The sequence below is a fragment of the Dicentrarchus labrax genome, unplaced genomic scaffold (assembly GCF_905237075.1).
Source record: "Dicentrarchus labrax unplaced genomic scaffold, dlabrax2021, whole genome shotgun sequence".
Taxonomy (NCBI): domain Eukaryota; kingdom Metazoa; phylum Chordata; class Actinopteri; family Moronidae; genus Dicentrarchus; species Dicentrarchus labrax.
This window is the reverse complement of record NW_026136702.1, coordinates 2,677,422-2,821,600: the sequence shown is the minus strand read 5'-3', so window position 1 is coordinate 2,821,600 and position 144,179 is coordinate 2,677,422. Positions and strand designations below refer to the sequence as shown.

The 144,179-nt window shown below is 39.4% G+C and overlaps 2 protein-coding genes across 6 annotated transcripts in view; one reads left to right on the top strand and one right to left on the bottom strand.

The window, feature by feature from the left end:
* Nucleotides 1–48,024, bottom strand: part of LOC127350817 (gamma-aminobutyric acid receptor subunit pi) — a 48,524-nt gene extending 500 nt beyond the window's left edge. Inside the window, exons 1-10 of one of the 5 annotated variants that reach the window (XM_051377849.1) lie at nt 47,935–48,024; nt 36,813–36,902; nt 15,122–15,234; nt 13,096–13,163; nt 11,476–11,693; nt 8,892–8,974; nt 4,969–5,106; nt 4,599–4,751; nt 3,524–3,714; nt 1–3,284 (exon numbers count right to left, since the gene is read on the bottom strand). The exon at nt 1–3,284 is cut by the window's left edge and continues 500 nt beyond it. In XM_051377849.1, coding sequence (XP_051233809.1) covers nt 2,919–3,284; nt 3,524–3,714; nt 4,599–4,751; nt 4,969–5,106; nt 8,892–8,974; nt 11,476–11,693; nt 13,096–13,163; nt 15,122–15,234; nt 36,813–36,865 — 1,383 coding nt within the window. In that variant the 5' untranslated portion in view covers nt 36,866–36,902; nt 47,935–48,024 and the 3' untranslated portion in view covers nt 1–2,918. Of the gene's footprint in view, nt 3,285–3,523; nt 3,715–4,598; nt 4,752–4,968; nt 5,107–8,891; nt 8,975–11,475; nt 11,694–13,095; nt 13,164–15,121; nt 15,235–15,326; nt 15,401–15,518; nt 15,691–36,812; nt 36,903–47,218; nt 47,425–47,934 lie in introns of those variants that run through there. The other 4 variants (XM_051377842.1, XM_051377866.1, XM_051377871.1 and 1 more) reach the window with 4 other exon arrangements.
* Nucleotides 48,025–80,588: 32,564 nt separating this feature from the next.
* On the top strand, nt 80,589–133,129 carry LOC127350010 (cilia- and flagella-associated protein 46). Its single transcript, XM_051376155.1, has 59 exons — nt 80,589–80,893; nt 81,000–81,121; nt 82,775–82,906; nt 83,196–83,260; nt 84,159–84,323; nt 85,024–85,147; nt 86,032–86,126; nt 86,995–87,141; nt 87,316–87,415; nt 87,809–87,907; nt 88,397–88,587; nt 89,225–89,450; nt 89,812–89,929; nt 91,872–92,005; nt 92,638–92,758; nt 93,114–93,232; nt 94,416–94,519; nt 95,933–96,145; nt 97,001–97,202; nt 99,282–99,431; nt 102,423–102,533; nt 103,369–103,550; nt 103,900–104,031; nt 104,172–104,337; nt 105,793–105,865; nt 106,185–106,320; nt 106,443–106,626; nt 106,889–107,042; nt 107,787–108,010; nt 108,117–108,239; nt 108,553–108,714; nt 109,153–109,301; nt 109,620–109,718; nt 109,798–109,858; nt 110,472–110,624; nt 110,905–111,102; nt 111,202–111,308; nt 111,872–112,054; nt 112,446–112,584; nt 113,989–114,186; nt 115,699–115,887; nt 117,126–117,248; nt 118,708–118,890; nt 119,198–119,371; nt 120,411–120,508; nt 120,846–120,919; nt 121,559–121,725; nt 122,002–122,108; nt 122,346–122,401; nt 122,833–122,994; nt 126,809–126,888; nt 127,281–127,341; nt 127,459–127,491; nt 127,919–128,021; nt 128,167–128,279; nt 131,358–131,439; nt 131,665–131,801; nt 131,952–132,050; nt 132,315–133,129. Exons 1-59 carry the CDS (start codon nt 80,845–80,847, stop codon nt 132,425–132,427), a joined length of 7,764 nt encoding a protein of 2,587 aa, XP_051232115.1. The 5' UTR covers nt 80,589–80,844; the 3' UTR covers nt 132,428–133,129.
* Nucleotides 133,130–144,179: the final 11,050 nt, after the last annotated feature.

The window sequence follows — 144,179 nt, the reverse complement described above, 5'->3', positions numbered from 1 at the left end:
CATCCACACTGTTGTGGTTCTTTGGCTCCATATTGGCATTCATTTCTTGTACTATAAACTGAGAAGATAACTATCAAAACTACAACTGTGGTGCTATATTGTATAAAACCTGACCGTCCGTGTTTTATCACATTAACCTTCTCAGTGGGTCAGCGGTCACTGACGTCCACGGAGCAGCTCAGTCGGAGGCAGACGAACACTGTCACTGATCACTCATCCTTTTAAAGAGTGAGGTTCAAATAACTGAAAATGAGAACAGAAGGTTGAACATCTTCACTTCTGGACCCAGATGAGACCCCAAATCAAAGTTGCATCATTAACAATGAAAATGCAGGTCTCATCCTTACAATAGCCTCAGCTGAGCAATGTATGATGACTCTTCTCCATCATATTAAACCAAAACAAAATGAAGCAAAGCAGAAGAAACAAAGATACAATAGATAACCATGCAGGAAGACCGGAAACAAAAGTAAGTCCTACTTTTCTATTATCATCAGGCAAGGAGAGGAATCAAACAGCTTGGTAGCTGATGACATATTCAAAAATAGAGTAAAACATGAGAGGCAGCGCAGCTAAAATATGAACATAAACAGTTTAAAAGGCAATTAAATATAGATAGATATTGACAATTTAGCTTGCCGTAATGTTCAATACACATCGAATGGTAGTTCTTAAAAATGGAATGTAATGACTTAGAGTATGTCACAGCAATATTGAATACAGCAATTAATAAACATGCATCTCTGTTGTTGAACTGAATCCTGTTTTCTATCTGAAATGTGTCATGTTCATCTGCTCATTGACTGCATGCTGTTTCAGAATTATCCTAACAAACATAATATTACCATTTGAAAATGCCCTTAATATCTCCTAGTTAAGGAACTAAAGGGAAACCAGGAAGAGTAAAATCAAACTGGAATCTTTGGTTCATTGGTTAACATCACTGATAGCAAACATACTGTATCACCTGAACTGAAACACAAAAAAACACTGTGGGGAGAGGTGTAGCCTATCCAAGAGATTTTTTCCATTCGGATAATGCAGAGATGATGACATCCTGTTGAAATAGTTTGGCCATTTCATTTGTATTCAAATCACTCTACAATGTCTAACACATCTAGGTTTGACTACTGCTGTATGTATTTCAAAAGCATAGTGAAAAACACTACCAGTAGCTAAGAAAGAAAAATGATTTCATACCTATCTCTTTAGGTGTTGCTATCCTCCACACCATTATATTGCATTATACTCACGCAGTTAGTATGGAGACCCAAAGTGTACAATATTAAATACATAAACTGAACGTAATTAAATAAATAATCAGATAATTAAATAGAGTAAAGTAAGTAAAGTGAAATAATTGTATAAATTATAAAAAAACAAATTTGTCATTCCAGTTCCAACAGTTCAGTCACATGCTTCACACTGCAGGCTCAGCTTGCTAGTTAGCTAGTATGTAAGAAAGAAAGAAAGAAAGAAAGAAAGAAAGAAAGAAAGAAAAAAAACGTTTTGCTCTTGTGTGTCTGTGTGTCTTTCTCTAAGGAACATCGTTAGAACCATTTAAATCTGATTTAGCCTACTAGCAATGGTAACACTGGCTCAGTAGTTTGATACCAGGTAACATAAATTGCAATTGTTGAGTCCTGCTAAAAGTAATGAAATACAATTTTATTATTCATATTTCATCAGTTATTATATTGTTTTACATATTTCCCTCTATTCAATTGTGATTATTTATTACAAAAGGCATGTATGCCATATAACTTCTTATTTTGTACAGTTTGTAGTTTAATAGTGTTTCACAGGCTGCCTTGTTGCCTTGAAATTGCAGAACAGATTTGTGTGATGACTAGTGTCATAATACGGTTCATTGTGGCTAGATTTCCAGAATACAACTGAAAGAATGAAAGGCCACTACATTGATAGTGTCAATGAAAGAAATAAATGCAGGCACAGAGAGACAGCGCTGCTCAGTGAATTAAAAATAGCTCACAGAAGGACATAGAAGAGAGATTTCAACAGCGAGGGGACGTGATCGCCCTTGGAAAACTTTATAGTTTTTAGCACAGCCTCCTTTTTGAGTTAGTTTTTCAGCTCGCCCATCTCTCTTTTTCATCCCTCTTCTCACATCTATTATTTTCCTATTTCACTCTAAATGTTGTACCTGCGGGCAGAAATGGAAAATGAAGTTTGTAAAGTGTCAATGATCAATCCATCACAACAGAGAATCAAAGTGGAACGGGCATTTGCTCTCCCTCAGCAACGCTAGCAAATTCTGCTTTAAAGCCTTAAATTACAGCTCCATCTTCTCCGTGTCAGACAGTAACAGCCTGTACGGTGATGCACTTAAAATGAATATACTACAGCGAAAAGTATTAAGACTGCCCATTTTTTTCTTTGTAAGCAATGTACTTTTAATCTCAAGGTGTATTATAATTGATCAAATCTCATCTTAGTCAGTGTCAGGTGGACCTGTTTTGTTTTTGTGTCTTCATTGGGCAGTGACTAAGGCAAACAGGAAATGGGGGGAGAGAGACATGCAACAAAGGTCAAAAGATGGAATCAGTCTGGCGATGCTGCAGCTATGTGGCGTGCACTGTAATCACTCGGCAAACAAGGTGCTCTGTGGTGACCGTGTTTTTAACAAAACCAGCTTCATAAAATTTAAAGCGACTCAAATCAACTACACATTGATATTTAAAAATGGAGCTGTAATCATAAGCATTACTTTTCCCCAAAATCAACCCTATATGAGTATGCTACAACGCTTATGAATCCAAATGTAGAAATTTTCCACACTCATCTCAAAACACACCTAAATAACACTTACTGTACATACATACGGTAAAATACACCTTTTGTCTACATACACTCTCTGTCTTGCACTCTCTGGGACAAATGCTGCACTCAAGCGAATGCTAAAAGTACAGATAATACGTCCAGTAGAGCAGGTTAACCATGACAAAAGAGAGGGGGAAGGTGACTCTGGAGTAGTTGTCTATGTGGTGGGGGTTCTCCACGTGACAGCAATATATGTAGCTGAGCACTTTGCGAATGGTGGCCAGAACAGTGAGGCACCGGTTGGTGGGCTCCGGAGGCGACGCCTCAGGCTTAGGCTCACTGCCCGAGGGGCTGGACGGGTTGACAGTGAGTTCTAGGGAGGTGGGAGCTGGGGTAGGAGTTGCTGCTGGCTCCTTGCGTCTCTTGACCCTGTTAGCATGACTGGAGATGGTGGTGACGATGCCGTTCATTTCGTCATCGAACTCGTGCATGTGGTGGGTGTACTGCAGGAGAGCGGGAGCCAGAGGAAGAATGAGTTTTGGATGCAAACAAAATCATGACACAACTAAATCTGAGAGCACGTAGCACTTGTTCAACTCACCCCCAAGTGGTCATGATGACATGTTGATGATGACGACGATGACAATGACCACCATCATGAGGACAATGACTACAATGACCACAACAACAGCAATAATGACCACAACAACGGACAATAAAACAGTATCCAGGGGGGTCTCACCATCAGCATGTGCGCATCGGCGTGAGTGAGGGTGCAGAAGTGGGCCACGGCGTACTCAATGAGCGCTCCAAAGATAAAGCTGAAGCAGATTCCCAAGTAAACATCAATGGCCTTAATGAAGCAGTTGGCATTGGGCAGTGACGTCCGGGCTCCCATCATCAGAGTGGTCATGGTCAGCACTGTGGTCACTCCTGCCACAAAAAAAAACAACACCAGTCAACTACAGATTCTTTGATCAACCCCTAAACCCCGGCTTCATATGGAACGCTACATGAACACACAATTTTCTGCCAAAGTTAGAACAGTTTTGTTTTGAGGGATTTCTATCTGTGCTGTTTTTGACTCCGCTCTTTTCACTAGTTTTTAAAGGACGTGCTTACCTGCAGGGAAAAAGAGAAAGAGGAAAAAAAGGCAGACAGAAAGCGGACTGATGCAATTTCAAGGTGAGCACCAATACCCTGTATTATTCAAACAACAACTGCATAACAATACCGTTGGCAGCATGTCACGTATTGAAGTTCATTATTTCAGAGTTTGTGTGGGGTGAAAAAAAAGAAGCATATCGCTAGCTGTTGTACAAGAAAATAATACGACCTGGATTTTCTCATATTCTCATATGCCCTGTATCCTTACATATGAGACAAAGGTTCAAATTTAACTGACAGACAATAACATAAAGAAAAAGATCAGCAACAACACAAGAAACAGGCAGCAGAGATCATCTGCACATACACACTGTGTTCTCAAAGCCCCCTGCAGTGGTTGTGGATCTAATTCAACACAACATCTATGTTCTGATGTTCCCACAAGATAACACCAGTGTCACAGATGCTCTCTTCAACCCCCAGCCCTCTAAAATCAAACCCAAACCAACATTTGTGCTGACTAAAGGAGGGTATCTTATTTCTGTGTATCTACTGATGACTGAAATACGTTAAAATCTTTATCTCATAACAATATACCTACAATGCTGCCCCATGACCTGGACTAAGCCTGGTACAATGTGAAAGTAAATGAAAATTGCTCACATTTTCACATTTGAGTGAAAAAAAAAAGAGACTGTGTTGCCCCATACCTATACAGATACGTGCTGGAACGGAGGACAGGGAGATCCAGAAGGAAACCCATGAGAGGACAACAAGCAGGCTGGAGGGAACGTAAGTCTCTAGGATGAAGTAGAGAATGCTTCTCTTCAGCTCAAAGTGGAAGACCAGCTTTGGGTAATTGCCTTTGGGAAAAGGGACACAAGGCTGTCAGTGTACTTGAGAACACATGTGGTGCCAATCACAAATCCTACATATAATGACTTTAACTTTACAATATTTAACAATGCTGCACTGCTGTTGAAACATTCAGCCCAGTTGTGTTATTTGTATGCAGAATGAAGGGACCGGGTTGAAACAGCCCTGGCAGTAACATTAAGCGATTTTTACGGTCAGTGTTACCAGTTTCATAAACGGCCTCTGAGACAGATGTGTAATGGTCCTCCACTGTGTACTGAGCCAGCTGTAGAGTGTCTAAACCACTGACAGACTCATTTCCTCTGGTCCAGTAGAACATGACATCATTGACGTTGTAACCCCCTGCAAAAGAGATTAAAATTACTTTCTTACAGAAAAATAGCTTAAAGCTGCATTAATCCATATTTTTATATTAACAATGAATCAAACAGGTGTGTAATGTGAAATGTGTTGCTCGCCCACAAAGAATTATCACCCCAGTCGTTAGTTCCCCTCAGCTCTATGCAAAGGCAATCACTACATTACCTACCTAGCACCTAACAGTAGAAGTTAGTGACTACCTGAACATAGTGGAGCAGTTACAGTCAGATATGTGCCATAGTCATTCACTTTACTCATTGATGTTCACTATAAAACTTGATAAGATGACGATATGTTATTGTTGTAGATAAAACAATACAGTTATATTTTCTTCTCCTGGAAGAGTTTCAGTGCTTATGCAGGTGAAAATATGACAAGCACATTACATATTAGCCTATTAAAGCTCCTCGAATTCTTACTTATCGTGATGATGATGATTATATTGAATTGTAACATTAGAAGTTTACTAAACCCAAAAGTTCCTATGGAGGGAACAGCTTGGAATCTTAATTTGCTGAAGCTATGCTAAAGTCTGATCCTCTTATGGTTGAGTTGTTTGGGATTGCAACCCATAGTGGGTGGTAAATTCCCTCTGATGTTAAATAACAGCACAAGAGAAACATTTGGCAAGAACCAAAGGGAATGTAGAAAAAAAAACACCTTTGAAAAACAAGTTTAAGACGTCATGTTACCCCCCGAGAAGCAAATGGGTAAGGTCTACACAGTTCAGCACTCCACTATATATGACGTTAAAACAACACATGAATTTGACATAGTATGTAACTACAACAACCCGACTTTGAAATACAACGTTAATGTTTCATGTATGTAATTACGGTCAGAGTGGAAACACAATATTCTCCCATTATTCACTCTAACACAGTGCGACAGAGAGGAATTACTAATGGGAATGCATTTATGGAGTTCACTCACTTCTTTATAAGGGTAGCAAAAAAGTCTTGATGAAGAGCTTAACTCTTGCCTCATACCAGAACAGACTAATCATGCATATTGCACTGGGCCCTAGGGAGCCTTGATAACCCAAATAAAACTTGGAATAAGACGGCGTGCAAAATGAATATGGTCAAAGATGCCACGGCTAAGTCTGGTAGTGCTTTTGATAGTACTGTGCAACTAGAATAATATCACTTAATAAGAACTGGTGTGGCTCTCATGATCAAATTTGTTGAGGACAAAAAGGTGTGATTAAAAAGGCAGAAGCTCTTAGGTGTATTTTCCTAATTTATCTGCAGAGGGAGCAAGAGAATAAGAAAAGAAAGAGGAAGTGCAGTTGGCTGAAGCTGAGATAGATTCTTCTTTCCTCTAGTGCAAATGAAATGTTCATTAATTTGCTGTTGCTATCCCCATTTAAACCCATATAGAGTCATGTATTATTGACCAGGGTGAGCCATGATGCTGCGAGCAAAGTCCCCTAATGAAGGACAGTGGTGACTTTGATGCTGAAAGGTCCTGTAAATTCACTGTTTTCTCTCTCATTGTAATTATCTTACAAGAAGAACTCATTATTTTCCTGACCTAGAGCCCTGACATTACACAAATGGATAGTGACATGCTGTGCAATAGCTTGGAAAGAGTACCAAAGGGGGTACATTCAACCTTCCAGTGCCCTGTGGCCCCTTGAAAACAAGTAGCCACATCCACAATCAAAGAGCCACCACCAAAAGTAAAATTCAAGCAAAAGATCACAAAAGACTGCAACTATCTTCTCACTCTCTCTGCTGTCAGAACACACTAAATATTTCACCGCAATCCCGATCCAAATGCCCCAACCCTCTCACAACGACGCTCTTTTTAAACCTTCATCCTGTGCAGAGGATCCACTTTTGGCACCGCATTAAAAGAAATAAATCCTTGAATATACATCTTCATAAAGAGATGGAGAGACAGAGCAAGAGGGAGATAGAGACTGAAGGAGAGGAGGAAAGGAGAGCGAGAGAGAAACAGAGAAGAAAACAGCAGAGATAGAGCAGCAGGTTGAGAGTGAGAGATTGCAAGAGAGGCTGGAAGAGAGAGGCAGACAGAGAGAAAAGAAATGTAGATATTTAGCCTGGAATTATTGAAGCAGCGGAGGAAGGATCCATCATCCTCTCTGTTACCTAACTTTAACCTCAAGATGTCTTTTTGTCTGCTAAGTGGGACTGGAGCTGCCGTTAAATGTTTTAGTTGGCACTGAGGTCCTGGTGGGCTTCTGGCAGGGATCAGACTTAGCTTAGCCGGGCTGGCTGTCATTTAATAGCATGAAGCAAAAGCAAGCTGGAAAGCAAAGGAGGCAGATGAGCGAGGGAGGATGAGAGAGGAGGGGGGCCCCCACTTTTTCTTCCTTCCATCTCTTGCAAAGCCAAAAAATCCATCTTGTCATGTTATTTAATCTTAATAACAATTCGCTTTAATTATAAACATGCTGCCACCATGTTTCAACGCGAAAGCATTGAAAATGTGCCAAAAGTAGGCAAATGACTCCACTTATGTCATGAAATTTCAGAACTCTCAAGTGAACAATGTTCCGAGGCTACTGGGAAGTCTGCATTCATAAGATATCAATATGAGTTTAAAGGATTTGTAAAATTAGGCGGGCTTGGTATCAGGCACAGGGCCGACTATGAAATATGGTGCTCATAGGCTTGTGAGAAAACATAAAAGCATATTTGGTCTGAAAGACTAGTTCAACATTTTTGGAAATACACTTCTTGGAGACAGATGAGAAGATTGATATCACTCTGACACCTGTGCATTAAAAGATCCATGTGGACTGCTGTTATAAACAAAAGTAAATGTACATATGTTTGGTTTCTCACCAGAACTCATGGTGTGTAGCGCTGTCTGCAGTTCCTTTCAAATTAAATACAAATCATGTAGTGTTTACGTGCATGTTTGTTTGCCAGCTGTCTTTGTTGTCCCTGCCTTTTTTTCCTTTCCTTTTCTTCGTGTATTACTGCCACTAACGTATGCATGTGCATCCTCATGTGTGACAGAAATGAGGGCCCACTCATGAAAATAAATTTTCCATAGTGCGACTAGAGGTCAGTAATTCCACAGGGACCCTTTAACTATGGCGCTGGAGCCAGGAGATTATTAGCTTAGTTTAGCAAAGCAGGGAAACAGCTTGGTGCTCTGTCCCAGCACCTAAAGTTCACTAATTAACATGTATCTTCTTAGTTTTATACGTACAGAAATCTTAATTCTTGTCGTCATTGTGAGGTTGCCTGATCTCAAGATCTCAAGGAAAACTTTCTATTTTTCCATTTATTTGTATGGATTAAACAGACAAGATGCAGCGCATTAGTTAGTGAGATTTCAAAGATGTTAGTGTTCACCCCTGCTTTAAATGTAAGTGCTAAGCTAAGCTAATGTACTCCTGCCTCCTGCCTCAATCTTTTCATCTTACTCTTACTCTTAACAGCATACTTTCCAGTGTGTTGAACTATTCCTTTAAGGGGTAGACACTGGAAGTTACCCTCCGCCTTCATCTTCGTTTTCACAACAGTCATTTATGACAGACAACATACACAGGAGAATACGCCATCATGACCAGAATTGCCCCTGCATTTCTGTCTGCTGTGTGACACAAGCAGTCTTACACACACACAGGCACATACACACTTCAGTTTAGAAGATGAGAGAAAGTGATCTGTTTGATCTTTAGGTTTGATCAGATTCACTTGACATCACGCCCACCCACCAACTCACTGCCACAGCTTCAAGCTGCACAGTTCTGATTTTCTTTATCAAGTATGAAGTGTCCTTACAGCTCTCCAGTTGTAGCGTGCAGGTCTGCTTGTCCATGGGATATTTGGTCAGATCCATGTTGCAAGCCACAGTGGTGGTAATCCTAAAAAAAAAAAATGTCATTATTGTTGGGGAATTCAGTGAAAGAGAACACCTACAGTACAGTTAATGCTATTGTTTGCAGTAGATTCTAGCTCAGTGGTTTCAACTCATGCCAGGTGTTTATTTAAACTAACAATAGAGCAGCTCTGTGAATTATTCCCCTGCTCTCTGGTTGAAGTTGTGCTGATGCGAGGAAGCAGCTGGCTTGGTTATATATGAAATGCATGAATTGAGCCCTCATGGCACATAGAGATCACTTGTAAAGGAGTCTTTGCGTTGCTGTCATGCTGTAAATCTGGGCCAGTATGTATGAGAATCTCTCACATTATAAATTTGGTCTTAAGGGCTTAAGAATGATGCAATTTCGGTCTTAGAATTAAAGTGACATGCATAATACGCTGCTTAGTGTTGCTCACGTGTTAATGTGAAATACAAGAATTCTGGTTAGTCTGAAGGCCATGAATGAAAAACACAATAAATATATATATATATAGTATACACATGAAATAACAAATGAAAATAATTCAAAATATATAAGTAACTCTTCTATAAAACAAAATTAGATCAGCTCCTGTACAGTATTTTGGAAGAAGAGAAACAATTTCAGATTTGAAGTATTTGATTTACATATAAACATTTTTGCGATCACCACAGATTTATTTAAAGGGCAACTATATCTTACTTCAACTCAATTTTTATGAAATAACGATAGGGGAGACATAGTATCTTCTATAAGCTGTCCTCTGGTAAGCATCAATACATTGAGTCATAGAAATGTTTGCTACAGATAATGACCAATTACAGGATGTGCAGAAGTGCTGATGATTGATGTGATGCAGCTTTGTCTGGCCTTCTATTGGCTATAGACCTAATTGTCTATATTTCATAACACTTCGCTGCAGTCAGCTCTTAAAGAATCTCAGTTACTTTTCTTCATACAAAGCTTTAAATTCCTAGATTCATTTTTACTCATTAAAGTTCAGAACCATTAAGACTTCTAATTTTGCAGAGGTTTCATACATACTGGCTCTGGTGTTAATTCACAATCAATGTAAGGACATTTTGTGTTGAAATTAAATATTATGAATATTGCTTACATTTCTGTACACCAATAAGCTGTGGCACGATGTCTTATTAAATGGGAAAATGGAGGTGGCTACCAGAAAAGGGGGCAGTTTACCATGCACCTGACTGCAACAATTTGTACAAGCCTTTCTCTAGTCTGTACTGAAACCTGGATTTCTGACTTCATTACATATTCCATTAAAAATATAAAGTGAATCCTCCTACACCATAAAAAGTAGCATGCAGTAATTCTAATTGAATCTACCCTCTTAACTGCTGAACCTTTGGCTCCAATCACCTCAGTGCTTTCTCATGTCTTCCCCCTGGCGCAGCATTGAAACATTTACCACAGCTGTCCTTTTCCTTCAACACCTCACATTTCTCACTCCACTCTGTCATTTTTCACAGGCCCAATTCCCCGAGGTGGCTATCCCTCTCCTCACTATCTTTTCTGGCTTGTTCTGCTCCCACTAGTCCTGCTCTCTGACTGTGAAGCGCTACCCTCTTCTGCATCTCCCTCTGTCAGGGTAAAGCCCATAAACTGTGCAGTTCTCTGTATGGAGGTAAAGGCCCATGAAGACTAGGGCATGCACACCCACGCATTCAGAACAACATAAATCAACAAATGGAGTCACACTGTACATAACAATGTCACGCACTTGTTAAAAATGGACAAGTGTGTGGAGACATGATTAACTGTGAGGCCAGACTGAACTGAGCCTCAATATCCAACCTATACTATAACACCCACCCCCCTCTGATAGTTAGAAAGTAGCCACTAGAACAGTGAGAATGTCTCCCATGTGACGATTTTTTTTCTCTTTCATTGTGTAACCAGAACATGTGTGGCCATGACAAAGCTGTACACATGACAAGAAGTTCAGAAACACTGAGATGAAGGAAGATAAGCTTCCAGTGAGCGGAGTCAAATCAGGACGACGGACAGCTCTTATACAATCCAAACACAGGCAGAGGTTAAGGCACGTGACTTAGACAGTAGGATGTGTAAATCCCATCATCACAGGCTTAAAAGAGCTGAACAAATTCACTTACATCTATAACCTGTCTGCTTGGCCTAATATCTAATCAAAAAGCCGAGGCACGTTTTAGAGGCTTGCCAAAGAGCTTGTCAGATGGAAAGCCTGTGCACACAGAGCAATAAATGCTGCAAAGATGCTAACAGGACTTGTGTTGCTTTGATAGCCCATAGCTCATTTTATTGACAGATCACATGCTCCTGTACTCGTACAATCCAATACCCGAGTAATAGAATTGACACAACTCTCTGCTTTGCAATCACATTATCTCAAATTCAACCCACGCTTCCTCCCTCAGCCAATTTCTTCCCCATTCCCTGGCCTACTTTTCATTGTCTGTTGGAGCAGAAAAAAACAAACACAACAACCAACAAAGCAACATGCTTGTTCGTTATTCCACCTCAGCGCGTAGAGGACGGTCCCGTTGGGGAAGATACGGATCAGCCTGTTCTCCACGGTGATGTCATGCAGGAAGGACTTCTTGGAGTCAACGATAAAGGTGTCGGGGACCCAGAGCAGCTCCACCAGCCGTCCGTCAAGGCTCAGGCTCTTATTGCCCTCGAACACCAAGCGCTCGTCCGTCCAGCGCTGACGGAGGAATATGGTGGCGGTGTAGTCCTGCAGGATTTGAACTCAGAGGTCACAACACAGCAAATGGACTGTCTTAACAAGCATGTCAATAACATGCTGACAAAAAAAGTGACATTTTTTGCAAACCAGGCTTCTCCTGTGTGCTTGTGTTTCATTAGTCAGCTTGTGGCTTTTTTATGCATTGTTGGGTATTGATGGCGGCAGGTCCCTAAGCCCCTTCTGTGCCTGAAGCAACAGTAATCCACAATTTTGCTTCATGTCAGCAAGTTTGCTCTGGTTTTTAGGACACTGAGCATGTTTTGTGCAGGACATCCATTCTAAGAGTACTGATGTTACATCATGTGTGGCTACGTAATCTATTTCTTATTATGTGGCAACGAGCTGCGAGTGCAATGTCCTAGCCAAGCATGTTGAGCCCCACAACAATGAACCGTCCCAGTGGAACGCCAGCCTTCTGTCCACTCTTTAAGTGAGGCTTACCCATGAATTGACCGTTGCATCTCGCTGTCAATCAACATGTGTGTAGTCCTTTTACCTCTGGACCAAATAAGCTATCATGCTTTGTTGTGACCGCTCCTTGTGTTTTGTTATGGTGAAAAGGTTTGGTTGTGTCTCCTGTGTCATTAAATTATTATATGGCTGCAAATGTTCTTTTTATCGATTGATCGGCTAATTATTTTCTTTTGTGGTCTTTAAAATGTCAGAAAACATTGAAAAGTGCCCATCACAATTTCTCAGAGCCAAAGTTGACCTCTTCAGATTGTTTGTTTTGTGCAACCAACAGTCCAAAACACAAAGATAGCTGAGTGTCATAGAATACAAAGAGAGCCGGCAAATATTCACAATTGAGAGACTGGAAAAGTTATCATAAATGGTTGCTGGTTTTCTTCACTAATTGATTCGTTGAGTAATCATTTCAGCTCTAATTGATTATGATCCTATTGTAAATAATTCACATTGTAGGTGCTGACCCTTGACCAAAAGGGACAGTGACGTAAGTAAGCTGTAAGCTTTGAGTTTAGGTTTGTTGTTGCACTTGATCAATTTTGATCTGTGTTATTGGTTATGATACTGTTGTAAAGCCTATATATGCCTATATCTGCTGTCAGTTACACCAAAACCCTCACATATTTCACTGATTAGTCAATTACCTTTGACAACTTCAGAATTCAAACAGCCATGGTTATGTGAAAAAGAAAAAACAGTCTAACATACAGTCTAACATCCATATTCAAAACTAACATGAGAGTTTGAGAGAAAGATGAATGGAACGAGAGAAATGATTTGGCCTGGGATTGAAAGAGTTAAGTAAAGTTAACTGGGCATTACCCATTAACTGATTAACTGTAAGTTACACTTAATGACTTATGAGCTTTTGGGTTTATTGTTGAATTCCAGTAATCAGCAGGGCATAGAAATATTATCTTACCATGTTGATCTCTGAGATGGTGTCAATGCTGGCAATGTCCAGACTCATGCCCACCGTTACAGGACCATCTAGAAACAAAGACGAAAACAACAATAGTTACGCACTGCATAATGTCTACCATTTGAATATATGCATTAAGTGTGTGTCTGTGAGTGTTAATGCATACATGTGACTGAGTTATAAGACATAACAGGACATATTAAGGAGGCATATGGCTATAAGGTTGTATAATAAAGCACAGTGTTGTATAATGAAAGGTTATGAAAGGACAGCATATTTAAAAAGACCCCACATCGCTGGCACATCAACAGCTGCAGTCTGTCGAGTGTGAACCTCCTTGAGGGAATTAGTTCTCCCTGATTCACCATCAAACAGGGGTAACTTCACTGCTCTCCTATGTTTCATCGTCCCATTCTCCTTCTCTCTCGCTTATCAATCTTCATTTTATTTGAGATAAATGAGTCTGTTGTCATATTGCGGCTACTGTAAGTGCCATTGTGTGCCTACTGTACTGCAGGGGTGTGGGTAAGTCCTGCAAAGACATAAAATGTTACAAAAAATAAAAAAACATAAAATGACGACATTTTAGTTTAGTTTACTTTCAAGGAACAGCTGAACATTTTGGGAAATAGGCTTATTCACTTTCTGGTGGAGAGTTAAATGAAAAGATTGCTATAACTCTCATGTCTGTACAGCAAATAATGAAGGTACCACTAACAGCTGGTTAGTTTAGCTTAGGATAAAGTCTGGAACAGGGGGGAACAGCTGGTCTGGCTCTATCTGAAGGTAACAAAATCTGCCTACCAGCACCTCTGTTCACTAATTAACATATAATATCTTGGCCAAAGTGTTAAAACAAAACACTTTGGCCTGTTTGATGGTAGCTGGATTCTGTTACCTTTGGACAGAACCAGGGTAGCTGTTTCCCCTGCTCCCTGCTCCCTGCTAGCTTGATAAGCAGCCTACAGGCATAGAGTGCTTCTAATTTTTTCATCTAACTCTCGACAAGAAAGCGAATATGTTTATTACCCAAAAGATGAAACTAATCCTTAGGTTACTTGTGCATAGAACATAAGGAATACGTTTTGAGTAAGGGGGCACTCCCCTTCAGAAATGTAGTAATGCTACTGGCTGTGCCTGGGGCTGTCTGGCCAGAAGATGACATTGACAAGCAGCGAAAACCCGGAACCTTGCACCAAAATGTTGAAATATGTACTCTATGTGTGTCTGAGAAATGCCATGAAAACACACAGCACTGGAGAGGAGTTCATGATGACTGCATTAGAGGTGTCACATAAATAAAATAAATGCTAGTATGTGTGTGGGTGTGTGAATATGTGTGCTCAGGTTTACCAGGACTTTTACCATCAGTGTGTGCCAAACTTTGTGTTCCTGGGCGGGAAGACTAGTGATGACTCTGAATAGCATTCGTCTTGGTAAAATCCTACGTGTTATTACAGATCAAACGGCGAGTGAACAAACCATAATCCCATTGTGACAGATTCCCGGAGCCCAGAATAATAACGCTAGTGAGGGATTTGCGAGAAATGACATAACGTTGTTCCTCAGAAAGCGTACACTGAGATAGACTCTGTTTCTCTATTGCAAGTAAATTAGTCACCTGGAATCTAACTCACATCATATATGAGCAGCTCCGATCTTGGTTAAATCACAAAGAACATTATATTTTAGATTTATATAGATATTTGTATTTAAGTACATCATGCACCCTTCTACTGGCCTCATATCAGTGTTTTATTTTCTCCTGCATACATTTCCTTATTATAATTTCATTAGACCTAAAGTACTTATGGAGCAAACCAATTTCAAAGATACATTTTTACTTCATCTCATATAATAATATACATATGCAGTAAATTTAAATGTATATATGTCAGCGTATATTACTCAGAAGGGACACGCAAGCAGAAATTGTGATATGAACCCCTCTTGTTCTCTGTCAAACACACATTTCCCTTGAGTACTCTGTCATTTCAATGGCTGCATGTGTCTGCAGTTTCCTTACTGTCAAAGAAAGGCCTGAGGTACTTGTTGTATCCTTTCATCAGCCTCTGAATAGTGGGAGGCAGAATCTCTCCTTCTTTTACTTCTGCGTTGAGCATAGAATTCTCTAACAACCTGAGAGCAAAAAGATGGTGAAAGAAAGAGGTAAAGAGAAAAGAAACAGAAATAAGAATTATTTTTCGCGTCTCCTCCCGTTGTGCATTTACCAGGTGGCTTCCTCTTCACGACCACCTCACTATTCACACAATCCACAGGGTGCCGATTGAGTCCCACAGCAAATCTGACGAACCATGCCGGGTGGAAGAAAAAACGGGAGATTAAAATGGCAACATGGAACTGGAAAACGAAAAGAAACAGAATAGCAGAAGCAAAAATGCTTCTTTTAGTTATTAGATTACCTTGAATTGACTGGTTTCTGCATATTTTAAACCATCCATGTCTCCATTTTTTCCATTCACTTACGCTTTGAAAATTACTGTTTGCTTTCATGAGATTTTTTTTCCCCCCGTTGTTTCCGAATGCTATCCTTAAAGGCACATTGAAGTGTGGGAAGATGATTATATTGCTGGCAATTGCGGCAGGGGAAAAGAACACTCATTGCGCCTTTCCCCAGTGGTATGTGTGTTTGTGTATATTTCAGGCTCTAAATACAGAACGCCTGCTCTGTAGAGAGAAAGCCCCGGGGCACGTGCATGATGTAAGGGGGGGCTGTAGCAGACAGATCAGGCCATGTGCAGAGGCAGAAAACATTCATCTCCACATACTGGCAGAGTCCCCTCTGTCACTTGTACGCTGCTGTAGTCAAATGTATGACAAGGAGAGCAGGGATATAGAAGTGTGATGGCCTGCTTTTCTTATCACACATATCCACACATTCACAGGTCATTCATCACTAGGGTGCAGATGCTACGTGTTCTAAAGCTCCAGAATATTATTGGAGATTCATTTTAATATTATTATTGATGTCAACAAGTTAATCGACTTGGAGAAGTGAAGATAATTGGTAGTTTCTATCTCATCCGTTTGGTACTGTTTATGTTAGTGCGCTCTATAAACCCTATTGCTTTCCCGTCATGATGCGGAAAAGGAAAATCAACATCCTCTTTCTGTTTTATTAAGCAATCTCATTTTGTCGTAAAGCAAGCCAGTAGGTTTCCCACAATATCTGACCCTGTGAGACACGGTTTCTTTATTTCATCTTGTTTGTGTTAATTATAGAAACATCTCATATTAAAGAAACATCTCACATCTAGTATGTGAATGTAATTATTTATTTATGATAAAATGCTACATGTAACCTGTTTTAGCTTTGTTTACTGTATGAAGACACAGTCATTGCACTTTATGGAGCAAAGCCAGAGTCTAAAAAAAAGTTAACTCTGTGAGGCCGACTAAGGAACAGCTAAATGTTAATGATAGCATGGCGACTGGCTCACAATGTGAATGCTACCCGGTACAGCAATGTCTACCATGTTCTGCATCTTAGTTAAGTGTGTTGCCAGCATTCTAACATTTACAAATTAGCACTAAACACAAATTACAGGATGGGAATGTCATTAGCTTTGGAGGTATTCGGTAATAAACCAAAGCATTGGACCAGGTGATATATTAGCCTGATGGCTGTATAGTAGCTCTGGATGAAAAGTCCTGTTTCCCTGTAGACATTTTGACATGAAAAGGGTAAACACAGGTGTTACCGGATACTAATTGAGGTTTTTATTCCATTCAGGTCAAACAGAGTCAGGATGCATGTTGGCACACAGTTGCTACAATGGAACCTAATTAGTATCATTGGTTACACCTGTGTTTACTCCACTATTTCAAATCAAAATGGCTGCTTTGAAAAAGGTCTATTAGTAATCATCCTCTGGAGACCTTGATTATCTACGCCAAATTTCAAGTAAATGCATTTAATATTTGCTGACACATTTCACAAAAATGGGAATATATGCAAATGTGAATTTGTACATAGATTTTTATGAAAATAAATTCTGTATGTCCTGTCTTAATAATTAATGGAGGAAAATAGTGGTTTAAGTTATAATGAGGTTCAAATGGAGGTTGGAAAATGATTTAGAATGAATTGAATGTGTTTATCCTGAATAGTTCCAGGGAATGCTTTTTTCTGTATTATTCATAATATTTTTTTTTCATATTTAATTCCATGTCACTATGTGAATGTAAATTAATCTACATTTATGATGCATACAGGATTACCATAGGGAATAGATGTAGAGATGTTATGCAATGGCAACTCAGTATTTTAGTTACAGTTGATTTTTAAATGTAACAGCTCCTCCATAATGAACGCAGAGGGTGGGGGAAAAAAACAATTAAAAAAAATGTCAACCTGAATGTCTGTACCAATACTCATTCCAATCCATTCAACATTTGTGGAGATATTTCAATCTGGATCGAAGTGATGGATCAACCGACCCACAAGAGCAGAGAGAGATTCTGGGAGATTCTTGAGCAAAGAGTAAAAAAAAATACAGCAAAGATATCAATTATCATTTTTCACTTACATTTAAACTTCAGAAAACATGTTGCCTGGATCCATTTTGTTTTTAACAAGAGGGAGTCCATTTCCTTCCTAAAATCACTGTATTTTGTGTGTTCATAATTTGACCGAATTACACATTGACTAAGGAATACAGAAAGGTACAAAGGTGTATGAATAAAATGAAGAGCCATTGAAAAAATATATTGGAAGAATTTATGAAATCAGTTCACAGTGTCCAAATCCATCTATGAAAGAATCACTAGCACAGGCTGTTCTGCTGGTCAATCCACCACACGGCTTGAGAGAAACGCACAGAATAAGTCTTCTCCGAGAAACTCAAAACTTGTTTCACCTGACTGTGTCAAATCAGCTTAGACAGCGGGGTAACTCGCTCCCAGCGCACTGTTGCTATGCTGCATAAAGTCTCACTCACATGGCTTCTAGCCTGTTGTTTTAGCAGGCAACAGCCTTGGATGGGAAAGCCATGTTAGTGACGGTAGTGACAGCACACTGCCTCTGGCATACTGCATTATCAATCTGGGTCGCCCTGTGTGACCCTCGTTACATTCACAAATGGCTTTGCATCTGTTTAACTGTATGAATGGGTCCGTGTGTATTTCAAATTATGCCTCTGCAGGGACACAGAGGAGGAAAGCAGCAAAAAAACACATTGTGGGGGGCAATCTCATAAAACATGGACAAAAATGTCAGGTTAAAGAAAAGATTTTGAATTGATTTAAAAAAAAAAATAGAATTCAAGGCAAATACAGAATAGCACTTACTGATAGCGACAGAGCTATTCATCTTTGATGTTTGTCAGTGTTTTGCAGTCTGACAATGAAACACAGCTTCAGAATGTGTGCTAAAAGCCCCCAGCTCCTCTCAGTCTATCCATCTCTGTAAATCCCCAGACTCTAACTTCTGGCTGTCTAAACCTTCACCTGCAGACGTGGATGAGACCTCAGTTCTCCAACCTGCCAAACAGTCTCTATCCACTGAGCCCTGACAGTGAAAAAAAGAAAAAGCTAGATCCCCAAAAACCTCCCAGAATCACACAGGCTGCTAATATTAACAGCTCATCTCTGGAATTTATGTACAAGGCAACATGATCGTGAGCAAGCAGGATCAAGACAAGAGCATAGTAAAACTGTGTGACGCAGTGGCAACCACACATAAACTCACGCTATGCACGCACATGCATGCAAACACGCATACAGACACAAACAAACATCACTCATATTTATGTACTGTAGAGTCCCTCTCTCCCCAGATGAAAGCACCGTCTGCAGAGTGCACAGTTTCCCAGAATGCACACTGACAGACCCGACACACCTGCCCACCAGGCTGCCTATCATGAATAACAAGATGACATGTTGAATGCCCACAACTGAGATGAAGAGGGCCTCTGCCATGCAAAGTCACAAGCTATTGCTTGGTTTCATCAAACAAAACATAAATTTACATTTAACATTTTTTTCTTTTTTAATTAGTGTTGCTGCTTTATAACTGTTGTACATCAGCTGCCATGAACATTCAAAAACACACTGGCAAATATTATAGTATTATAGTTAGTGATAATGTGGTTTCATATGACTATTTTGTGTCTGCTGGTAGATCATGTAGATGTGGTACGAAGGCTCAGTGTCACCTTACACCTCACCATGTAAACGCACCAGCTGGATGTCCACCCACAAACACATGCAGGTTATACTTGGATACCCTGTAGGCGTGAAGGTGTTTTTCTGTCCATGAGTGTTAGCCCTGTGATGGACAGCCTGTCCAGAGCGTACCCTGTCTCTGACCCATTGTATACTGGGATGGACTCAAGCCCCCTCCCAACCTTGAACATATTTAAAATGAATGGATGGGTGGATAATTTTAAATTGCAAACACTACATTTGGCATTTATGATGCCGTAATGAGCCTCATGATTAAATGAATGATGACTGCAGGACTTAGTGGCATCTAGTGGTGAAGTTGCAGATTGCACCCAACTAAATATATGGCTCACCTTCAAAGTGAAAGAACACAAAAGGCCCTTTCTAGAGCCAGTATTTAGTTTGTCCATTCTGGGCTACTGTAGAAACATGGCGGTTTAACATGGTGGCTCATTCTAAGGTAACGAAAACACAGTTTTTGTTTTCAGGTGATTATAATGAAAACCTAAGCATATTATATTCCATTTCTGCCGACAGATCCTCCTGAACGTTACTTACTGTTCATAAACACTACATTTGCTGATGCATAGTCAGGGTCTAACCTCAGTGATTTCCACTTGGAAGTAGCAGGACATTTATCAGCATGTAAAAGCATATAAATGAGTTAGCATAAATAATAGGTAAGAAAGTTATCATAGTAAGAGCCTCCACCAGTAACTGCTCCCAGTGAGCAGTTTTTGACTGACAAGTGATCCCTTGGACACTTAGTGACACCAAAGAGATTGCAAACATTTCAAGAAATGCATCAGATTACCACTTCAACTACTAGCTCAACAGTTGGATGTCGACATGAGCAGCAGAGTTGTGTGACACCGGCTGATTTCTGAGGGCTTGATCTGTCATGGCACTTGAAGCAGCTACATTATCAGTGCAGACACATGACACTGTGGATCTAAACAACACCTTCCAGTGTGCTAATTGGCTAGTCCCAAGTGACTGCTTCTTAGCCCTCTGAACTTGGTGTGAAGGAAGTGCCAGCAGGGAGCAATGATCAGTCTGTCTCTTTTTGTCATGATCAGAATCTTCTGCTACTCTCAGTAATGAGCTCTTTGGTTTGCTTATTCTGCTCGCCTTCTCTCCGGTCTGAATCTTGTTCTTTCATTATTTGTCTCCTCGTCTCTCAGCTGTCCCTCCATCTCTTGCTCACAGTGGTAACAGTCAATGTCTGTTGCTTCTCTGCTCCATGATGAAGATACTTGGCCAAAATATTACACCCATCATATCTGCAAGCTATACAATACAAAACACTGTTGACACTTTACACAAAACGTTTAGTAGTCACCAATGAATAGGAAGAAATCCGAAACCAATTAATGAACTTGTAGTTCCTGAATAATGCTAAAGCAAGTACTGTGGAGAAGAGTAGTTCAGCAGTTTGGTTTAAGCTGTTTTATTTGCTTTCTTTTCAAGAGTTAGATGAGAAGATAAATACCGATCGTCTGTGCATTAATTATGGAGCCGCAGCCAGGTGATTAGCTTAGCTTAGCATAAAGACTGGAGGCAAGGGGAACCAGCTAAGTCAAAGTCCTCATAAATCTGTGGCTATGTAGGGCAATTATGCTGTGTAACACATGTACTAGTAAGTTGGTTAATTGTAGCTGTAGTGTAGCTGTGTTAGCTAATAATAGGATGTGAAAACTCCTTCCCTACTTCATGTAAATACTAATATGGATGTGAACTGCTTTCCTAATAAACATAATAAGAAAGAAATGATTAGCCCGTAATGTGCCAACTGCTTTAGAACTTTAAATAATCCATTGAATCTCCATGTAATCATTTGGCACAGTAGCAGGGGCAGAAAGTGAGAATTCACAACTGCAGACAGTAAGTTGCCCTTTTGACAAGAATAACAAGGCTGAGCTGCCTTATGGTTGCAGATCCCAGTGGATCAAGTGATACATACTGAATGGTAACAGCCCTGTTTTTAGCATTTCTGCTTATCATTAAAAAAAATGCATCACTTCCTCCTTCGGCATCTGTGTTTTGTATTTTGTTACATGTTGTAGTAGTCAACAAGAACACAGCAAGCAAAATGACCACAGACCATCCACACCCCATTGAAAAATTACCTGGTTCCACCACTGACAGCATTGTGAGGTTACTACTTTAAGAAAGTTAAACTGAGTGTACACACAGTGTATACAGAATATCTGTCCAGCAGCTGTGGTACAAAGTCTACTACCATAAGATGGCCTCCACTGTATGTCTCCACTGTACAGTCTATGACCTACAGGCTATGCTGATGTGTCTTGTGTTTTGATGTTGGATGCGTGGGTGGAGGAATAGCTTCAGACAGACTAATACAGGGGTGACAGGGTGGCTTGGAATGAAGGACCTAAACCCTGTGGGGGAATTTGCCTTTTCAGATCCTGTTCCATGACATAGCCTCCCCACAGACCCCGACCATCCCCCCTTCCCAATCTCCAATGCACACAAGGCATCAGTCCAGGCAGCACTTGCACATTTCACAACAGATTAATTCAGTTGAACATAACTACTACAGAGAGCTGAGTAACGCTCTCTGCGGACCCCCATCTCTCTCACCTTCTTCCATTCTTTCTCCCACTCAGTAGTACTTTCAACTCCAACCCGCTTCTCACTCTTCTTTCATTGATTCCTGTCATTCCTCGTTCCCCAAACTCCCTCAGCTGGCCTCCTCTCTACTGCTGAGAAATCCCTGCAGCCATTGGCATGTCACAATGCTTGAGACTCACAAAGGAGTACAACACGTGTGTTCTGTATACGCACAGGGAGCAATTTGATTGAATATTCCCCATTCAGGAGCATGTACAAATCAACCGAGAAGAGATTTGACGACCTCCACTATTATTTTTACTTCCCCCAAATGGTTCGCAAATACATTTTCATGAGATGAGTTTGCCTATTTTTCCCCAAAGACAACTAGTTATATAGACTCTATTACCATTAGTTTCCTTACTTATATCAATCAAATTAATAAAACAAAGCATTAATCACAGTTAATTTGTTAAATCGTAGAATTCCTCCTTGAGGGATTGGTTCCAATTATATGGGTCATGGGCATATGAAGATTAGTTATTCATCACACCTTATAAAATCAGGCAGGTCCTCGGTTGACCTTCAAAGTGAGAGAATCAAGCGTATTCATATTCAAATGACAACTAATGACATTTGTGTCATAATTCAGAGCCCCAGATCAAATGGTAAACCATAGAAATTGGTTCATTTTCTTTCTATACAGTGCTGAAATTACACCGCTTCACTGCATGGTTTCAAATACAGAATACCCTTGTGGCTTCCCTGGTACAGTAGGGTGCAAGTCAGAAGGCGCATCCATTGTCTAGTGACAGGCTGCTGGAGAAAACAGGTAAAACATACAGCATTAGCTCAATCTTCAAGGTGTGCTAGAAACGTTTGCTCCACACTGGATGTTTCGCCTGTCAAGTTGCATTAAATGTCTTCTCTTCTTCTTTTGCCGAGAATATTCATTTTTTGCCGCTGTGAAATGGGATTTGAGGGAAGTCGCTGCTGCTCTCATATACAGAGATTATTCTCTCGCTCATCAGGGACTTTCGAGGCTTCCTCAGACCCCTCAGCCACTCGTGCTCGGAGATGCGGAGGCAACCAGACACCACGAAAAAAAGTCCTCCTGAGTTCATGTCGCAGGCTTTTGTGGATAAAAGCAGCTGTTTCTCCCTTTCTTGCTATCCCAGGCAGCTCCCATAAGCCCCTCCACATAGGAGAATAGAACATTTACTGTCTTCATAAGCCTACTGAAGTCTGAATCTCATGAAAAATGTGAGCTGTGACATAAAAAACGTGTGACTTTATTTCAGGCAAATCTGCAAGATGTTATACGTACACTTTCATATGGTTCTGGCTACTTTAGTCTCATTTCTAGCCTCAGACCATAAAAACAAGAAGCCTGCTGTTAAATCATCTTAGCAGGATTGGTTGTAACTAACCAGCAGAAGGAAAGAATTATCATTTCTGTTATTTTGCCAGGATTACAAGGCTTCATATGCTTAACAATCCTGGTAGGTTTAATGTTAAATACCATTTCTTAATCATTACAGACATAGATGTATAGCATTTTGCTCATTCCAGTATATTATTCTGGTATCGTTTTTATTAATAGTACATGAAGGAAAGGAAACTTTCTCTGATGATTATTGAAGGGGCAGAGTGAGATTTGTCAATGAATTGCTCTACCCCATCACCCCCAGCCAATTAAACTGAAGTACTGCACACTTTGCACTATCAGCTTGTCATGCCCTCTTACATCCACGCAGCCTTCAATCAATTGCAGCACCAGCACAATCAGAATCATATTAACCAGTATCCTGAATCATACAGTAAATTAACTGGATGATTCATGTGAGCTTTACAGTGTATTTGTGTTGTTAAAGAGGACCTATTATGCTCATTTCCAGCTCTATTTTTTGTACTGGGACTCTACTGCAATAGATTTGCATAATTTCAACAGTTCAACATCCTTAATTATTGTGGACTACCCGTTTATTCAGCCGCTGAGTTCATCTTCTGTCTGAAACAAGCTGCCTCCATACTTCCCAGAAGCCTGCTGAGGGGCAACAACCCAGTGCTTGTCAGCGGTAAGCACTGCTTCAGCCTCTTGTCGTGGTGCTAAACAGCATATGATAGCTGAAACCTGGGTTTGGAAAATAGTGATATGCTGCACTAAATGTGATGAATTTACTGTATCAGACCACACGTGACACAAGAAACAGGTTGAAGGGACCGGGCTTCAGTGATTACTGTACAAGAAACTCAAGTTTGTCGGAGCTAGCAGACGTGACATACTGCAAGTTGGTCTCAAGTCTCATTGGCGATGGCAGGAAACAATGGCGGCTCGCCTGGTCACACACGATCTGGTATTACAGCTAATCAATACACTAAAACATGTTTCTAAAATGATTTTAGGTGAGCGTTAGGCAATACAAAAACAGAATCTTCATTCATATTTGATCAGTACTGTCTAGTTTGACAGTTTGTTTCGAGTTTGGTGCGCTGTGCTGGACGGATTCACAGAGAATGACCTGTCAATCACAAGGTAGCCCCGCTCAAAAGCTGAGTCTTAATTGAACGATAATTTACAAAATAAACATAATACTGGATGGAAGAAGACTAACTAGCGATTGAGACCATAAATTCATTAGAAACTGTTTACTAAGCTGTGAGGAGTTTCTCCATAAGACTGCACGGTATTGTGTGTTATTAGAGCCAATGGGCCTGCACACTGCTGGCGTTTACTTAGAATGCAGGTTTAAGACACTTATGTATTGGCTTTGCTTGCCCCTAGACCCTGGAGCTCTGTCCATTATATATACTGTAAATGGCTACAGCTAGCAGCTAGCCATTCTATGTGACTTCCTGGACTGGAGCTCAGAGCGAAGTGTCAGAGAAGTGTTAGTGTTTATTGTTACAACTCTAGTACAGAAGCGCCGGTCCCCCAAGTCTGTTAGCAGTGGTTAGTGGTTAACTTATGTAGCAACAATTGAAGCTATGTCCATCCATAAACTTGTAAAAAAAGAGAGTTGAGGGAGACAAGCCGGAAGACATCGGAGAGAAAAACAAGTAACTGCACTTCTTGAAGAAGAAACTAAGTTTATCTAAGAGTAAAGGTAAAGAGTAAGTAGTCCAGAGCAGAGCAGTCGAAATAGCCAAACTCAGACAGACTGAGCGGGTGGAGTGGTGCATCCCTTTACTTTGTGGGCATGCACTGCCTGGAGCAGATGACCAATTAAAGGAATCGTGATGGCGGCTACAGTCAGAGAAAGTCGAAGAAAACATTGGAAAAGTTGCATTCAGAGCAGTCTGAATTGTGAGCTTTTTGCTCACTGGGGTTACTTTGACATAATTCTACCTCATTATTTGACACTTTGGCCACATTTAATATCATCACCATCCGACATTGTGACATTACATATACAACAGAAAATATGGGAAAGCAGAACATGTCCCCAGCTGCTGCTTTTATAACCTACAAGACTGCTATCCAGAGGCATTTTGTCACAAGGAGTTGCTGCAAAGTTGTGAAAGTTCATCTGTGTATTATTTGTGTGAACAGTAAGAAGTAAGATGGCATGACACTGTACCGGTAGACGGCATCCTGACAAAAGAGAAAATACAAAACACATACAAAATGACAATGACATATGGCTGTCTAAGCGATACGCAGTGCATGAGTCAACCAAACGTTATTATTCTTCAGTGAGTTTTTCAGACTAACAGCATTTGTGAGCCTGCTGTGAGACAAATCCAGCAGCCTGTGGGGATCGCTGATGGTCTGCTTTCAGTCTAATGTTTATAGATCCACACATTTGCTCACCTCTCTTTATGCCGCTTTAGCCAGATAAGCGTCTGACAATCAGCCACGAGTAATTGATTGAATGTGAGCACAGTTGAATAGGCTCAACCCTTGTGTCATGCTGCCAAGCAGGCCCCCACCTCCTTTTGCTTAAGCTAAAGAAAATTGTGCCCAGTGCTGCAAGATAATGCAAATTCCTCTGACTGCAAAACACTGATGCAAATCCGAGTGCATCTTAGGAAAATGGTTTAAATCACAGTTTAAAGTTTCAGACTGTCCAAGGGCCAAACAATTTATAGTTACAGAAACATGTTGAAAAACGCTGTGTGAAATCTGACCGAGCTATCCCTTACTGACTGAATTTTGTCTTCATTAGAGACAATGTGTTATTCACTGGATTGCTGTCTTTGAGACGACTTGAAAAGGGATTCATGAGAAGAAAAGCATTGTATCCAAGTTCCACATTCTCCTTTAGTAAAAAAATTGGAAAAATCTGAATATAGGCTTTTATGGGTGCCAGGGCTTCCACAGGACAACACTGCTTGTGCAAAGAAGTCTGTTGGTCAGTCCACCACAGTCCAGACTGAAACTACAGCTACAACTATCTCAACTACAATTAGATGGATTGCCATTAAATCTTGTACATATAGTACAGTTTAATCATTGCTCCTCATCTTTTTTCTGTTGCTACTCTCTTCAGTGGAAGGTTCAGTGGATGTTTACGTCATGGCTGATGGGTTGATATCGTCTGATCCCTTAATCTAAACAGTCAAGTTTAGTTCAGTCTGTCTATTTTAATTCAATAACTTGTAATTACTACGATACATTTCTATACTATTTATGAATTAAGTATGAAAGTATAACATACAAATGCAAAATGATCAGAAGGAGAAAAAAAATGCTGCATTATTTTAAAGCCAACTGAATCCATTTGAAATGTTTGAATGTATTAAAAACTAAAGACCTGGAAAACAAATTTTGCAGAATGTGGAATTAAATATCGTCAAATATTTTCTGAGAGAATATAAATCAAATCAAATAAAATGGACAGAAACATTAAACTAAAGCTTAATGTTATGTTGACAGAAACTGCAGACGTCATCCTACCAAGACTGTAATCAAAAAAGTTAGATTGCCATTAAGGGAAATCATCAAGGATACATTTTATGCCTCTGTGGGTAATCTATAAGTACTCTTTGCATTTATTTCCTGTTCATTACAGAGTTAAGCCATTAGTGAGAAAAAAAACACACTAGTTATGAGGAAAGATTTAACCACCCAGAAAAATCCTATCAGCAGGATAATTAACTGTGTTTTCTTTTCAACGCTAGATGAAATAGAGTAACAAGCATGTTAATGGATGCCTCTACCAAACCTGTCCACACATAGTCTGTCATGACTGAAGGAAGTCATGCAAATTAATGCTGAATTCAGAGCCGTCATGCAGTAAACAACAATGTTACTGTACTGACAACAATACATGAGCTAGGAAAAATGAGGTTTCACCCAACATTTTTATCCAAACTTATAAAAAAAATAAAAATTTGAATGTTTAATGTGAGCATTGGGATATGTGTTTGGATATGGATAAATATTAAAAACAGGAAGCAAAACAGAGCTGCTTTGCCATAATTTGGATGCACAACACACCAGCACTGCACTGCAGACTGAACCATGGAATAACAAAGGTGAATTTCCAAGCTCATGAGTGTGTTATAGGGATGAATTTGCTATTTTCAAGCCAGGGATATTTGAAGATACCTGGAAGTTTAAATATCCTCACAGTTGTCCACGTTAAAACACCTCCCCCACCACCACCCAACCGTCAAGTTAAAGGCTCAAAAGTGAGCTGCTGCTGACAAAGAACATAACAGTGGAGAACTGTTGGCTGCCGTTTAGTCAGATTCAAAATATTTTTAATATTGAAAATACATTCAATCATATCTTCAGGGTATTCTGGAGTTGGTCAAGCAGCACTTAATAAAGTGTTCTAAGAATATAACACTATATTGAGGTGTGAACATCTGCAGGCCAAGTATGATAAGTCTAATTATATCCTTTAAAAACCAACCTGTCATTGTGCAGATAAATGTTTAAGGTAGGAATCTGAAATGCGCAATTTTGTTTAATATTGTTTCTCAAAGTTGACAGATTCATTATGGAACAGAATCCTCACAGTTGCATCCTGCTTCAAAGCAAGAACATTGTCTTGATAGCTGAAACATGTGCAGAAGTGTAGATCATTAGTATCACTTTTATCTGATCTGACTTTTTGGGTTTTCCACTTAAAGGGCAACTGCATTCATCAACCAGTACACCTAGACGTTATTCCTACAGTGATTTTCTTCATGGAGGCCCATTCCAGTTTACCGGCTCATTTCTCTTAAACGTCAACCAGAGAAACTAATCAGTCATATCAGCCAATGCAGAGTTTGGTAGGAATATATATAACCTGCAGACTGCAGACGCTAGAAACAAGAGGGAAGATTTAAAGTTATGATGCTATTAGGTAAAAAGTTCATAAAACTCGGCAGAGGTACTGTATAGCAGGATACAAGTGACTGAGAGGGCAACAACACATATTGTGGAGACAAATGAATGCTTTGTTGTTAAGCCAAAAATGTTCAAATTAAAAAGACGGAATAAACTTTTTGAGGATATTTGAACCTTGTCTACCCTATTGTTTATTTTAAGCTCCAGTCTTTGTAAATAGAATCGTATGAAGAGTTTTCTCCAGTGTTTTGGAAGACAATTGTCCATGTTCACAAAAGTTTATACTCAACAGTGTTGGACAGTAAAGAATTATTTAGCAAAGTGTCACACTAAATGTGTTTATTTTTTTCAGTAATGATAAGTAATGTATTTGAATTTCAGTAATTGCATTACATCCCAGTAATACTCCATTAAAGGGAAGGGTCATTTTGGGTGTAATCTTGTTTGCTGTCCTACAAGGAGTTAATTATAATGGATGGTTTGTATCACTTTGGTCTCTCTGCCTTCCATGGACCGATCCAGTACTATTTTTTAGTTTGGAGCCAGAGGTGTGTGGGTGGAAGGATGTGCCACGCGGTAACTCTAAAAGTTGTCTTCTTTACATTTGCCTTTTTAGCTGAGTTGGCTTACACCACTGGGATGTCAAAATGTTGGTTTTGTTTGGAGGTGGAGAGTATGTAAACCCAGCATGAGGACGGGACTTTTGGAGTGCTGCATTCAGCCACTGGGGCTAACGTTAAGTTAGTTGGTGAGGGTACGTAAATTCACAGAATGCTTGTTATACCATAATGTCTTGTTTTCTATTTCTGCACATTGCAAATAGAACATGTGCTTTGACGAAGCTAAACCTAATTTAACAAGTAATGTAATAAAAAGAAATTCTGTTGAGTAATTTGTAAAGGAATGTACTTTAGTCAATGAGTAGGCCTTATATGTAATGACAAATGGATTACAGTTTTCATGTAATTTATCCATCACTGATACCCAGCACCAGAGCTACTTGAGACCAAAGGAAGAACGTGAGCAGAATAATTATTCGATGTGACTTAAAGGTTTCTTAGCTGAAACTTTCTGCACCTTCAGATAATGATTCGATTACACTGCTACTCTTGAACTTTATCCCGGGATCACCAGGAAGTGAAGCCTGTAAAGCTCTGGTATGAGACAACCGAATGCATGACAATCAGTTTGCAAGTGGATTTTAACCTTGAGAAAGAGGTTCTGTTGGTGAGGGAGATACAAAGAGAACCTCTATGATCTTGAGTTTAGAGTCCCTGTCCGATAGGATAAGCTATCAGCTACAGTAACATCCCTCTTAGGGCAATCGTGTGCTCTTTAAATCTTCTTTTACAAGCTCTTAGATTTTAGAAGCTCAAAGGAAGGCCAAAATAAGATCTCAGCAAGTATTAATTAAAATGACACTACAAAGCATTATCATGGTAATAAGGGTCTTATCCCTGGCTCCAGCTTTGTAGTCTTATAATATGAAATGGACCTTGGAGGTTTGGAGGAGCTTGTGCACAACTACTGTACATACCGGCATAGTTCTTTAAATCTGAATCGCTTGTTTAAATTCCAGGCAGGCTGTAAGTGACACTGTCTTATTAATGCAGGGATGTAGTGCAGACCTTTTCAGTTTATATGTCAGACACAAAGGTTTCCAACCACAGGACTGAGCTAGTCAGGAAAACCTGGTAACTTTTAAACTTTGTACCCTTTCCTGTGGCCATGTATCTGTAGCCGGATAATGCTAAGCGATATGTCTACTTATAATTTTATGTTAGTGTTTCTGTTAACTTGAAAGAGACGGTCATATGGGAAGTGACAGAGCAATAACAACAAGAAAGGTAAAATTAAGCATTGTCATCTTCAACATGCCTGTCATTTATTTTATTAATTTTCTCAGACAATGTCTCTCTCAGTGTTTCTCTGCAGATCAGAGTGATTGTCAGTAAACCGTACAGTAGGGGCTGAGGAGAGGCCAGTAGTTAATCGATCGCAGATACTTGTACTGGGAGTGAGAGATGCTGCTGAGAGAGAAGCAACAGGGTAAAACACAATGTGACCTTATAGTCTATTTCAAATGAACTGAACAGCTCATACACAACCCTGAACGATTCAGATTTTTTACTTTAATGTTCACTGCTTTGTGCAAGAACCACTCGTACGAACTAATTCTTTCTTAAAGGGACACGTATGAGTGAGGTCCAGTGTGTAACATTTAGGAGGACCTACTGGTAGAAATGGAATTTAATATTCATAGGTATGTTTTCATTCATGTATAATTACCTGAATATATGAATTGTGCACTGGCTCTAGCCTTTAGCGTTTTTGACGAGGTTTGCGGCCACCTGTTCTCATTCCCAGGTCATCAAATACAGACACAAGCGGTGTTCATTTAGTTACAATCTGCACTTCCACCACTAGATGCCACTAAATCCTACAGACTGGACCTTTAAGATGAAGTTCAAATAAGATATATAATAAAAACAGACTAAATGCAAAATTCATAATCTGTTTTTCAAATCACCATAATCGCAGCATGTCAAGTGATCTGATTTATTTTTAGATTTCATGATTTTTTTATTGTCACATTTTTGCACAGCAGCCTTTTCACTTCTAAGTAAGAGTAATTTCTCATGCAGCACGGTGTGGTACACTGTCCAGTATCATCTTCAGTTGCGCCCAACAGTTTAACATCAACAACTGTAGGCTATAATATTATCTCATCTAGTATCTACCCCACTGACCGTCTCATATTAGTAGTAGGCCGCTTTGCTTTTTTAGCATCTAACATCCTGTCAAACCATTCCCTCTTTATTTCTGTTACAGTATAGGTTGTTGGCAGTTGTACCATGAATGTTTTCTAATTGTTTTGGATAATCTAATACCACTACTGACATTGCTAAAAATCCCAAACTCTGCAGTGGTGCATAGTTGTTCTTCTTACTCTTTGGTAACATTTTTGTGACTATAACTTGGACACAAATGGGGGCAGTTTGCAATTTTAGGGTTGATGATTATGGTAATGATGAAATCTCCCCAACTCACACCCCCTCCTGCACAGGTGGCTGTCATCAACCTGAAACAAGCAATTAACAAGTTTGTCAATTTTTCTAATTTTATTTTGGTAGAGTTTGGTGAATCTGATGTGGAACACTCATACGAGCAAACCTCACAGAAAAAAGTAAAAGAGTTGTAGGATAAGTAATCGAAGATGTTGTTGATGATGAAGATGTTTTTTTATCCTTAGTGTCAATGCTTTTGAAATTCCTTCTTTATACAGTATATGTATAGTTATGGTTGTGGGGAATTAATTAGCTAAATTATTATTTAGGCAACTAAAACACCTGGTTCAGGTTAGGGGAAAATCAGGGTAGGTTAAAAGAAAGCTAACTGTAATTACAGGTTTGTTATGGGGTGCAAACTCTGCAAGTTGGACACGCTGCTTGCCAACCCTCCACCCAAACCTTACTTTCAGTTTAGCTACAGTATATAGTGGGCACACTATTTCCTGCATTGGCACTGGACGTAAAGGACTGGACCAGTGGCCGGGAGGGAATGTCTGTAACAGGATTAGCAAATTAAATGCATGAATGTTCTAATTTAGTAAATTAAATTCACCAAAATCAAATGGTTTTTATGGTTAAAATGTTACACTTTAAAGTCATGTGTCCAAAAAAAACAAACACTTATATGTGAACATCTGTCATATTGGTTATCTGGAGCAGGGAGTAAAATCAACTCCTCATGCAAATGTAATATCAATCATGTGTTTAAGACTCAACTCAGAAAAATATGTTTAACCCTGTCAAGAAGAGGAACTAAATTCAGTGCCTGATTTGTCAAAAGGTTCTTGGTCCCCTGGGGAGGTTCCTGCGGTGGAAATGTCTCCCCCAAAAAACATTTTCATTTGCTTTCACAAATCATCGTGGTGGTAAGTGTTTGAATTGTTCCCCAGCAATCTGTTATGAGTCGACGACACGCTGCTCTCACAGAAATAAAGAGGCCAGTAAGTACATGCTGCCCTGTGGTTCAGAAAGTTTAACACTACAGTATTTCAGGTCTAGAGTGAGAAAATTCCTTGCTGAGGAAAATATAAGTGACACTGGTACCATGACTAACTGCTGTGAAAATGGAAATGGCAGAGAAACCCAACAGAGGGAAGATATTGTTTCAGATGGGGGACCTGCAATTAAACTTAATGAACATGAAAAACTGGTTTGCAGTTCGCTTTGCTGCAGAAAATGATAAACGATGGGTTTCAAATGGGCAAGGCAATTACCAACAGGCACTATAGTAAAGAGAAATGAAGATTTTATATAATGTAAAAGAATCTGAATTGTCTCATTAGTTAACTCACAAGGCATTGTTTTTGAGTAAAAAAGTACAACAATTATTCTGTATTAAAGACTTCTTCCTTGACCTGAAGACACAAGATAGTTTACTCGTGATGGACCAACAAAAATTTATATCAGCTCAGTTGTGCTTAATGCAGAACCATGTTTAAAATCGGACCATTTAACAATGCAGTCTGGTATTCAGTGAAACTGCGGTAATCCTTAAGTTCTTAGCTGAGCCAGGCCGTGACATCAGCTCAGAAACATCAGTGGTGTTGTATTTTGGTAACCCATGACAAGAGACATCAGTGAGCAGCCTCGAGCATCAGCTTGTCAGAAGCAGTAAAACTGAGGATCACTCTTCCAAATCAATGTGCCAGAGCACTTGTTGGAGTCCAATCTCAGTATTTCATTTGATCTCCAGGAAGCTCACCGTTCAACATGCCTTCAAACAGCATGCAGAGACATTCTCTGGGTTCTCTTAATTAATAAAGAAAATAATAAACTTATTAAAAGCCAAAATTTCCTTGTAATCCCCAACTTTTAACAACTCCTACTTCATGATTAAATCATTTTGATAGGAGACAGTAAAAACGCAATTTATTTCCTCTTTAACGTAGAAAAATAAAGCCACAGTACAATTTTCTCTCAAGCCATTTATTCCTCCTCATGTACGTCTAAAATGTGGCCTTTTGTGATGTTAGGTGTGAGACAATTCAGTCATGCAATTATCTGGGCATAGGGATAGACTAATCTCTCCAGTGACAATCAATAAAAAAGCTGACATGTAATGGATTTCTATAAAGGAGTAAGTCATGTCTCTCCAGTAAACACATGAAAAGCATAGTATAAGCCTTTAATCTGCCTGTAATAGGCTTCAGTAAAATCTTATCCATGCTTGGTGCACCATTGGTTCCTATATGCAGTATTATGATGTTACTTTATATTATTAAGCCTCTATTGAGAGATTAAATGAGCAATCAAACCGGAAAAGACTGCTTGTATGCTGCAGCCTGGGTTTGTAAATGTGGGTTGCTAAATGACTTGCAGAGGAACCAAGTTACGTTAGGTGACTGCAGACACAGAATCTGAGGATGCATCTGAAATCACCAGACCACTAAGCACTCCAGCTGGTTGGGTGGTGCTTGGTTTTGGATCTGTCATTTTTAACATGATGGCCGGCCCAGAAATGTTTACATACAGTAATACGGCTAAACTGTACCCTAAAATATGTTCTTGAAAATATCTGAGGCAAGAAGTAGGCAATGCAGTAACAGAATCCTTTTGTTATTTCTGACTTTCAGCTCTCTTGCAAAATAACCTTGCAAGGCAGTTGGACTACTGGCAGCTATGGTGGCATCACAGATAGGATTCTGAAGAGCAGTTAAGGAAGCTCAGACTGTGGTCAGTCTGATCGTCAACTCCGCTGGCATCTAGCTAATCCAAAAATGGGGAATGGGGAACGTGGTGTAGATGCTGCTAGAATCACTTATATCAGAACTGGAGGGTATTTCTTCATTGAAAGAAGAGCAAAGAACGGGACTGATGTGGCTTTTCTCGATTTAGAAGATGTTTTCACTCTTCTCCCGACTAGCTTTGGAAAGAATTTGACTACGTTATATGGTTTGTTGATCTGATTGGTTTCAGTTCACCTGTAATAGACAGTGTTAGGTGCCAAGTGCCTGTTTTTTTCTGAACTCTTTCCAATGATGACCCAGATTGTGTAATAAACCATCTGGGGCAGTGAGGTTACTTTCAAAAGCCACTAGCCACAATGTGATCGTCTAGTTAAAATTAGAGCATATGAATCAACAAAAAATAAAGTGACTTAAAGCACATGTGTGGTCTGCACCATTGCCATGTTTAGTCGACAGTCAGTAAGTACTTTATATGCCTGCCACAGCCTCAGATGATAAAGATTCTGTTTTTTTTTTTTTAAAGCAGTTGCAGTTTTTTTTTTTCTTTTTTAAGTAACAAGCTCAGCTGTGATCCTCTGCCTCTCTTCGTGAATTTCTGTCTTTGTTCTTTTGACTCGGGGAGAAAACAATGCTCCAGTACTGCCAGGGTTTTTACAGAGAGCCACAGGAAAAGGAGAGGAGGAAGGAAGAACATTTCATTATGGAATTCATCTTCTTTGGTGGTATATTATATCCTCAACATGAAGGAAGACATCAATCATTCCGCAGAGTTCAAGTAGGCCATTCATGTCCCTGTGAGCCTCTTTCTGCTCAATGAATGAGAGGCTTTCACAAACCTTTATGAGCTCTTGCTTGTGACCTGTAACAAGGCACATGTTTGCTGTAAGGTTGAGGTGAAGGTCCAGGCAGTTTCAACATTGTCAGGTTCATAGGGTGTCTTCATAAAGCTGTTGGGTCAATAATGTGGCCATATATGTTGGTGAAAATGGTTATAGTGCATTTGTATTCTGCTGGCAGAGGGCAAGCAGGCAATCTTTCCTAATCACTAAAGCTATCAAGTCTCTTGAGCCAAGCACCTCATGCTGACAGGGTTTGCTGATGGGCTACCAGCCACGGTAAATCTACTTTCCACTGTCTTCATACACACATTGCCATGGAGGTGAAAACAATTACATAGTGAGTTCTTTGGTACCCTTTGCAATCATTGAATTTTCATTATTAAATTACACAGGATTATGGATAATGTATAGGTCTGTCAAAAAGAAGAGATTTGAATTCAGTATTGGACTGCATACTGAGCAGATTTTTTCACCTTACAACAGCACAAACTATCCTAAAAACGGTAGGTTAAGTCAAAGCTTGTCCTACGTACTCTACATGCAAACATCTGATGCTAAAATGCTGCAATCCACAAGTCAAAGCGGTCACTCCTTGCTAAATTTCACTTGAGCTTTCACTTGAATTGGCCCTTTTTTCATGGTGGGCTGCACATTGCTGCACTGGAGTGACAATAAACATTTTGAATCTTCAAACAAAAAAGCTGTATGCTGATTCCAATATCTGCAAAGGTCTGCACAAACAGCTAGTCTGCAGAGGCTGCCAGTATTTCTTATTAACATTATTAAATATTATTTAAGACACTTTAAAATGGATGTGAAAGAAAAACTACCCGAACATTCCTCTATGAATTTATCATAAAAAAGACTATATAGTAAGATTATACAATCATGCTAGTGGCTCTGGAGGCTACTTGTGCTTTGAGCTAAGTGCTAACATCAGCATACTAACATGCTCACAATGAAAATGGGAGGCTGTTGATGTTTGGCAGGTACAATGTTCATCACATTCACCATCTCAGTTTAGCAGCTGAGGCTGATGGGATTAGGAATGCCATTAGTTTTTAGTCATAAATCAAAGAACTTGATAATTTGACCTAATGATGGCGCTCGAGATAAGTACAGGACATCAAAGTTCATATTTTGGGGACTGGAAGTGTCTGTACCACATTTAATAGTTTTTGAGTTACTTCAGTCTGGACTGAACCAACTGACCAACCAAATCGACAGATTGACATTGCTCGTTCCTCTTCTTCTGTTTCCTGAAGCCGTTGTGTCTTCATCCCCAGAATAGTCATAATAGTCCTGGTCTGAGCCGCTGTAAATCAGCACTACCTCAGTACTTTATCATGCATCAGCGTTTTGATGTCCACACATACACATAGACAATTCAGTAAAACACACAATGATCAATGCAAAAATAATTGGCATGAGATCTATTGAAGCTCAGAGATTCATGCAATGAATTCATTTCATGTCTGTCATATGGAGTTTACACTGAAAGCATATGCATTTGGCAACATACTAGTGTAGCAGGAAACCTGCACTAGCATATTAATCTCAGATTGTGCAAAGAAGCGCTGCACTATACAGAGAATATCTTATAGCAGGATTCAGCGAGACCCAGAGGGTTTGCCTTATCTAAAATGTGCAAAGTGCATTCTGTGCTTTGAAAATAAACTGCAAGAAGAGGAGAGTCTTCTCTTCACGGTAGCAGAAAAATGTGTACCAAAACATCCCATCATTCTCTCCGTATGACCTCTGCAGGGATTATAACACCAACTGTGTGCAATGACTGATACATGTGATGCTGGATCCTGCCTCGTCAGTCCTGCTCAGCAGCGTCATAAACGTGGCAATGGAATTTCAATGCTTCTTGTCTGATACATGGGGAGCTGTTATTGAGTATTGATGGTTCACAAGAAAATGGTAGAACTATCTTTTCCTCAGCTCACTGCATACATTGGCTGTTATAAATTAGAATCTGACATGACTTGATTATGCTTCCTGCCTGTTAAGACAGCACCGTGGCTGCAGATCCCAGCGGGTGCGTTTCTCCTTCTGTAAGCAGTCTTACCTGCTAATGAGAAGGATGGTGAACACGGTCCCTCCAGAAACAGAAAAAGCCATGGCTGCTGACAGAGTGGAGACGCCAGGTGGAATTTATCTGCAATAAAACCACACAAGGGACAAAAAGATGCAATTTAGAGGGATGCAAGAGATGATAGTAGATTCAGCAAACATGGATTTTGTTCCCTTTGAAAACAAGATTGTTTGATGCACATCAGCAAGGATATGAGATTGTGTTGATCCAGAGGCTCCTACATATTACCTTTTCAGGTGCAGTTTTCAAACTGAATCAGCTGGCACACATCCCAGATGGTCTGTGACCCCTTTCCTATTTTAATGTTTACAGTCTACACTTCCAAAACTATTCTTTTTACTGAGATATCCGTCACCTAGGTAACAATGGTTTCTCTGTGACACTTGGTTCACAGATTCTTTTACACACACTGAAATGTAGAACCATTTTTTCAGACGTATCTAAATCACACAATAGCAAGAAACAGCACCGACACGCCTGAAGGACATTCTCTCAATAGCACAATGACCTCTTGACTTCATCCCAACTCCAAGTCTGGCACTGTAAGCTCCAGATTTGGGTAAAAAGTAATAAAGCATATTGCCTTGTCCTTCAAAGAGAGTCATCTCGCTTCCTGTATCTGTCTTCACTTTCTCTCTCTTCCTCATGCATTTTTTAAGATGAAAGCAGACAGAAAACCTTCAGAGACCACAATGACTTAACCACAGAGACCGGACTAATGTGGACGGCAAGCTGGGCTAAGGAAATATTTAATGTAAAGTTGAAAGCAAACTTCTGTGGCTGTGATGTTAAAAGTGGCTTCACAGTGGTGCAGGCTTGAATACAGTCAGACCTGTTAGTGGTAATGTTACCACTTTGGCTGTAGCTTGATTACACACAGTGTGTGGTTCTGCAGCAGGTAAGACATGGCATTATCGCTGCTCCGGTAAACAGCACTACCGACAATGCAATTTACCACCATGTCTATAATGTCTTTATGTACTCATGGTAGTCTAAGTAGGCTAAGCTGCTTTGGGCAGATCTCCTGACATTAATTCTCAGTGCACCAACTCTGCACAAGCTACACTTTAGGTAGCCAAGCAAGCACACATCATCAACCAATAAAATGCTGCACATAGCTACTATTAGGATACTGAGAAACTAATCAGAGCTGGAGAAAGCATCACAAAGATACAGTATGGCCCTTGTGTCTTTGCTGCCAACATTGTCACCATGGACATGCAATAAATGACATGAGTGTTCCTGACAGAAATGTTTCACTGACTGCTGATGAACAGCTATACATTATGACTCATGAGTAACTAAGGTAAATAATGCATGCAGTCTAAATTCAGCATACATTTTTCCATGAAAATGTCCCTCTTTTTATATGTATTCACTGAATCATCCTGTAATACTGAATCCTACAATCACATAGGGTAAGGGTTATTAGTAGTAGTTTCTGTATTTTTCCTTTGTTACAGGTATAGTATAGAAAAAGAAAATAGAAAAGAACATAGCCAGTCGCTTTTAACCATCCATCACACACCGACCCCAACAGCCACACCAAGGTTTTCATTGGGGGAATATTTCCCTTTATAGCGATAGTCCCTTTATTTGTGTTTTCTGGTGACATGTCCTCAGCCATTAGTAAATTAAACAGTCTATTTAGCGTTTTTAATATAATAATATTAAAAAAAACCTGTATCGCTCACGTGAAGAAGCAGCTCTGTACGTACTTTATGTGGTAGTCCAGTAGGGTGAGCTAAATGAGTAAGAAAGGACATTACATGAATCATTTACTCTCCTTTTAAATTTACAGCTGCTGCTAGAGCAATGTTTTTGCAATACTGTACATTAGCAAGAAAACAGGTCAATTAGCAAATTTCCACTGCGCCCACCTCCACACTGACCTGTCAGTCACACAAGACTGAGCTAATGACTGAGTGTGCTGCATTTACACCCCAGGGTGATGGTGGTCAATGAAGAATGTAAAATAAACAAATATGTATAAAAGTGTTATTTTTGGACTGATGCACTGGAAACAGTATAACACTGGGCTGCGAATCAAACCCACTCAGTGAGCAGCAGAGTTTGGGGAATTCTTGGGAATGTATTTTCAGCTCTTTTCAAAGAAAATATTGAACTCTAAAATATTTTAATACAAAATACATTTAGATTCCTCCATTTCTGAATACAAATTATAAGGTTTTATTTTTTATGTTAAATGCTTCAATTACTGTTCATCTTCCCCAGCAATTTATGCTTGGACCCCTACAGGGGAATGCCATTATAAATGATTATCTAAATATGGTCTGGTAATGCATTAGAAGGACTGAGTGGCACCCACTCACATGAAAGTCATTCAGTCATTGCATTCCAAGACATTACGGAAACCTGGAGTACAGCAACCCCTTTTAAAACCTGCTTTAAAAAATTCAAGATTCTGGGTGTAAGGTGATATATGTACAGCGTGTGTAATACTGCTGCTACAACCGTGCTTTTTGGAGTGGAGAGCATCCTGAAAAGAGATCATTTGCATGCTCCAGTGCATATATGGCAGTATCATATGTTGATCCAAATTAGTTTTTATTCCAGACACAGGACACAGACTTGTAACCAGCTGACAATATGCAGACCAATGCTTCCAGAACAATGCATGGATGTTAATCATCTCTTGGGTGTCATGGGCGACAAAATAATGACAAAATTCATCCATCCAGTGGCTGCTGCCCAATAGGGGTGCTAGGGTGCAGCCCCACCACTCCCCAGAATTGAAATATATATGTGTGTGTGTGTGTGTGTGTGTGTGTGTGTGTGTTTGTGTGTGTGTGTGGCTGCAGAGAGCGGGTGGCTCAAGGTACATCTAATGCGCCAGAATGAGTTGGAGAAGCTATGTGCAACAGATGGAGAGTTTAATTTCACCAGTTTAAATAGAGACAGAGAGTCAGTTAAGTTATTCAATATTCTGGCATTTTGAAAGAAGAACATTATAAAAAAAGCTTAGAGTCAAATAGCTTAAGCATTATAATTCAACAACAAAGACAGAGGAAGACAATATACTCTCTGTGGAGAACATAGTGGCAGTGTATCTCAGCAGCACCTGGGCAAGAAACACAGCACTCTGGGCCCAGGTGAACTCCAGAGGCTAGGTGCTGGAGTGAGCAGTGGTGCTATTCAGATCCCTTACTTAAAGCAGTAACAAGGGACTTTCATTCTGTGTCGATTCTGGCAGCCCCTGTGGAAAAAACGGTAGTCTTGTTTAATTGATTTCAAGGGGAATCCAACAAATCCGACCCGGTGGCAGCCAGGCAGTAATTGCCAATCTTCGCGGTGTGCTTATGTGGTTCATACAGAGGCATCAGTATTAAACTGAGACTGATTTATAACCAGTTAAAAGTCCAATGTGTAATTATACAGAAACGAAAACATACCTCTGAATATCATATAATCTGCCAATAGATCCTCCTAATGTTACACACTGTACCTTTAAAAACTCCTTGTAGTAGGTTAAAGTTAAAGTAATATTCTACCACATTGAAAATACTCTACTACACGTACCAGCCCTGCATTAAAAGTATGATCTAAATCTAAGTATGATCAGTAAAATGTACTTAACTTTAGTTATAGTGCAGTAAAATGGTCCCTGTCAGTGTGTTACTATTAAATATGATGTTTTCTATTAAAATCAGTGCTGCTATAATATGTGTGTTGCATTTTACCACTGTAGATGTTTATGGTTGAGCTAATTTGAATTATTTTATTTATTTACTGTTCACATTCTAAGATCATCATATGTTTGTCCTGTCCGTCGAGAACATATCTCTAAAAGGTCAACTTTTCATGAGCTCAGAAAAGTACAAATAAAGGCCTTTTCATATATTTAAATACAGGTCCTGTGGTACTTTAGTACATCTTAGTACACCCCCCCGAGAAAAGAATCACCAGCTGCCACTGCTACTGCTACTGCCATAAAAATCATTAGACACAAGATTGTCTGTGTCACTGACTGTATATGGCCTAGCTGCTCAGTGAGTGGATCTGATGGGTCAGACAGTAAATGAGAAAATACATAATTTATTTTTTTGTTTTCTCACCATCTGGTGTAATTGGATTCCTCTGTCACTGTCTGTGGATAACTTTTTCATCTTTTGGCAGAAGTACATAAATTACACTGCTTTCAGCCTTTGTGGCCTCTTTCATATTTAGTAGGCAGACCAAAACACACATGTAAACAGATGCAAAACTGCACACGTAGAGAGATTGCTGCTGACTATCAATGTTTTAACCCTATCTTCAAAGTACCATTTGCTTACATGTAATTTTAAGAGCTGATACCATGATTTATCAGTGCCCCAGGTTATGCATAACACTAATGCACAGATATCTCCACTTTTCAGCCTATGTTTGTCTGTTAAATCTGCCCTGGCATCCGCCCGGGCTCAGTGACCATCCTGATGAAGGACACTCCAGCGTGGAAGGATGGCTAACAGCCCTCAAAAGTGAAGCATTTCTTTAAAGTGTGACTCTTAACTGTTGGAAATTTGATTTTAAGCTGACTTGAAAAGGGCAGCAGCAAATATAAAAAGATATGTCAGGCAGAACTGAGTCACTTCATCTAATTCCTTGGCTGTTCTCTCCTTTGTTGCTCTTTAAAGTACTTATTCTAGGCATTCTGTGTGAGTCACATCAATGGCATATCAACCTTTGTGGCCTCTGAGCTGCTAGTCCATACGCAAATTCACCCCTTCTCTCGGTTATTCTCATTTCTCTCTGTCACAGCCGTGAAGTACCGAATGATGATTTCTGTGGTTATTTTGTCTTGTGTTTCATCAAAGCGTTGAAATATACAACAAAATAGCTTTTCCTGCCTGAATATTTTTTGATGGGTGCCTTAAAGTGTAACCAGCTTAGCAAGCCATCACTGCCCTGATGAAAACAATGTATTCATATGTGAACATATCTTGCACAAGTTAATAATGGTTATACCATGTTATCATGCCACATGGTATAACAAAGCTGCATTTATTCACCTTTTTAAAGTTAAATGGGCCTCCTATGTAGTCTTTATAGTTTTTTTATAATAAAATAAAATTGAGTTTTATTGATTGATTAATGACATTGCATCAATTAACCTCTACATATCACCATTTAATAGGGCTTATCTCTCATTTGATGATCTAAAGTGGTCTTTAGGTGTTCTTCTGGTAGGGCACCTTGATCTAGCTATTTCACCACTTATACTTTTAATTTAGCGCCGACTGTGGCTCAGAAGGTCGTCCACTAATCAGACGGTAGGCGGTTTGATCCCTGGTTCCTCCCACTGCAGTGTCCTTGAGAGAGATACAGAATTGCCTCAAATTGCTCCTGATGCAATGCTAGTGGTGTATAAATGTGTGTGAATGGGATTAGTTTCTGTTTCTGAAGAGCAGTTGGCACCATGAATGGCAGCCTCTGCCACTGTTGTATAAATGTGTGTGAATGGGTGAACGTGACATGCAGTGTAAAGCGCTTGAGCTGTCAGAAGACTAAAAAGGCACCAAATAAGTGCAGTCTATTTACCAGTTTACTTCTCATGATCAAGATACAATAAGGTGATCAAGTGATCATCATTAGCTATTTGTACAAGATTCACCAGTTTATGGTTCGGCTGAATTTTTTGTACTGATGGGACGAGCTCTGACCATACTTTAGCAAGTGATTGCTTTGGATATATTTTGAGCACATTATTATCTGATCTACCAGCATCTGTAATTTATTTCACATCAGACCTTATCTGTCCTAACAGCTTTAGCTCCTCTAATATGATTTTAGTTTATTCTAGATTTTCTTTACTTTATGATATGCTGTCAGATGAATGATTCTCCACATACAGTATAACCGACCAGTCAAGAAGAAACACTGTGAAACAAAAGCGTGCCAACAAGAAACAGACTTGATACAGTCAGTATCAGTCCCTTTTTGTAGATTTTGTTAAGAGATTCCACAAGTTCATTGGAGCAAAATAGCTCTCAAAGAATCACTAATGTGAGAGTGATGGGATGGAGTAATAGAGCATTTCACTGTGTGGTAGAACAGTTTCATCTCTGTTATCAAAGGATCTTAGTGATGTTGTCATTGTAGGGTCTTTAAGCTTCTTGCGACAGTCTAACCAACATTTCTTATTACATGAAAGTGAATTGACTCGGTGTACTCCTCAGCTCACCTCCCATCAGAGACCCTCTCAGACTGCTCTGTCTATTTCTCTCTTTCAAACACACCAAGGCAACGGCTCACAGAAACAGTAGGGACCCTATGGGCTTCATCTGGGCGGAGGCCTCTCCTCCCTTCTTTCATCTATGGGTTTAGAAGCTTGGATTCGGGCTCTGAGTGACTGCTACTTCATATCATCCCAGACAGGTCTATAGTGTCCGTCGCTCTGCATCATTATTGGGATGAGTTGGCAATGTTACTGCTTGCACATACTGTATGGGGAGGAAATCTGCAGGCTCGCAATTACAGCAGCAATGACAGTGGTGAGGATGATGAGGAGGAGGGATCAAAGGAGATTGGAAAGCCATAAAAATGGAAGTTATAATGATGAGTATAAAGTAGGGGTTGTATTTAAAGGAATAGTTCAACATTTTTGGAAATATGCTTATTTGCTTTCTTGCTGAGAATTAGGTGAGAAGATCTTTGCTGCTCTCATGTTTTTTGGGTAACTACGAAGCCAGCATCAAGTTAGCTCAGTACAAAGACTGAGAACAAGGGAAACAGGCAGCCTGGCTCTGAACAAATGTAGCAAAATCCACCTACCAACGCCTGAAAAGCTTAAAACTTACTGCACTATAGAGTTGCAAAGTTGGGGGAGCTATTTCAAGCACCGTTGGCTCCAGAAGTGAAAGTGCAATTCATTTTTCCAATAGACGATTTTAAATGGCTCACAGCTGAAGCACTTCCACAGCATGGATGGACAGTAAAAATCTCCCAGTTTAATCATCAGGATAAATGGACAAAATGTATTATTCTTTGTCAAAAACTTGAAGGTGCAGGCCTGTATACATCAAATAATTTGGGATAGAAGTTTACTATTTCTCCCTAAGGTGCAGGTGAGAAAAATCCAATTACAGGGCATAACATTCTGTTACGTGTGCCGCTAACAGAAATTATACTGCTGAGACAACAATTTGCAGCTAAAGTTAATTCACTTTTTTCATTTCGGATGAACTGAACTGGTTCTGTGTTTTCTTCACAACTGCAACAACTTGTTTTAGAATTTGCTACTGCTCTGAGTAGAAAATTCAGCAACAGCAACAGCGAAGGTCATGGGTATTGTAGTATTTAGAGCCGCCCACCATTCCAAAATGATGGCACAACATTCTCAGAAATGAAGTTGAAATAATAAAAACTGAGAGTTCTAACATAAACCTGCAGGGCTGTTATTATTAATAATTTATTAGGTAACATTGAGAATGTCATTTAAAGGACAATTTCAGGAGAAAAACATTTCTAGTAACAGCCCCGCCTCTCCCACTTTGAAACTCTGCATTTCATTTGTGTGATCTGTACAAAAACTGACATGTAATAATGAAACATTGTGGTTTATGGAGGGTTATGCGAGAAACTATTTCTTTGCCGGGTGCAACAATATCGTGGAATCTCAGTTGGAGGCCTGACAATCCCTGATGATGGTTATTGGAACAAATAAACCTATGGTGATGTCAAGACTCCACGATTTTATTATCTCTGGACAGAGTCAGTTTCTTTGTGCTGAGATGAGCTAACCGGCTACTGGCTGTAGCTTCATTTAGTACATATAGTATAAAAATTAGAGTGGTATCGAACAAAGTGAATAAGCGTCTTTACCAAAATATCAAACAATTCCTCCAAGAAATAAAGAACATTTTAGACACCCTGGACTAATTCATACTGTATGTAACTGTTTGAGAGCTTCTAGTCCATCAAGACCACACCTCGGGGGTCCAGTCACATTTCACATGCAATCACATGTAATCCTTGAAAAGAAAAGCCTGAGGGAAACCAGATGATCTGAAGACACATCTGGACACTATGACAGCTTGAGAATGGACAATACCAGGAGGAGTTATGCCATCAGATTATATTACAGATAACACATCACACTGCCACTGAGGCAAGGCAAGATACCATGAGACAAAAACCAGAAAGTGACACAACTGCTTCCATGATTAGGGCTACAACCAACAATTAGTTTCATAATTTTGACGATTAATCGATTAGTTGTTTGGTCAAGAAAAATGTCAGAAAACGGTAAATTTGTCCACAACCCAAAAATATTCAGGTTACCGTTGAGGAGGATTAACTAGAAAATATTCACATTTGAGATCATAGAAATAATAGAATTAGTAAATTTCTTCTTTAAAAAAATGACTCAAAACGAGTAAAAACTTTTAGTCCCTACTTTTCAAGGAACAAAAAGGTTCCTTAGTCCATTGTTGTCTGTGACCCACAAAGATTAAGCAAATTAGTCAACAACAATGTCATCAGTCCATTTATCGTACATGTTTTCTTCTATAACCCCATGAAGTGTTAGAGCACAATGAACCAAAAATGGTGGCTGAAATAAAAAGTGGAGAGTGCTCAACCAATCAGAAAAGTTCAGCGCTGCAAACGCCACACCAAGAGTTCCTCTATTTGAAGAAAGTACTACCCCCCAAGCAAGGACTTTTTGGGGCAGAAAATTATGTCCCCTGAAATTAATTTAGACCCTGGTCCCTGTGGTCCTCCAAAGGTTCCTAGTCTCTGGGGAAAGTTCTGGTGGTGGCATAAAATGTTACTTTGAATTCAGTGCAATTATATAAAAAGGACCACAAGTGGGGTCATAAGGTCTGCACATGACATAAGCTGCTCCAAATGAATCACCAGCCGCCCATTCCAGTGACACAGGGCAATGCTCCCATTTAGCTTGGCAGACCACAGAAAGCAGTCAATACGCAGGTAAAAGAAGCAAACAGAGAGGGAACAAAAATCAATACAGAGAGAAAAATGAAGACAAAGACAGTGCTGTCACATGTCCAATAAGTCAAAGCCACTCCAATACTTCAATTTGCACTATTCAATGCAGTTTCTTTAATACAGAAGGAAAATACACTCCCAGCTCTGGAGTTTTGATGATAACAGAGAGCCTTTCCATTATCTCTTCACAAATCTATTTATGTAAATCTCATTCCTCTCTCTTCCTGTGCCTTCTTGTGGCTGCTGGCCTCCACTGTGAGGGCTAAATCTGAAAGGCAGTTGGCAGTTTATACACAATGAGTGAACAAAAATGTGCACCAATTAAGAGTGCCTTACAATCTGTGCTTTTTCTGCTGATTACGGGTATTACGATTGTGGTAAATATAGTTTGAGAAATTAGAGGAGAACTCGGGCTTCGAGGAGCATTAGTGTGGTTTTAATTAGTTTTTATCACAGTGGAATCATAGCATTGCTGGGAGCATTTGTCTCTTGACTTGACAGCTTAACTGTTTTTATCTGATGCAGAGCTGCTGGGTAAAGATAGGCCAAAGTAGACATCACCACTGATAAGAAGTATCTAATACACAAGGCTGGACTGGCTTGTAAATGTCTACAAGCTGTAGTGGTTAACCCCGATAAAGTCTCCCAGTAACACCCCCACTTCCTATAAAGACACAGCTATACAGCAGGCAGCACATCACCCCGATGGTCTCTATTAAATTAATTCCTGACCTTCACCTTCATATCCCTTTCATAACTGTAGTCCTTAAAATCACCCATGTGCCCAATTAAAGGTGCAGTTTACTTTATGAGCTTGACCAGCATTGGAATACCTGAATGTCCCTCCTGTTATAAACTGAGCACAATCTCCCCAAACAAAATGACCCTGGGGAAAAACAATCAAAGATGAAGTGGTTTGCGCGTGGTTAAGCAAAACGTATTAACCTCCTAACCCTCATTCACATCAATAAAGAGAATCATCTACGCACTGGTGCACCAGACTATTGCACAGGCAGAATCAATGGAAAGAACCACAATTTAGGAGGGAGACGCACAGGTGCGCGCATATAGACACACACACAATCCATGTATTTGACTATTAAGTAACACCGAGATAAGTCTGCAGTTGCTGTCTACGCATGAACATATCATTTCTTTTCTTTTCTTTTTTTTTTTTTTTTTTACAGATTTTTTGATATTTTCAGACTTAAAAAACATCACTCCATACTTCAAAGTTTAAACCGTCAGCGGACTTCCAGCCTGCATTAGACTGCACGCTCCACTCAAAGGCGCGCTGGTGAGAAAAAAGCGCACGAAAAGGCAACACGCGTCTCCATAATGTGAGGCGCAGCAAACATGAACATGTGCCACCGTCATTTTAAACAAAAATCTGCATGTGGGCAATGAAGTTAAAACCCGAACTCTACCTGTAACTGCCGATCGCCGCGAACATATCACACATGCCAGCGCATCCTGGAAATAAGAGTCCGCAACGTTAAGAGTTCCCCCTCAGATCGGTGTGCTGGTAACCGTGACTTCCATCCAGTTAAAGACAGCACCTGCTGATCCGCGCATACATATGCCCGCGCAAACAACTGGTTGTGCTCTGTCAGCGGATTCCCACTAACCACTATGTGCTGGACGCGCCGCTGCGCAATGACGCACGCCATGGACCCGCAGCTGATTTGGAGTCTCCAAAGCTGCCCAAGATGAATATCTGTCATGATGATGTCTGCTGTGCGTTACTTTTTACAGAATGAGGGGGAAAAATATCAATACCAAAAATGATTTTATGCCACAACTACAACCATGGAGCAGCGTTTTTTTCTTCCATCGCCACATTCACGAGACAACGATTTGCCTCAAGAGGCATTGAGTGAATATTTGTTTCAACCCCTCAACAGCGATTCACATATTTTAAACCAAAGAGATCATAGTGCAGTAACCGAATCAATATTGTCACACAGCACATGCACTCTTATCATTCCATCTCTATTTTGGTACTTTGAAGAAATCAAGTGACAATAATCGTGTCAGTGCTCGTTTAACGCTTCGCAGCAGCACTTGGAGCTATTATACTTTCTAATCAGCTTAACGGAGAGAGAAATAGGTTGCTTTAAAAAATCCAGGAAAGGAGACTCACGGGCTACAAGTCAGCATGGACGACCTTGTGCTGAGGTGTTCGCCTCTGATGGATGGAGCTCGACAACCTTCCCTAGGCCTTACCTCTTTGCCTCTGCGTGGGTGTACCAGGAACTCTTCCACCCAAAGCGCCCCAAGGGGGGTGAGGGGCGGTCAGTCAGGCAGCAGCTGATCCGATCTTAGCTCACATGTGTGCCATAACTGTCGGAGCTCAGTCGCTCTGTGGTAGGGCAGGAGAGAGTCATAGTGGGGTATAGAGAGACCACCATTAAAGCGGGAGAGGGTTAAAGCCCCTCTGTTGGCAAACAGCCACTCAGCTGAAGCATTAAGCAGGGCAGTGATTGCCTTCCACACATGGTTGTATTAGCTCCCAGCTCCAGGGAGGCTGCTCTCTAGCTGACCCTGACCTCTGACCTTACCATGGAAGGGGGGAGATAAAGGAGGAGTTCCATATGGGGATCATTAAAAGATTAGCAGAATGGAGCTTTATGCCCAACATATACAGCATATACAGGATGTCAAAGAGGCAGGGAATTCATTCCATTTCATTGCTTCAATGATGTTCAAGTTCAATGAGTGAAAATGAGTCTGAAAACAGTCAAATCTAATACAGCTGTCCTGGTTTTCCAAAAATCGGGAATGAAAAACAAATCTTGGAAAAAGCAGAGTTTGACAATCAGAAGAGCTGACATTTTATTACCCTCTTTCACACTTTCTGCATTTTTTTCCAACTCATTTACACTTACGGTTGCCAGAGGGTGTTCAGAAATCTAAAGGTCAAAGTGGTGTGACCTGGCGGCTCATACTGTGTAAATGTGATGTTTTTAGTTTGAATTCGGCCCAGTGCTTTTATTAGACGCCATCCTGTCTGTCAGCCAGTAGAATCTGTCTCTATTTTGAGTTCTAATAAGTGCAGTTAAAAAGATATATTTTTGCCCATGATTTTTAAATGTGCACATTTACTACATTTCATTTTTATACACAGATATTAGCCAACTATCTCATAAGAAAGTGGATCCTAATCTGAGGATCGGGGGCCCCGAAATGTCACAAGATAAATCTCAATGGTCAGAAATTAAAGGTCCAGTTTGTAACATTGAGGATGATCTATTGGCAGAAATGGAATATAATATTCATAGGTATGTTTTCATTAGCGTATAATCACCTGAAAATAAGAATCGTTGGGTTTTTTGTTACCTTAGAATGAGACCTTTTAATCTACTCTAGTCCTCTTCTACGGAGTCCACCATAAGTCCTTTAAGTTACACGATGGAAACGTAGAAACAATGTATTTCTGCAACAAAACTATTTATATTCCTTTTAGATTTTGCCCTATTTTTATTTAATTTTTTACCTCCTCAGGCCTCTGCAAATTATTGGAATAAAAGAACCTCAGAGGGCATATACAGTATCTTTGACTAGTAGACACTGATTGCTTGGTCACATGCAAAAAAGTTAGGAACTCCTAGGATAATTACAACATAATTTTACATATTTATGTTATAAAATAGAAGAAAATAAAGTATGGACAGTGTCCTCTCACTAATGGTCATGTGACTATTGAGATGTTGTTATCTCTTCTCTCTCGTCTGTCCATTCATCCATCAATCAGCAAACAAATACAATTCACTTCCAATTAACAAGACAAACTGCTTAATTGTTAGATAGTATGCAGTATTTTTTTCTGCTATGCAGAAAGGATCACCACCTGCCATGTCTTGTCCTTGAAGCTCCAACAGGGGACATTCCCCCTATCATTTCTCATGCACGTGAGAGCAAGGGACAGGTGAGAAGATGAGGCTGCTGACTTGAAGGCCATCCAGCTCTCAACCTTTTCCTCAACAACAGGCTCCCTCGCGATGAGTCTCCCCCTCATATCTTTCCCTGTCACATTTGAATCCTGTTGGGGTATTTCAACACGTCCACCTCATTCATCTGCTGCTTTCACCGAACCATTTCACCCAGGGTTATATGGCCATGTGCATGTTTTATGCATGATTTATGTGGGTCGTGTTCTCAGAGTTTCATCACTTAGGCCTAGGTCACCAGGGGAGCGGAATAAAGGTGCACCCTGAAACCAAATCTTTCATGCATTTGTCCAGTGATCTCTTGAGCTCTGAATGGGTCAAATGTGTGATATTCATATTATCCACATTCAGTGAGTTGCACGCTACTGTATATGTAGATCTAGGATAGATAGAGATATTAATATTTGGCAGTGAGAGTGTTTCAGTTGTCACTCAAGCATTGCCAAGTGTCTCTATCTTGTCATTTAACATTTGAACACACTGCCAGTAGAGCATGCTGAGGTATTAGCATGGTCATGCATTATGCATCATTTAGACAACTACAAGCTTTTTATATGTAAACAATTCATCCATTTAAAAAATGAGTTTTCAATCAGTTTTAAGGTAACCTTGCCCTCCCCATCTAGTTGATGGATTTTGGTGGAAAGCCCTAGAAATCGCTCATCCACAATTTATTGCACAAGCACAAGAGTGTGAGCTTTGCAGAGCTTTCTATGTCCTCAACCATGGAATCTACTGCCCTTGACCTGGAAATGTGAAAATCTATCTATATGTACCACTGAAGCACCATTATTTCTAAAATGACAATAATTTGTTGGGCCAAAATAGATCTTGACCGTTTTTTGGAAATAATTCAGATCCATTTACATTGAGCATGTCTCTGTTCCAGTGTGAGCAGCAGGGTGTAAAAAATAAATTATCTTATTAATGAACTGAGTACAATATATAAATTATGTAGAATATATATAAACAATTTACAAAGCAATTTAAGAACTAAACTCATTATTGATAAATGTTATTTCATCATTCTACTTCATAATAGAATTTAATTTCTCCTTTGTTTCTTTAAAATTAATTATTATTTTATAATGCCTGTTTTCAAAAGAGTGTTTTATTACATAATTGCATTTTTACCAATGATACTTTTATTTCACATCATTTCAGGTCACAATATCACTTGTTGGCTCATAGTATCATGGATGGCTTACTGAACGGGCCAGCTGGGTACTGGTCCACAGATCTTGGGCCACACCCCCGTATGAAGTGACTGTTATTGTAACATTTCTTGCTGGAAAGTCCTTTTAAGTTACTGTGTCCAGGGCTTCAATGTTTCATAATCTGTCCATGGCTATAGGCTTCAGAGTTACAAATAGAAGCTATTTAATAATCAAATTTGAATAATGTACAGTTTATTATTGACAAAAACCTGGGCCTTAAACTTGAGTCTTCACGAATGTGCTCCTCTTTTTTAAAACTACACCTCAGTCTGCCCAGCCCCTCCCTCCCCCCATTCAAAAGTATATATTTAGGTTATAATCATAAAATAAAGTTTTCAACGCACATCATGTGTAGCCTGTTGAGAGGTGTTGCAATATAGATGACCTTTAATGGAGCAAGATAATTTAGCTGTCAGTCACATCCGCTCGATTCATTGACTGGTTGGAGCCCCTAACTGGCAGAGAATTAAATCCACTACATGAAACATTAATCATGTCCAGTTCATGCTTGGCTTGTACCTTGGAAACTAGTCAACAAATATTCACTAGAAGCATGCAGACAAGACGTAGCATCTGGATACAGAGTGGTAGAAGTCGATTCTTAGATATCGCCCTATAAAATGTCTTATACATTTTAGCATTTGAGGATTTTCATCCTCATTACGTAGTTGCTTCTTGGAAGACTTAGAAACCTCATGATATCAAAGCTGTGTTAAGTCTGGCTTCACAGGAGCTACTGTGCACCCTCATTAGACAGATGCTGCTGCCAGGGGGGACTGTGGTATCTGGGGTAAACTGTTAGTGGCGTCCTTGCTTCTCCTTTCACAGGAACAGATGTCAGAGGGAGCTAGACTGCCTTGTCATTCCACCTGAGGTTTCCATCCCTGCATTTTTCTGGTGTATTCAAATTAAACAGTTTTTGTGTCGAGTGTTTCCTGACACTGGCGCTCTGATGACTGGAATAACCCCTCGTTCAAGGCAGAATGATGTGTCACACCACAGCTGCGCTAGGTTGATGAATAAATCAAAACATGCACGTTGTGATGGTGTGTCATTAGCAGAGAAAGTAATTGCGAAGCAAAAAAAATGTGTCACTTTCCAGCTAAATAATGTTACCCTATATGCATATAATTTATTTTGCATAGCTGAAAGGGATATTGGGTCATTAAAAGTGCGTGCACCAAGTGTTTTGCTTGTTTATTTTTTTAAAGAAAGTAATTTTAAACAGGGAGATAAGATGGAGATCCTTTTTTTTAAAAGTTACTCAAACACACTAGCACAACCAATTTAAGCGTTGGTGGAGCAGGTACAAGCACACCGAGTATAATTGCTTCCCACAACACATTTTCCTGTTTTCTTCCCGTTCTCCCTTTCTGTGACATCCTTTATCTCTCACTCCTCTCTGTAGATATTCTCCCCATTTGATCCCTCTTTCATTCAGCTGCACTCTCTCTCTCTTTGTCTTTCTCTCTCTGTCGTTGTCTGCCTTTGTTTTACTCACATACATATGTATGCCCACACATACACAGGAAGAGCTTGGCATTGCTTGTTGGGCAGAAAGAGAATCCAAGCATTTTCTGACTGGCAAGTGTCAAATATAAGGATTTGCTACTAATAGACACATCTGCGTGGAGAAAAGAAAATACTTTTATCTTTCAAAAGAAACATCCTTTTTATCTAATTTCCTGTCAAAATAGCCTTGAGGTTACATCACCTGTCAGTTTGACACAAATATAAAAATATAAAATCCATCAAGTCATAAGAATACAATGCTGTAGTCTGACAAACCAAACAGGATTCAACCTGGCAGATATGGGGTAAAGAAAACATTATAAAAAGGTGAGAACAAACATTACGCCTACAATGGAATCGTGCCGATTTTATTGTACTAAAATGTTTTCCGTGAGTCATCCGAGTCCACTGGAGACCATCCCACTTTTAGTACTTATACCTTCAGCTTGTTTTTCTCGGCTCTAAACTACTGTAAACACATTCGCTTCACTAAAAGCTGCTCAGTTACAAATGGCCCAGGGCTCCCAAAAAAAATGTCACAGGGACTCGCAAGTGTGAGAGTTGGTGACTGGTTGTCCCTCCAGGTTAGAGATTTTGTCACCGTGGACATGTAAGAGCGAATGTAATTCCAGTTGATGCAATTCCCTCTGAGGATTATGTTCCTTTCTGGGCTCTTCTTCTCGGTGTTCACACTGGTTAAGAATGCATTGAAAATGGCTGAACACGATCTTCAGCTCAGGCTGCATTTGCCCACATTTTCAGGTTTCTTTCCCGAAGCCTGTTCACCCTAAACCGGCAACACCTGTGCTTTCTTAAAAGAGAGAGATGTGCATTTTCAATCCTGATTATTGGGGTAAATTCAGCAGAGCTCCTCTAAAGTGCAATATTTATTTGCTTTTATGCCAAGAGTTAGATGAGAAGATCAGTACCACTCCTGTATCTGTGTGTTAAGTAGCTACAGAGCTAGAGCCAGGCACAATAACATCCTGGAGTCTTGTCATCACTACGAGGTTGCCAGAGACCTAGGGAGACGTATAGATTGATAAGAACTGTTTTTCATGAAATAACTACAGCACATAACTCCCCCTAAGGAAACCACAGATTGTTACAATTCTGGTTGTGTACAGATTGAACGAGATACAAAGCTTTAAAGGATACTTTAGCACAAAATCAAATATACATATTTTGGCCTGCAGTGCTATAGAGACTGAAAATACACCTAAAAAACTCGACAGCAATGTCTCTTTCCAGAAATCATGACCTAGTTACTCAAGATAATCTACAGACAGTTGAGCAGTTCTATGTTGTGACCGCGTGAGTCTACTCATGGACGAGCAACAGCACTGTGTGTAAACGTTAATACCGTCCAAACAAAGAATCTATGTATTTTAGAACGTGAGGCATGTCACATTGTTCAACAGTCAATCAGCTCATTTAGAAGTCAGTTGGTCACTGTCAGCTGGTCGCAATGGCAGACTTTTGAACAGAAGAAAGAGAGGATCAATTTATTTTAACGCAAACCTTAACATTTACCCACGCAGGCTCCAAATCCTCTCAGTTTTCATCGTTTCATCGCTATCACTATCCTTATTTTATATTTTAGGATGCTACAAATGATATCCAGCTACAAGAAAACCACCGAAAGGCCAGCGGTTAGAACGGAGGCACAGAGACTCGTTGCTATGGCGATGATACACTGTTTCCTCTAGTTGCATTGGTGTGAACTGGCAGGGTTTCAAAATGTTTCATACAGGCAGAGTTCAAGTAGTTTCAGCTTGTCTCACTGCGAATCTTTCGTCTGAACTGGGCTTAATGTAAGAAAATAGTTCCTGGGGCGCCCATTTAGCTCAGTGGGTAGAGCTGGCGACCCATGTACTGAGGTTGAGTCCTTGCTGCAACGGCCCAGGGTTCGAATCCAACCTGTGGCCCTTTGCTGCGTGTCATCCCCTCTCTCTCTGCCCCCCTTTCCTGTCTCTATCCAGCTGTCACTATCATAAAGGCAATAAAAAAGCCCCCCAAAAAAAAAATATATATTTGAGAAAATAGTTCCTGCTCACAACAAGGTCTTTTTTTTTCGCAAGTTGAGCACCACAAGCTCTCCGCCATCTGGTTCCATTATACTGGAGAGACGGCAAACATTTCTACGGATGATATCTCCACAACTCAACAACTCACACAAAAACAATCCAGATGGAGAAATAGCACTGCAGGTGAAAGAAACAATATTTATTTTTGATTTGCGAGTGAACTGTGTTTGGAGAGAGCCTGGCTTACTCTGTCCCCTTGCTTCCAGCCTTGAGGATAACCACCTCCTGGCTTCAGTTCTATACTTAAATATATAATTTATATAATATATATATATATGTAAGTTATTGCATTCTGTGAAAAATATCCTTGAGGAACCATTGGGTATACAATGAACTTGAATTTCCCTCAGGATAAATAAAGTATCTATCTATCTATCTATCTATCTATCTATCTATCTATCTATCTATCTATCTATCTATCTATCTATCTATCTATCTATCTATCTATCTATGAGGGAAAGAAATAATGAATTATTCTAAGCTATTATGGTGTAGTAGATGTCACCTAGTACACTTAGAAAACAGCTGGAGTGTGTTATTGTTAGTTTGAACATATTGACTTTCACATTAATTTTATGATATCCTCAACTGGCTTACATCCTGCTCACAGGAAAATCAAATAGTCCAGTAAAACAATATTAGCAAGTGCAATGTGCTTGTTTTGTTTGACAAATAGACCAATTAAACACTATAATATACCGAGCCAAATGTACAATTTATTTTTGGTCCATGTCGAGTATGTTTTGTTTCCATGGTAACCTCCTGAATATGCTGAAATGTGCACAGGGTCTGCAGGGATATTGAATTTAATAGAATATGAAGAGGCTTTAAAACGACATATCCCCGATGTGAAACGCTTTTAAACAGACTGGAGCTGGTATGCAAATGCTTCAAACATCATCAGCAAAGAACAAATCACTCTGCAGGACGAGCCAGCATCAATTTCATTTAGCTGTACCTGGACGATTGTTTGGGCAGCAATTGCATTTGAGCGAATTTTGGCATCTCTGTAGCATTTGTGTGACAGAGTAGAACTGGTTGGCACCTCTTTGTATGTATATTTGCTTCCTCCCCATCTGTCTTTTCACTCCCATTTTCTTTGTCACACAATCTCACTGCTTCTGAATACTTAAAAAAAAAGTTTAAATAATGAATACAGCTGTCCTGCATATCTTTGTTTTTTCAGATTTTCGAGAGGTTGCAAATCATGCACACTCTCCGGGCTACTCAACTGATGGTGAAGTGTCTGTAAGTAAATAATGGGCTGCCAACAACAACTAAAATATAAAAACCCAACTTATACTGTAACTGTAAAGAAGTTAAATATTTAAAACCCCACAAAATAAATATTTCAACTCACAGAACAAAGAAATGAGGCATGGCCTGATAGGGGCCTAAGTGTAAATAACTCTATTCTTAGTGAAAGTTACAGCTGAATTGAATCCACAGGTTCAAAGAGCTTCTGTAAATATTCGTATTTCTGTCGCTGCTAGTTGGCACAGAAAAGTTTGCTGCATTAATAATCCCCTGGGAGAGCAACAACTTTCTGTTGGGTATCTGGCACATAGTTTGTTTCTGGTGTTTTTGGAGAGATTGCAGTTGCTGAAATAAACACTATGAGGGAACCAAGAGAAATGTTTAAACAGCAGCCCACTAAGGGGGTCAGACACACACATTGGTAATGTATCACACACTGGCTGGACAGCAACATGGAAGGGTCAGATCAGGTCAGAATAACACGAAGCTGATGCTCGATTTGCTATGGCAGATAAGCAAAATATCAGTGTGTGTATGTTGGTGTGTGTGTGCCACAATACAATATGATGCAATCTAATACAACAAAAACACAAACTACAACCTCAAAATTCACAGAGTTGAAGCAACATGAGTCTCCAGACCTGCTGTTTGGTATTGCATTATGCTACTGTATAATGTGAAAAAAAGTGTTTTCTGTCCAACAATAGAATGCATTATTCACTCTAAGCCCATCCGGGGGCCAGCCTGCAGGTATCAGACCTGTGCCGTATACTCGAGCACTTTCACTTTTCCTCTCCTTACCTTGGGATAAGAATTTAGATTTGCCTTAGAATGAGGAACTGGCCGTGTCTCACACTGAACTGTCACCTCCAGTGTCTCTTATCCTTGTACTCCTTGTGTCAGTGTGTGCTCAAATGAATGCTCAAGGTTTTTGTTTCTTTATACCGCAGGTGATTTAAGGACAAAAAAACAAGTTCCTGAATCTTAAAGAGTTAGTTTAGTCATGCTAGCGGCATGGCTCTATGGATGGCAGTGTCTGTCGGTCCAGCACTTTGGTCCAGTTGCAAATATCTCAACAACTATTGTATGGATTGCTTTGATCATAGCACAGTGATACTCAGCTGAAGCCCCACGGGCCAGACAGGGTGCCAGGTGGCTCGGTGACCATTTTCTAATACACAATGAAAATAAATTGATTCACGTGTCTTTGTTTTTGTTTATACAGATTAGCAAATGTTCAATATGTCTGTTGTCCCCTCGCTGTTGCATATTAGCCTGTGCAGGGATGCTGCGACTGGATTTGCCTCTTGCACAGATGAGTGAGGACAGCAAAGGTTGACAATTGACTTTGACATTACTATTAAGTAAAAAATTGACAGATACATTTGCCTTTATTTTGCGACCTTATACTGATCCTAAACCACTGAGTTGTATCTGCTAAATTACAATTGCTGTATGCAAGATTGCTAATATCAGACATCATCACGAGTCAAAACATGCTAGGTTCAGTGCTGCGTTCCTGCCTGGTAGCACCACAAGATTACCACTTTGAAGTTGTCTTATTCTGCCATATCAAAGATCCAATTTTTTTTCATTGTATCTGAAAAATAGAAATCATTCTTGTTTATCAACTGGCCCCTTGTTAGTTGTCATTTTGTAAAAGTGGCCTCCGGGCAAAGCAAGCAGGGTATCCCTGTTCTAGTGTCACCAGTACGTTAACATTTCTTATTTCGAGTGAAATGTCTCCACAGCCTCTGTTGGATGGATAGCCATGATTTTTGCCTCATAAAAAAGTTACTGACATAATCCTCTGAAAAGACTCTAAGTTATTTGCATGTGAGTGAAATGGGGTGAAGATTAAGTGATTATGAATACAAATGTGAGTGACTGTCTATCTGCATTAGTGTTGTGATGGACAGACGAACTGTCGAGGGTGCCTCCTTGCCTCCAGTTAAAAGCATAGGCTCTGGGCTACCTTGAAACAAATAAATAACAAGTATGTCATGTGATATGAAGAAATTAGAGAATGCAATACTATCGACGCAAAACGGATTAAAGGATCTGGGCGTAATGGACAAGAAGTTTGGTATTGACTGACAGATGATAGACGATGATGGATGGTGATTGCAGCTAAACTGGAATTATTTACACGCCTTTCCACAGTCTGCTTCGCCAGCGTTAGGGGACTTTCTGCTCCACATTTTTTTATGGGCTGTAATTAGGACACAGTTTTGCATAAAGTGTCACCATGAGGGAGAATCCATCATAGCGTCTCTGTCAGCATGCTGTCAACACAAATACATCATGAGACAGAGGAAAAGCCAGAAAACACACACATATATATATATATATATATACAGTACTGCAGGCAAGCATTCAAAAGCAAGTACTCCAGTAATGCATCTCAGCCATGCAGTATGTACATCTATGAACAACATATGGAGATGCACATGTGAATAATAACTCACAGAGGTTTGACTTACAGGCTGCAAATAAATAGCTGATAACCTCAACACTCACAGCATGAATTTTTTTTCCAGAGTACACCAAAGAAGTCTAAGAGTTCTGTGTTTTTGCACCATGTATTTGAAGTTGCTTTTCAAAGTGGCTAAAAATGTTCAAAGTCACCTAAAATAGTTTGTGAAAAGATATAAATATGCTCAAAGCAAATGTGAACAATTAAAGTCTCATCGCGGAGCCTCTAGGCTTTAATAAGGTAGCTCGGTCTCTGTGAAAGCCTGTCTTTCTGAGAACGTGTGGACACTCAAAGCCTGTCCACTTGTGCGGTTGTATTTTCAGAAAAGCCATTGTCTACATGTCTGTAAGTATGATTTATAACCCGCGTGTTTATGGAGTGTGGGGAAGAGAGTCTTTGTTGAGGGCATCTTCAGAAGTAATTACAGAACAACAAGCATCAATACACTCTCCACCAGCTCCTCACGCTGTAAAGGGTGTAGATCCTATCATTAAATGAGAATTCCACCCTGCATCAATTATAGAGAAATTATATTGATTCATCACCTCTGAAATTACCTCGGTAACTTGCAAACTGACGCAGTTCAGCATGGGTTTATACCTGGTTGTACACATATTGTATTAAAAGAATATGTTGACCTTCTCAAGTAAACTGAACAAAGACTCTTACAGTAAAAGTGCTACATGAAGATAAATGAATCAGTGACAGTGTTATCTCACATGGTACTCAATGATTCCCCCACCTTTCCTTTATGTATGACAGGTCCAATTAAGAAGATGATGAATGTACCTCAGTGGTAATTTAAGTTACCACGTTTAATGATGACATTTAATTAAGGCCAAAATGATGTGTTAAGTCATGAAATGTGCTGGAATACAAACACAATTACCATCAAAGCTGATTGAAAATTTTAATTTCACTGTAGAGGAAGAGGGAAAGAAAGAAAGAAAGAAAGACAGAAAGAAAGAAGTAATGTACCAACTGAGAAAACATTTTAAAAACTCTTAAGAAATTCATAAGAATTCAGTTTGGTATCATTTTGTGTTGTCTCCTCCTCTGTCCTGAGGGGGCTTTAAGAAACATGTTTCTCTTAAAACCCCCTCAGGAAAGAGGAATGAATTCTTAACTTTATAAAACGAATCTGATCTTGCTTTTTTTTTTTAAAATGTGCCAGACATTGTCTTTGCAGCACATCTTTGCTCTAATACACTGGAGAAGGATTACGTATGTGATCCTGTATAAATGTTAACTCTGAATAACTGACTGTCTCACTTCTCCTCTACTTCTTGACAGTGCAGCTGATTCTAGTTTATTTGTAGAGTATAATTATGTCAAAATGCAATTAAAAGTGTTTTACAGGGAGGTTAAACATTAAATTACTAATCAAATGCCATGCCTATACAGTTATTATACAGTAGCTATTACCAAATATCTGCTGCCTCCAAACCCTCACTTTATTTCTGTAGGAAAAGTAAGCAGTAAGTCTACATTTAATACATCTAAGGTATCACGTCACATCCTTGGGTACCTGAAGTGTTTTTCACTTTTTTAGCCACGCTAGCAGCTCTGTCAGCATGCTACCGTTCTCACAATAACAGCTCTAATAAATGCTGGTGTTTAGCAAGGACTATGTAGGCTATATTCTACCATGTTCCCAACTTAGTTTAGCATGTCAGTGTGCTAGAGTGTGTTTGTTTATTAGCACAAACACCAAGTACAGATAAGATTGATACCTTTATTTTGAAAGTATTCAGTACTAAACCAAAGTATTGGACACATTCATATTTTGATCTGATGATGACACTAGACAAAAAGTCATAAAATCAACAAAGTTGTTACTATTCATCCTGCGGAGGAGATGAATGTCTGTACCAAATAGCCATCCATCCAGTAGTTGTTGAAATATTTGAGTCTGGGCCAAAGTGGTGGACTAAAATTGCCATTCCTAAAGCCATGCTGCTAGCACAGAGTCATATTGTGTTTTATTTGAAATTGCCTCTCCTAATCCTTCTAATCCTTCTGTGTCATTCATCTGTGTGAGTATCTGTGGTTATTTTGAATTATAAGCAAGATGTTCTTCCCATGAGTAGGGGATGAATATCCCCTTCATCTTACCTTCATTTTGAAATAAATGCCAAAAGTGCAAAAAGTTAAATATATAAATATAAGATATATTTTCTTAAGATTCTTCTTCCTATGGAATGTAATTTAGTATAATGATATAAGGCCTTTAAAACATTACAGCCTGATTGCTTGGGTAAAGCAAGGTCACAGAACATCTGAGATTTAAACCCAGGAGCAGTGTATCAAGTACTGAAGGTCTGATGGGCTACAGCTTTAAAACTGCATCTGCATACATGGCCTGTTGCCTAATGTCAGCTCTCAGGGTCTTCTGAGATAAAGGCACATTCTATATTCTGTACACATTGCTTTAGAGACAGTCTTAATGAACCAAAGAGCATGCAATAGGCAAAAAGATCTATAAGCATATGAATTCTAAGGGGGGGGATGAGTAGTAGCAGTACATGGCCCTACGCTGACCTATCTTATGTTATGCACTTCAAACATATTTAAATAACATCCTGTCCTCCACACATAACATCTTTATTTGTGAAAGCAGAGCAAACAAGCATCTATGCAAACTAGGTTAGTAAACAGCTTACTGTAGCAGTATCATTTAAATGTAACAAGAACAGTATTTCAGGCATAAAAAGACATACTGTATGTTTTTACCTTTTACATCTGCAGTAGGTAAAAATCTATGCAAACCGATGCTAAAGCTTTCGCATCACTCCGCTAATCCCCTCCCATCTAACCCTCAAGTTCAAACAGCACCAGTCAGTTGCCCTGCAGAAAACTACCAAGAGGAATAACGTCTCCGAAATGACCAGGGATTTTCTAAAGCCTGAAAACAAAGCCAAAATGAGGTGAAAAAAGTTTTCTCTCAGACCACTTTTTTGCCCAATGATGTAAGCAGAAGACCCGCCCTCTCCACACATGAAAGCGTGTGTGTGAGAGAAACAGAGAGAGAGAGAAATTGAACCAATAACTCACTTGGTGGAAATGATTCTTCCAAAGGCTAGGCTACCTCATACTTCCTGAAAGGTGTAGGACTGAAGGTTAACATTCATTTTATAAATAGGCCTATATATGAGTCCGCACAACCTCGATCAATTAGCAATTATTTTGTTCTCCACATTTCCCTCACTCTGGAACAGGTTGAGCTTTAGTTCAGTGCTTACATCCAGGAGAGTTGTTGTTGTTGTTTTCATTTCCACAGATTAATATATTCATTCGCTATGGTGATGTCTGTGGTCTAACAGGTCATTTGCTACTGGGTTATTGCTTCTTCCTTCCTTTTATCTGAATACTTTTGTTACCTCACAACACTTTTTGCATTCCCTCCGATCCTTCTGGAGGGAACTACACTGTGGTATACGTGGCTGCTGCTGTGGCTATAGCTGTATAGCCATGGTTGTGGCTGTAGCTGAGATTATTGAGCGTTGCTGTTGTTGTAATTACGGTTATGGTGGCTGTAGCTGTGATTATGGCTGTTTAGATTACCAAGGCTGTGACACATACGCTTTTAATAGGTGTAAATAACATGCAGGGGTTTGCAGGTGTAGTGAATTGACACAACCGAGCTGAATATTATGGTAAAGCTTTTACTCCCATCTCTGTGATATAAAGAGGGGCCACAGCCACAACCACAACCTTATTAAGCCTTAAGGCCCTTTCAGACACAATGTGAAATCGGCACCACTGCACTCTGAAACCCATTATTTCCAATGGCATGACTTTTCGCTGTGAGTATATGCAGTGCACTGTAATGAAGACCCATGTGGCCAATAGAAACGAGGCAGCCAGCCAGGCAGGGGCGTTTCCAGAGGAGGGGCCTGAAATGGCACTAGCCCTGAAATCTGACTGGTGCTTCCACTGTCTTTCAGAGGCTGTAGTGGGCAAAGCTAGAGTGAAGATATCAGGTATCATATGAAACTAGATGACCTAATACCTCCACCATCCATGTCATGTAGTTAGGTTAGGCTAGATTTTGGCGATGGAAAAACTGGCATGGCCATTTTCAAATGGGTCCCTTGACCTCTGACCTCAAGATATCTGAATGAAAATGCATTCTATGGGAACCCACAAGTCTCCCCTTTGCACACATGCCCACTTTAAGCTAATCCCATGCAGTGTTTGGGCAAAAAACATTCTGTATTTTGCATCACCGAGTATATTTGAATTTTTCTGCATACTGGGGTCCATAAACAGTGTTGAAATGGCATAAATTGGGAATGACGGAAATGTGAGACACGTACTTGATGCCACCCAGGTCCAAAAAGTCTGGAAATGCCTCTGCAGCCAGGCACAGTAGATAAAATGGAGGGAAAGCTAATATTGTGTGTGCCTGAATTCCCTGACGCTTGTATTGAGACCTTGAGAGGAAAGCCCTATCATTACATCACATTTACAACCAAGTAGGCATTTCTAAGGTATACTTAAAAGGTATGATATAAAATATTTGGTAACACTTTAATAATAATAATAAGAGTACAAATGAGATACTAATGCTTAACTAATGCATTACTCATGATGATTTAATACAGCAATAATGCAGGATGTATTAAGACCTCCTGTTGCTCACCGTTAAGAAATGATCAAGTCACTATTACTTTATGTAATTAGCTGAGCTGACACTAGATCATCAGGTAAGGAATGTTAATTAAGTTACTTCACATACACTATTTGATATGTGACCAAATTAGCTGCCCAAATCAATGCTAGTGTCGGTTCCTCTTACATAAGAGTTTATTTCAGGACTGTGATTTTGCTGAACCTTCATATTTCTATGAGAAAGGTATTTTTGATAGAACATAGTGGGTGGATCATGAGTTGTTCTTATTTTTTAAACTGTGTTCATGCTTCTGAAAGCAGTGGAGCTTGTCCAATCATTTTCCTATAATTTGTCAACTGCAACATGATTTTTGTCACCCGACCTCACTCATTTGTGGAGTACTAGTTTGAAGCTTCAAGTTTGGGCTAATTTTTGGAAACCAGAAGTGATTGGCCCACATTACTGCGAGTTAGGTTGCGCTTGGTCACAAACTTTCTTGGATTATAAATAAACAGTATGCTATAATACCTTTCTGAAAACATTTCAAATGAGAAATAGTCTACGCAGTAACAGAATCTTGATCCATATCTGATCAGCACTGCCTAGTTTGACAGTTTGATCTAAGTTTAGTGCGTTGAGCTGGACGGACTCACTGAGAATGAACTGTGAATCACAAGGTAGCTACGCCCTAAAGCACACCCTGCTTTATGGTCTATTTGTACTCTAAATGGGATCATAATTCACTAAATGAACATCATGCTGTATGGGGGAAGATTTAAAATCCCAGCAATTGAGACCATTTTCTCATTAGGAAACTGTTTACTGAGGTAATAAATTTAAGTGAAAAGTAGGGTCATTTTCTCTTAAATACAATCTTCTTTTTAAAACCTATGGGATCGTCTGCTGCTGGCCATTAGAAAGAATGCAGGTTTAAGGCACTTCCTTATTGGCTTCACTTTGGCTCCATTCGTTATACATTATACAGTCTCCACTGAAGTTTTGAAAGCCCTAGCCCTAGCAATAGCCATAGACCCTGCCACAACTGCAGCTACAGCCCTTGATACAACTTCCATACCCACACAGCTCTTATTATCTCCGTTGGTATAAAGAGTAGACACAGCCACAGCTATAGCTATCCATTACATAACATAACATAGAAGCAACCGCATCCTCAACAACAGGTGTAGCCATATCTACAACCTGTGCTCACAGCTATTGTCAGACATCATGATGGATCAGGGCGAATGTATTGCAAATGTCCCGCTGTGACCTTTCAGAGCTTCCACAGAAGTCTCACAGCCGGCAGTAAATAATCAGAGACATGGTTTAATGTTAGTGGAAACTGTGTTTCAGTGTTTCCAGGAACAAGTAAAATGAATAAGAATTCTCTATATGCAGGACCTGTATCTGTCATAATCAATCATCTCCTAACGCCTAGAACGGGAAATTAGAAACTCCTCTCTGTAGAGTCTATCATCTAATATACTGTATACAAAGTTTATGAGGGCTTGTAACTGAAGTTAAACATATGCCTTATCACTTCAATGCAATGGGCGAGTTTAAGTCTGTCTAATCCTGCACCCAATGTAAAATGTATTGCCTTGCATTGCTCATCTATCATGCATGCACCATCTGTCTGGGGATTCATTCCATTTTTTTCTCCCCCCTCATATGTATTGTCTCGCTCTTTCACCGTCTGTCTCCCTCACATTGGGATGCTGTCTTTTTAATATCAGAATCCTGCCAGTGATCAGGTGACAGGGGTGTACACCATGTCAGATTAGCAAGTCTGCCATATTATCCAGAAGTGTGTGGGAGACTACAAAACCCTGTCAAGTGCCAGAGAGGCTCACTGTATAATCTCTCAGTACAAACTCTGCCGCAGGACACAGCAGCTGTTTTTTCTGCAGTGCCACAAAAAAGGAGAATAAGGGAGAGGGACTATTCTTTACTCCTAGATTTAGACAAATCAGGTTTGGCTACTGTGGTTGTATACAAGGAGAGGACATTGTTTGCAGATATGACCAGAGTGATTTCAAAGGATTAGTCATTAGAAGGAAAAGGGAATATCGAGAGACGTCAAATGGTAAAGAGTCAAATGTCTCTCAGCCTCATCTAGCTGGTGCAGCAGTTATTAGACAAATCCTTCCTGTGGGAGAGGAGGACAGATCAGGTTTAGACGACTGTAGCATTGCATAATTTTATTTTTTTCTGCTTATCATGTTGCCAAATTATTGCCGCTTTGGGCTACCCCACACTGAAGGCAGTAAGCTATTTCCTCACAGCATTTTCCAAGTATTATTCATCCAACTTGCTAGGAGTCCATTTCCAGAGAGATTTCTGCACTTGATGTTTCTTCGACACCATGAACACCATTGAACAGATTCTCCTTTCAAAACATGGCCCTAATCAAAGCCAGAGATGGAGCGGGAGAACATCTAGAAAGTTCACGATGAAGAGAAGCTAGTTTTCACAGCTCCAAAACACCATAAATTGACTCTTCAAAGCTCAATGGATGACCTACTTTTGAGCAGCCAATTATATTATGTCTCCCCCTTGCATCTTTTTTAAGTGGGTCAAGAAACACAAGAATTCTGAAAACAAAGTTTGTGTGTTCGTACACAGAAGGTGTGGTATTTGTTCTTCTTTTCTGACTTATGATTAATAAATGTCTTGGGTTGTCGGGATCAATTCAACTTAAATTACTTCAACAAACAGAAAGCTATTAACATACATGGAAAGATGTTTAAGAAGAAGACATGTCAAGAACCAAAATTAAAAAAGATTGTATTGAAAGGGTTAGGGGAGCTGAATATCAGCTTCTGGTATGCTATGGCTCCTTGCAAATGCATCCTCAGCTTATAAACTACAGAATTCCAATAAACAAAACTTACTCTTGTCCTGCATTAGTTTAACATTTCCATAAAAGTGTTTTGGGCTGTTTTAGACTTCCTGAACACTCAAGAATCTGTCAAATGAGATAAATCTACTCTGAATTTCTAAAGAAAGCACTATTAACATTGTGAGCACTTCAGACAGAAAGACTATGACTGATTACTTCTCGGTTCATGATAGCAGAAAAAAATGGCAACCTCCAGAACAATCTGCTACTAAACAGTTGCCCAGACATGATTAATGGAGTCAAAGCAGCTGACAGCCAAGTACCTGACTTTCAACCTGTATGAGTCACCATGCGAAACAGTTTTGGCTTTCTTTTGATAAAGCCCCAACATTAAAAGTGCTATGCAGTACAGTATGTGTGGCACAGAGGGAGATATAACCGTCTCTGCATTCAGAGCATTGCAGTTTCATGGTATGTAAATGCAGTGTTCACTTTGTATGTCTTTCTGTTTGGGGCTGGACAGGTAGCGTACAGTATGTTTATGAGAGTTTTTTCACTGAACAGCTTCAGGAAAGGAGGTTGATGATTGCAGTGATTGCAACCAAAAGAGTAAAGCTGTGGGATGTAAAACCACAATAATTTAATCACTAAATATGATGGTGCTAAAGACGCTGAAACGCTCAGCAAAACTGAAGGGAACTACAGAGTTGGTGATAATTCCCCGTTGAGCTATTGTTGTGACATTACACATAGTCATTTGTTAATATAGAAAAATGTATTAGTAACTGATGTTAGTAGGTGTCAAAGATTATATTATTTCTCTCCATACTACCTACAAATCTGTCCATGGTGTGTACACACTGGCAATGTATGTTTACATACAGCAGTGATCATTCATAACCCTTATCAATCTCACTTAGTATGATGGAGATTCTTTCTATGCCTTCCTGTGTGTGCTGTGCAAGCCTGCATTTTTATAAAACACCAGTATTATCTATACAAATGGCATTAGACAGGGGCTATCTATCACCAGAACAGTGATGTCTTTTCTTTATTATTATCAGAATGTTGTTATATCACCCAGATGGAGATGCGTGTGTGTATTGCATAAGTGGCCTAAGTGTCTCTCTGTAGCACATGCACAACAGAATACTGAAAATTCCTCCCTCTCTGCTGTATCTCTCAAACTTATTTTAAAAAAGCATTGATGCACACATGAGACTGCTGAGAACCAATCCGGTGAAAAGAAAGAAATGACTTGGTGGCAAAGCGGTGAAATTCTTTCAAAAATACATTACTGTCCAAAGCCCTGACAAGACAGAAGACAAACAGAGGTCTGAGTGGAATTTCAAATGAGAGGTGTGAAACAGGGGATAAAGCTGCTTAACAACTCATGTGAGTTTCTGTTTTCTGTAAAAAAAAAAAAAAAAACGCTTACACTTCCACCACAACAAAGCATCTGTCTGCTAAACTCTCTGAGTTAACAAGGCATGAAGTCTCTGTTCCAGCTGATATCTTACCTTCCGCTCTGTTGTCTCTCCTCTCGCTCTGACTGGATTTCCAACTTTATTTCATTCTTCTGAGACAGTCTGATGGATTGAAGAGTATGGGTTTAGAGGCAGGCAGCAGTACTTTCTGGACTAAAGGTGCTGCCATTTTCATACCAAATGCTTCCTAAAAATAAAAATAATCGCTTTTTACCAAGTGATTTTTAAGCCACTGAGACAGCATTTAGAAAATAAAACACTACAATTCAGACCCATGACAATAATAATAGACTCAAAACATGCTTTAGGTACAAATCATCACTATTACCAGTCTGGGCTTTAATAAAAATGCTTCAGCAAAGCACCAGTCTTAATGACGGCATGTTTTAGGGTATCAGTCTAGAGGAACTGTGTGTGTGTTTGTGTGTGTGTAACACAAAAGCACACCCAGAAGCAAATTTTTCAACATTACACAGCCATCCGGGAGGAATTCACAGCAGAACCTGAGGAGAGAAACGAAGTGGAAAAAGGCAAAACGCCAGCGGACACTCAGAAAAAATAATCACTCTGTCCCCCGTCGCCCACACTCTGAGTTCTGTCAGCAGAAATACAGCCACCCACTCACTCTGTCTGAGGCCCAACTCAGAGCCAAACCGACACAGTTCAGCAGGTTTTTGGAAAAAGCATATGCCTGGTAATCACAGGTTGGTTCAGACAATGGCAGAGTCCTCTGTACAGCCCAAACAGGTCACACAATGTCGAACAGAAAAGTAAACAACAGTTGCTCTCAAATGTTTAATGAGAACGCCTGAGTTACAGCCTGGGGAGAAATGGTGGCTGGGCTGTTACTGTTGGGAATTAAGTTATTAATGTGGAAACTTGTTTATTATGCATAAAGGAAAACATTCTTCATTATAAATTAATAAAAGCTTAATAATAAGACTTGCTTCTTCAAGACTGTGTGGGTGCATTTTGATCAGATTTGAAGGATCTTTCTGGTGATAAAGTAAAAGCCCAACAACTTTGACAAAGTTCTGATTGTAATGTCAGATTGTAACATTGCAGCTGACAAAAAAGACATCAACGTTTTCCAACAAGGCCCCACTCACCTCAAACCTCATTGTCAGACACGAATGTTGATTGGATGTTGGACTGTCTATATTATCTTTGTATGGAAACTAAAGAATAGGTTGTGGTTATGTCAGATAAACTATGGTTAAGGTCGTTGGAGAGTACCAGCATCAGGCGTAGCAGACCTTCGTTGCCACTGTGCCGCTGCCAATGTTTGGTTAGATTTATGAAAAGATTATGGTTTTGGTTACAATAAGAACATTAGTTACGTGACTTTACGTTTTGTGATGTAAGTTGTAAGTAAGTCATTGTTGGTATCAACAGCAGTCCCCTGAGTGAAAGTTATTCTGCATTATGTAAGTCATGTCAGTCAAGTACACTACTTAAAAAGCTGACTTCCTCCTTCCTTCTCCCATCATAATTCCTACGGCCACTACAGGTTGCCATCTAACAACAAACGTAAATATGAGTCGTAATATGGTCATTTTTCTGCCAGTAATATTCTAACTTGCGCAATGAATGCGTTCAGGTTGGATCCTGTTGCTCAAAGTAAGAAGTAAAAGACAAAGATAAGTTTTTGAGGCATTTAAAATGTTACTTCATATGTTCTTACTTTCCAGTCCAGTTAGCCGGCTTTAAAGCAATTACGTCAACAGGACGAGACAGGAAAATTTAACAGTGTGAAGCCTACCTAGAAGTTACGTGCTATCCGACCTAAGAGAGATGTTTCAATTAAAAAAATGACAGGGTTTGAAATGCAATATGTTTTTGAGGAATTGTTTCTTTCCATTTCATCCCTGTGTGCATTGGGTGATTGACAGAAAACAGAGTGCAGAGTACTGCAGCACTGATATGAAAACACTCAACTGAGGGATGTTGAAATAAGATTAAAAGGAAACTTTGGTGAAATCAAATTAAAAGTAGATGCTTACTGTTGAAGTCTTGCTCTGCTGAAGTTGTTGTCAGACTGCAGGAAAATGAATGACAAGCCCTTCAAGGACAGAAATAAGTGCTGATATTTGATTGGGTGTCTATCTTAGTATCTTGTCTGATATATGTGTGTAAAAATGTCTCTACATGCCATGTCCTGGAAAGAAAGGTTAGAGACGAATCTTGCCACTGTCCAATACCAGCATTTATTAATATCACATACTGTAACCTTCAGCTTCCTCACTTGTAAATGAGAATACAGCCACTCCATTACTGAGTGGCACTGTGCGTCTTTTTGTGAGTGAGTGAGAAAGCGAGAGGGAAAAAATGGGTGAGTAAATGCGACTGTAACGGGCTCCAGCAGGAGCTGAGAAGATTCACTGATCATTTTGGGATGCATATGGTAGGAGGACAGAGAGGGTGGGTGGAGAGAGTGGAGAGGATAAGAGCGAGAAATTTTAATTTGCTCAGGGTTGCATGGCAAATTTTGTGCTGATATGTTTACATAAAAACAGGCTGGTGGAATACTTGCTGCTGTTTATGCAGCATTCTTCAGTGTACTCCAAATGTAGAATGTGTCACAATACAATACGCAGCAATTGTTACGATGGCTTAGGCATTGTTTTAACCACCAACACATATATATCCAGAAATGTCAAGTTTTGAGCAATTGTATCCATTGGAGGCACAATACAGAAGCTACAATACAATGTTTTTTCCACCTGAAAATATTGCCAGAAAGGTCATTTTAGTGTGCATACTGGGAAAAGTTAGAGATATGTGAGGAGGCCACATTGTGACATCATTGTGTTAGAGGGGTGGCCACACCATAAACAGCACATGAATATCCTCCCATTAATAACAATAAATAGTAAATAAGACACATTTCAAAGTCTGACTGCTGGTTGATGATTGGCTCACAGAAGTTGTGGTCAAATCTGATTGTTTGGAGTAAAAAGTGTGAATGCTGTTAGTTAGCTAGAAAATTTTAACACATAGAGTAAGCATGAAGTTAGACTTCCTGACTGACCTTCTGTTAAACTTGTGATGTCAGCATACATTGTATGCATATAATAGATAATCTTCTGAAGTAATGTTTTATTTTCTTTTATGTCTGACTGTTTTGTCTTCTGTTTTTACTGAAAAGTACCACCTAAAAACGTATATATATATACAGAAAATCCAAGCCCAAAGAGTCTAGGACACACTGATTATTGATTAGGTCTTAAAAAATATAGTGCAAGGACATATTACCATTTCGATAACCACCAGTAACCAAAAAAAAGACACTATAACTTTTTGGTTTATTGTTGCACTTCTATAATCTTAGTCAGCCAAGCATTTGTGAACAAAAACACCCCCTTCTCAGTGGTTGAAATGGAGAACATCTGCGATGGCAGCTAGCACAACATAAAAACAAAAGTACACAGTGTAAGTTTAATAGGCTATAGCCAGCAGTGTTTTCAGTTTGATGTCTTTGCATCTGCTGTAAGCAGCAGAGAGGCTTTCTGTTCACAGGAGGTGTCTGCAACATCCTTCCACAACATCATACACATCAAGCTGGGATTGGAACCCCTAGGATCTGTGGGATTTGGGTGCAAGTTTCACACTCTGAGCTAATTCCTATAAAAAATAAAAAATAAATAAAAATAAAAAGAAGCTGAATCAGTCTTAACTGGTCCTCTGCAAAACGATAAATGCTTTGCATGTTTTTCAAGCGTTTTTTACATAACAGCATTTTTTTTATCACAATATGAATTGCAGGAATAATTCTTCTTTACTCCAGCCAAAACTCATCACATGAGTCTGCCTTACTGTACCCTTTTATTATTGCTGTTAAGCCTGTGGATGCTCTGACTAAAGCCTGAAAAAAAAACTGCTGGATGCTTAGGTCATGACTGGACTCCTCTGGCAACATGACAGGACCATGACAGCTTGGCAGAGTAACTCTGATCCCAGGAAACACTGAATGAAGAAGGAACAGAGTTACGGCATGACCTTCAGACATAAATTTGGCAAGGGTCACTGGATGAAACAGGCAGTCAGCACTTGGCTAGCAAGGTCAGTGTGTCGTAGAGAGGAGGAGGATGGAGAAAACGAGGGCAGTCTGTTTGTAGGGCCACGCATGGCTCAGAACACTCACTCCCTGCAGGCTCCTCCAAAGACTCAATTGAGCGAGTTATGGAGTTATGGAGGATGTGGACATGAGAGAGAGAGACAGTAAAGGACAGACAAAGAGAAAGAGAGAGAGGGAATGGGGAAAGCCTGCACAATGTTGAACTTGATGTCTTGGCTCACAGGGAATAAACTTTCAGGAGCATAACAGCCCATCTGTGCCCTTACATAAAGTAGTTCCCTCAAGTGGGATTGTAAATGGGAGGGAAATGCCCTAATCTGAGCCATTCAGTCAGGTGAAAGAAAAGCCACGTGAACTGTAAAGAAGCTGGGCCCATCCTAAAGGGGATGTGATGACAGAGAGGCCTCACGCCTCCCTCCTTGCCATTCTGCTGTTTTCTTCTTGATCCCTTGCTGTCATCCTTTGCTACCGAAGGCTTTAGTAGTGACTATACTGTACCCACAAAGTTCGATGGCAGTTAAAAGTCCCGTTCATGACCAGCACATCCAATGTGGAAGAAGTTCTCCAGTCTTTTAAGTAAAAGTAACAATACTGCAGTAAGGAAATACTCTGTTACGAGGTAAAATCCATCAATTCAAAATTAATAATTGATCATTAGTATAAGCATCAAAATAGACTTTACATACCTAAAGTAAAAATACTCATTATGAAGAATGGCCCATTACAAAATAACGTGTATCATATTATTGGATAATAATTACTGATGCCATATGTGATTAATTTAATTTAATTTCCTCTGAAATGTAGTGGAGTAGAAGTATTAGGAACTGTTGACCAAAAGGCATCTCTAGTTGACAACCTGGGATGAGAACATGTTGGTATATCATCAGAAGACTACATTATATTTACATCTCCACTATCCATCCCACTTTGATATTAGGTCATGATTTTCTGTGGCACCGTGCACTCATTTGGAGAATAAAATTGAATTAAAAAATACAGTTGAATGGGAGCATGCTTAAGTTTATCAGGACTTACTCAACATTCCTGTTATTAAGTTTTGAGTTGTTCTATTTTTAATGATCCATGTTGTGTGGGCTAGTGGGGTGTCTTATTTTGTCCTGAGGCTAGAGCCAATCTGTTGGGCAAACAGCCAAACAGCAACCGAGAAAAAAACAGTGCACCAGGCTGTATGACGAAACATAATGCATAATAAATAATCTCAAAAATCCCTTTAAAACATGTAAATATAATTTATGACTGACACAAATGAGTTTCTCTTAGATTTTGCTCTTTGAATTCTTCTTTTTTCAAATCATATTCTGACAGCATTGTATTATGAAGTTTTTTCATGAAGTACATGTTACTTCTCATATCATCAAAGAAAAAGAAGGGAGAAAGAGTGAAGAGGGAGAGGAGGGGGAGGGATAGAGGGATGGAGCTACTCCCTCAGAAATTGCTTTCATAATGTGACCGTGATGTGAACTTTGTCATCAGTATAGCATGTCAACAGCGCTCTGGCAAATATATGTACTGTAAAATTGTCAGCCTGATACAGCTTGATGACCAGTTGCTTACTGCGACATGTTTATGTGTTTCTACAGACATTAGAACACAGTCCATTTTAAATTATGGGAATAGGGGAATAGAGGAAAGGGAGATAAAATAGGAAAGTGTCAGAGGGAGGAGGGAGTTTCTGGCTGGTTACCATGGTACCTGAGCTCAGCGATGTAGCAGCAGTATTAAATATCACTGAGGGTCCTTTTGCTTTTGATCCAACTCTTCCAGACGCAGGCTGCTCCCCCTCCACATCCTGGCAGGACCAGCACCTGGCTGGAGAAACACATCAGCCATCTGAGAAGAGAGATATCTTTGCACAAAGTAACACATACACACATTCACAAACTGATACAGTCCTTAATATATCACAGCATGATGAAATACAGGTTCTCATTAGCCAAGTGTACCGTTCTGTAAATGACAGACTCGTCCTGAAATATTCACAGAATGTATCAGATTTTGTCACAGTGGATAAAGCCAAGTCTTATACGGAATTTTGGAAATGTGACTTCCTTGACACTGTGTTTATATTATCATATCATCATTGTTTTTGCTGTCATTGCTTACAATTTATAGAACATTACGGGTCCTGCCACAGGAATGCGTTTGACATTTCCAAATGTGAGGAATTTTTCAGGCACGGAGGATCCACAGTTCTTGGAATACATAAATAAGGTGACATCTTAACCTATGATTATTCACGCAATTTAAAGCGTGGCACACATACAAAAACAATCATATCAAAAGCGGAACAGCTCACTTCAAGTGCAACTCCTCTATGATCATGTATTACTCATGTCAACATCAGTCATTTCCACATTTGGAAACACACACACACACGTCTTACGCAGAAGGCAGTAAACTCAATGAGCCAGGTGAAAATTCAGAAATGAAACAACATGAAATATATTTGACACATTATTCAGTTGGCATTGTCTTTGTTAAATTACGGATCTACAGCTCAAGCAATGAGTAGCTTATGTTAGATAACAGCAAGCATACTAAAGCCATCAAACTGCAAATTTGGCAAGAGTGCAATCGACCAGTGGACAGGTCACAAATAAACTGCGAAACTTAAAACAATCTAGAAAGTGACAAACAAAACCTGGACAAAGCTACCTTGCCAGCATGCTCGCAACTCAAACTACATGAACATAAACAGTTGAACATAAAACACCTGAAAGCATGTTACAGTCAATCCCTTAACAGTCAATTTTGTAAGGTTCCAGGTGCTTTAGTAACATCCTGTACTCTTATCAGCAACACCCTGCTTTTTATTTCCTATACATTCTCACACTGAAGCTGAGAACTCCCATATTCAGCAATTTCTGTCTTCAGGTTTTAGTTAATGACAGTTTGTTAATGACAGTTTGTGGTCAATTCCTTACCAATGCTTTCAACACTATCATCTCTACTCTCTTACCAACAAGATTCGAAGATTTTAAGTAACAATCCCATCATCAGAGAGTTTGTCTTTACCCCGCCCATCAGGAAAGCAATAAGCTATGGGGAAACACAACTCTTGAGGACAGTCAATCATAATAAGGAAAGGCTATTTTCCATGGGCAGTAAATGCACAATATACTGAATATTTATGTGGATCAGCATGAATGATAATCCCCTGTGTGAAGTGACTAAAGGTGCAGTTATGCCTATGAATATGAGATATGGTTTATGTTCAGGTCAGGCTGTACTGAAGCACAGTCAGGCAGCAGAAGACGGGAGGTAAAAGAGCAACCAGCGTGTCTTTAAGTGGTTTATTGATGCCTGTCAACGGGGGGAACCAGAGTGTGGCTAATAACAACCAGTCTCTGTGGTGAGATGGCTCTGTAATGGAGGTGTTGGGACCTCTTCACAAAATCAATCAGCCTGGCTTATCCATCCGGTGATCTAAATGGAACCAAGCCTTAAAGTCTATAGACAAGTGGCGGCGTTGTGAAGCTGTACTGATCATTACACATTGGAAAAGTTGTTGGGTGAAAAGTGTTTGATAAGTAAAAAATGGAGATGCAGCTTTGGTATTCTTAGACTGCTACCATTGGTGGGGTAAAAGTTTAAAGACAAAAGTTTTTTTTTGTTGCATTGAGGAGTTTGAACATTCAGTTCAGCTTTTGCCGGCTTAGCTCTACATTGACAGACTTAGTTCAACTTTCACCAGGTTCAGCTGCTCAGTGCTATCTATCTATATCTGAAAGTGAAAAGCTTGACCCATTAGTGGCACTAACTGATAAAGTTTACGCATCATCCAAGATTCATTTTTTGGGGACTGTGAGTATACCACATTTGATGGACTAACAGACTAACCAAAATTTCAGTCCTGAGAGTCACTCTTCTACTGTGCCTAAAAATACATCTGGTGAATGAAAAATGTAATTCATCTTCCATACACTGTACAACTGATTAATCACTTCTCAATGGATCCACAATCTCCATCAGACACATTAGAGCTTTTTAATCAGTCTGTTGAGCAATTGCAGTAAAATTGAATGTTAAAACTGTCTAGAGATGATTTAAGTGTTTTAGGGAAGACCTTGCCAGAGAGGACATTTATTATTTTTGCATGGCTACAAGATCATCACACCATAAATAATAAGATAACCAACAAGCACAGTACAATACTTGGATTTGTGCAGTGTTTCTGAAATGTGGAGTGAGCGGATTTAAAGGTCTGGACCCAGGCAATAAAACTGCTTAACCTTCAAGTATTATTTTACACTTGTTTTACAGTGCTAACTAAGCAACCACATATGCATTCAGCTTACAAACAATGAATACAATTTACAGCACACATGTGAAATATATGCAGCTATACAGCTTGAGAGTAAAGCTTTGCCTCCGTTTAACTTGATATTAATGACAAATCTCTATGGAGTGCAACCAAATCAGCAAACACACGCTGTGAAGGATTGGGCATCGTGTCAGTTATTGCTAAGTATGCATCCAGGGTGCCATCAAATCCAATCCCCACGCTGATGATGTTTAAACAAATCACTGACATCCTTCATCTCCAATGAGAGCGTGAGCAGTGAGTCAATACCCTCATTAGCCGCTTGAACACATGCTTGCGTAGATAAGAAACTGTGAGTCTGACAAGTCCAGCTCTGACAGGCCAGATTATTCTCAAATGTTGAATTGTTTAAGCTAGCAGATTGGGAAACCGCATCATCCAAAAAGTGTGTATGCCTATTGTGCATAAAGTAGGATACTTGAGGAGTACAGGACACATAAACTGCTGGGAACAGATGTAGAGGAAATGCAACCTGCTCAGTGTTACAAAATCAGATAGCAAAACCTTTAAGGGACCCAAATGTCCAAGCAATGGACCTATAAATTATGTATTGCTCATGATAACTCAGCATTATTTGGGAAGGGTAGTATTCTGCGCCAAAAAACTGCTATGAGGTGTAACTAATGCATGCAAATGCTCCTCAGCATGATTCACATGACTAATTATCCCTATCTAATAGAAAACCTCGTTCCTAAGAGGAACTAAACGTTAATGCTGATGTATGAATGAAAAGAGGCATCATGGGAACATTATAGTTTGCCACATTTTTTTGTTTGGACCATCAGCTGATTTCACATTAATAACTAATTGATACATTGCCTCAAAGGATTTGAAATGGGCACTTGGGAAGGGCTTAGAATTTAGCCTGAGGCTCATTATCCAATCAATGACTGATGTTACTGTATGTCTTTTTTTAAAGGAGGGATTTGGTTCTTGAGAAACTAATTATACCCAGCTCAATGTGGGCTTTCTCAGCAAATGCACAGTGAATTTCAGATGCATTCATTTAAATTACTAACACCTACGTCGGTTTAAAATTCAATGCTGATTGAGTTGTATCTTAAATGTGGGTGGTCTGATTAGACATTCGCTGGTGCAGAAAACACTGGTGTAGCCTGTTATATGCAGCAGAGCAGTGTGGCCTACATTGTGGTAATTACTAAACCAAACGCGATAAAAGTGATTTTGTGACAATCACATCATGCTTCACCTTAGATTCACTTAAAAAACAAAAATGATCGACCTGTGCTTGTACCACTCTTTGTGCATGTGCAAAGTGTGAAGGCTTATGTTTTTAGCCGTGCTATGCCATAGCAATATTGATCTGTCAGTTGATCGGTACCAAGTAAAGAAATATCCCTACAACTATTCGATTGATGCCATGACATTTGGTACAGACATGGTCCCTAGAGCAGTGGTTCCCTACCTGGAAGTCGGTCAAAGTTTCAAGGGGGGGTCGCGAGGCCTTCTTGGAGAAAACTTACACACAGTACGCTTATATCTCAGCATTTGGTTCACTTGAAGAAAAGTAAATGTAAATTGTCTAATATAACAATGGCCAAGTACCAGGGACAAGAAAACACTGAATTTGTCAAAAACAGAAGCCTATATGTAATCCTGATACATTTGGTAATCCCCTAACTTTCCCTTTATAGTGCCACCATGAAGTTCACATTTGTGCTTTTACGCGAAATGCTGCTGGATGGATTGGCTTACGTTAGCATTTCACTCAAAGCACCGCTGTGTCAGTACAGCCTCATAGAGCCGCTAGTATGGCTGTAAAGTCTTAGTCTTCTTTAAATTTCTCAAGGTTTACTAGTGTGGTAGAGCAATGGTTATTTTAGTTCAGACCAGTGTAAACTTTTGACTGTAGATCATTTCAGTAAGCCTATTAAATAACATTATACAAACTTTTTAAAACAAACTTTGGGTTGAATCTTAATGAAAGGCTATTGCTGAGTATCTCTCAGCTCTCTATTGCAGTACATTCTGCTATCAAAGACGTGTTTCATAAACATACAGATAAAGAAATCTATCTTTTCAATCATATATGAAGTTGTTTGGCTCTGAGTCCAAATTTAGTACTTCTATATGTATCTAAATAGTAAACTATAATGAGTCTTGCGTGTATGTGTTTGGCTGCTGCCATTCTTGTGTATGTGGGCTTCACATGTGCAAAATGCTCAATTATTGATAACAATTTGAGAGTTGATCAATAATTGATTTGATCCTGCTGATTTAACATCTTAGGGATATGCTGCTATTGTGGGGATTTTCAGAGATGTTGAAAGTTTTCCCATTAGGGGGCTGGTTAATGCAAAAGAGTTTATTCCACACAGTGCCTTTGATTCATTATGAATGAGAGGTGAACTGTGCAATATGCTGGCTTGATGCAAACAGATACTTTCATAGAAGATTTTATTTGTACATGCTTGTTACCAAAACCCCACTCACTCTCAGTGGTTCTGTTTTGATTAATGGCTGCGCAGATATCATCATTTCAGAGCGTGTAGCTGATCAAAGGTTTGCCAGGTCAAATGTAGCCAAATTTTTAATAGCTTTGTCAGTGGAATTAAGTTCAACACAGTGTGAGATACCGACAGCGGCTGTAAACCTGGACTGTATGGCCCTATCAGCATGCTACTTTTAATTATTTTTCTCTCTTTTTTCTCATTATAACTTCTAAGGAATTAAAAATAAACAGCTAACAAATCTGTTCTGACTCATCTTATTTATCTGAATGCATGTTTTCAATGAGCTTCCTGGTGTGAAACACAGGAGCAACAGCCTTTTGGGTTTTTGCTTCTATTCATCTTTGGAAAAAGCCCGGGTGATTAATGTAATTTCACTACTGGTGGTGCGCTGTTCATCTTTGTTCTCTGGCTGCAAGATATGTGACATGTGGTTATAGCCTCATTAAATGTGGCTATAGCATCTGTGCACTGGTCCAAAGATAACTCACAGACATAGCTCATGGATTATCACTTAATGGCATTTCAATTTCCTTTCTCATTTTACAAGAGACCATGACCCAAACATGCCGCATTTCAGCAAAATGGTATTTATGATGGTGTGTACACAGAAGCTAAATGGAAGTAAAATCTGCTTTTGAGCCCTAACTGGAGCTTAGCATTTATATATTGGATTGAACTTCAACTCACTCTTCAATTCCTTAAATTAAATTCTGAAAAGAGTGTGGGCTTGTTATTCATGTAATCCGAGACAGTTAAGTCTTTCTTTGTGAATATGAGCAATTCCTGGAGCTGTTCCACTGACAGTGAATTAAAGTCAGATATTGTGGACGCAGGGAAATTGCGCTGCTTGTTGTTCCTGGAATATTGGCACATACTCTCTCTTGCATTACTTCCATTTAAAAAGCTAATTTTGTTTAACATTTATTGTCAATAAAGTTTTGCCTTGACATTAACATGTTGAAGCCTTGGTCCTTGATTCTAGATTTTGACTTGATTGATTTATTGACATGATTATATGCAATTACAGCAATATAATATATTGTATAAATCTAATTTCATCAGATTATACAGCAGTAAAGATTCTTATACTAAACTATATAGTAGGACAGGTGTTTTGCTGTAACATACTGGATGACAGCCTGAATAAACATTTAGCATTTTTAAGAGCCTATTCATCATCATATAGCACCATCTGTGTTAGCCAGATTGCCTGGCTGCTGACTTTGTGAGGCCAGCCACACCTTCGTCTGCTATGAATTGATTATATCACTTACATAAAGCAAACTACTTCTCCTGTAGTTTAATATTAAGAAATTAGATTGAGTGTGTTTGGACTTAATTTAAGATAATTTAAATGAGCACTTACAGCTCAGGTGATATTAGAAACTTACTTTATACTGCTGAGACATAATTTAAATGTATGAGTACACCTGAACAAATCCCTTTTACAGTGATTTGTTCATCGCTTCTCTTAAATGTCCAGGAATACAACACAGGTCTTTCTCTCTGCAGCTCAACAGTGAGCATACAACACAACTCACATTTATCAGCAAAAGTACTGACAGTTGTGAAACTTTACAACAAATAAAAGCACCAACTCAAGCCATTAAGTAGGTCAAGTGACAGAGGAAAAATCTCTCCTGGAAAATAATTATATATCTCACATTTAAAGCCAAAGGGTGAATATTCTCTTTGTGTGTATATTTAGACAGATCCAATGCTGAACTGCTTAACAAATTTGCTTGAGGGGCACTGAGGAGCTACTGTATTTATGCTGCTTTGAAATACTGGCAGGTAATATGCGATTCTGTCAATTAAACCTCAAACTAGGAACACCAAGTCCATTATAGGGAGAGGAGAGCCACAGTAGTTTGCCTTGCCTCGCTACTTTGTCCCCTGTCACATCAGTAGCAGTATTTGGTTTGACCAAGTAAATTATATTTGCACACTGAGTGGCCTGATTTCTAATGATGCACTTTGAAGTTAAGAAGCGTTGGGACCACAAGCATGAAGAGGTGCTTTTGGTACCCACATGTGTGTGTGTGTGTGTGTGTGTGTGTGTGTGTGTCTGTGTATAAGAGAGACAGAGAGAGGGAGGGAGAGAGAGAAATGTTTTATTTTTTTATTTGTAGGCTTTTCATTTATCTTTCTCTTATTCATATTTTTTTCTTATAATGAAAATTAATTGTGCAAATTTAGCTGTAGGCTACATGAATATTTAAGCCAGTAAAGCCTATTTGATTAGATTTTAGTAACTACAGTGAGTTGTTTAATCTCTAGGTAGTAATCAGTGTGTTATTCAGACGGTCAACTAATATAAGAAATACATTTATGTTTTATGTTGCCAGTCTTTGCTAAAATAAAGCAAAAGCAGAGCGTCAACCCTTTTGTCCTATCCGGGTACCGTAGTAAAAGCCCGGTGTACGGTTGCCTAGTAACGCTCCCTAACTACAAACAGTGATGGTGGGACCGTTGGGATCTAACATTACCGTTCACACGGAGTAATTGTTGGTCTTTAAAGAAACCAATGAGCGCCATATTTCCATTAAAAACTATTTTAATACGGGCGTATGGTTTTTCTAACGGTTTATCTAACGTTAGTTAACAATGTCGCGTTTTTGTTGACTTGCTAGTGTCTCACACACCCGGTGCAGTGCTTCCATTGGCAACACAATATCTCTACGGTTCTTTTCCTTCACTCTCACTTGACATGGACCTGGACATTCGTCAGTATCTAACCAGGGCAAATGAGCAACGAGGTTCGTAACGTATCAATTCAGGAACAATTAAATACACTTTGTAACGAGTTGTGAAAGTATGCCTTCACTGTGGTTTAATTAACGCCGTGTAATTAATGTGATACAGACTCCGGAGCTCTCCGGTCAGCCTACCGTTTAATCACGGACATGACGGCAGCTGCAACCAGCGGGCGAACTCCACGCGTTGCCCCGGAGCTGCACGTCGCTTGTGCGGAAGCAGCTCTACAGGTGAGTCGGTGGCAGGGATGGATCCACTGTACTGTGCAGGTCGATGCACTTCTCTGTTAATCTGCCAATACTCTGTGAATAAATATGTACTTTCAGTCTTCTAGATCATGCCAACTAAATTCTACTGAATACTAGTTCAATAGAGAGAATAGAGAATAGATTATGGAATTCAATTATTGGTTGAAGTGGGTTAGTTCATGTTTATTTAAGTATGCGGCACATTTTGCTTTACAGGAAGACAAAATGATTGGATTTGACACAGAAATACAAAGAAGTTGTTTAGATTTTGTAATTATTGGAATACATTGTTAAATAGGTGTACAGTATAACTGAGGAGTCAATCTTAAAGACTTAAAATTAAGTTTTTCATTGCCAACTTTAATTGCCAACTATTTTGATAATCAATTAATCCTTTTCAGTCATTTTTTCCTATAGAAAATGTCAAAATTCTTTGATTTCAGCCTCTTAAATGTGAATATTTTCTGGTCATCAATAATGAAAATAATTGTAAGATGTATAGACCTACATTAAGGACAATGTCCTCAGGTCTACACATTGGCCTACAGTCAGCATTTGACGGATGCTGAAACCACAGTATGAAAGATTCATGTTAGAAAGCCATGCAGTCTATGGAGAAAACACACGCCCTCAATGTGCCTGCAACCTTGCCTTTCAAGCACTGTGAGCAGTGTTTTTCATGTTGTGAGGAGTTCACGACTGCTGAGATGTCGCATAAGACATGATGCTTCAAGCAGCCTCCAAGAATGAAAGTTTTACATCTGACTGGGAAAAATGCCGAGTGCATTTATATGAGTAAATGCCTGCGACTGTAATGATATGTAAGCATCTTCTTCTGTGGAAGTTCCTGAATTTTTTCTGACATTACTGGCATGTTGGGAGGATGCATGACAGGATTTGCTTGGTTTGACTAAAAAGCACTAATGGAGCCAGATCCTTTTGGGGTTGTCAGTTTATTTCATTATGTCATTGTTTTCATACAGTAACTTTAGTTAGCTAAATCTAACTATTCTCCCAGTAGGGGATAGTAATGAATATTCACTAATGTAGACTGAATTGTCCGAGGGCAGGGGAAACATATTTGAATAATGAGACACAGTAATATTCTATAATGTGATTTGTTCTCTTTTCTTTATATCAAACAGCAGTGAAAATGCAGATTGCCTGGGAGTCTCAGGCTTAAGTGACTACTGAATTAGTCCTCATCCTCAGCAGAACTGCATCACAACATTCTTCAGTTTTCTAGAGAAGCATGAACACACACTGATCCACTGTTTATTAATGTTAGGTTTCATTAATGAAATACTTAATCATAACAAAATTAAGAGTTTACAGTATTGGGTTGTAATTTGTGTCACAGGATTATCTCCCCTGACAGTAGTATAGTTCCTTGAATAAACACTACCTTGTGTAAATTAGACCATATAACACAGTACTGACATTCTCAAGGGCAACAGCCTGCAGTTAAGATGATCTTTTTTTGTCATTCGCCAAATAAATGTGCATCACACATACATCAAGCCATTTCTGAATAGTTTTTAATAATGCATCGAACGTACAGAGAGAGTATAACTGCGGATAAGGTTTAAATATTTATTTTGTTTGGCCTTTGTGTGTCTTTTTCTTTATTTTCAGCTGGGTTGTTTGGAGATAAGCACGGCGTGTCTAAAGATGTACTTTGAAGGGAATCCGCCGGCTAATCAATTTTTGTGTCGAGCCTACCTCTGCCAGGGCCAGCTGAAGTCTCCGCCGGCCACTGGGAGTGTGGTGAGGACAGTAAATTGGACACATTTCCTCAAGGGGGTTGTGTGTATTTGTGTGTCTGTGACATTGGGGTACATACAGCCACATCTACTGTAGACATGTACTGTACTTATTTGCACTTAAAGTGGAGCAAATGTCCTAGCTTTGTAAACAACTAGTATTTTGGAAGCCATGTTTCCCTTGTATTTCCACAGTAAAGTTTTTCTTGGTATTTGATCAAACTGTGGCATTTTTTTGTCTGATCTTTGTATGTTTGTATGATGTGACACTTTTGCTTTGTTTTCTATTGTAGGCAGACTTTGAAGAGGCTGTGCTGCATTTTCTTAAAGCAATTGAAATCTCAAAATCTGAACAAAGGTATGTAACCTCTCTGAATGTGCTTGGCTTTGTTCTAACTGTGTCAAGCAAGTTGACCAATTTATGCCTTTTACAATTTATCATCTGTGATACTGTTTGACAGTTGTCACTATAGTGCTAAGGCACACCTGTAAAAACATGTAATGAAAGTTACAACAGGGATTTTTGTTTTAGCTATGATGAGTTCAGAGAGTTCAGTCTGCTGTACAGAAATATTCTGGGACATGAATGTTTGATTTGAAAAGAGCAGTGCTGAAATATAACATGATTCTTCATGGTTTACCCTGACCCTTTATTCACAATTGGATGAGATTCAGCATGTTTTCTTATCAAATGTAACAGCTGACTGGAAGCATCTGTGAGCAGGGTGAAAAGGATGATAAATATAGATGTAATAATAGAAACTGTGAAGGATAAGTTCCCTTGTTCCTTGCTCTGAAAGATGTGTTTGGAGATAGCGGCTTAGCCTTTGCAAGCAATCAGCACTGAATTTCTCTGCTAATGAACTCATAACTTGTCAATAAAAGGGCTGAATGAGCAATCGCAATTAATACCAAAGGGAATACATATCTAATACATCCAGCCCAAACTAATGCACCACACACTCTCTGGTGAATAAATTAGCAGCACTCTGTTCAGACAATTTCCTCCAAAACAGCGCCTTGAATTCATAAATTTCCCTTATTTCACATATAACGGCTTACACAGGGTGCTCTCTTGAGGCTCATTGGACGATGGTTAATCCACACACATTCGCAATTTACAGGACTTATACATACAGAGCTGACACTTGGTCTGAATTGATTTGTACTAAGATATGAAATGGCTCGCATGAACATCACATAAATAATTCAGTGTTCTCTGTTTACTTATTTTGCATGTGGTTTGTTTCTTGCAGATACCACTTCCTAGTGTTCAATGCCTCCGTGCTGTACTTCCAGACAGTGCGTCCTCTCTTGCAGCCAGGGCGGTGCCTTCACCTCATCCCCTCCCTCAGGCAGGTGGTCCAGAGTCTGGAGGATGTGGCAGACCAGGACCACAGCTGGAGGGCTGAACTCATGATGCAAGTGACCCCGCAATGCTCCTTCACTTGTCTTTCATGAATAAGTCCAGTCCTGATTCTGTCTCATGCTGGATTCACAGGGATGACATACAGAGCTAATTAACCAGCAGTTCATTCCACAGCTTTCTGGCTCCCTAGTTAATTGGTTGCCTTATTCTTCTCTATGGAGTGGAGAATCTGTTCTAATGTAAGCTGTTTTATCATGCTCTCCCATGACACCTCAGGCCCAAATGTTAGTTATCTTTGTTCAGAGGACATAATATACCATTCATGAATGTCAATGATATAGCTACCCAGGGTATTAATGGGATTGGGTACAGTCTGAAATTCATAGCTTCATAGCATAGTATTATCCGTATAATATAGGGTGGCCAACATACATGGCTTCTATTCAAAATTATAATAATGCAGTGCATGGTCTATACTGACCAGGGGTGAACAATATGAGAAACATCACCCCAGTGTCAGCCAAACAGAACAATACAGGTATCATAAAATAAGGGCTACTTTATTGTGTTGGATGTACAGTAGCTTGGTGTGAGTACAGTAATAAACTGGGAAATTGGTATATACTGTAGTGCTGTGGAGACTGCGGTAGTAAAACTCACATTGTAAACAATGTCTACTTGTTGAGGAAATGTCCCAGTAACCCTTGCAAAGAATGTTTCGTTGGTCTCATTTGCTCTCTGTTTCTATTCAGGCACCTGATCAAATGTCTTGTGGACTGTGGGGAAACGGAGGATGCTGTAAATTTAGCTAAAGTTACAGAAGAATTCATCAAGTCACATACCCCACATCTTTATCAGAGACTCTTTATGTTACTGGTAAACAGCATTTCTTTATTACTTACAAAAATGATAAAGATTTAACAGTGTTTTAGAAGCATTTATTTTGGGAGTTAACATATCACGTGAAAACCATGTATCTCCATATTATTAAAATGTTTGTCATTAAAGGTCCAGTGTGTAACATTGAGGAGGATCTGTTGGCAGAAATGGAATATAATATTCATTCACACTCATTCATGAAAGGGGAGGGTGAAGTGAGGGAGTTGCAATCTGCAATTACACCACTAGATGCCACTAAATACTAAGCACTGAATCTTTAAGAAAAACTACTTTGTGACCTTAACTTTAAACACAATTAAAGATTGTTTAGGAAAATTGTCTGGACCAACAAAAGGGCATTCAATCTTTCAATGTACTTGGGTTTCATGGAACAGCATTGATATACCATTATGACTAACTTGGTGAACTTCAAAACTTGGTACCATTTTATTAAAGATGACTAACAGCCAGGTGAATAAACGGTGCAAAAAACACAAACAGCTTTATCTAGAGCCAGTGTTTGGTTTGTCTGGGCTATTTTACAAATATGACAGTTCAACATGGCTGCCTCCAGACTCATTCTAAGGTACCAAAAACACAACAATACAACACTTCTTATTTTCAGGTGATTATTACATTATTGAAACATATTTATGCATATTATATTCCATTTCTGCTAATAGATCCTCCAGTCATTGCTATCCCGACCCTATTCATAAAATCTACCCCTGTCTTATCCTGGCCTGGACACTGGTTAGCTGCGGACTACTTTGCATTTAAATAATTGAGTTGATTTTGAAGTACCGTAGAGCTTTTAGTAAAACATTTTGGCGTGATAAATAAAGAGTAACTCCAACCTTCACTTTACTCTTCTCTTCTAGGTACATCACAAGCTGGCAGAGAGTGATGTCCTCATTGAAATGAGCAGGCAGTGCACTACCTTAACAGTCATTTACAAAGTACAGGAATTTAAAAAGTAAGGAAAGTTTATGTGTTATGTTTAAGTCAAGCTTTATTTTTTTTCTGCTCTGAGGCTGTCAGAGGATTTGTTTTGCATAGAGCATTGTTGCCAAGATGAAAGCCTATTCCATCTATCTGCTGCTAAGATAAACAAATTGTACTGTAGCTGTCATTATCAAAGAAGAGAGGCTTTGATCTGCTTTATCAGTGTGTGCTTTTTAACATTCGTTGAGGGAACATTGTGTTTGAAACAATATGCTTTATTGATTGATTGCCTGTTTGCTTTTTTAGAATGCTTCTTGCTGCTAATAATAGAGACAAGCTCAGTCATACAGTTAATGGTCATACTAAGGTCATGATTTGTGCAGTTTTACCATTCTGTATTTGTAACCTACAGTGTGTATTTTTCCTATATGCCATCTCTTCTTGAGCTATAGGGCAACCAGAGGGACATTGATGTGTGTTTGATCCTGAAGCTTCATACCTTCAGCTAACTTGGAAGCTCTTCAGACATTAACCCCCTGGCTCTCAGCTTAGCCTTTGGCGTCCCATAGTGGGCAAGTTTATTTGGCTGCCCGCTTACATGAATAGTATAGAAGCATGGCTTCTGGTGTGTTATAGTGCAAACTCAATCCCGGCCCACACCCCCTTTCTGCAGGCATGTTCTCAACATGTCAGAGCTCCTTATGGTTCCCCAGCTCGGCTATAAACGTTGACAGCATGACTCAGTTTGACCCAGCAATCGTCAGCATCTTATAGGTTATTTTGCCTAAGGTTTATGCACTGTTAGTGTGAGTATATTAGGGGGCAAACGAAAATACAGATGCATGCATACTCTTGGATGTATATTAATGTACACAGACAAGTTTTCATGTTGTTTGCAGCAGGTTGAAAGAAATGAATGAGGGTGAGTCAACCAAAGAGGAGCTGGAGCAGATTTTCCATTTCCTGGTGGACTGTAGCAAAGTAACGACTACGCCTGTGAACTCCAGCCCTCTTCAGAGCCCAACACCCATCCAACCAGCTGACAGGTCTGTGACCCAAAGTGTCACTCAACAAATCACCTACCCTGTTGCACCCTGTTCTCTTCCTGAACCTCCCACTACCATAAAACCACATGTATATCCCAAGGGCAGTACATGGCTCAGATTACTGTACTGAAGTGTTGTGAATTGTATAATTTATGTTTTATCTGGGATTTGCAGATCTGCCTTCCTCCTGGAGTTGGCTCTGCTGGCCTTGCAAGTGAGGCATCAGAAAGTAGCTGCCAGCTGTTTGAAAGAGCTAAAGTCGGCAGGAGAGGCTGTGAGTGTCCGATATTCTCTTAGGCGGTAGCGTGGCTCCGTGCTGTAACTGTACATATTATAGAAGCGTGCAAATTTATTCATGGAATTTGACATCCTGTCTAAAGTAGGCACTTGACAATAGATGAGATTAATTAGCTGAGCTCATGCCCACGAGCTAAAGAGGTTGTTGCATGCTTGATTACTTTCAGCAATGTAGTGTAATGTGAAAAAAAGTGTGTAATCTATTTCATAGAAAGGTGTGTAGTTTTTTCAGAATTGTGCCCTTTTTGCTCTGACATACCATAATTAGCAACACTGCATGTGCAAGAACTTGTGATACGAGATACGTGTCATCCTTCCATGCATTGCTGAATGCTAATTCTTGAAATCACATGTGTATTTGTCCTTTTAGAGTATCGGCCAACGCATAATAATGGAATGTGTCAACTGTGAAATCAACCTCCTGAAGAGAGAGGCGAAGATGAATGACTATTCCAAAGCCAGTGTGGAGGTGCTCGATCATTTTCCTGAATTATCAGCCATGTGTTTCTGCCACATGTTATAGTGCAGGCACGGGACCCATTGGCGGAGCCTTGATTAACCGTTCACTAATACTTTATGTAATCTCATTCTTTGTTTAAAGGTGGTACATCCAGAAATCACCCTTCACTTAAATAGGTGTCCTTGCCTTAAGGAACTGCTAACCCTGCTAATCTGGCAGCACTTTATCAGTTTCAGTGGAGAATTTTAATTATCATATAATCACCCCAATATGTTTTCAGAAGTGTTTTCCTCTATATTTCCTAAATATTCTGGAGGGGAGTAGGATCATGTAATCTCATTTTGTACCATATAATATTTTGAGGTGAAAACTGTCTCATTTAAAGATTGGCACCACATATTCAGTCTAATTCAGTCCAAGTACACTTGCCAAGTGATAGAAGTGTCGTGCTGTCATTGCTACAGGAGAGATTCTCAATCTGTAGTTGTTATCCCACAGGCCCGGCTGAGGGAGATAAGCAAGCTGGATCAGTGGCTGCAGACTGCAGTGAGGGAGGGGGATCCTCAGGCCATACAGGCAGTGTGTGCTACCCAGTGGAGCTCCTGCCTGCCCCTCCTGCAGCACAACCTCAGGAAACGCATCAAGACACCTCTGCTCAGTGTGGCCCAAGTACTGGAAGACATGCAAAGGTTTTCCAACTTCTTCAAATTCATGATCATACATGGTTATGTGTGTATGTCTTAGGGCTTTTACATTTTTATTCTAGTGTTTACAATTCACTGAACATATGTTTAGCTGTGCCCTGTAGCTATTTCACAAAAGAATTGACAGGCTGTGGTCTAATTCAACATTCAAGTCCATACTGTATAAACGATATACAGCATGTATCATGGTCATTTTCAAATTATAGTTCAAATTATGTTTTAATGTGATAATGTTGAGTTTTAATAATGTTTTCCTGGTTTTAGTAATGCAGATTGCCTGAACAACACACCCCATCAAAATGGTTTCTTAGTGTGCTTTTCTGCAGTTACATTTTTAAAACGATTACTTTCAGGCTTAAATACTGTAAATGTATGTATTTGGATCAAGAAAGACGCTATTATGATGATTTATGGTAAGAAACAGTAACTTTTATGTCAGGTTTCTTTCACTTTAGCCTTTTGTTACAATTACTGAGAGCCAACATTGAGCTGTTTTTCAAGATGACATAAGTAGATATCATTAGTATCTCCCAATTGTGAACTTTGGTTTCAGACCTACAGACTTTCGTTCCTTTGTAATATGTTAGTTAATGTCTGAAGTCTTTGTGTGTTATTTTCACAGTATGTTGCTGGAGATGCGCTGTCAAGTCCACTCAGAGCTGGCAGTGATTGAAGAGGAGGAGGGGCGCCTTGAGGCTTCCTTGACTCACCTTCAGAAAGCCATGCTGTTGGATAACGGGACACAACGAGAACGCCTGTTGTCAGCTCTCCGCCTCCTGCAGCTCAGAGGGACCCTCTACCAAACGCCCTCCCGGACCGAGGATAAAGCCGCTATGCTTATGCAGCAGGTTTTCAGCCTATCTTTGTCAGACAGTATAACATTACAAAATGTAACAATTTTTTAAAGCTGAACGAGGCAAGATTTTTTATGCGCTTGTGAAGTAGAAGAGAACCCTATCCCCCCAGAACTTAGTTGTTGAATGACTTTTGGGTGTTAAAGTCAAATCACATTTAACTCACATTATGCAGGTTTAATTAGACAAGAGTAAGCGTAATTTGTATGCCATAAGATAAAAATTCAGTTTGCTTTGATGTGTGGTGTACTTAAATTCACAGAGGATAGTTTGCCTGCTTAGAGGAATATAAATAAACTGCATGGCTACAAGTTAACATCCAATCTGACATCCAAACCTTCAATCTCTTTCTCAGGCCAGGGACATGCAGCCCCAAGAGAAGACAGACAGTCGTCCCATCCTGGTTGCTGCGGGTCTCCTTTTGGCCCCCGATGATTTCCAGGTGGTGCTGGATGCAGACAACACCTCCAAAAGTACAGATTTCTCGTCTTCCCTTTTGGTTTTCACTGAGACACAATAACATTTTCTTTACGCATCTCTGATTTGCAAGAAGATCTTCTCGACATGTCCATATTTAGTAAGCCTTTTTCCTCTTGTATTTGTGCTAGGAATCATACATTTCATTAAACTTTAGTAAACAGACAGTTTACTGGCCTGGAAGAATATACCCCAGAGACCTCTTATCTGGGATGTATTCTGCAGGCACAGTCACTTTCTCCTTTATGCATACACACATTTAAGGGATGGAATAAGAACATATGAGTATAAGTAAATTACTATTTTATATCATAAAAAATTACTTTAAGCCCATAATCATATTCCTTTATTAACAAATATGTATAGTATATACATATGTAGTGTAAATTTTCTCCACCCTCTACCTGCTCGGTTCTAAGCTTCTGCTGAACCTGCTGCCTGTTCCCACTCTCTTTCTCTCTTTCTCTCTTTCTTAGCTTTCTCTACACTCATTGTGGTGGCTTTGGTACACTGTATTTTGTGTGGTGTTTTTTTTTTTTTCTTTGAAGTCTGTGTCCTGTTGCATTAATAATATAAATGAGCCTACAGATCCGGAGATACCATAAATTAGTGAATAATAAAACATTTATCTTAGGCGCTGAACTATGCCATACGTAAATGCTTTGGAATCTTGTTAGTTCATTAATTAGTATATCAATACGGTATGAATACTTGCTTTATAATTTCTTTTCTAAGCTTGGTGAGCTCATACTGATCTAGTCGATCTGACTTAGCCCTCCTTCACTCACAGAATGCACCTGGAAGGCAGTCCTCTGCACTGATTGTGTAATGATTGGCTGTCTCAGTAAAACAGACACTCATTACACACAGATTGTCGATACAAATTGAATGAGCGTCACAGAGCAAAATTGATGTGCTCTGTCTTGGCTGTAAATTTGTCCCTTGGTTTTAAAGTCAGGACAGAAACTTTGCATGTGTTCCAGCGAAGCCTCATCGACCGCGTGCAGTGGATCAGGGAGCAGAAGGGCCTGAGCTCGGGGTCTTTGATCTCAGGCTCATTTTAGACTCCTTGGTCCACAGCATCAAATGAACATTCAGCAGTCCTAATGACCCAGGGAAGAATTTGCCTCTGACAGCTAGTCAAGGGGCTTTTCCTGCAAGCATGGGTTAAAAGCTTTTGTCCGTAGAGGCACCTCTTGTTTTTGTCCATAAACATCAAGCATTCCCTAGATGACGACACTTAAACATTGTGTTCTGAGCTTCAAAGCCAGCACACAGAGTAACCCTTGAGACTATAAGAATTAATTAATTGCAGCATGTAATGTAGCCACCATTTTGTATTGTTCCTCAGATGTTCATCAATGAGAGGTGTGTGCCTGAGCGTGTGTGTGTGTTTGAACTCTCAGAGTGAGCACACACGCACTAGAGCATTCAAAGTCATAGACCCCTATTTATAATTCCATCTATTAAACAAATGATTGAATACCCCTGTTGCTGGAGATAGGTCTGTGTAATAATCTGGAATATGTGCCTTTATTTTTGTTTTGTTTTTCTTACATGTCTAATGTGATTAAGCTGTAGTCAGTGACATCCCTTTTTGAAAGAGTTAAAAATGCTGGAAATGGGCCATTTACTCTTGTAGTCCCTTACTCGTGTTTCCTTTTGCTTACATGGAAATGGCATAATAAGGATCATTATGTAACTTCCTCAGAAGGATAACATTCTCACTCTGCATGAGAGTGCACATTTGTTCTATTTTCTTTGAATTATAGACAATGATTTAAGCCCAAGGAGTTGTGCAACAGTGTGACTAGACTTTTTGTTATGCATGCTAGCCAGAATATTGTATTAATTCATTATTTAGAGAAAATGCAGAAGCTTTTCCAACATCATTAATAAAGTTCAACTTATGTATTCAGTACTCCAACAATTGTCTAGTTCCCATAGGCAGTCTTGGATCTGGACCAGTGGCTCAGCTCTCTGCTAAGGCTCAACATCACTCTACATCTGTATGGAAGGTGGATGGATACCTGGCCAGACAAGGAGATGACACAGATAACACAGAGAGGGTGTGTGTGTGTGTGTGTGTGTGTGTGTGTGTGTGTGTGTGTGTGTGTGTGTGTGTGTGTGTGTGTGTGTGTTGGTACATTTACATGTACTATTTGTGACTGTACTTGTACTGTATGTGTATCAATTCGAGTGAAAGCCTTTTTTTCTGTATTCTGCCAGTGCAAATTTCTTGATAATTATTTTTAGCTGTCAGGCTTCCCAGAAACCCAGTTGGAATATTGGCTATATAATCATCCATATATGCCTTGTTGAATTTATTACTGTTTGCTGTTACAGAACATTACATAGTAATGCATGTGTGATATATTGGTCCTCTCTCTTAAAGTTGTTGTGTGGCTACAGGAGTCTACAAGGTTCCATTACATCTCCTTATTCAAAGCACATAGCTGGGTTTCTTCTGTTTACTGATGTCATTACAGTAAAAAAGTGTGCACATCAGAATTGGCAGGCATAATGGTCATAAGAGAGCAGAGCCATCAGGACCCGAAGATTCCCCAAAGGAGAAGTTTATTATTCATGGCCCTGCAAAGCAAACAACTTTAGATCATATACATTGTGCTGCTGTGCACTTGCCCTGACCTCCACCTTTATAAAGGAGCCATCTCATTCTTTATTTCTTGGCTGTTCCAGGGTGAAGTTGTGGGCAACCCTGGTAAAGACATCCAGGAAACAGGAAGTTTGGGATGTGTGCCGAGCTGCTTGTCGATTCTGTTTGCTTTACGATGACGGGAGATGGAACATTTCCAGGACTGACAGTAAGATGATGAATGATCGTTAGACTGACGGTAAAATAGCAGAAACATTACTAAAACTGGGGAGAGATTAGGATATTAGAATGCTGTAAAGAGAAACCACAGGCTTAGATACATAACCGCTGTTTGTATAACTTCTGTGTTATCATTGCAGGATTATAAAAGTATCTTCATTCAGTTCACTGTTAATGTGTAAATCAAATTCAAAATAATAATGGCTCTAAATTACATGAGATTTAATTTGGTTAAAAGTAGTGCTGATGAAAAGACACAGGTGGACATGAAGTAATAGTAGTAGTAGGAGAGGTTTTCTGTCATTGCGAGAATTAACATCAATGATTTTGTCAATCTGACCCAGAATGTAGATGCTCGGAGGAAGAAAGCTGTGCAGAATGTCTTCACGGTTGCAATGGAAGCCAAACCTGTGTGAGGGACTTGCTGCGCCTTTTAGCTGAAATCCGCTTCATCAATGCGGAGGTGTGTGCTCACTAATGTATGCCGCCTAATACACACATACACTTTTAATGTTTCATGTTGCTCCTACTGTAAACATGGTTGGTTCATTCGGTATTTGCAGACTAAAACAAAGCAAAGGCACCCAAATGTATTTTTTTGGCGTTGATCCATCCCAAAGATTTCATTACTGTACTGCCACTGATAATAAAAGCTACTATATAGAAAGGCAATTACTGAAAGTAAATACACTGCATGGATATTACGGGAAAAAAATTGACCTTAAGTTGTAGCAAAATGGCGTTCGATTTCATATAAGGGACACAAACACTTTTTCTGGTTATTCTAATGATAGAGAGTTAATCTTAGCTGTAATTTATTGGTTTTATTCTACAGATCGGACGCAAAAACTTTCAGCTGTCTGACTTTCATCGTTTGCTAACAGACGTTACCAAGAGCTGTGGAAAGAGAGCATTTACATTCTCTGGCCTACAAGCTACTACTGTACTGAGGGGTTCATGTTCACAAAAACTTGTGAGCTAACTTTATTGGAATATTCTACTTGATTTGTTTAGCTTGAGCTCTTTTGAAGTATAAGATTAGAGACAAAGACTGCTTGCAGTAGTAAACATTCATTGTGGGATTTTTAACAAGCCTATGAGGTAGCTGTTGATTTGTTGGAGTCAGAGACTCGTCATATGAGCTTGTCTTATTGTGTAATCCCACTTCCCATCAAACTTGAAGCTCCAAGTCTTTATGAAGTCCATAGAGATGTCAACTTGACAGCACTTTGAAGAAAATGGAGACAACTATCCACAGCCACTACATGACCCTGCCAGAACTGACTCACAGGGTAGCCTCTCTGCTTGCTCCTATAATGTATCTCTGTCTTTGTTCCTTGACACATGGGTGTTACTTTTTGAGAATTGGGTCATAATGAATTAATTTTAAATATACCTACGCCTCAGTCTGATGATAAAGACAAGTTCCTTGTGTCTTACCTGAGTTGTCCACCACTGGAGTAAAATGCTCACCAGTCATTTCTTTTTCCTTTGATCTGCTACAGCTAAGCTTTAACGGCTCTAGAGAAGCTGTCATCCCATAGCGGGGAGGTCTTCTCTACTCCGTCTACTATGAAGGTGAACAGGAAGTCACTTAAATATTATCTTTTGGGGTTGAGGAAATGTATGTATTTTGTTCTGCTCAGGCCACTGTCCAAAAGCTGCTAACAGAGGGGGTGCAGCTAAACAGCCCTGCTGTCCCTGCAGTGGAGTGTGTGTCTGAAGAGGATCCACCATGGGCTGTTTACAGGTGAAAACACAATATGCATACACACATGCTAACATCATAAAACTAGAATATTTTGTCTATGCACTGTATGTTTCTACTTTATTTTTTACATTTCCATTTATACATTTTAAGTATGGATTTGTAAAATTATTAAATGCATACATACATGATTATATAAAACAATTTCAGTTTAAATTTTAAGTTTTATTTGGAATTATTAATAGCTACAGCAGCAATATAAGCATCTCTATCAGACTTCAGGAAAAGTCTGCTGGAACATACTGTAAGCAGCTTTCAGTGACCACATTTCCTCCAGTTGTGTTTTTTTAATCCTATGTAATTATTAGATTAATAATTAGAACAAATTTGCTGAGGTCCACAAAACATTTGTTAGGTCCCAAGAAATGTAGCAGGGTTGACAAAATGCTGTGTAGTGTATTGTGCTATATTGGATTACATAATTATCCACTAATGCTTCTATGTGCATTGTCAACTGTGGATGTCCACAGTCTCTGATAGGAAGGTTGTGACAATATTTTGTACCTCAGTGACAGTGGCTCATTTAATGGGTCGGTGAGTTAAATTGAATATATTTGCGCAACTTGTCAGAAATAATGAAAGCCGATGGTGGGAATGACACAATCTCTTGAACTACATACCAATTAACTAAAAGATGTTTTTTCCCTTTTCATTCCTAAACCAAAACTACACACAAGATCAAAACCATTCCCACACCAATTAAATGGTTGAAAGGCTTCAAACATCATTAATGATATGATTATCTTCATTAAAGACTAAGATCGTACATGTTTCCCCACCACCTCATGCCCTTTACAGTAGGATCAGAGCCATTGTGGTTATCTTTTTCAGTGATTATGGGATTTAAACCATTTCACCGAGATAGAATCTGCACAAAAAACCAATTTGCATTTTTTGAACAATGCTTTATATCTGTGACTTGGATTGCAGTCATGGTTGTCTTCTTCTTGTCTTAACGGCTTATTTTCTTTATTGAATTGACATGACCTGACATATCCCATTCAGCAGTGGCACTATTACACTTTGCCTGAAATTTGCCTCCAGTGCACTGTAATATTATGAGAGTTGAGAGCTATCACTGTGCAACCAGGTGCTCAAATAAATTGCTGTTGAATGCCTCATTAGAAATAACATATTTGACATTGTCAAGGTGACTTCCACTCTTCCTGGTGTATGCAGAAAAGCCTGCCACACAGCAAATGGAACTATCTGTGTAAAGAAAATGTGCATTTTAAGTTTAAACAAGCAACTTTTAAAAAAAGTCACCTTTAGTTTAATTGTTAACTAGATAGAACATCATGTGGCCACAATACTGTCTTTCTCTCTCACACACAAACACGACTTTCTCTCTCCCTTTCCCACTCACTACTGTACCTCTCTACCTCTCTCACCCAGAGACTGGATCCAGGCTTTGTCTGCCTACGCCACCTCCAACTTCTTGCGGGCAGCGGAGCTCGGAGCAGAGATCAGGGAGCCGTGGGTGGTAGCGAATGCAGCCATTTACCTGTGGAATTACAGCAGCCACTTGTTGGCAGCTGGGGAGTACCTACGCCTGCTTCCCACCTTCCAGAGTCTGGTGGAGATGATCCAAAAGACAGAGTACACTGGGTAGGCCAGGTCTCAAAATTATTATCACTTTTGTTACAGGGTATATACCCATTAGACAGAATAGTTTGGGTGTTTGGCCTATAGTAAAGTATATTTCGGTCCAGTGCTAAAAAGAGCCAAGCTGCTCCACCGACAATGAATTAAAGACTTATTTTGGGCAGTTGCTGTTGATGTGGATCATTCATGATGTGGATCTTTCATCAGTGTTTCTGTAAACAGATCTGAACTACAATATCACAGGTGAAAAACTCATTCACAAAATGTCAACATTTGAAGATCTACCATACTGATGATGACTGTACATTTTTAAAATTACCCAGTAGGTTATGAAAGTGTTTCATCACCCAGCAGTCATTTACTCAACCCTCACTGGACTACTATGCAAAACATAGTCTTTCCATTATGGTGAAAATGATTACACTGTAAGCTCAAAAGAGAAATATGTATACTTGTCCTCAGAAAAAACATTTTAGACACAGTCAGGGTTGACTTTTGAAAAATGTCTGATAATATATTCTCTATGGCACTGTAACTCCCTCACAGAAAAAAAGCTGTTTAAGCTTTTATCTTATTTCTGTCTGTGGAAAGAAACAGTGAATGTTCGTGAAATCAGACCAAACTGCCCTTGAGCAGAGCAATAATTATGTGAATGTTGTGATTCAGTGACATTCTCATGTAACAATGTGGCCAAGGAGACAAAACATACATTTTGCCATCCAAATCTGTGGTAAGGGCTTTTACTTCAGCAAGAACTAAAATATAAAAACAAAGATGTTTGGCCTTCAAGCCCAACTTTCAGTCCTTGTTTTTCCAGATAATGTCAGTTTGGAGCATTCTTTGCGTTGTACTTCTCAGAAATCGTGCTCTCTTTGTGCTGCTGTGTGATGCTGTGGCCCGGGGTTTGATCCAACCTCTGTGTGGACCAGACCACATCGAGCCAGCCCCGCAAGGAGACAAGAGCAAAAACAGAGCTGAGAAGGGGATGGAGAAGGCTGCCAGTGTCGCAGGGGGTTTCTTAGACCCTGCTGCCATGCAGGATGTCCGCAAAGCCCTAGAGGTATGTCGTAGTGTGTGTACAGTATGTGTGCAGGGGATGGGGGCAAGCGGCACCTTTGTGTGTCTGTGACTAAATGTTTCGATTACTGTATTTAATAAATGTCAGTACCACAGAAGTATTTAGAAGAATAGTGACTTTCAGTTTCAGTTAGATTATTGTAACATTAGTCTTTCATAATGCGCTTTTGAACATCCCCAACTACTTGGCAGGTGTGACGCACCAACTACACCAATTTGCGTGGCTATGTCTCTAACAAGTGCATAAAACCTTTCAGTGTCACCATATTTTTGCTTAAATCTCACTGTGACACAATACATTTTTATAAAGTGGGTATTGGGTTAGGGTTAGGGTTTGACATCCATTACTCATCCAACATATTTGCATAAAAGCTGCATTAACTATACTATGAAATATACATTTGCATAAAGATGCCCTTTCTTACCATACATTTATATTAAAACTCTCTAAGCAATCAATTAAGTAACCATATTTGCATAAAGATAAAAAATGCAAAGAAAAATAAATAATCCATCCTGATTAAAAATTAATGAGGTTATAATACTCTCACGTTTAGAAACCTCCAAGTATTGTATAACACAAAATAATGACAACTCAGAAACCAGCTTTACTGAGATTACAAAATAATCAAAATATGTTTAGTCGGAGATCTATTTTGTTGAAGCAAACATTATTGTCCCTCTGTCAAATCCCTCTCAGACTGATTGGGGTGTTTCGAGCTCTCTGATCTTTCCATAGTGAAAACAATGTCTGAAATTCCAGCATTCAAAGCTTAAGAACAGATTAGAATCTGTGAAAAGATTGTGTTAAGACTCTGAAAGGAGTGTGTATATAATCTCTGGATGGAATTCACTGAATCTTTGCAAGACGTGCTCAGAAACTTAAATTTTAATCTTTTGTACAGATTGTAACTTTCAAATTCCAAATCTCACTTTTCAAACTAGAGTTTAAACCATTAAAGCTTGATTTTCAGCCTTTTTAAATGTTTACTTTTAATTGTATTAAATATGAATGATGAGACTGGTCAGTGTCATACGGATACCGACCAGTTGGGAAGCTTTTTTTTTTCATGTTATTTTCGAACAAACTTCATGTTGTCCATAAAATTGGCTGGCAAATAAGCTTCTAGTACATTGATTCTGTGAAATGTATTTCGGTCCTTACTTACAGTATAATAATGTCAAAAAGGTAGTGGGCTTCACAAGAACAAAAATGCTAAGACGAAAGCCACTCTATATCTGATCAGGCTTAGCACTAATTTGTTTATGTTTCATACAGTACATTTGTATCTGTACTGAAGAAACACAAGTCCTCTCAGAAAGCATTAATTCCTCCTCGAGATGTTATCATGAAAGATATCAGAGCATCACAGGTGAAAAGTTAAAGCACTCTCAGGTGCTATTTTGTTATCTTGTTATCTTGTTCTTGTTCTTTGGCACCCATTACTCATCGAACCATGAGACACACACATGCGTATGCACTTACATGTAGCTTTCATGGCTGGCTTTCTTTGTGCCACTGAAGTCTGATATCTCTGTTCTCTTTCCTGCAGTTGCCAATTAAACCCTGTTTCCTTTCTCCTTTTCTATTCAAAGGATCCTCCATGAATATCAGCTCTAACTCCAGATGAAAGACACTTTATCAGTGAATTATTAACTACATTTCATCGTTTCCTTTTTGAAGGGAAGATAAAAAATAATCTTTTCCAATACATTTTTTATAGTCTACAGTACAGCAGGGTCAGATACAGTGTCTTAGTCAACAAAGTCTTGGTGACTTTGAGTCTTTTGTGTATGTCTGTCATGTCTTCAGCTGGCAGGCGGGCAGAGGGCCTTGAGCTAGAGAAAGTCCAGGGTGTGCACGGATATGTATCATAATCTATGGTATTTGATGGACACTTTGATCCACTTTAACATTTTAATATCATTTAGGATTATATATAATCCTGACCATGTTAATGTCATGTTCTACTTATCAAGCTTCTCAGACTGCTAATTCTATACCAACTACTTCCAGCTGATAGAATGTAAGCTCATTGTTGTTTTCCACACGTCCTCCTAGCTGTGTGACTACGCCCTGCGCATATCCAACTGCAACAGCCCAGGGGAGACCGTCCCCATTGCAGCAAGGAAACAGGTGGTGGCCACATGGGTGCAGATCAAGAGGCTCTTGCAACAGCAGATTGGCTCAAAGATGGACACTAAAGATGAGGTACCGTTCTCTGTGTAAGCCCAGAATCGTCTATGGTGCTTCATTTTAGGTTGCTAATTAAGCACTAATAAAGGCCTGTTCATAATATTATAATGTAAGGTAATTATATCAGATTGTAGTCCAGGATCGGTTTGCTACAAATATTCATAAATCCATTTCTAAGTTTGAATGTAAAGTTCACTAATTTCAAACTAGTAATTTACTAAATAAGGTTGCACCATTAAAACATGAGAACTGTATCAAGAGCAATGGACTGCGAAGAAGACACTGCCATCTTCTAGCAAGATAACATAATCTCCAATGTGTTACAATGTGTACAGTGCACAGTGTTAGAGACACAAAAGGTATATTTTGAATATAGGTGTTACTTTGTGTTTTTACGTCATCATGCTCCAACAATATATGTATTTCAGTGTAAGTAGTATTCATACAGTTTAGAATTAGTGGGAAATGTCCAATTATGCTAAGTCAAGCGGTGTGCTAATTAATGGTTATATATATGTATACGAAATTCCCTTGCTACTACATGTCACACCAGAGCACCACCCTCTCAAACCAAAATAATGGGACAGAAATAAAAGTAAAACTTACCATAACAGTCTTTGTTAGTCTTTTCACAGTCTTCCCAACAATCACCAATGCTGGTTTGGTCCAAATAAACCCTTAATTGACGCAGTTAGATGAATAAATATTCGTAAGAAGGGCTGCAAAGGCTGCTACGTAAGCTAATGTTAATACTTGGTTTGCGAATGCGCCCGTCAAAGTACGTCCACTGAAAGTGCTTTTTTGTTTTTGCCACTGACAGGCTCAGATTGTTGTTGTTGTCAGAAGTGTCTGAAAACATTAGGGAAATTATCTATACGGAGATAGACGATTTACCTTGCATATCATTGTAACATCATAACTTTATTCAGTGAGGACAGACACAAAACTCACCAAAACAGTCTTTGTTAGTCTTTCCACTGTTCAAACCATCAATCATGCTAATATATCTTGACATAGCAAACAGTGGTTTGCTGCTAAATTAAGGTTTTAAATCTCATATATACTGTATTGAAGTAGTATTTTTGGAGAGCTTGGAAGCTTTATATTATTGGTGAGGTACAGACAGTAATTGACTGCAATGAGACTTTTCTCCATTGTAACAAAACTGTGTTTCAGTTAACAAAACTACTTACTGCTGTATAAAATACTGCATACTTCTTTGTCTACACACCACAACAAATCATTAGTTTACACCTGCATATATTTAATGGTGATGAACACAATTAAAGTGAAAATAATATACTTAACTACAGTTGGTTAGCCCATGACCTCAGTGAGAGTGAGGCACTGAAAAACCTCTTCAATTGAGTGAGAAAGAGGCCACTGGCTTGCAGGCTCTGCTGAAACACTGTACTACAGAATTATAAGACATCAGATTGTCAATTATGTTGCAGATTTTCCCACCTTGCCCTTTTCCTTACAGCTGCTTCTTCTATTCTCTCTGCCTCCGCTTTTCCAACATCATTAATAAAGTTCAACGTATGTACCAAAGCTTTTTACCTCTGTTCATGTTCATGTCTACAGCGAATGAGCCAACACCACAGAAACAAGTGTCTATTGAGAATGAAACTTCACTCTTGATCTTCTTTTAATTCAGCAATTGATAATGTTGTTGGAAGAAGACTCTAAATCTAAACTCGGTGTCTGCAGTGAGTTTTAAGTTCTACAAACCAGGATTTCTACAAGAAAGGTAAAGAGACCTGTGTGAGCAGAACCAGAAATAGTTCAAAGTTAGGTGAAAGCATTTGAAACTGTGATCACTGCAGCACTGCATTTGCAGTTTTAGAACACAGTCGGCAGAACAAGAACAAGAACGAACTGCAACAAAATTGGTTTTAAGTAACAGCAATAGACATTTTCCACAGTAGCCATTTTTATATTTAATGCTAGGATAATCACAGGTATTATCAATGATACTAATTAAGGTTCCATTCCATTTAGTGTAGCAAAACCTTTCCAGTGAGTCAACTTGCACAATAGCAGCACTCTGACTCTGTTTGACCTGAATAGAACAGAACCTTAATTAGTAACATTAAAAACTATAGAAGGTCTATAAACACCCCCTTTGTATTGCAAATTTTGTGCTGAAACAAGGATCATATTTTTTTACTTTTGTATGCAGTTATTTTCTATTTTACTTGGAGGGGCTGGTATCCTCTGTGTATACTATATCTAAGATTAAAAGGCAGCCCAGAATTTATTTTATTGCGCTACAAAAAGGCTAAACTGTGAAGGAGGATGAATGCTCACTAACTGTATAGCTCATGGACACATAGCCATGTAACAATTATGTATCCTGTATCATGGTTTCCTCGCAGTTCTTCTGTAATGTGCTTATAATATTGCATATGATGCCTGACATTTTTATTAATCTTTTGATGTGGTAGGTGTTACTTCCGCCATATCCATATAGCAGCATTGTATCCCCTGTACTGTTATCTTTTCAGGATGTCATGTTTCCTGATTGTACTGCCTTACAGTGGGATAAAAATGTGGGCAAAGCACTTATACAATTTGTCATTTAGAAGGACGGTTTGATTAGTCACCGTAATCCTACGACCATTTGTCAGCCAAGAATTTCCTGTCCTACATTAGTCCTTTCAGCCTGATGTGCTTTGAGTCACAGCTAAATGAGGTTTGTTTCTTGCCATGCACATTAAGAAATGCAGTGTTAATATAAATGGGGGTTTATCTCTAATCTCAGTAAATCATTCATCAACTAATTTTCCACACAATAGGAAGTCATACATTATCAACAAGATCATCTCTGCGGTATTTGGGACACATACAATATGATAATGATGGTAATGAGGATACTGCAGGTGCATGTATAATTTATGAGCAAATAGTAATACATATATGTCTTTTCTATAATTAAACTTAAGGGATTGGTGTGTGTTCAGCCGAGGACTGCGCTGAAATGCTCATTCTTTTCCCCGTTCGCAGTGCGAGAATGAGGAAGTGTCGGCGATGACGCGTGTGCTGGTTGGAGTGGAGATGCTCCAGTGCAATAGGGACCCCAGGCATATGGAGTTCTCTGTTCCCAGTCTCTCCACAGTATGTACTGCTCTCTGCTCGTGTTTTCCTACAGTAGCTGTCGCCCAGATGGCAACAACATATGCGATATGACCCATGAGCCTTCAGAGCCTGTCTGCATCTTATCATGTGTCAATATTTTGAAAATACTGTAGCTGCTTGATCATTATGCTTTGGTCGGATTAAGGTTATCAGAAATGTCTTCAACACGAGGTGTGCTGTGCATTTTTCCTGTGGAGAATCACTCTCTCTGACACTAAAGGCCCTTTGGCTTTTTTCCCTACATCTATATCTTCTTTCACTCTGCCTCTTATCTGTCAATCTCTCCTTGGCTCTCTTTTCTCCTTCTTCCTTTCTTCCTATTTTCATTCACTCATTCCTCTCCTGCATTCTTCCCATTGCTCCCTACCCCCTTTTTCCACTGTTGCTTACTTTTTTGTCCTTCTAACCTTTCATTTTCTGTGTGCCTCCACCCCCCCCCACCCACCCCATTCCTTTGCTTGCTTCCTTTACTTTTCGCTACTCTACCGTCTTTCCCCTCACCAATCCTATTTTCATTTATGTCCCTTCTATTTCTTCTCCTTTCTCTTCCATCACCCTCCTTGCCTTCCCCCCCTTCACTCACTCCACCCAATTCTCTCCTATTCCCTGCTTGCATTACTTAATCCCCCCTCTACGTTTTCCCACCCTTGTTTTCGTTACCTCGCTGCTTGCCTCCCCTTATTTCTCAACCTCCTTCGCCTCATCGTTTCTCTGACTCCCTCATCTCCTCATTTTCTGCACCAACTCCTCTCCTCCTTTTTCCCTCACCACCTCCATTTTCCTCCCCTACCCTCTTCTCTCTCCTCACCTAAAGCTGGTGAGCATGGTGTCTGAATGCAACTGGACTGACGTGGTGGTAGAGTTGCAGGTGTGCTGCCAGCTGGCTGCTTTCTGCCATGAGTCCAAGGACCACAGCTCGGTGTTGTGCTGTACCAAGAGAGCTCTGCAGCTGGAAGAAGCAGCGGCAAAGAGTCTCAACACCATCCCCTTTGTTTTGTAAGTGGAGTGGGCTGATTATATTTGATGTCTAATTCTTAAAAATGGGCAGGGGGGGCTGCACTTGATATGAATGTTTGTGCTTTGTTATGAAAAGCACTATAGGTAGATGTGTGGTTGAGATTTTTGCTTCCAAAGCTCTCTGAATGGCAGGTGACATCTTGTGCATATTCAAGAGTATTGCAAGCGATTTTATTGAGCAAGCATTTCTTTCAATTTCTGCACGAAGCCACAAAGTTTGAATTAAGTTTCAAAGTTTCAGATTCTTCAAGGGTATGTCAGTTTTACATTTTGTGTGATTGATTGATTGACTTTGATTGACAGCTAATATATTTCCTCATATCCCTAGCTATGGCCTGACTGCGGTGAATGAGATGCTGAGCAGTGCCGCTTGTTTAAGGGGTTTGAGTTTAGTCCATGAGTCCAATGGGGATCTACACACTTACAAAGAGGCTATGAAGGTGCTTCTGTCCAGTGTCAGGTGCTGTTTACTGTGAGATTTTGTATTGACTAATGCCTTGGGCAGCTACAAACTAGTTTTAAAGATATTCCCTTGATATGGTTTCTCTACATTTGTATTTTCTTACATTATATGTGCTTGCTATCATCTCTTGTCCATAGCTATGCAGAAAAGGCTGAGAATCCAGCATTGTGTGTCAGAGCTGCCAGACATTACTGGAACACTTGTCTACCCCTAACACAGACTCCTGAGGAAAGATGGCAGCTGCAAGGGCCCCTGGAGAAGATCCTGATTGCTCTGGTTCATACCAACACTAAACATGCCAATGTATGGACACCTCTTTAGCCATATTCACACATTCACTCAACAGTCCTGTTGTGGTCATAGCCAAGTTATCAGACAAAAAAAAATACAGCCACACACAGAACGAGCAGGGCACTCAGAGAGCGCAGACCTCCGCCAAGGCCAATATTCTTCTATATGTGCAAATCTACAAACAATTCACTTTACGCATTACGACTATTTGCCATAGACTCCAGAATGGACCTATTTCACAATGTTAAAAAAGTGAAAAATAATTTCCCCCGTCATTTGGATCTGCTCAAAAATGTTTGGGTTCTTCCTTGGCCCACGCTACAACATTCCACTAAGTTCCACTAGAATAAATGCAAAAAAATACAGTACTATCCAAGGTGGTGATACCTTTCTGCATACACAGACAGTATACAGAAGATCACAAACTGGATGTTTGACAGTCTGTATTTTTATAATGATATGATATACAGTTCCATAAACCTGTATACAAATAAACAATGAAATAATGACCCCTCCAGATAAACATACAAATAGTTTCATAAAAGTTATAGAAATTGCAAACTGCATATACATTTTTTGAATATATATAAATAGTTGGGATATTTTATGAGTTCAGTTTTTTGAGAGCTTTAATTCAGTGTGCAGATATTATCTTTTTTTCTTCACTGAATCTGTTATTCAGCACCTGGCTTAAATATAAGATGACATACAACAACATTTTGGCATTTCTCTGACGGTTAACAACTAAGCATTGTTAGTAGTGCAACTTAACTCCTAGCATTACAGTCAGAAGTGACATTTCAAGTCCTGTTTTTGTCATTTCCTATTTTTTCAATTAAATACGTGATTTTTGACAACTTTACTTTGGTTGCTATAAAACTTAAATAGGGGTTAAAGTTCTTAAACTTGCTCTGTTATCTTTAATTGATGATAAAATTGATAAAAGATTCTCTTGAAGGTGCTACAGGGGATACCTTGCGGGTGTGCTCAAATTTGAAAAAACATCGCAGCCTTGCCTGTGGACAGCAATTCAGCCAGGGGGATAAACAGTCGTTCAACTTCAAGAGGACTTTAAATCCATAATTAAGGGCAGCTTATGTGAGAATTCAGAATGATGGCTATCTGTGGTGTTCTTTCTAACTTGACACTGTTCTTCAGCAGTGCTGTCGACTCACAAGGAAAAAAGCACAATCTGTCCCATACAGCTGTGTCTTAACAGAAATGAAATTTTTATCAATGGGATGCCCAAGTGTGAACAACTGAAGTTATGTTACAGGCTCTGGATTTAAGGATAAGGGGGGAGGATCATATACAGGGCAAGGTCACACACCAATTATTCTTATACTGTACACCAGTGAGCTTTAACTATGACCAACCATCCACCACAACCAGCAACACTCTCCTATCACCCTTGTAAGCTACATGGGTGAGTAAAAACAGTATTAATCATTTCCCTTTTTATTCCAGAAACAGGGCAAAGTGAAAGGCTTGCTGACCTTGACAGAAATGCCTCTTGGGAACTCTAAACATGAAGCAACAGGTGAGTGGTAAAAGAACCCTGAAATGGTTCAACTGTGAACTTTCTTTCTGAATTTTTGGCTTCATGTTTGGTTTTACTTTCTGTTATGAATCTGTTTAATTTCCTCTGTACCTCTATACTGTAAATAATGGATGGCACAGAAAATGTCATTCATTCCAGGATAAACAACTAAGCTTTGGGGCCTGTGAAATTTGCATTTTGATGGTCGTCAGCTGAATTTGTTAGATCTACATTAACAATTACCTTATAATTACACATTTGCTGACATTGGATTACAGTTCAGTCATCTGTGTATCTACATATGTGTCTCTGTTAGTAGATGAAGAGGTCCTAACCCTGAGAGCAGACATTTATGCTTTGTTGGTCCACATCCACATTGATAAAGCAGACTGGAACAGTGCTCTGCAGCTCCTGGACCGAGCTATTAGAGACATGCCTCGCACCAGACACAGACTGTGAGTAAAAAAAAAAAAAAAAAAACACATTGGGGACTGAGGGAAAGATATGAAAGGAACTGGAAAGGTAGATATACAGAAAGACAAAAATAAATCTTATTGTTGTCCTTGTGTTTTACCAGACCTCTGCTGAAACACCGAATACTGGTAAAAGCACAACTGGGGGAAAGTGTACAGATGGACATGCAGAAGTTACAAGATGAAGGAGAGCAGTGCTGTTCATTTATGTGGCACCGGGTGGCACTGTGTGCTGGCAGTATAACCCAACAGCTCACCTGCTACCAGAAATCCATCACCTCTCTGTTGGTAATACACCTGTTCTAGCAACCTTTTTACTCAATAGATTCATGCTGATAGATCATGTTGGAATCTGTCATATTAGATAAATTCTAGTCATCAAGTTCTTTATTTAATCTCCTGTGTAGTCTTTTTGCAGTGAGTAAAGCCAATGTTTTTGGCAAAGTCTTTAGCACCATCATGTGGAACCAGCATGTCATTACAACTATGTTACCAAACAAAAGCAAAATGGAAAAAGTTGTTTGTCATTGATTTTTTTGTTTGTGAACAGAGTATAGAGACTCAGTGGCAGAAGGTCAGCCTCCTGCTAGAATTTGGAGAGTGGCTGTACTGTCACAACTTCCCCAAAACTGATGCCCAACACCATGTTCAATGGGCCGTAGACATCCTTCTACACGTGGAGACTGAACAGGATGACGGAGCAGGTAGAACTCATTGACTTACCTTGTTCATTGTATCATTATCGTGTGAATGACTAGCTAATTCTGTTAATTATTGGAGTGTGCACTCCAAAACCTAGAGGAGAAGTTAACAGATTTTGAGAATTCCCCTTGAGATACGGATATCTGCAGGAAACACAGATATCTCAGGGGTCCTTTGCCATATGGATTCAGTTTGTGTGTGTGGTTGCACATGAAAACTTGTGCCTGTGTACTTCTATTTTAAGGAATGCCTGAAGTTGTACACAGTGTTAATCTAAGGGGAATAACATCTGCTCTGTTTGATCCAGAAAAGCGCTGTGCCACAGCTTTTTGATCAGCAATGGAATTCAGTGTTTGTACTTTCATTTGAGTTGTTATCCTGTGTAAACGTTAAACCAAACAAATGTTCAGAGGGAAAGGAGCTGACCAGACTAAGACATATATTTCTTAAGCTCCTATGTGGGTGCCCACTGAGAATAGCATAGTACTATTTAAAAGACTGCTATGAGGAGTCTTTTTAGTCTCCCGCTGTGAGCCACATTAAATATTCCCTAAGAGGTAAACTGAATACCCAAATGAAGGAAAAAGTAGAAATTAATTACAGGAATATGAAGGAAAAGGAATATTATTGGATTTATTTGTCAAGTGAAAATTAATGTCAATTCTGCTTTCATATATTGTATATATCTGTCTTGTTCCTGTTAAATTCTTTGTCACAGTAAATGTTATATGTATATCTTTTTCTAGAAGATGAGTCCAAAAAGAGGGTTTTGAGCTCAGTGAAATGTGAGCCCCTGGTAGGAGTCCAGGGCTTGGATTTTACACAAAGTTTGTCTAATCTGAAGGAGGTGCGGTGCCTTGACAGCCTGGTACAGGCACACATTCTGCTTGCTGTCATGGCAGGCAAGACTTCTCCTGAGCACCAGCTTAACCTGCTCAGAGCTTACACCTTTGTACTTCAAATATGGCAGGTAGTGCATCTTTACTACACCATTATCCTGTCACTGAAATGTGATAATGTTTGAGTTGAGTATGGGACATAAATCTGTGTGCACTGTGTGTTGTTTGTCACTCCAGGTGTCCATGGCAGTGGCTTGTGAGATTTCCAGTGAGATGGCAAAGAGTCAGCCAGCCCAGCCCCCTCCGTCTGCTGGATCCAAAATAGGCAAAGACAAGGGCAAAGGCAAAAAAGTCAAAGATGTAAGTCCTATAGTTAAAATGTAGAATCTCATTGATTTACACAGTTTCTAGTGGTCTTTACTGTTGAATAGTGCAGTTACTTTTTTCATCTATTGTTCACCCTCCCTGTCTGTATGCTTAATAGAAACAATGCTTTGAAATGCTGTCATAATATGTTTAACAAATTTCAAATTGCCACATTTTATCTGATGCAGTAAACATATTCTTGACAGCTTTTTACTGAACTTCAGTCGATTGTACTTAATTTTAAATGCTGACTTCACGCTAGTAATAAGAACAAAATATAGATTCTGTGTCCTCTCTGTTTGAACAGCCTCCCCCTGCAGAAGAGAGACCTAAACCTGTTGTCTTGGATCAGGCAATTCCTACCACCCCAAAGGACTGGGCTCGCTACGTCTGTCCTGACCAGGCCAGGCAGATCTTCAGAACCAACAGTAACCCCCACTGTATCAGTACACACAGCATTACAAAGCAGGCAAGACTACATACCTCTCCCTCACATTTCTCTCAGTGCCATAACCAGCTACCATCTGTGGTACTGTCTCTGAACCTATATAACCAGTGGATACAATCCCTGCTCGTTTGAAAACAAGTACAACTTAAATCAAGGGCTCAGCTGCCAGAAGCCCTGACTTGGTATCAGTGTTGCTGTATAAGCTGTCATTTGTTGGTCATGAGGAAGTGCATTCATTGATCTTTGTGGGTTAAATTAAGATGTTGGAAGACTCTGAAACCCCAGTATTCTGAATTAAATATATGTTAAAACTAATTTATGGATCTACCACTAGGATTGGATGAAAGTATGTGATGAGATTTTATTTAATTCATTAGGAAATGGTGCAAACAGACGGCATCATGGGCCATTTCCTATTCTGATTTTATTTCTTTATTTTTCTCTATTTGTTTTGTGTAGACTCAGAGCCTGTTTTATCTGAACCTGCTGGAAAAAGAGCTTCACTCACTCTCACTCGACCACCTGACCCTGCCCATAATTCATCTAGCTGAGACCATTGCTCATGACCTTTTGGATAGGAGGAGCCTCTCCGACCTCTACCGACTGAGGTAAAAACGCGGATAAATTAAAGGGGAACTCCACCGATGTTTACAGATCTTTACAGTTCCTCGTCTCTGATTGAGGCTACCAGCTCCTGGCTAGTCATTTAAATAGTGTGCCTCTGCAAGAAAATGATTAGACTAAAGACAGCTTTTAAATGGCTGCTTTATTTAAATAGTCAAAACCCAGGGAAGCACAGAAAACTGGAGAACTCAGAAGCATCAACTTGTGGTGCCATCAGTTACTGTCAGAAATCCTATGAATACTCAATAATTTAATTTTATGGTTTTTGTATTTTTCTTGTTGCTGTTTTTTTACCGAATTAGAATTGTGAGGACCTGTCGTCAGCTGGGTTTGGAGACACATTCCCCATATCAGGAGAAGCTCCTGAATCTGAGTGGAATCCAAGAACAAGAACAGATGGGGTATGTCAACTCAGCTATAAAGATTTAACGTTTGCACATTTTGCTCTAATGACCTATGATACGACGTTCCTAATTGCAGGTGCCGCAAAGCGATTGCTTTTTCTCAGGAAAGGAGAGGCCTTCACAAAGCTTACGATCAGGTCAGCCTGTTTCTCACAAAATAGATAGATCTGTGTTTAATATTGTGCATCAAATGCTCCACATTCATAAGGGTTTACAAGTTAAATATATTACCATTAAAATTAATTACTTTTAATTTAGTTTTATTACTCCATATAGGATTGACTTTATGCTATAATTAGTACTTTTATAATGTAACTGACTGATGGAAGAGTAATATATGAGGTTTACGACAGTCAAATTACAGTCTCATAAACCTGAAATGAGTGTTAACTCTTAAGTCAGTTATGTGAGATGACTTTTTTATTGTTTTTTTTTTTTTTTTTTTATGCTTTTCTCGTCTATGTGGTGGACCTTAGCCTGTTAATGGTGTGAATTCTACAGGGCTCATCCCATAATCTTTAACACTATAACAGTTTCTGTCTGATGCACCTATTATTTCTCAAGGTGGTATTTATGAGTGTGTGTGTGTGTGTGTGTGTTTGCACTTACATACAAGCTTTCTCCTGCAAGACATATGACACTGTGAACATACACCATATATGCACAGTGTCATATAAAAACCATCATTCATTTACAGTTTAAGTCAGTGTTGAAAATAGTGAATTGTCTTATATCTTTGTGATTTCTCAGAAATGTGAGCTGGATGCAAAGGCTGGGTCAGGGCAACAGACTGTGGATGTCTGTGCTCAGGACATTTGGCTGGACAAAGCTGAGGTTTGCCTCAGTATGGGGCTCTATCAACCCGCCAGGCAGCTCCTGGCAGAGGCCCAATTGGTGGCTATGGTGAGACCACAGTGTCAGACTGACAGCAAAATAGGATCAAAAAGAACATTTTTACTATCTTGGCATACCAAACTTTAACACTGTAGACATATGCAATGCTGACAAATATGTGCTCCAGTTGTGTGACAGAAAATGTTAACCTTCAATTTATTGTTTACACTGATGTGCTTTCTATTGGCCGATAATTATGCCTACGATATATTAGAAGTATTTGCTGCAGTGACTCCGCTAATTTCCTACTCCATTATAATTCTCCTTTTTCCAAATTCTCTCTGTTCAGGAGCTCGGAGACCAGAAAGCAATAGCAAGAAGTTTGCTTAGTCTGGCCATTCTGGGTTGTGAAGAGCAGAACTATGCCCAGGCTCTGATCCTGCTGGACAAAGCCCAAGCCCTGGGTGGGGAGGGGGAGTTCTGGTACCAGCTCACCCTCACCAAGGTCAGAGCTGTAGTAGGCCAGGGAGACAAAGATGCATACAAGGTATAGAATCACTACATTGTAATAACCCCCTTACAGTACAGTTAACTTAATTTTGTAGGAGAATACTTTTTGTATTGTGGCTTTTTTCTTATTTCACAGGCTGATCAGATTATAAAACAAGGCTGTGGGGCTCTGAAGCTACTTATGGAGCAGCAAGTAAACCGAGTCCCAGAACTCACATTCTTGATCACTTCATTAGAGATGAGGTAACCACAAACTTCTGTGATCAAATCTGCTAAATGTGTGTTTTCTTCCTGGTTAGGAGTGGAGATGTGTTGTCTGTGATTAAGTTGTTTATCATTTTAAGATGCACTATCCAGTTTGGGTAAAAGTAATGTACACATTAATCATCAGAAAATGTTGATTTTTATATTTCACCCTAGAAACAAAGTAACTGAACAGTAAGGATATGAATATGCTTTGATCTTTTTAAATGGTTGGAAGTCCAGTGCCACACAATTACAATATAATCCTTGAACGAAAGACCCAGTTTAAGTCTTATATTAAAATATGCGGTGTTGCTTAATTTTGTGGTCTTGACAGGCTTACTAAATATCCTCCAATGTGTCTTAATGTATCATAAATAGACTTTACAAAACAAAAGTCAACTAGATAAAACATCCGCTTTAACAAGTGAAACCTACTTTCAGCATGTAACTGTTATGCATTTTAAACATCCACTAAATGTCATGTTTTAAATGTTATGCCAGACATGCTCAGATAGGTGGTGACTTCAACAGCTAATCGAATATATTATGTTGTGTTCCAGAGGTGCCATTGAATGTATACATGCCCTTGGTGGTGGTGAACCGGGAAAGACACTGAGCCCAGGGGTTGTCCAGAGACTAATGGCCGCCTGCAATACACTCAGAGAGTGTGCCAGTGGTTTCACTAAACTCAGCTACAGAGAACATGCAGCAGAGGCACATGTTGAGAATGCACATGGTCTGAGGTTAGTCAGTCAGGGGTTTCTGTATTGTTAGTATTATTTACTAATGGGTATTCTTTAAACCATACTATAAACTATATGCATATATATTATTACTCTATTTGGGTGCATGTAGATTACTCTTGAATGTCAGCACATAAGTGTTCCAAGTTGGACTCAGAAATCAATTGTTTCAGCCTGATGAATGCCACCTGTTCATGAGGAGCTGTAAATGAGATTTGATCATTTGCATAGTTTACACTCTCTTCAAACTGGAGTTTCAAGTCCTGGTGTCAGAAATCACCAAACAAAAAGATAAAAAGTTTATCAGAGACCGTAGTTCTTTATATATATGAATATACATATGTGTGTGTTTTCTCTGCCTTTGTCTACGCTTAATAATATCTCTCTACAGAATCCTAGCCAACCATACGACTTACACCGAGGACAAACAGCGCTTCCTGCTCGATGGCCTCTCCCAAATGCAGCTAGCTGTTACAGAGCAGGAACATGTGGTGCTGAATGCACAGAGGCTGCTCTCCTCACAGGAGGAGGTAAATCAAGTGCATGCATGTTCCTTAAAAATCCATCTTTCATTGTGATGCTGTCCTCTCAAACACTTTTAACCAGTCACAGCCACTCGACTGAACTTTCTTTTGAGGACACAGATCAGCAGAGAACGTGGCTGAAAATGAACATCAGAAATGACTTTCTAAGTAACTGTAAATGTTGTAGACATTGCTTTGAACAACATTTGCTTGACTGCTAAACTGACTCAGAAGCTGGGCTCTGGCTAAAATTGCTGGTCCATTAAGGACAAGTGCAGACGGCAAAATGTTTGATCCTATTTAGAAAAGTATGAGCATGTTTTTCAGTGCTAAGAGATGAAAGGGTTCTCCTGTGAAAAGCCCTGTTTGTGGCTGAATGACGGAGAGAGGGGCTTTGTTTGTGCTATCTGCGTGTTCATTTCCTAAACAGTCTAATTGACTGAATCACAATTAAGCTTCTGCATGAGGTTATTAAGGCCCTGTTGTGCCACTGTCATATTCCGGGGCTCTGGACTGTGTGACATCTTAGCTAAATATGTGTGTGTATGTGTGTATTGCTGTTTATAGCTCAGGCTACAGTCTGACAATGTTCTGACACAGACAAAAAAGCCTTCATTACTTTCACTTGTCAACAGCAGATGGGTGTTGGAGTCTTATTTTATCCAGACACTATACAAGCTCTCATACAGATGAGGTTATCTGAGGGCTTTAATGCCAAAGATGGACTGGCATAACACTGGCTGCAGCCTTAATTTACATGTTGATGGAATCATGAAAGAAAGATTGATTGAACAACTCTCACACCTGCTGCAAATTCTTCTTCTATTGAGTTTTTGATAAAATCTTGTGTGGATGTTTCACTCTGCCTTTGGACGTTGGATTGTGGCTGTGCTCTTTCAGCAGATGGTGCTGCTGCACTAGTAAGTTTTGACATTCAACCTGCATTGGAAACTAGGGACAACAGCTGTAACCATGCTCATTTATTCTCTTTATGAGCTGGGCCAGCTTTTGTTCCATATTCAGTTTTTCTCATTTAAATTAGTGGTTTTCAGTCTTCATTGTTCAATGAAGACCAATGGGCCAGGTTTCTCATTTGCCATGTCTCACAATATCTGGTCACACATCTCGTCTGTGAACTCATCATCACAGCTCACTCTTGCACCTTAACCAATTGAGAATAATCTTTTCCAATTACCATTTAAATAGTAGTCAGACTTTTTATTATTATAAAGAGAAGGTGTTTCGGATTTCTGGGTGGCAGCTCATTTAAATAGGAAAGCAAATAATTTATCATTGAAACTTGCATTCCTTGGGTTTTGCGCTACGGCTTCCTTTGTAATCTACTGCATGTTTATGCTTATAATTTTGAGTGTATTTTCTCATACTTGCTGGTCCTTTCGTCCTTTTCAGAGTCATGAACTGTCACTGGTGGCCATGCGGAGGCTGCTGCGCCTGCGCCTGGCCCTGATCGAGTTTTGTTTGGCCATACTGGAGGAACAATGTGCTGAGAAGACACGTCAAGCTATGGCCCGTGAAAGAATGACCTCTGCTGAGATAGCACTGGAGGAGTATACACGCTGCACACCTGAGCCCAACTCTATAGAGCAGGTTAGACAGTGCACAAGCACACAGACCTGGATCAAATATGAAATATTGAGAGACTTACATGGCACACTTAGAGAAAACCTTTAAGGGGATTTCTTTAGGTAACAATTTTCTTCATTACACTCAACAGGATCAGTTTAGGTCAGGATGAACTTTTATAGCTGTAGTACTGGATAAATATAAAAAGTCTAAATATACACCCAAAATATCCATCAAAGCGACAAAGCATGGGTAGGACAGATAGAGACTTTACATCCTATGTAACTCAGTGTCTAAATTATTTAAAGTTTCGAGTCCTGGCAGAAAAATGTCCTTAGGGCACAGCAAGTGTCAAATGTACACTTAAAAAATAGAAAATATTACTCTAAACATCAAGAACTGAACGATCCATGCTGACACAGTCTGTTGGTACATTACTATATAGGTCAGAGGACTGTGTAGGTTAGTTGCGCATCAGTGCCACTTGGGGATGCTAACATGCAAAGTAACACCAGGCAATTTACTCTTCTTCATAGCAAATCTCTTGTGACTAACCAACAATTTATAGCAAGCTTCTCTGTTCCTCTGTTCTCTGTCCAGGACAGGTAGTTGTGTATTATTATCACTGCAAAAAAAATGCAGCAGTTGACTTCCCGCTGTATTTGGGACACCACTGCCCAGGATTTAACCTTTTCAGAGAGTGTTTTTCTTCATTTAGTTTATATTTATGTAGGATTTCTTACTAGAGTGCTGGGTTTAGGAAACAGTTGTGCATAAGATGTTTGAAAAGTTGCCAAGGCTCATGGGTTTGCATACCGTCACTCGACATTCCTCCTAGTTAATGCTCAAGAAAACAGAGAACTTACACAGCATTTACAGTAATACAACATGTATCTCCCCGATTTTGAAACAGAAATAAAGATTTAATTTCCAGAAACGTACGAGTGAGACTACCCTAAAACTCCAGTCACATGACAGTTATCCTACTGTACATAAGAATTTCCTTCATTGTGAATGGGCTTATTTCCAGTCAACACATAAGATGTTAGTGATTGCATCACCCAGAACTCTAAATTGTAAATTACTAATTTAATATTAATCGTTTAGATTAGGAGGCTGAGAAGGGCTTTAAGCTGCAAGCACAACAAGTGTAGTCATCCACAAGCTCTTATATGATCTTCATGAACAATATAATCAGCTGATATAATTGTATTACATGTTATATATTTTCCATGTATATTCCCATTTCTTGTCATTCTTACTTACTTTCTCTCTCTCTCTCTCTCTCTCTCTTCCTCTTTGTCATCATAGCACTGAGGATCAGTATTTGTTGTGATGAATAGACTAGAGTCCTTACTTCATGTTTTCTCCACAGACACCACTTCTCTTTGCCCTCTTGAACAGCTGTTATATAAGTTTTTCCTTGTGAAAAAGAAAAAAATATGTGTATTCTGTTTGTCAGATGGTAGTACAAGTAAGTGCATTGCTTGTGATTCATCTTCCCATTTGACCTTAACTTCTTTGTGTGTTGTCCAGGAATGGTTGAGTCAGGGCAGCACCCTGGGGCAGGTGGCTCTGGGCCAGCTGGCTGCACTACGTTCTCACTCCCTGGACAGTATGGAGACCAGAGCTGGCTGCCTGAGTCTGATAGGAAAGTACCTCAGACTGCTGGCTGTGCAGGAGGACCCTGTTTATCTATGTTCTCTCTGGAACAGACACAAACAGGTAGACAACTAATGTGGTCATATGAACATTTACACATAATGCTCATATGTCTGCTACAAAACTGGAAACTGTGGAATTTGATACATTATTTAGAGAATTACAGAGGAAAATCAGGAAACTGAATGCATGGTTGCCACCTGTCTGGAAAGTATTGAGTTCTTGCTTAGTGCTTGGTTTAGATAAATTATAACTCAGAACATGAAGATGCTTGGACTAAGTGAGAAATAAAGAGGTCCTTAAAAGTGCTTGGATTTAGCCTACCCGAATCTCTGAGTTTGAGCCTTGTGCCCTCCGCCATCTCAGAGTTCACTTATGATATCATTTTTATACTTCTGGAGTGCTGGACCAAGCTTCATACACTTTCTTCCCATCTGCAAAGTAGAAGTTTCATCCCGATTCTCCTTATTCCCGGGTTGTACCTGGCCTTAAATTTCTACTGCCATGTAACTAAGGTAAACCATTAAGGTCTTTATCTAGTACTTTACCGGGTTAAAATTGTATATGTGAATACCTACATGAATTATTGGCCCTTAGTTTTAAAATAATTTGTCCTTGAAAAGTACTTGAAAAGTACTTACATGTCATGTACATCATTAAGAGTTCCAACCCTGTGAATAAATAGATTAGAAATGCAAACCAGACTATTGGAAACAGTTTCTTTTGACCTCCCCAACTTTATTATGAAAGTGTAATTCTGAATTGGTGGGGTACCCAGATATTAACCCTCGTTGAACAATGGTTTAAAAGCTTCTAAGGAACCTTAGTTGCTCACAAGACATTCATCATTATTATATAATTGTTGCAACTGAGTAATCAGCTGGCAGACATGTTAGTTATTGTTGTTTCCTGACTTCTCTACCTGCCCCTGATGGTGGTTTTAAAGGAAAACTGAAAGCTTGAAAGTGCCACTATGCCTCAAAAACAGCATACCAAACGAAATCAGTTAAGCTTTGAACACACTTTTACCTAATGATGTCATATACTGTAAGTCATATGAATCTTGAGGGATTTGATTTTTTCTTTCGGGGAATCCGGATGCAGAGGCACATATACACACCAATGGGCTAATAACCTGGAAAAATATGAGATAGGGTTAAAAGTTCATAGGGATTAGAGAGATGGCTGTCCGATTACATAACTTAAGGCAGAAAAGTGTAGGTTTTTATGGTTTGTGATCACAAGGGGATTTCATACTAATCACGATCATTGTTCTGTGATTTTGAACTAACTTTGTGCAGAAGGGGGCCTGGTCTGACCCTGGAGCTGTTTCTGTGGAAAAGGAGGATTCAGAGAAAGAGAAAGACAGAGGATCAAGCAGAAGAGAGCCGAGGGTGACCTCTGCCAAAAGTGCTGAGCTGCAGGTACATACCTCCTGACAAGTGACCCCATCACTTCTGACTCATCTCTAATCTATGGTCTTTATACTGAGGTTCACATCACATCTCATATCCCCCGGAGGTAAATCTCTGGGCACTCTGCATAGTTCTCATATTGAAAGTGAGCACAGAGAGACCTACTGTCCACATCAAACTTGGTGCAGAATAGAATTGGGGCAATGCATTATTTATGTGGCAACGTTTTTGAATATAAAATAAGATTGAACTGATTATGTTGTATGGTTGAGGGAGTTCTGACTGGGGTGCCTGTAACTACTATATAACTACATAAAATGTATTATATCTAATATCCAGAAACCGTTTGAAATCATATCTAAATGAGGCAAATGCCTTCACCGACAGCTTTTAATAGGTGAATTTATTATGCTTTTAAAAGTACTATTACACTTAAAAGTACTGTAATGGTGTCTTTTAAATAGCATAGAACTTCTTAGCCTTATGTAGAAACCTAAACTATAAATGTAACTATTATATATACTATTATTATATTAAATGTCTTGCTTACAGTTGGCCACCATAGTTTTCCCTACACGTCTGGGCGAGTGGTGGTTGCAAGGTGGTTAAGCTATGGTAGAAAAATCACTCTGACTTTGACTTCCATTGTATACATAGGAAAAAGTTCAGGCTAGATGTTGATTTAACAGCCTGATAGTGAAGCTATAGGAAAGCTATAATTGTGTGTGCTCCCAATATGGTGCGTACATTGACAGTAGATGTAATAGAAAAAAAACAGCAATGTAAAGATTCCTATATTTAATGATTACAGAAAATTAATATTTATGGAATTTGACCTAAAGGATTGATTAAGATGTTTCAAGTCTGTCTTAATGAAATATTCATAATTGTTCCTCCTGCCCATACTGGATGCGAAGAGAACGCTTTGTAACGTAATTCCAGTGGAAGAGATGGGAAACAAAACCCTCACTCTGTGAAAAAGTGCGTTCTAAAGTTCAATTGAAGCTGATCTGAGGCTTCAGCAGTAATAAGACAAATAAAGTGGATACCATCCAAAGTTAGTCTTTTTACTCCCAAATTCCCTCATTGCATTAACATCCCTCACCCCTGGCTCACAAAAGAAACACTGTCCATGGAAACAGAAATTGAGAATTTTAAACTAAAACTAATGACTCCTCCAATGTGCATATGGGAATGTGAGTATAACATTATGTGAGTAGAGAGATAAAATATAATACAAGCATTTTAAAGGTGACTTATAATAATAACAACTTGTATTATAGAGATATATGTAATTTATATGCACAACGTAACCCACTTCTATGTCCACTGTACATGTGTAGGTTTGATTATGCAGACTTGCTTGCACTGTCTTTTATAGTGTACAGGAATGTTAATCTGCCTGTGTGTGTGTGTGTGTGTGTGTGTGTGTGTGTGTGTGTGTGTGTCTGTGATGTCTGTTTAACAGCAGAGGAGGCATAGAGCTCAGCAGCTGTTGGCACAGGCCAGTAAGTCGCTGGCTGAGGCCGTCAGCCTGTGCCTCCAACACAAGCTGCCTTCCTCTATCCTGGCTGATGCCTCTCTCAACATGTTGGAGTGTCATGGCCACTCTGACCCTGCAGTGGCAGGTCAATATCTTGCCCTGTTTCAGGTATTGTGCATCAGATTGTGCATTTGTTACTACACTGCCTGAGTGTGCAGGTATGGTCTTGAGTATGCAGTGCTTGTGTAATGGAAAAAAAATGACATGCTAATCAAGAATTCCCTTTTCTCGCATCATCACTGTTGGGCCCATATACACTGTACTTCCACATCAGCAGTCTATGTACAACACAGACCCTTAGATCTGTACCCAGACAGTCTTCACTTACTTATTAATGGTATTCTTCAGGATATCACCTACTATAATCCCTACCATTACCAACAGCTCCTTCATCCATCTTCTTTTGTATTCCCAGAGCTGCTGCACTGTTGCTACAATGACCAAGGTCCTAAGTTCTGCCTGCGCTGGCACTAGTGAGTCGCAACTCTCTGCTCTGCTCAGCCTTCGCAGGAAACTGCTCTTCTCTCAGGAGGAGAGGCCCAGCAGCATGCTAAAGGGAGTGGAGGACTCCCTCAATAGCCTCTCCAAGGTACCGGTCACCACACCCCCCTCCACTCATGATTTATGGATGCTGTCATACTTTGCTCGGTAAATTCCCTTGATGGGGGACAGGATAACGGTGCTGTTATGGCCTTTGCTCTGAATGTACAGTAGGACTCCAAAATCACACAGCTGCACTCTTCTTTTTTGTTTTTAAATCAAACCAACATGTATAGTAGCTTGTATGTGGGACAGCTTGGTGGGATCTGCAGCCTTGTAGACATAATAAATCACAATGTCACAATAAAGCTGCTCCCTACAAGGTAGATGAGACTTTTGGAACCATGTTAATGTGTTCATAAAAATACAAATGAAAAGTTAACTAATAATTGACCGTGGGAGTGCAACTGCTGATTTTATAATGGTGAAATAATTATGTCTCAGGAAACTATTAAAAACACAATATTACAACCATCTCAAAACTTTGTTTATAGCTCATAAAACTTACAGCCAAACATTTCACTGGTAGTACAGGGCTCACTTGTCTGTGTGTCCATAACATAATGACCCATACAATAATAACTGAACTATTAATCCACATGTGAAAAGAGAGAGGGGTGGGGGTGGTCTTAAATAAATAAATACTAGTCCTACATGTTACTTTTAGAGGGCATTTTCAGTAGTAAAGTTTGTTAAAATGTCATATCTGGGCAATGATCAGTAATTAGCAAACGCCATTCACCTAAAATTTAACACAAAATGTTCAATTGATTGATTATTTGAAAGTATAATGCTATTGTAATATAATGAATACACTTTACCGGTCCCACTACTTTATTATCCCTACTGTCCCTAAATCTACACCTACGATCAGAATCATTTTAAATTGTTGTGCAAATAAATATTCTTCTGTTCCTCTTCACTGTAACTCTGGTGGCACCTTTCTTGTGCACTTTTAAGACCAACATCCTGCCTTTAATGCTTTCTAAAATTATTTTATTCAGACTTTTTTTCAAAATCAAAGGCACTTTAACTTTGTATAATGTACTGTTTACTGTGTGATCTTGAAATGACTTTCTGGTTTGAAGGCCTTCAGCCACCTGACCATCCATCCCAGCCACCTAAACATCCTTGCAGAGCTTCCGCCCAACCTGAAGATCCTACTGCTTCAGCACTCTAAAGACGGGTAATTTCTATTTTGTCCTTGTCTGTTTTCTCTCATTATTTCCCTACAGCCACTCTGTAAATTCTTTCCTTATCTGCCTCTGACAGTATAATGGTACATAAGTAAATGGCTGCAGGTCACGTAAGTCACATTAAATTAGGGCTACAGTCACATCAGGAGCAGAAGGGGCCTGCTGTGTGGTACACCTGCCACTAGAGGGCTGATGGTTGAAATCATCTGCTAGAGATGTAATGCATCCATGTTACTTGGAATTTTAAATAAAATTGTGAAGCAAAGCATACAGTATACAGGTAAAGGGTAAAAAGTATTTTTGTGAGTTTTTTTGTTTTCTTTTTAGGTCAGAACTTTACGGGGCCTTCTATGAGATGACCAAAGCTCCAAATCAAAAGGGAAAGTCTACGCAAGTTACAGGTTAGGTGCCTTTTTTAACCAATTGTCACAATACAAAGTGCTGGCCTACCTCCTACTCGAATAAAAGATGTGTGCCATTTAAACTGAACATGAGCATTTATGTATATTTTTAGGTTGCATATAATTTGTTCAATAGCCTTGGGTGAAATGGTCTTCATCACACATACTGTGCTGCACATAGCATTGTTGTCAGCATTTAAATGGAGCCTAATTCATTTGCTATTCCCATGCAAAGCAGATGAAAAGTTCAGCTTTAATGAAGGCAAAGAGAGAAGAAAAGTGCAGAACAAATCACCAGAATTTCCCTTTGACCTCTGTGCTACTGGCCTGGTATGAAACACCAGCTTTCATAAGTCATCACAGGGTATTAGCATACTGTACTACCTGCTCACATGACCTTTTGTGTCTGACATAAGAAGGTGTTGTGGAAAAAGGACTCTAAATCCATCGCCTGACAGTGAAGACAAATCATGAATCTGAAAAGACAGTGAGGAAAAAACAAGACAAAGAAGAGATAGGGGGATCTTTCTAACAGAGCAGGGGGAGGAGGGGGTGGAGGTGCTCTTAGGGACCAATTACAAGGCCTGTATGTCTCTGTGAGTATGCCTGTCTGATTGTGTGTCAATTCTGTTGTTGCAGGTAGCCTGACGTGCTCTAGGGTGACCAAGGTTTCAGTCTACCCACAGGCTCTGCTGGCACTGAGGGAGCAGACTCAGGCTTTTGGCCAGGAGACTAGACATGCCCTCCTCAAGGAAGCCTGTTGGCACGTAGCTGAGGCAAGGCTGGAGGCCTCCACGGAGCATCAGGTTTTTCCCCTTGTACTTATTGTTGAGACCTCTGCACTTTCACTCTATTAACACTATCTACGGCAAGCTGCGTAAAAAAGCTCACTCCACTGCAATTATTATCATTTCATGTCTCTCCTCGCCTGCTGGGGTGACTTGGGACAGCTGACTTTTACATCCAAACATTGTTTTGAAGCAATAAGATGTGTGTGTGAAAGTAATCAGTGGCCTGATGCAATAAATACTGCATTACAGCTACTGAAACTCCCTCCTCTTTTTTCTTCTTCCCCTATACAGAAAACTGCTCCAGAGGAAATGTTAGCACCTCGCTTCAGAGAACTTGTACAAGATATGGAAGACTATTTGAATCCACTTCTCACACAGTTTGACTTGTCTTGCTTAAGGTGAATTGCTGTATATGTCATCACATTCCACCATTACAGACTGGATCTCAGATTGTATTTAAGATTTAATTGATACGATATGATGTGAGAAAAGTCTTTTCAAGTGTGTGTTCAAAACAAAGTGAGACTGGGTTGTCTGCTACTCTTGGTTGCTGCAAGTGCTGCGTGTCTACATTTCTTACACTTTGTCACATTACATTATCTGGTTTTAACCTCGCCTGTCCTTACCTCCCACAGGCCCCAGGCTGCATCACTACCAGTCCCTGAAATGACCAAAACCAAAGATAAAGAAGGTAAAGGGAGTTTACAGTAGAGCATGTTGTGTGTAAGCTGTGATCTCTGACACCCTAAGGCCCTTGTGGTTATCTTTGCAGTGTATCATATGAACCACTATTGCAACATCGGCTATGATTCCTATCTGTTTATTGGCATCCCATCAGCAGGTTTCTATTACCCCTCAAGCCACTGTTCTTGCTGTATATGTGATATAATGTAATACACTTTGAATTACACACACACACACAACACGACAGCTATTACAGTGGGGAGCAGTGAGGATTATAATGCCAATAAACAGTTTTCAAAAGAATTAACTGTCCAAATTGTTGGAACAATCACACTGAAAATATGTAGTACGTACATTTGCAAAGGTGGTTTTACATTAACATCGTAAAGTTTTAAAGGTAAAAAATAATGATGTTGTGTGTGTGTTACCAATTACCAGCAGAAGCAGGGGAGTATGTGGTGTTACTGGCAGACAAGAAGTTGCTGGAGCTGCCGCTAGAGGCCTTGTCCATCCTGCAGGAGGAAGGCCTGAGTTCTGTGTCACGAGACTTCTCCCTCCAGCTTCTCCACAGTCGCCTGAACAGAGAAGAACCAGAGAAAGGTACCAGACACGCACATGCAGACACATTTTGAGAAATGTTTGCAAGCCCTGCCATGGGATTCCTATCCATTCCCAGGAACATGCAACTTTGAGAACAACATACCATAGAGCAGGTGATCCAGTAGATTCTAAGTATGCCGGCTTATTCATGTAATTTTATATTTCTGCTGTTGGGTTTTATGCAATCCAGTGAACCATTTCATATATTTGTGCTCAGGAACACAGAATGTCAGCTAACTACAGGAAATGCCAGTCACTGTAAAGTTGTAAATTAGGCATTTGTTAGCTGAGAGCTTGAGGAAAATCATTGACATTGTCTGTTAAATTGCATTCTGTGAAATCTAGTTATCACTGTAAACAAAAGGCACGACTGATGCAGTATTTTATGTAACGGCGCTATTATTGGAAACCTGTTAGAATATGGAAGTGCAAATGACTTGACTGGCTGGCAGACACATCAATTCAGACTAGGTCTGAAGACCATCAGGAGAATTCATTCAGTTCTGTTATGACTGCTCTAATTAAACAGGAATCTTCTTTGAATTGTTACAGCACTAATACTTTTTTGCCCAAAGAATGATTCATCAAGTCCTGTGAATCACTCATTTCCCTCGTTAATTTCTAAGAAACTATTTGTCTAATCTAAGACCTTTGCTTTATTATAGTGTAATCACTAACTTGCTCATTTATATTTTGTTGGAATCATTAAGTAATATTAAGTAGCAATAAATACAATTCTCACAAGTCCTTCAAAAGTTGGTTTCTGCTTGTTATTGCTATTGGAATATAATGTGATGTAGACAGTGACAGGTAAAGTAAAAAACAGAAAAAAGAAACAACAAGATATGACTTATTGTGGAAGAAGTCCTTTGAATGGGCCAGGACTAAATTTAAAGTTTTTAATGTGTCTCACCCCAAAGTCATAGATACTGTAGGAAACAACAGGTTGCTTGATGGGAGAAATAAGACTATGCAGTATAACTGTCTGATCTATAAAACCGTAAATAATTAGATTTTATACGGTATAAGTGGATGTTTGTCTCATATAATTCCTTATCATATTTTAGTAAGTAATGACTTACACAATAGACTGCATGCAGCCATCCATAGAAATGGAATTTGTTCAAGATAGAAAGGTCATTTCACATCCTGCTGGCATGCAGAAGTTCATGCGGACATCCGTGAAGACCACGGCCTGCTTCGCTAAAGTGGATGTCCATTAACAGTGGCCATTTCGCTGTGCCTGCTAGAGCAATTTAGAGTCAGGACTGTAGATGTGATTGTCCAGGAGTAATACAGTATATGTAGGTGGTGGCTGAGGGTAACTGTTGGCTGAGCACATTCAGAAATGACCATAGTTGTTAAAGCTGCGGGCATAAAGAACAAAGTGTGGGTAACATTACACTCCCTGCTTTTTGAGATGCTGTAGACTAACACTGTTGGCCCTGCTGAAATTCTCTTTGGTGTAATTTCATCCTAAATGCTGCCCAAAACATTTCACAACTTTAAAGAAAAACAAAACAAAACAAAAAAACTCTAAAACTCTAAAACTCTCAAATAAAATATCTATTTTTGATCACGCATAAATTGGTCATGACAGTTGGAAAGCTGTTCTTCACCACATGAGTCAAGCCAGTATCACTACTCAGCTTATCTAATTTTCTGCCCATTTAGTCTCCCTTTGTTACTGTCTAATGCAATAATTGTTCCTGTAAACTATAAACTATGGTGAACAGTGTTTTGTTGGCGCTGGAAACAAACAAGGAACTTTTTGATGAACAGTATCGGATTAAAAATCAGTTTAAAAGAAACAGCTTCTGAAGTATTAGGTGTTGGGTAAAAAGAAAAGTTATATTAAGTGATATCATCTACCACATAATGTCCTTGTCCCGTCTCTTTGTATTTCATTTTGGAGGCCTACTATGACAGCTAAATACCAAGAAATAAATCCAGTTATTTTTTGGCAATGATGCTTCATTTCTTAGGGGGATTCTGCACATTAATATTTTGAAAATAAAGGAAAAAAGGGGTAGATAGGGCACCGAATCGGATGCTGCAGACACCTTTAACTTTTTTAAAGGTTGAATCATTTGCATAACTTGAATGAATGTTCAAAGGTTACCGTTAAACTAGCGTATATGTGACACTTGCATATGCCACAGACAGGAACTACAAGAACATGTATTTCCTAATACATCTTTCAGTGCCTGGATCAAATACATGGGTGATGATGAAACTGGAAAAAATATGTTGGGTGTTTTTTTGCTGGACCATCATTACCATAATTTTGACAACTACAGTTTACCATTGTGTCAAGAAGATATAGTGCCTGAAACCACTTTTGAAAGGGCTATTTGTTATTCTGTGCAGTACTTTGCATGAAGTATGCACAGGACAAATTAGCACAAACTATAAAAAGACTGCCTTCAGGTGGGAAATGTTTGCCTCTGTATGAATGTCTGTTCTTACTGCCTTGACTTGTGTGTGTCTCAGAGAGTTGCTGAGTGATAAGACATAAACTGTGATTCAAACTGCACAGGCTCAATGGAAGATTTAACATTTGCAGACCTTTCCTTTTAAGAAGTAGAGTGATGCAGAGTTTTACATATTAGCAAATATTTTATTAGTTATATTTAATATTAATAGTGAGAAAAAACGTTTTATCATCTTGAGTCATTAACTTAATTTCAGACTTTGTGTTTTTAAAAATCCTAATCTTGATGACACTCCGAGTATACATTGGGCTGTGACCTTTGCTGCCTGCCTCCTTTTGGAGTTCTCCCTCCTGATTGGATAAAGTGGGAACAGGATACCAGAGAAAATATTCTGTTTGCTGCAAAAAGGAGGAACTGTGGCACCCATGTCACTGACTGAACACTATATCAGTGAAGGCTGTCGGAATGTAGAGCTATTTAAAAATTATTTTAACAAAAAATATAGCTTACAGCAACTTTAAGTCGATGTTTTTTACTTTTTTAGTGTTAAGTTTGCCCTTGTGTTGTTAGAGATTGATACTAGTAGCAAGCTACCTGGACCATTCAAAACAGATCAAACACTGTTCCTGATTTTGATTGATCTTACTGAAGTAACTTTTCATGAAGTGTCAGACTAGTGGAAGTTTAGATCTGCTACTGCTGGTCTGTAACATCTCAGATGATCAGAATTCATTTTCATTCATCCTCAGGAACCTTAAATGTCTATTGAATTTCAAACCATGTATTAGTTCTATTGCGTTACATTCCTTTGGCAGACACTTTTATCTAAAGGCAGTTATAATGAGTGCTTTCTAACTCAATGGAAACAAGAGCTGGATGGCATCATAAATAAACAATAAAAAAGTATTTGGTGTACGTGTACAAGTGCTTAGGGTTTTTCTTCATTAAATGAAATGATACACAAGTTCATGCTGGGGTCTGTTGTTGAAAAGTTTGTGGTGAGTGTTGGACTGATGGGCCAACAAATGGACGAATGCACTGCTGCTGGTATAGCTTCTAATCCAAAAAAAAGTTTGATTACTACCTTAGAGTCCCTGCAATTAGGGGTCAACCAAATCCAATGGGGGTTTGAATCCAATTAATCTGGTAATTAAATTGATCATCAATGCTTAATCAATAGTCAGTGCTTCCAGTTGCAGAGGATAAGATGCTGCAGCCATGAGGTAACTTATTTAGAACAGTTCTTCAGTTTCAGTCACCAATAAATGTCATTGACGTTGCAGATACTGAGACTTTTTGTTTCTTTTCCCAGTCCAAATGCTGTGTAATCTACCCTGCAGACAAGTGTATGTATTAATTCTGCTTCCTGTTTGTGGCAGTTGAAAGTGACAACAAAAAGGAGACCAAAGGTGGCAAAGGAACTAAGGGGAAGGGAGATCAAAGCCAAGCCATCAAAGTGGTGAGTTCAGTAAATTAATCTGGGCCTGCCAGATACAGACAGCAATATTACTTTTACCTGCTGTCAGCACTGGCAATAATTTAAGTTCCTCTCGCCTCCCTTTTAAGTGTGGTTTTTCAATCAATTACATAATGTGTTTCCATAAAGATCCTATTTTGAGCGTCTGAGCATTTATCTTCTTTCATGCACCACTTCTATTTTTTCCACCAGCCCCTTCCTCTTTGCTTCCATTTATTTTGCTCTGTCTCCTCTGTCTTAAACTCCCCTCTCACATTCTCTCTTGCAAATGTATATGGGCTAGAGACAATATGTGTATGTGAGTGTGTATATATACACATTTTATATTTGTAAGTACTGTTTAAAGTTGTAATAACTTTAATTTATTTACCCAGATACCTGCAAATCGTGTGCTGCCTTCTTACACATCCCCAGTGGACACACGTAACTTCAAATGTATCTTTTTTTGTCTTTCTTCAGTTTGTTAAGGTGTTTGTCTTTATATATAAATGTGAACATATATATGTATGTCAGTCTTTTTCATAGATAATTATTCTTAACATACCTCAACAGATATTGTTGACCCTCACAATGAAGGCGTTTTTGGTAAGTAAATGTAATCGATTAAATATAAATAGAGAGAGACCTAATACATTACATAATAAACTAATATATTAGAGTGGTCTCTAAGGGTGGAAAGGTACTGCACTATGGCAGAAAGAATTGCTTGTTAATAATCAGTTACAGTACTGTGTAGCTAAAGCTGTTTTTATTTTAAGTTCTGTTTGGGTGGTGTGTCGTGGAGTATAGGAGTGCTGGGAGTGCTTTACTGATTAATGTTGTCTTTAGATTGTATTGCAGTGGCTGGCTCTGCATGTCTCAGCTCTTAGCCCTTTAAAGCATCCTTCTCTCTTGTACATTATACTGTTTTACAAAATCTCTACCTTTGTATGAGTCACATTCCAGCTCCCAGTTAGTGTCACAACTTGAGCAAGTTTCATAATATTTCTGTGTTGTTGTCTATGTCGTGCAGGGGGGACCAGTCTGAGCACGAGGATGAAGGAGACTTTGGAAACCCACAGCCAGAATTTTACCCATCTGTGGGAGGGCTTCATGGGAAGCAAACAAATGCCCAGGTTAGAACCTTTAAGTAGAGCAATGCAATGCAGCACACTATGTTTGGTCTTTACACTGAGCATGCTGAGAACCAACTGTATTTGTTACATTGCAAAATGCCTGATCATTTCTACACCTCTAACTCTTCCCCAAATATGTATCCAGCCTGTCAGAGACGGAGCAGCTGCTGTGCAGATGCAGTGCGTTCATTTACCTGGGGATGGAGCGCTTCATGGCAAACATTCCACCTGCCAAACTAGCAGCCCTTAATCTGTCTGGTACTGTACACCCATACACTTTTAAAATATTAGAAATCAGCATTAAAAAGTCACAGTGTTCTGAAAACATCCATCTATAAGACTGAGCAGAACTGGATATACAGGTCTGTTGCATGCTTTGTTTCGATTTGTCCAGACATAACACCAGAAACACAGACAACTATCATTAATGTGAAACAAACGCATAATGTGTCCATCATCCAGTCTGCTGTCTGTTGGCAGCTGAAAGCAAATAAAATGTCAGTTAGGGTTTTCAGTAAAAAAAGCCAATTGTAACCATCACCATGTCATATAAATGTCACAAAATGATGTGAATGATAGAGCAGAAGTCTGTCACTAAATGTCTTGAGCATTTGGTGTCCTAGTAATGTACCAGATATTATTAAATCACACAGTGTCTTGAGTCATTTTCAATAAATTAGGAGGTAAAATACTGTAATGAATGAATGATTGAAATCTGGAGCAGAGCTGTTTGCGCATTATGTAAGCAGTAAATGGAGCAGTACGCTTAATCTCTTCAAACACATCAATCTTTCATTCTGAGTGGGTATATATAGAACTATCCCTGTTCTGCAGTGCGAAATCAATGAGGTTTTACTATCAGATCCCTGCTATAATATTTCCACAACTTCACCCAGTGCCTGTAAATATAATTTAACTAAGAAAATCTAATAAGGATTACTGGGGAATACTGTATTCATATCCTTGTCGCTGAGTGCCATTCACTGATTATGGCACATTTTCCCTCCCTTGGTACTCTTTAAATAAATAAAAATCTACCCCAAACCTTTCAGCTCTTCACCCCTTAAAAGATATTTCACAAAACAAATATGGCTTCATCTCCATGGCTTCTGTCCCCTCTTTCACTGGCAAACAAAGGTGGTCTGAGGATGGGTGGACTTTATCCAGTGTGATTGACAGAGTGTCAGGTTGGCCTTGCGCATCGCCCCAGGCCAGACATATGTGCCACCCGCTAGCCTGGCATTACTGCTGCTAACTATAGTGTGACTGACATCATGGTCTCAATTCCAGCTGTTACTTCATAACACACCAGATCGTTTCTACCTAATTGGCCATCGGGAAATGATTAGGTGATGGCAGATTTGTGTTTCTCAGAAGAAAAAAAAGGTGTCATGCGGTACATGCTGCGCCATCTGCACTTATATCTTATCTGGGAACTGTGTTAATTTATCACTGCATCTTTATCTTGTTTAGTGTAATAAAATTACATCCTAACATGGCTCTTTGAGGGACAAAGCTCAATAACTGTAACCCTGCCGTGACAGTGAGACTCACATCAGAGTAGACCTGGCCCCAGGCGGCTGCATAGCAAGGGGAAGGGGGAGGGCAGCAGTGTCTTGCTTCAGACGCAGACATGATTGTCACTGTATCAGAAGTCAGCCCAAATAGCTGCAAGGCACTGCCTATCCTTGCTGCAATAGAGAAAGATGGTAGATGACCTCGCTGACACACACCTGGTCTCAGACACAAGAAGCATTTTTTTCCCTACACCTACAGGTTTAGCTAAAGTGCTTGTACAGTAAATACCTGTTTTGTGTTATAGAACATCGATGGATTGTGTTGAACTAATAGTGTTTCTGCCTGTTTGGCCTTGTGGCATGAGTGACTGTTGCAATATTCTAAAGTGTTTTTCATCAGTTTATTTCTTGTTCTTGTGTAAAGTACGCTGAGCTTCATCTGATCTGGTGAAGGCTAAATGTCATGTTTTAGTTAATAAATTAGTTACATAGCATATATATCTGTCTATAGAGTAGCATAGATATATATGATATATGTAGCACCTCTTTCATCTGCCTGAAATGAATAATATAAATAAATAAAGTGGCAGAAAAGGCCAAAGGCTCCCACTATTATTCAAGATAAATTCAATCATTTAACCGTATATATATATATATATATATATATATATATATATATATTATACACAACTCAACTCAACTTATTATGTACTTATTTATAAAGTTCAAACACAACACAGCTGATGCAGATATGGCTTCTTTCATTAGTCTTCCTGAGTGGCAGTAACATAATAATTGGGTTTTTTGTCCATATTTTAAGATAAATGGGTATCTAATACTGTAAATACATAAAAGTAGCGCCTTGTCATTTTAACCAGCATTTAAATAAATAATTGTTACCAGCTACAGCTTTTTTCTCAGAACTAGACCTCCTGGGAAATGATCTTGAAAGAATACAACAAAAATACATTGTGGAAGAAAAGTTAGCCTGAAAGTGTTGCAGGACTATATACTGTTGCTAATGCAAAAATAGAATCGTTATCATTATGGAAAGCACTTTTGATATTTTTTCATCACAACTTTTTAACAATATTGTTTCTTTTACTTTTCTTTTTCATTCTTCCCGTACACACACTGGCCTTTACCGCCTCCTGTATCACTTAACATTCAGGACACACGAGAACAACTCTTCAGTTCAGGCAGAACCATACCGTAATCCACAAAAATACGGCTGTGTAGGTCGTCTGTGCAAGCAGCTTATTGCGACCCATATTTATGTTTATTGGCGACCTGTGGTGGCTGCAGTGATTATCACACGAGCAAAGCGAGGGAGTCAGGCAGGGTAGTATGAAGGGAGGAGCAGGAGGAGGATCGGGGTGGATATACAGTATACGATATATACCCTCAAACACACATGTTTATTATTGTTACCATGACAACAGTTCTGGCACACCTGTCTTTGGTCATTGACAAACAACCAATTCTGGCATTTAGGTATTAGGATGTGTTGGGCAGGACATGAGGGACATCCTCAAGCCTGTGGTTAATGCTTCATTTGGAAATGTATATGAAAAAGTCAAAGAGGCACAGGTGCAAGCAGAGTGCGTTTCTGCATTAAGAAAGAACGTGACCAGACATGATATGACAGGCCACTGAGGCACCTAGTACTGTGTGTGTGTGTGTGTGTGTGTTTTGTTTGTGAAGAGTTAAATGTACTATATACACTTTTTACACAGCGGATAGTGAATAGTTGTCTTTCTGTGGGAGAGCTTTATTTATTCTCTTGCCAGATAATGATAATGGTGTTTGTTCTCCTCAGAGTGTCGCGTCGCTCTGCTGTTTGACCTGGTCCAGAACAATGCCAGTGTCCTCCGCCAATCAAACTTTGACATGCACAAGAGGTAACAAAATATCTTTACTCAATGAAGCTTTAACTGCATTTCTTCCCATTTACATCTGTCTTCCTTTTTATCTTCATAATGTCTTTTACCTGGTTTACTTACAATAGTTCCAATTGATGTTTTTTGTACTTGGCAGTATTTCAGCTTTTTGGTTGTAACAGTTCATAGAAACAGGGCTTCCCCTCCCTCTGTCTCTCACAATCTCACTATTTCTCCTCTCTCCAGTGCAGGACAGTTTGCCCTGGAGAAACCCCTTGAGACTGCTCTGCTGCTGAGTTTGTGTGGTGTCAGCTGTATTGTCCTCAACCAGTGGCACAACAGCCTTCAACAGAACACACACAATATGGCCAGGGTTCTAGACGGTAGGCTTTGGACATACAATAATGCCTTTTCATTTCTTTACTGTCAACCTAACACATTGTCATTTAGCCGCTTTAAAGAATTGCTTTGTTGCTGTGGCCATTATTAGCAGTTGCAGTCATACAATATGTGTGTGTCACCATGTGTTGCAGATCTACTGAGGGTCAGACAGACCTCCGGTCAGACCATCCATGCCCTGAGGAGAGGGGACAGTTCAGAGATACCACATCACAAGGATACAGAATCATATGGTACTGTATATCCTACAAGCTACCTCATTTAGCCTCACATTTGCATTTTCATTTACTGTAAATACATCCAAGTCCATGTGTTTTTTTTCATGGGTGCATCACAGACACCCACACATCTCTCTTTCTCTATACACAAGGCTTGGGTTTCTTTCCAAAGACAGAAAAAATAATAAAGCAGGATAATTCAAATTATGAATCCAACTAAGCTGGATTTCAATATAACCCTCAGATATAATTATTGCTTTCTCTGGTTTTCATCTGCAGATCAAGTTCTCCTCACTGACTCAAAGGAACATGATGTTCACCACAAAACAACTCCAACACCATCAGCCTTCAACTGCGTTCTTTATGGCCTCCCTAACTTAATTGTTACATAATGTACTGCATGTCCTCAATATCACCTCGCCTATATTTCAGTTCAAGATGATTAAAGCCATACGTGTCAGCCAACTAAAGCTACTGGAGTATGAGGGGGTTAAACATTTCATTAAAGATGATCCTTAATTCATGCCTTACATTTTCCAACCCATTCCAGCTTTATGAGAATACTGATTTAATACTTGATATTTTTTATATTGTTTTTACCGTACACAGCAGACGTTAAGATACAATACGCACTGTGCCTGGCTCCATAAAATAAAGCTACAGCCAAGGCTCTCGGAGAGGGGAGCTTACAGTGACTCACTCTATACATGTCTTGTATTATTAAAATAGCAATGTTACTGCTAACATTGTGCTCACAAGTTGTACCTCTGGGATCTCTGCCTCACAGATAACACTCAATATATTGAGTGTTCAGAGTGTGCTGTCCACATCAGTCACCATGATTACCAATATTTCATTGATGCGGGTTAGTATCGGACTTTACCAAATTGAATGTGAGGAATGATTTCCAGCCAGATAAACACTTGACAGGACCGGCAGCCCTGCTGTAACAGATATACAATGCTGAGGACTGAGCTGGAAAGCGATGCCTCATGGTTAGGTATGCTTTGAGTTATTGCTTTGTTTTCTTATATCTGTTAGTCAAGCCTTGTTAAATTGTAGCTTTCATGACAATTAAAGCTGATTTAATCTTTTGTTGACAGTTCTGTTGTCTCGTTAAATGTTGACCCCACAATTGAGGCTGCATCTATTGTTTAAAGATCCCCTTCAGACATGTATTAAAACAAACTGTATATACACAACACCTGCTTGGGACAATAATATGTGTCTGATATGTTTTTTTTATTTTATTATTTTTTATTTATGAATATGCTAATTTTGTTCATTTCTATCGTTCCTGCTGGTCACAAGATGTCTCTACTTCACTGTGAAGTCCATTCTCAGTGTCTGTGTACTAGTGGCTTCAACTTTCTACATCACACTTGTGGAAGTGTCATACTTCACCACGACTGACTGTGAAAAACATCCTTCTAGTGTCAAACATACTTCATTGTGCACAGTGATGCTCAAACATCAAATCTTTGATTTTTGAGTGCAGGGGGTCTTTAAACATGCTGTCTCAAACGATGTCAGACCTCTCTGTAGTTTATTCAAATTAAATGTAATCTTGTTTTTGCCAATATTAATTGAGAATGCCTTTATCAGACATTGCAGTGCAAGCTTAATCCGTATATTTGTTGCTGTTTTGCACTAAATGTTAATTTTGTAATTTCCTAAATGGTAAATACACCCCTTAAGAAAAAAACATACTTACTGTAAGAACTGTGTGACCCAAGGCTTTGAATGCTGACCTACTTATTGCAATTCAGTCAGACCTAAAATTAGAACAGACAGTGGAAGTCACTGTTTTGATGCTTTATTCCTCAATAGATTTGCATGTGTAAGTTTACTAAAACACAGATCAGAGATTTTGTTCTGCTTCAGCTGGCTTCTCTCTCTGATTGTTACACACTAAAACACTAGTGTAGCGTTCACTGTAGAAATAAAGGAAAATATTGACATTTTGGGGAAATACTGTTTTTCCACTTTCTTGTGAATAAGTCAGTTAAATCTGCAAGATATATGATGATAAGATATATATAGCTACAGCCAGCAGCCGGGTATCTTAGCTTAGCATTAATATGGGAAAAAAGGATCTGATCTGCCTACTTGCACCCCAGTCTCAGACGGCCTCTCCTTAGCAACATTTGGACTCACACAACAGATTTGAAATGAATCCTCATGTTCCCAATCAGACATTGATGATGAGATTATAGAGCTTCTTCTATGCACAGTGATTGTAGTTCTCCAGCGCTGCTCATAAATGCAGAGAACTGTACTCTAAGAAATGATTGTCTCTGCTCATGTCTGCCTTGCTGATGCTGGGTCAGCTTGTTCTTCAGCTGATGACATTCAGAGCAAGTAGCTTGATGCCCGCTTGTCGTGTTTTCTTTATTCTGATTATATCTGCTGGTGACTGTCTGTCTCAGCAGCTTGTTTGTCTTTTCACCAAGGGACAATTTGGCTTTTCAACCCTCTGGGCAGCCAACAGATGTCGGTCTCAGTTGCTCCCAAAGTTCAACTTACTCACTTACATTTGGATCTTAAATTAAAGATTATGATTGATGTTTAGATATTGTATATGTATAGATATATACAGTATATGCACTGTGTTAAAATGTTCATTGGTGCCTATCTATGATTGTTCTTGCTTTTCAATCGTCAATTATTGAAATAATCAAAATAATCACCCAAAAATTATTTAATGAATTTTTCTGTTGTAAATGAATTGTGTAGTGATGAATAATAGTGGCATGCAGAGCACACCACTACTACTACTACAAAGCATTATTTAACACATTCTTACTGACTTTGTCATGTCCTAAAGGAAGTTCGCCTTCTCATTGCATCTGTTTACACCAAAGAGAAGGAGAACTACAGCCAGAGGATGTTCTTCTGCAGCCTTTGACCTTCGTGTGCACTGTATGTATGTAAGTAGGTCAGAGAGAGCTCCTCACTGTGCAGCAGACTTACCACACACTGGATGCAGCAGAGACAGGAGGAAAGAAGGCAGAGGCCCAGGAGATTATTCACAGACAGAGGTACTACTACATCTTCAGGATAAACCCTGTCAGCAGTAAGCATTGTCACCTCTGTGATTCTGGATGGAGTCTCAATAGGCAAATGTTGGCATACCATCAGTAGGCAATGAACTACAGATGCAGCAATAGTAATAAAGTTTAATACAAAGGAAGCATTTTGATGAAAGGCTCCTGAAGGTTAATCTGTCTGTGCAGGATCATTCAAACCACCTGTTGCTCAGGGTGCAGGGACTGACTCCTCAACTGATTGAGAGCAGCTTGGTGATTCCCTTCTTGGCCAATCAGGATGTGATGGCGGCCATTCTTGAAGGCATAAGAGAGGGGGGAAGCTCACTTTAGCAGACATGGTCAGCCTGAAACTCAGGTCTTCCTTCAAGCTATTGACATTTTTTTGCGGTTTCTCTTGTTTCCCTTACCTACTTTTTACCTTTCTGAAGAAGCAATTTTTCATTATTAAAATACTAGGCAAGAGGAGCTCCCCACTGTGCTTTAACTAACGCTATGTCTCCAGCAGTGGAGAGTGAATACACCAGTATCAGTGAAACTGTAGGGCGCAGGTCTTTTGAAATGTAACAGACTTTGGGTCTGATGATTTTCCATAGCTGACTAGAGATGGCTGAAGTTTCTTTGAGTGCTGGTGTGTGTGTGTGTGTGTGTGTGTGTGTGTGTGCGTGCGTGTGCGCGTGCGTGCGTGCGTGCGGGTGCGCTAGTGCTCGAGTTCAGAGCTCCGCCCCGCTAACGTTAGTCTCCGGCCTTCTTTGAAGACTGACTACAAGATAACTTAGTATGTGTGCCCTCTACACATCAGGGTTTGCGCTGTGCCCTTGTGAATTAGTTTTTGGTAAACATAACGTTATTAACAATGTGCTGAAATAAATGTTTGCCCTTGAACTGATTTAGAATTTATATTTTTTATATATATCTATCTATATCTCATTTTTTCTCAACTCCTTATGATACTCCACATTTACAGCAGAGAAGTCACAAAAGATGTCGCTGAATCACTCCTTTGTCTCTCTATCAGTCCAGAAACCAGAATTAACTCAGTCCACATTCAAGTAAACCGATGCATCAAAGGCTGAAACTGAAAATGTGTGGAATCTCCACAGTAAAAACACAAGTGCCTAATCACTTATTATATCTGTCCTCAATTATTTATTGGTTGACCAATCAATGAACTCACCCAATCATCCAACTTCAAAACAATGTATGATGTTCAATGCACAAAAAGAAAGAAAACATAGTAATGTATGCTCATTATGGCTCCTGTGAATGTAAGCTTCCTGTTCAATATTCAGCAGATCTATATATTGCTCTGAGCCAGACCAACTCTTCAGAGACTGGCTGGATTAACACATTCTCATAATCCCCTGTGGTTTTGGGGCAAACCAATACATTCCAGGCCTTGTGAAGTAATACAAAATCTCTGACTTAAAGGTCCAGTGTGTGACATTTAGGATAAATGAGTAATCGAATATAAAATTCAAAGGTTTTCATTAGTGTAGGATTACCAGAAAATAGGATTTGTGTTTTTGTTACCTTTTTATCATGGTGTCTTGAACCCCCATGCAACAGTAGCCCAGAACAGAACTAAGGGGGGGAAGGTCCAAGAGGAACACACTTTAAGCAGGTCTATAATTCACAATATTGAATGATTAGAAATTCTCAGAAAGGTGGCTGCAGGTGGGTTACTTTTAATAAATAAGACTGAAACTGTCTAAAAGATTCTGGGTAAGATGTGTTAAGTGTTCAGCATCACTCAATCACTCTCTCACATCTCTGAATAGTCCAAATGGGACTTGAGATGGTGCCGATTCTGAAGACTAAGCAAAACCCCAGTATAGGCAGCAGGAAACGAATGCATCCTGGTCCTTCTTCTTAATTACCATAAACTCTAATTTCTATGTGCTGCATCCTTTCATTTTGCAGGTGACAACTCTCCCATGCATTTCAGTGAAGCAGGGTGAGGGATGCATTGTTTCTAGGTGCATATAGATCCCACACAGAGGTCTGTCTGGATGAATACTGACTGGGAAATACTGACCAAGCGATGGTGTGACTGATCTCTCCCTCAGAGTCTGAGTCTATCTTTAAGTGTGCTTCATGTGTCTTCTCATGTCCACCATCCTCACTTGACTGGGGAATCATTAATCAGGTCTGCCATCCCTAAAGAGGCTGCAGCGAGGATACAGTAGCATCCAATGTGGAAGTCGATTATCAGACCAACATATCTGTTCATTGGAAATCTGTTGGTGATTGAGTACTACTGGTGATACAGTGGGATGTATTGGCTATGCAAAACTACAGCCTCTTAGCATAAAGACTGGAAACTGGGAAACAGCTAGCCTGGCTCTGTCCGAAAGTAACAGAATCCTCCTACCAACCAGCACTTCACACTAACATATCTTTATATCTTGCATGTCAAAGCCATAGCCTGCAACTAAATATTCTGGCACTTTTTGTCTGGATTAGTGAGCTACAGAGGTGTTGGTCGGCGTACTTCAAGGTTTCCAGTCTTAGCTTTTAGCTAAATATTAACAATGTGATGTACAATGTTTACTATGTTGAGTGGACTGACAGGCCAACATTGCAAATCCTTACAATCAAACTGCTCATGTGGCTAAAATTCTTGCCCCACCATATACTCGAGGAAAGCAAGGTGAGAAATGAGATGCACCTGTTGTTTATGCAATGTGCTGCATAATGGGACGGATGCTGCATGTCTGGCACTGGGTGCAAAGGGCAGGGATAGAGTGAAGACACTATATAGTATCTGATATGATGCATCATATTCAATATGTGGAATGCTAATATCTTAGAGTCCTCCATGCATTATCGCTCTAACATCCAATGCTCACAATCCTGCCCACATTTCCCTGTTTCTGGGGTGGTGGTGTCCAGAAAACGATGTGGGCTTCATTGATAACTGGAAGCCTTTTTGGGGAAAACCTGGTCTGATTAGGAGAGACGGCATCCATCCCACTTTGGATGGAGCGGCTCTCTTATCTAGCAACATGGCAAAGTTTATTTCTAAAACCTGACAGTCCAGAGCTGGGACCAGGAAGCAGAGCTGCTGTCTTACACACTTCTCTGCGCTTTTCTTTTAGAACAGTCACCCTAAATTATTTAAAGAAATAAAAACAAGAGGAGTTCAACATAAAAATCTAATAAAAATTAAAACTAACTCCTCAGTAGCACAAAATAAGAGAATGAAATGTGGGCTGTTAAATATCAGGTCTCTGTCCTCTAAAGCTGTTTTAGTGAATGAATTAATATCAGATTATGATATTGATTTACTTTGTCTTACTGAGACCTGGTTGTCCCAGGAGGAGTATGTTAGCCTAAATGAATCCCCCCCCCCCAGTCATATTAATACTCACATTCCTCGAGGCACTGGCCGAGGAGGTGGAGTAGCAGCCATATATGATTCGAGCGTTTTAATGAACCCTAAACCTAAACTAAATTATAATTCATTTGAAAGCCTTGTTCTTAGTCTTTCTCACCCAAACTGGAAAACACTGCAGCCAGTTCTATTTGTTATAGTGTACCACGCTCCTGGACCGTACTCTGATTTTATATCTGAATTCTCAGAGTTTTTTATCAAGTTTAGTCCTTAAATCAGATAAAGTAATTATTGTAGGTGATTTTAATATTCATGTGGATGTTAACAATGACAGCCTTAGTAACGCATTTATATCATTAATAGACTCAACTGGCTTCTGTCAGAGTGTAAATAAACCAACTCATTGTTTTAATCACACTCTTGACCTTGTTCTATCATATGGCATTGATATTGAACATTTAATAGACTTCCCACATAATCCTTTCCTATCTGACCATTATTTAATAACTTTTGAATTTATATTATTAGATTATAAGCCATTAGGCAAAACTTCCTACAGCAGATGTCTATCTGACAGTGCTGTAGCTAAATTTAAGGAGGAGATTCCTTCAGTGTTTAATTCAATGCCATGTCTGAATTTAACAGTCCTATAACAACTTTAGTCCCTCTGAAATTTGTAATCTTGTCGATAGTGCTACAGGCTCACTACGATCAACATTAGACTCTATCGCTCCTATAAAAAGGAAATTATTAAAACATAGGAGACTAGCACCTTGGTATAACCACCAAACCCACCAGTTAAAACAAATAGCTAGGAAATCTGAAAGGAAATGGCGCTCTTCCAAATTATCAGAATATCGCTCAATTTGGCATGATAATCTTAAAACTTATAGAAAGGCCCTCCGTAATGCCAGAGGAGCCTATTACTCAGCAATAATAGAAGAAAATAAGAATAACCCTAGGTTCCTCTTCAGCACTGTAGCCAGGCTGACAGAGAGTCACAGCTCTATTGAGCCACATATCCCCATAAACTTAAGTAGCAATGACTTCATGAGCTTCTTTTATAATAAAATTATTACTATTAGAGAGAAAATTAATCACCAACTGCCATCAACAGTTATCAGTGGCTCTCCAAGTTCAGGGACTTCTGCCAATGTAAACTTAGATATATAGTTAGACTGTTTTTCTGCTATCGATCTTCATCAGTTCACTTCAATCATTTCTTCATCGAAGGCATCGAACTGTCTGTCAGACCCAATCCCAACTAGGGGTTTTAGCCAACTATAGACCAATTTCTAACCTCCCCTTCCTCTCTAAGATTCTGGAGAAAGTAGTCCCCAAAGAGTTGTGTGACTTTCTACATAACAATAGTTTATTTGAGGATTTTCAGTCAGGATTTAGAGTTCATCACAGCACAGAGACAGCTCTGGTTTAAGTTAATAATGACCTTCTGATTGCTTCTGACAATGGACTTGTCTCTGTACTTGTATTATTAGATCTTAGAGCTGCATTTGACACCATTGACCATAATATTCTTTTACAGAGACTTGAGCATCAAATTGGCATTAAAGGAACCGCACTAAGCTGGTTTAAGTCATATTTATCAGATCGCTCGCAGTTTATACATGTTAACGATGAATCTTCAATAAATACTACAGTTAGTCATGGAGTTCCACAAGGTTCTGTACTTGGACCAATACTATTTACTTTATATATGCTCCCTTTAGGCAACATTATTAGGAATCACTCCATTAACTTTTTCTGTTATGCAGATGATACGCAGTTATATCTATCAATCAAGCCCAATGAAATTAATCAATTATATAAATTACAAACATGTCTTAAGGACATAAAATCCTGGATGAGCTGCAATTTTCTGATGTTAAAAAACGAAATTCTTGTTCTTGGCCCGAGAAACCTTAGAGACTCACTGTCTAAAGATATAGTTACTCTAGATGGCATTACCTTGGCCTCTAGCACCACTGTCAGGAATCTTGGAGTTATCTTTGATCAGGATTTGTCTTTTAACTCCCACATAAAGCAAACCTCTAGGACTGCCTTCTTTCATTTACGTAATATTACAAAAATTAGACACATCCTATCACAGACAGATGCAGAAAAACTAATCCATGCATTTGTTACTTCAAGGCTGGATTACTGCAACTCTTTATTATCAGGTTGCCCCAATAAGTCCATTAAAACGCTCCAATTAATTCAGAACGCTGCAGCACGAGTACTGACCGGAACTAGAAAAAGAGATCACATCTCTCCTGTACTAGCTTCTCTGCATTGGCTCCCTGTAAAATGTAGAATAGAATTTAAAATCCTCCTCCTCACCTATAAAGCTCTTCATGGTCAGGCCCCTTCATATCTTAAAGAGCTCATAGTACCCTATTACCCCACTAGAACACTACGTTCTCTGAATGCTGGGCTACTTGTGGTTCCTATAGTCTTTAAAAGTAGAACAGGAGCCAGAGCCTTCAGTTACCAAGCTCCTCTCCTGTGGAACCAGCTTCCAGTTGTGGTTCGGGAGGCAGACACCCTCACCACATTCAAGAGTAGGCTTAAGACATTCCTCTTTGATAAAGCTTATAGTTAGGGCTGGATCAGGTGAGTCCTGAACCATCCCTTAGTTATGCTGCTATAGGCCTAGACTATCCCATTGTGCACTGAGCTCCTCCCTCCCTTCCTCTCTCTTTCTGTACTCATTCATGTTCCATTAATGCATGTTACTAACTTCACTTCTACCCCGGAGTTCTTGTGCTTTCTCGTCTCGCAGGTTCTTATCGATCCTGGTGGAGCCTCCTGCCATGGTCCTGCTAGATTGCCATTGCCAATACTGTTGTTGCTGTGCACCTGTCTATCTGTCTGTGTGTGTCTCACTCACTCACTCACTCACCCCAACTGGTCGAGACAGACGACCACCCACCTAGAGCCGGAGGATCTGTCCTAGGTTTCTGCCTTTTAACAGGCAGTTTTTCCTTGCCCTTGTCGCCAAGTGCTTGCTCATGGTGGTACTGTTGGGTCTCTGTAAATAATGTTTTAAAGAGTTCAGTCTAGACCTGCTCTATTTGAAAAGTGTCCTGAGATCACTTCTGTTATGAATTGGCGCAATACAAATAAAATTGAATTGAAATTGAATTCTGGGCACAATGTGCAAATACATTTAGCCTTTTGTTAATTCTGGTGTGATTGCACCCCAGTTTGTTTTAAATGATTTCTTTCCATAGGTGGACTTTCCCCACCATCACCCACCCTTTCAACCATGCCACCCAGTCCATGTAAGGCATGTGGACACTGGACATTGCATTTAACTGCGGCAAGTATTGCTTCATGGCTGTGACACAGCCATTCTGACAGCAAGGTTGATGAAGTATCCATAAAACCTCTGCTTCTTTATTCAAGGCCTGGCCGTTTACCTGCTAATCATGGATGCCCAGACAAAGCTGTGATTTATGGTAATTCTTTATTTGACAGCCACCTTTCCTTGGCAAAGGTTGGGGATTTGTTGTTTTTCATACTCGAGTCGTCATAAAAGTCACTCATTGTTGTTCTGTTTGGCCTTGCAAACACATGCTTTTTCAAGAGTTAACATTACAGCCAAACCATAGGCCTACATCCTCTAACCATTAAAATCACTAACTGGCTTGTTGCCCTGCAAGGGAAATGACTATCATGTGTTTTGGGGTTGATATCTGGAAAATTAAATATGTGGAAAAAAAGAGAGAGAGAGACCAGCCTTGTGGAAGGGGTGTGTCTTAACTATAATTACGCATTGATTTTATTTTATTACTTTTTTCTGCTAATAAAAGTGCAAAAGCCAAGTGGTTTGATATTTGCAAAGTTAACCCTACATGGAAATGATATTTAAAGCCCACACACATAGTTTACAAAGCATACCACAGATCCTAGGCTTTATGTAAGATTCTTTACAATCATAGGGGTTTGTCAGCTGTGAACAAAAACAAGCAGCACAAACGACATCACGGCTTCTCAGATGTTCCGGTGTCATCATTATCGGATTACCACAGCTTTGCTCACCAGCGTTCTCCATTTTTATTGGTTTGAGGTGAAGCATAGAGCATGCAGTAGGTCAAGTTGACTGAGAGGGAATTTTAAGAGTGCCCTCTGCTGGACCACTAGGCAAACGCAGTGTCGCGCTTGTAGACCATAAATTCTGAATTCAAACAGGTTATTACCGTTTGAATATTTCTATTTTTTTCACACATTTTGAACAAAAGTTTACATTTAAAAAAAAGTGAGGCCCTATTGTACCTGTATCGATTCTCACAGCTTTATCCAATGATTAAATGTCAGTGGATAAAGCTGACAGTGGCTGACTGAACTTTAAATGTTTCACAACTGTGTTTCCCAGTAAATTCTGCCACTAGATACAATCTGTTTTTAATTCAACCAGAAATCACCATTTATTTTGAACTGGTATGATTGTGAAATAATCATACAGGGTAGGTTGAATGTAGTTTTTCTGCTTTCACTGCTCTTTTAGATAAAAAGGATTGTAACTCATTCACTTCAGAAAGTAAACTGTTGCTGATATCAATTTCCTTTCCCAAAGGTGGTACAGCTTGAACTGTAACTGAATGTGGAAGAGCTGGAGCTGGAACTTTTTCTGGTATGTACTTTGTCAAATAATCAACATCCATTAGGATTTTGAACAAAACCAATTAAAATATGTCCACATTTTAATGCTAACCTTTTCCATCGTGACACAAAGTAGGTCTAAAAGTTGTAACCAAATTGAAAACAGGGAAGTTAAATAAAATGTCTCCACCAGAAGGGGAAATAACCAGTAATGAGGCATAATTTTATTACCAACATTTCCCCTTACAGTTTTATAGCATGACAAGATTTGGGCTCTTCACATTTGGTCTCCATAGTCATAATCACATTATCCATGCTAAAAAATGCAATTAGGTGGTACAATCATATTAGAACAGCAAGGATACTCGCTCCCCCTCTGAATTCACATGGCTTTATTGATTTTTATTTATAATTGAATGTGTTGAGAGATGCTGTGCACAGTAAGCTCTGCTCCTTTATGTCTAAGATCACATGATGAGCCAATCCAGGACCCTGAGCGTTTTACATGCCAGGAAGAGAGAAGTGGATAACCTCATTATTTCACACCTTTGGAAACTCTGAAATTTCCAGAGAAATGTGTTGGCATGACATACAAAGATACAAAGAAAATGTTATTACTGGCAGACAGGATGTAATGGCTTCGTAGATTATTTGCACAGTCTGCAAATAGATTATGTATTTTTGAGGTTAATCAAACTTTCCCACACATATTTCCCTTTGGGGATTAATAAAGGATAACTTAACTTAGATAGCCAGGAAACTAGAGCAATGTCAGCTATGATGGAACTACTGCAACACAATAACATTGAGGTTTGTGTTGTGACTGATTGTTTTTCCATCTCCAGTCAGTTATTCTATTACGACATTATCTTATCACATACGTATTGAATCTGTACAGTTGCTGAGGTGGAATTCCAAATTGCTAGATACGCAAAGAAATGTAATACCCTTACTGACCACAACATTTTACATTTGCACAGATTTGCAGGGCACCAATCAACTAGGTCTGCAATGTAATGTAGTGCAGTCTCTATCTAAGGAATAGAAGGTAGCAATAATTTTGTTCTTTGCATTCCTCCCTCATTTTGTAGTTACAATAAAAGGGCAATAAATTACATAGAAGACTACATTACAATACGTTTTGCAATAGTACTGACT

Bases quoted from the DNA above. Each gene is read 5' to 3' on its own strand.
- LOC127350010 (XM_051376155.1), top strand. From the start codon at position 80,845: ATGGACCTGGACATTCGTCAGTATCTAACCAGGGCAAATGAGCAACGA. The intron at 106,627-106,888 runs GTAATACACCTG...GTTTGTGAACAG, and splicing joins AATCCATCACCTCTCTGTTG to AGTATAGAGACTCAGTGGCA. The intron at 122,109-122,345 runs GTGAATTGCTGT...TACCTCCCACAG, and splicing joins TTTGACTTGTCTTGCTTAAG to GCCCCAGGCTGCATCACTAC.